This window comes from Seriola dumerili, unplaced genomic scaffold (assembly GCF_002260705.1).
Source record: "Seriola dumerili isolate Sdu_G_001 unplaced genomic scaffold, Sdu_1.0 BDQW01000079.1, whole genome shotgun sequence".
Taxonomy (NCBI): domain Eukaryota; kingdom Metazoa; phylum Chordata; class Actinopteri; order Carangiformes; family Carangidae; genus Seriola; species Seriola dumerili.
Window position 1 is genome coordinate 149,487 of NW_019174334.1, and position 144,179 is coordinate 293,665.

Below are 144,179 nucleotides of genomic sequence, written 5' to 3' on the forward strand. Positions count from 1 at the left end.
CCCGCTGACGTGCGGACATGACACTGGATGTTTTACTCCAAAACCGCAGACATTCATTCTTGGATCTACGCGGCAGAAATAAAAGTGCATCCAGGATCACATATCGCTTGCCTGCACTTCCCCCGCCGCACACTGTGAACTCAAGTTATTTCCCACACCTGCCCCTGTGCTGTTTAGCATGCAGTGTGAAATTACCACAGGTTCCCCTGCCTGTTTTACACGGATGCGTCCCACAAGACAACTGATGTATGTGTGTGTGTGTGTGTGTGTGTTTCTACACAAGCACTTATTACCACTTCTTTTCCCACCACCTCTCTCACTAATCAGGTTTCATTTTTTAAGTGCACTTTAACTGACTTTACTCCACTTATTACAGTGTAATATTCTTTACAGAACATAAAGTCACAATGTGTTAAGAAGTAATGGCACCATCCATGTTTCATACTTCACAGCTGACCTTGACGGCAAGAGATGTAACTCCACTTTATCTGCATGGCAGCGCCGCAGCCGTCATGCAGACTTTTGTGAGGATACACAACAGATGCGATGATGGGCTTGCATTGTGTATCCCATTTGATAGTTTCCTCACGATCTCTATGGCAACCATCGTGACACTTTGGCCTTTAAAGAAGAGAAGTGGCATGGATGATAAACTTTTATTTTGCCCACATTTTCTTTTACTTTGTGAATGACGGGCACTTGAATCCCCCTGCGGGAAACCTTGAAGTAGCCATAGCAACATCGCACCATCTCACCCGAAGCGAGAATTGTTGAGGAGAAAAGAAAGAGCTATTTACTTTCCCCCTGGCAACATTGTTTGTTGTGTAGGAATAGGTCAGAAATGTATCTGAATACGTAACTACAAAACTGAGAAAAAGAGCAATAAAAACAAACCCAAATATTTTGAATCAGCGCCTTCGAACATGTGGGATGTTTCACTGAAGCTACTACCGTCTTCAAATCAGAAGTGGCACGAGGAACAAGCGAGGGAGATAATGGCAAAGTGGTTGTGATGTATAAATAGCCTGTGGTAGTGAGAGGACAAAGCACAGCAGGCAAGTACAGCAAACCACTTCAGCTATTGTTCGAGACTCCGAGTTTACTTGCATAAGAGCAATAAATCATCCACTGAGGAGAATTTGTAAAATCAGGGCTTCCAAGCAATTCACAGCCAATAAAGCCAGATCTTTTGTGAGGCTGTGTGTGCAGAGACAAACTATCCTGAGGCCCCATCTTGCTGGTGTCAGATAAATAAGTAACCAAAGGGCCTTGAAGAGCAGCGAGGGGCCAGAGGGTAATAGCTGTTTAGTTTACACATGCATGATAATGCCTTTCACTTTCGCTCCCAACAGGCCTCGACCCCCGAGGAGATGCCGAATCACAAAGGTCGGCGACAATGGGCTTGTCATTCAATCGGTTTCTATAGCGACCACACGGCCCGCTGAGGCCGCTCAGGTCATTTTCATCATGGAATTCTCCTGGTTGGGACTAATTGCTGTGTTTGCGCTGCTGTTCTGTGTCAGCGCTCGGGCAAATTCCCAACACAGCGCAAATATCAATCACGCTAATCACACGCTGCTCTCCTTCACTCAGCGCTGGAATGTGTTGCTGGTTTCTGTAACATGGGCTCATCTGGATCTCCTGCTCATGTGTGTAATGACTCCACGCAGCAGGAGCGCAAGTGTTCATGTTCTTTAGGAAGGCAACTGACAATTATTTCCATTATTAGTTAAACTGATGGTTATTTTCCCAATTAAAGCATTATTCTTGGCATCTACAAAGTGTCAGAAAATAGTGAAAAACACACATCACAGTCTCCCAAAGCCCAAGCTGGTGTATTCAGTATTCTTGTTTTATCCAACCAACAGCCCAAAACCCAAAGGTAGTAAATTTACTACTCAAGAAACATCTGAGAAACTAGAACCAGTAAATGAAACCTGGTATTCTTGCTTAAAAAAATGATGAACATTTTATCAATTATCAATTATATGCTGCTGATCAAGGAATCGATTAATAGTTTAGTTGATAAAATGTCATAAAATAGTGCCGAATGTCCATCTCATTTATCCAGAGTGCAAGGTGTCCAAAACCCAATTATATTCCATTTGTGATATATGATATGATATGATATGACATGATATATGATATGATATGACATGACATATGATATGACATGATATATGATATGACATGATATGATATGATATGACATGATATGATATGACATGATATATGATATGACATGATATGATATGACATGATATGATATGATATGATATGATATGATATGATATGATATGAATCCTCACACTGGAGAAGCTGTAACCAGCTGTTGGGAGTTTTTAGCCTAAAAAAATGACTCCATTAATAAACAAACTATTTGCAGATTCATTTCCTGTTGATCAAGTAATCAATTAACCAGCCAGCCACTGCACCTCTAATGTGGTTTTTTTTTTTGTGTTTTTTTCCTCCATGGAGTGTTTCTCTGGAGCTTCAGCTGCAATATAAATTGGCAATGTTTGCCAAAAGGCATCATGTCACATGATTTCTTCTTGATTCAGCACTTTCACACCATCCCTCTCGCTCTCATTTAGTATTTCTTTTTCATCTCTTTTCCCCCTGGGGGATTTTTAGCATCCGAGGTCTAATAAAGGCCCGGACACTGTGAATCTAAAGTGATTCTACCATCTGGATTTTTTTTTTTTTTTTTTTTTTTTTTTTACATGCGAAGGACGGACGAGTCACAGCGTCCTCACGGGTCCGGGGCCATACAATCAAAGAGAAAGTTGACTGTGTTTATGACAACAACAGCTCTTAAGTCCCAAAAGATTGCACGACCAAAACAACAACTGTGTGAATACCAATGGAGCGGAAAAGAGTATGCGTGTTTGCCCCGGGCTTGAAAAACGCCAACACCGAATAAGTGACTTAGTTAACAGTTATGTTCGGTTCATCGTGCACTAATCAACATGAGCAGGGTCAGGGATTAGCATTCATCCAAACCTTCTGCAGGGACGGTGAGAGCCAGAGACAAGAACTGTGAGCACCTGACTCACATATATTATCTCCTATTTTCACCTATACAGCAAAAGTAGAACTTTCACCACTCTATATGTTGCTTGTACCAATCTTATTCAACCTGCTGCTCATTGACAAATAGATTGGATAGTAAGTCAGGACTTTTGTGAAAGAGAAACGCGACAATATGTGTAATTTAAATTTGTTTCATTTAAAACTTGCCCGAGGTGTAAGAAAAGTTCGAGTGGAGCTTTTGTGCAAATAACAATACATAAAAACTTCCAAGGCCACTGTGTGGGAAGACTGAAATGGGAGGTGTGTATGGATGGAAGGTCTGAGAACCTCAATAGCATAAAAGAAGCTTGCTACATCTAGTTACCGCTATTAAATGTAAAATTCTAGCATTGTACTGTGCACAATCCATGTGTCTCATAAAGGGCATTTACTCTGTTGTGTATTCAAAACTGACAGAATTTCACCCAAGAAAATGGAATGAGAATCTTTGAAACAAAATGCGCGGTTTGACAGCGAGAAACACCTTGAAAGCCACATAATACAGCTTTGAGAAAGAAATGATAAAAAAAAAAGAAAAAAAAAAAGGGGAGGGGGGTGTCACAAGGAACCAGAAAACATCTGAGTGTGAAAATTTCTCAATTTGAATTTGGGCTATCAAGGCTGATGATTTTCAGGATTGGTGCACTGATATCTTCTGGACTATTTTCTTTAAAAAAAAAAAAAAGAATAAAAAATCAGACCCTGTAATATTCTTCATGCTTCTCTCAAAGTGTACATGTGCACTTTCTGCGGTGAATGCATTAGGCTTGATTTCCTGAGGCTGTTGGCTATGGTAGCAAACCCTAATCAATTGTCATAATATATTGAAAGAGGAGAGAAAAGCCAAACAGTGCTGTGAATTTATTGGATATAAAGATTTGATGAAAGCTTACGGACATGGACCTGGTGAAGGCTGCACTATGCCAGCACCACCAAGCGGCCAGGCGCCGCAGAGCAAAATGCAAAACTTCTGAAACTGATTATTTACGTCGTCTGATTTTTTTTTTTTTTTTTTTTGGGGGGGGGGGGGGGATTTGTGGATGGAGTGCATGGTTTCTGTAAAAATGCTGCCATGTTTCCCCATTCAGCAAGGTGGTTTTTAACCTCTTCAAAGCAGGTGATGTGGCTGCAAAATACTGTTAATGACAAGCAAGAGAAGTCACGCAAGGTATTTATTTTTCTCCTGAAAACAAATAGGCTTGCCTTGCGTTTGGAAACGGAACGGCTGCACAAGCCTGAAACATATCTTTAGAATAAAAGCCGGTGCACAATCCGTAATAGAATACGTTTCGTCTTACCAAGTGAGGTGCCCAGCTCCCGTTCATCTAGTAGGGAGCGAAGCAGCGTGTCTTGTCCCGGTGAGAAGAGTGGTAAGAGGAATCACAAAATAAAGATGAGCTGAAGATGAAATATCCTCAGTTCAGCTTTGTCTCCTTCACAGAAAAAAAGAAAGAAAAAACACCTCGGTAAACTCCTTCTCTCTCTGTAGAGATTCCTCTGCGCTCTCTCTCGTCCCTCCGGAGCTCTGTGTGCTATTTCTGCCCCACAGAGGAGCGCTCTGTGCCGGTGGCTCCTCGGCGCACGGTTTGTAATCGGACACCGCACTGTCGCGCTGCGCCACAGACAATATGCCTCCGCTCTGTGGAGGAGGACGCGGGTGCGAAAAAGCAACGGCACCGGGTGAAAAGGGGGGGGGGGAGACACACACACGCGCACACACACACACACACACACACGCACACACATACAAAACTTTCCTTTAACTAAACAGTCAGGGCTTGTGCACAGCAACCAAGAAAAAAAAAAGAAAAAGCCAAGAGGAAGGGAGGTGGGTGATGTGTCCAGCGCTTGCTTCTCAGACACAGCTGCGCATCTCACGAGAAGGCTTTTGATGGCTGAGGAGTGCGCCCCCACTTCGCGCGTCCACTCTTACAGCGAGGAAAGACGTGGCAGCGGCGCACAGCTGTGCTGCAGGTGGAGGAGAGAGGACTTTAAAGCCCACAGCTACAAGTGGGATTACAGAGATTTGGGCAGTTTCAGCTGACATGTTTACCTCAGTGCAATATGGTGCTGTAATGATTCCAGCAGCATATATTACATCTTTTTTTTTTTCTTTTTTTTTTTTTTTTTACCTCTTTTCACCTGCAAATCTCAGACAGAGATGTGACAGAGCTGGTAAGGATTCAGTTTCCAGGACACTTTAGCAGAGAGGATACTGAAAGTGGGGCTTGAACCCTGTCATGCATATCTGTAACCAGCTGCCCAAAATTGCAGATGAAGTGTTTTGTAACTGCAACACAACAGCCAAAAGTGTTTTCTAATTGAGAAAATACAAACTATGATATGATATGTATTTGTGTGTGTATATGTGTGTGTGTGTGTGCAGGTATTACTCATGTTCTGGGGACCTAAAATTGCAGACACATGATGAGGACTTGTCTTCCTTATGGGGACAAAAAGCAAGTTCAGTACATTGGAATACATGTTTTAAGGGTAAGTAGTAGTTATGGTTAAAATAAGTCTCCAGGAAATGAATGTAATGTCATGTAAAGTCATGGAGACACCACTCTCTCTCTCTCTCTCTCTGTGTGTGTGTGTGTGTACATGTGTGTGTGGATGTGTGAGCAGAATAGAGAGTGACAGCACTGTGTTTCTCTGTCTTTGTGTATTTTAATAGTGACATCCGCAGTTCAATTACCCATTTATCCCCTGGTGAATGAACACAGCTTCTATGAAGCTCCAAAAGCCCAAACAGTGTCGTGCACAGCTTTAGGGCTATGACACAAAGTGTGTGTCTGTCTTTTTGACAGACACGTAGAGGAGTCAACAAGCCTGCTAATACGCCTCTTCGTTAAACAGGAACGTGCCTCAGTGAATGCCTCGGCTCCTGTGTATCCACATCTAAATTCAAATCAGGTAATTTTCATAAAAATGTGGCTGCCCACGGTGGGGAGAAGTAAAGCTGAGATTTACATTTCAAGTGGACTTTGTGCAACTCTGGGAAATGCGTGGGTAACCTTTTTCTTTCTCTTGCTGCGCACGGGGAGCGGATCTGCTTTCTTAAAAATATCAGAACAGATTGCATGAAGGTATGGCACGCCAGAGGCAGTGACAGTGCTCGACAAGTATAATGAAGAGACTAAAAGGAACAATAAACAAAGTTGTGATACAAAACTCAGTCAAATTGTTGTTAGAAAATCACCGATCACATCTAGATTCTTCCACTAAAAGCGCTGAAGAACTTTTTCCTCCTTGCTTCAGGAAATTTTAGACTCTCTTGAGGTTGCAATAGATGTTTCACTCGCTCAAGGCTCAAAAGCGTAAACCCCCAGAGCTGCGGCTAAATGTAAGAGTGAGGCTCCAGCTGTTTGAGCCACACCCCGAGTTTCATCAGTTAAAAACAATGCTGTGTCTTTGAATGAGCCATCAGAGTCGGGGGAGGGATGATGGCCTGACACAGAGTGAATCAAAACCCTACACCAGCATTAATGTCTCCTCTGGCTTGTGTGTGTGTACATGTGTGTGTGTGTGTGTGTGTGTGGCAACCTTTGTTGCTCAGCATTCCTGTTTTGATGTCAGCCAAACCAACTCAAGTTGCCAGGCAACCACAAAAATTTCAGTTTCAGAAAAGGAGCCCCGTATATCTCACCTGGTTGTATATGATCTCAGCAGGGTGTATTCGAGGGTGTGTGTGTGTGTGTGTGTGTGTGGATGTGTGGCACTGAGTATTTGTATTGTTTCATCTCTCTTGTTTTTGAAGAAATCGAGTTTTATATATTTTTTTAGCCTACTAAGTGCGGTGACCAAATAATATTTTCAAAGTAATGTCACGATGAAAGAGACTGAAGGCCAACTTTTATCTATCTTTTATCCACGGAAGAAAGCCGTTACGAGACAGGACAAAATACGAATTTGAGAAAGTTCCCCGGCATGTCTTTGTTCATTCATTGCTGTGTTTACTTCTTGCTAACATGTGCATGTGTAATGGTTTGTGGCCATGTTGTGTGTGTGTGTCTGCGTGTACAGTGATGGGGGTGGGGGGTGGGGGGGGGAAGAGAGATACTAACAGCAGGCCAAGCCCTTGCTTTGGCGCCAGACCTCAGTTGACCGTAGCCGAGCGCCCAAATCTCTCTTTCAAACACGCCATCTGCCATGCAGTTTCTCTGCCGTTTCAAGCCCCAGGTCAGCTCACACCTTGCAAACACAGCCAGCCAGTCAACCACTGGGACATGCAACTCGCACGCACACACGCACACGCTCACTGACACATGAATGCAACATTTTCACATGTGGAGGTTGAGATACGGGCGCACTCAGATGCTTGCACACATGCGCGATTGTTGCAGGAGTTCGGTTGACTCAGGGAGGTGAGAGTGCAGGTGAGTGAGAGCAGAGGAGGGCGGTTTGGTCTTTTACCAGGAGAAAAGAAGCTGGGGAATAAAAACAGGGACAGACAGGGGCAGAGGGAGGAAGAATATGAAAGGGTGACAGAGAGAGAGAGAGAGAGAGAGAGGGAGAGAGAGAGAGAAGAGCTGGCCAGCTGTGAAAGACTGCAGTCATTCCTCACTCTGATCCATACCTGCAGACTCAATGAGCCATCCCACGCTGCAGCAGGGCCAAAGCCATGCGATTTCTCAGGCTTACTCAGCCTTACTGCGCCCCTGCAGCAGCAGCATCCAGGGCCTTGTAGTGCCAGGACTCCACAACGACTACTTTCACTGCCACGCTCCACGAGAAGAAGGATTGGACAATGATGCTGTAACTGTCACAGTGTCAGAGGAAGTATGTCTGCAACACGGGGGACAGCACTTCTGGAGGTGACACACTCAGCAAAGAGGTTGAAGTATCTCTAAGTGCTAATTCATCAGCTAAAGCTATGGGATGATACTTATTGATACTTTGACCCCTTGCAACTTTTTTTTTTTTTTTTTTAGCCATGCAAGTGTCATGTGTTAGCATGCTAACAAGCTCAACCGATATGGTGAACTTATAGTTGCAGCTAAATATTAGCATGTTAGCACTGTTAGTGTTATACTCCCTGTCCTCGCTTATAAGATCATCGATAGATGTTTACTCCGGCTTTATATTTTTCTTCTGGGTCAGTCCAGTCCACATCCATCCGCTGCAATTCAAACGTAGGGGTGTGATAGAGTGTTTTGGGGGGCTCAGTCCATCCAAAGGTAGTGAATGAATGGACTGAGTGAGATAATGAAACGCAGCACCAGAGTCCAGGGGGGTCATCTTTCTCGCTCTCTGCCCAGATTCTGGCTTGCTGTATTTGTCTTTGTCCTCCCCTCTATGGTCCATGATGGATAGCAAAAAGAATATGGCTGATGGTGAGAGTTTTTTTTTCTACACTTCTTCTTTTTCAGTGTCTTATTTTTTTTTTTTTTTTCGATCACCATTAGCGAAGTGGCAAAGTTAAGAGCTGGAGAAATGAACTCTGTGAAATTCAATCATGGGAATTGAAGGTTTGGAGGCGTGAGGTCTTGGCCCCATGGGCAGTTTGGAGATTGCTTCAGATTAATTAATGTCAAAATGGAGAGGGTGAGGCTGTAGAGGACAATTATGTATGTGACTGCTGGGCATGGCGTTCGCCATTCATAGTAAAGAGTGCAGTCTGCTGATTTTCATCTGTGTTAAGAAGATATTTTATTCCCAGTCAGTAATTTTGTGAAGCCAAAAGCAATTTAAGTGAAGATAGAGTAGGCAAAACGCTACCCATGGCTAAATGGATAGAAAAATAAAGCCACTTATGTAAGTACTCAAGGCGCATATAATCCAGAGCAGCTACAGTGGGGAAAACTAGCACCATCTCCTGTGCACTGTAATCTTCTGAAGGCAGACCCAAAATTAAAAGGGGAATATCACTCAATTAAAGATTCATATTTCATTTTAAAAAGCTTGAAATTGTCCAGTGAGTACATATGAACCACCATATGACACCTAATGTGTGCATGGCTAATTATAAAAATGTATTTTAAAGTGGATCTTGTTTCACTGTGGCAATACTACCATCTTAAAATATAATCTTATTGGCAGGAAAGTTTCCTGCAGTCACAACCACTTTCTCACCTTTTCAACTACATCCTTAATGGGCGTTTACATCAATGCAGCATTACAGAGTATGAAGACAAATAAAGTGTACAGTACTCCTCGGGGGCCACAGGGGACCAAAGAGATGGTTCAGCGACAAACTGTCTCAGGGAACTGGAATAAATCCTCCAATTTCAAACTAAGAAGAAGAAATGTGTTTCTTTCAGCACCGTCTTGTGTTACAGGGCGACTGAGGGCACAGATACCGTACACACCGATACTACATTCACAAACACTCGATTGTTGAGTGTACATGCGCACAACCATGCACACACTCTCTGATGTGTATGACACGCTTTGTTCCTTGGTCTTTGTGCTTCTCATACTCACACGCAGACACGAAACACACCTACACGATCTCAGAGCGGCCGGCGCAGGGGGAGTTTGTATTTGCGTGAACCGTGATGCACTCTAAGCAGGTGTGCACAGGAAATCAAGATTGGTCTTCTCGCTACGCTGCTTTTCTATCTCCAGAGTTTTGGAAACCTTGATTTATGTTTGCTCCTCAGGTCTGCAGCGGAAACGAGAAATGTCAAAAATTTGAGAGGCTTTTCAGAGTTTGTCAGTCTAACAGATACACACAAATGGAAGAATCTGAACAGCTCTGGAAGAAATGTTTAACCTATGTTAAAATATGTATGCTCTTGGTAAATGTAGCACAGCCCTGTCTTTGTATACTACAGAACTGATAACACTCTTTCATAACCCGCCCATTACAGAAAGGACAATAACCAGCAGAGCTGATAACAGCAAGCAAAAGTTGCACAAACTGATAATAATCATAGTCATTACCGGGATATTATCGTTTCTTATTATTCTCAGCAATGCAGATCCTGTTTTTTCATAATGAGCCTGCAATATGGCAGAGGAACTCATTAGAAAGGAGGCACCGACTGGAAATACAGACATCCATCATCTCTGCACGTCTCCGGTAGTGGCCGACTGCAAAGGACTGTTACACACTACCCATTCTTCTCTTGAGAAACGAGCTTTGTTGACAAGCAAGGGGGTGCTTGGGTAATTGTTTTTGCCACACTTTGGACAAGTTAATTAATTTCAATTACTGGCAGCTCTCCAGCTGGGGGTTAGAAGTCGGTGCTGGACTAGGCTGCGTGGAGGAGGTAAAGTCCGATGTATACTTTTCCATTTATCAAAGAAGACATAACTATACACTGGGGTGATGACAAGTGAATATATTTAGACAGACTTTTCTCTGAAGTTTTCTTAAGAGCTGCTCTGCCTACTGATGGAGAGTGTGAGCTCAGGAGAGTCTACCTGTCTTCACACAGTAGAACAGGAACCATCAAAACGGCATTATAAGATGGAAAAACCTGCTTGTTTCTGGGAAATTTAGGCCACTCTGCAAAAAGGAAGAAACTCTTGCTTTGGCTTTGAACATGCCTTCTTTTTCACACACACCCCCCCCTCCCGAGTCACTTTCACCTTTTCCCATCTTTGAGGCATACTCCTGCACAAGATGAAAGTAAATGTCTGAAGACTTCAGTCAGGGTACGCTAGACAAACCATACAAAGACAGCTCATGTGAAGGAAACTGCCTCTAAAAGCAAGAATTCAAAAGAGATCAAGGGACTACCAACATTTTATAATCGTTTAATGGTATTGGCCAAACTGATTGCCTTTTCACTAAAGTCAAAAAGGCATCATCACTGGAAGAAATGTTTTAAAACAATATGCTCTGCTGAGCAGAAGACTGTGACTTAAGTGGGTAATATGCACTGCTTAAAGTCACCTAATTAATTGATTCCGGTCTGGTGGCTACAGACTACAGAGGTGGTGACACTGGTAAACTGAACAACTATTGGATTTTATATAAGGGTGTCCTTGTCCGTCTTTTTTATTTAAAGATTTTTTTCTAAGCTCTAATTTTTATTCTACAACATTATAAATAAATTGCAATTTGGATTGATTGGCGCCCTTGCTTCTGGAATTAAAATTCCCTTTCACTTTTCCAATAGACAGTGTCATGTGACCCACTGTTGGTGCACTGCTACAGCTTGGATTTGCATCAAACTTTCCTGGTTGACTCAATAGTACAGATTAACAACCCTGTTAGAAAATATGTCTCTTTGATAAGTTGATTATAACTCCCAGGGTGCATTTTGGCATGGGAAAAACAGGCTGAGGCTCATGGGTATTGTAGTATTTTGAGCCACACCCTTTGCCAAACCTATGGATGAAACGAGAGTTCCATGTCATGTTAAGATATTTCATAGGATAAGTGAAAAATTGACCTGCTTGTGGCCCTACAGGTAAATTCAGGGAACAACCTTGAATATCTGTCGCAAATTTAGTTGTTGAGATATTTCACTATGAGCCAAAAAAAGTCAATTTTCCGGTGCTGCTAAATGAATGATTCAACCTCTGGGGACTATGAATGTCTGTGCAAAATTTCATGGCAATCCATCCAACAGCTGTTGAAACATTTTAGTGTGGACAAAGCAGTGGACTGACAGACTGACATTGCCATCCATGGAGCCAGGCCGCTTGCATGGTTAAATATTTTGATTGGTTTCAGTGATCTTGATTTTTTAAAATAAATGAAACATAACCGTTACTAGAGTGTACGTACGAAACATGACAAACCAGAGAGGAGACATCTCAATCCACAGTCTACACTATTAAAAATCATAACCAGTTTCAACCCTGGAGCGAATTCAGTGACGTCAGCGAGTGAAGATGTCAATAGTTGTTAGTTGATATTTGCAGCTTGCAGTGAGCAGACCTGCTGTTATGTTGCAATATTCAATATTAGATCTTGAGCAGGCTTTTTGTGGCAATAACAGCTTCGAGAGTAATTAGTCATATATCAGCTTCTTCAGCACTTGGCAGTGTGCAGCACCTAGCAGTGATGCTTCCATATGTGAGACATTTTGTTAACTGATGCCAGGAGATGAATGCTGCTTTAGTCATCATGAGCTTTAAAGGCATATAGCTTTTCAAAGGCATTATATTGCTGTGTTAATCATACAGGAGACAGATCAGTGAATATTACAAGCTGTTTGCAACAGATTTAAAGAATTAAATATTTATTTCTTCTTCGATTCATTATTAATTTAGGTGCCCATCAGATGGCTGGGAGAGTCAACAGCTGTAAAGGAGACACTCATTCTCAAGCCGGTCATGTTCAGAAGTTTTCATTCGCTTTTATAAGACCAGAATGTGCTCTATTGCCCTCTGCGGTGATAACATAATAGACTTTACATGTGCAAGTCTACATTTTAAGCAGCAAAATGCTAATTATTTCTTAATTGTATACTTGAAAGCTTTCCCTCAGGAAGGGCACTGATTTCCCACGTGTGACCTCTTGGTCGGAACAGGCAACAAAATGAATAAACAACCAGACTATTGTGCTTTGTTGAGCCAAGCACACATTTCTCACTTCAGCATCACATGTATTACCATAACAGCTACACGGGGGCCCCATCAACCCCTTAATTGATTGGTTAATTGCTCAGAATCCCCCAACTGTACCCCAATGACCGACTGGTGTCGCCGAAGGGATTGTGGGATTTGTGTCAACATTTCCCCATACCATCTCATTCATTCCTTCTTTCTGCTACTCTTCTACAGAGCGTGAAGCATGAGATTGGATTTACAGTGTAATGGAATAAAGCACATTGTTTCTCATCTGTGAGAGAGGAGGATAGAGCTGATAAAACCCCTGACTTGCCCAGCCGGAAAGCTGAACAAAAAAAAAAAGCTTTGCATACAGGAAGGGAGAACTGTGTTTTTCTTGCCTCTTGTTAAGTTTACTTCCACCAAAACAGTACATTTGTGGGTTGTGTGGTGCTGTTCCTATCGATTTGCTCTGCTGTCTTATGCCGGGTTTTAGAAGAATAGGAGGAGTGAATGAAAGAGGTCATCATCCAGTGATCAAAGGCTGCGATGTGACAGGCGTAGTGTTTTCTCCAAGAAGCTCATCGTGCAATTTGTATAGAAATAGACATGATGAAATTCATACTCCTTGGTTTAGGTCATTGTTGTGGCAGCCTTGATAAAGATTACTCAGCATTCTCGGCATTCATGCCATCCCAATGTGAAACTTAATCAGGGGGAATAAAATTATCTGCTTTTCTTTGACATCTGCAGAACGTCCCTTTTTTTTCTCTTTGACTCCCACCCTTTCACTTCTATTCACTGACTTCATCTCAATGAATAGAAGTGCCATTATCAGTTAATTAACTCTTATCTACTTCACTGTTATAATGATAACATTTTCAGTGTCACACCAAAGCATAATCTACTTAAATTACAATGTTGCTGCTATCATCTATTTTCATTTTCCATATGCACGTAAAAACAGAGAGCAGAACATTTATTTGTTCAGGTTGGAGCAATGAGAGTGGAAGGTCAGACTTGATGTAATTAGTCGGAATCCTAATGACTTAGTTTGGAAACTGGCTGTGACAATCTGTCGTTCAAATTTATGTTCTTGACTTTTCAGTTGCTCTTTATCAGTGTGATAATGCAGCAGTTAATCACTATCTTGTTACAATGTACAGCACTTGGATGAAGGCTGCAGGTGCCGCAGTCTGGAAATGATGTAACAATAACAATTGAAATTAGATTTTTAATTGCTCTGTAATGAATTCAGCCTCCATCCATACTAGTGCAAATGAGACACAGTCCTTTAGCTGGTTCCTGCTGTATCAAAAAAAAAAAAAGCACAGAGAACAATACCTCTGAGATTGCGCTGGTGCTAGTGTAAAGAGACAACGTGACAAGCTCCCACCTCCCAGCTCCAAACACAGGACTCTTGCTTGATTCAGTCTAAGAATAGCAACGGTAAACAGTTTTTTTTTTTTTTTTTTTTTTAATTGGACCTACAATAAAAGATTCAGTATTCACACCTGAAACAATTCAATTAATTAACAATAAATACTCTGAAACTGAAAAACAAGTCTATGAGTCGACAGCAATGCTAGCAGCTCTCACTACTTGGGGAAAGTGGTATTTCAAGCTAAATGCTAACACCAGTTTGCTAATATTTGCTAACATTAGCTGGTCATGTTTGCTAAGATTACCAGTTTGCTAACATTATGATGTTAATTATGTACATCACATCAGTTTAACATGTGGGTATGCTAACATTTGCTAATTAAAAAGGACAGCTGAGGCTGATGGGAATGTGAAAACCACAAATATCAACCTCATGGTGGCGCTAGAGGGAAAGTTAGGGGTTCATCAAAGAATGGGGGATTCATCTAATGGGGACAATAAATATCTCTACTAATTAATGCTGCTAGCATTACAAAAAAGTTAATCTGCAACACTTTTTTTTATAATTTCATGTTTGATTAATTATTCAAATAATTAAAATAATCAAGCAAAAATGCCATAAAATTACAAGTTCAAACTTTTTAAATGTCAAGAGTTTCCACTTTTCTTTTTCACAAGTGACAGTGAATTGAAGATCTTTGGGTTTCAAACTGTAAGTCAGACAAAGCAAGCTAGTTTAAGACATTCCCTTGGGCTGTGGGAACTTATGAACTATTGTCCAATATTTTATAGAACAAACAATTTACTGATTGGTCGAGAAAATAATAGGAATACTAAAAATAATTGGTAGTCACTGCCCCTAGACATACAAGGACAGTTTGTAAGGGGGAATATAAACAAATACAAAACAATTACAAACAGGAAAGAAAAACTCAAATGAAGTTTACCACTAAAAATAAGTTTAAATCCAGCAGATGTCTGGTAATACAGAACAAGTATAATAATATAAACACCACAAACCCACAAGGCATTGCAAAATTAACTGTGAGCCCGCAGCATGCGCCCCCATATTGTCTGATATAATATTCTAAATAGATGTAAAAGGTAGACAAAACAAAGACAGGTGCTGATGAATCACATCTTTTTATCTCATATCTTATTAGACAGAATCTCTCACATCAGCAGAGTTGGCCAACATGATACATCAAAGACGGCGTAGGAGTGGACGCGTCCATCCTAATTAGTATGATAGAGCGCTGATCTGTGAGTGATCTGAGAACACAGACACACTCACACACCCACATACACACACACACACGCACGCACACACACACCTTGAGCACAAGTCTAATTCCCTGCTGCCTTTACACACACGTTCCAAGCATATCCCTGGCAATGGAAGCATGAAAAATCTTGGCACATTCAAACTCATTAAAATACAAACAAGCTGATGTGTAAATACGCAGACACAAAGCCCAACTGTAGTTTTGTGATATTCCTACACGCACAAAATCCAAGAATATTCCTGGTGATGACAGCGTGAGCAATCTTGGCATATGAAGTTGAATTCTGCATAGTCAATGTGAACGGCTCTGACTGTCTGTCATCTTCAGTGGACTCACACTTCAAGATTGTAAGTTGCTTCTCTGAAGGAGCTCCAGTTACTTAGCAAGTATAGTTTGGCTCAAACATCAGGATTCAATTAAAATGTAAATTCTCGCTAAGCTGATAAACGGGAACAACAGTCCTCTCAGTTCCTCGGGCACCAGACAGGAGGCGTCCTTTCACAAAGAGACTTGGAAGTTGTTGTTTTGGGGGCCACAGATGAGCAGCGGGGCCCAGCAGACAACAGGCGAAAATTAACATAAGGTCGGAGGTCGGCAGGATTCAGGCCATTCTGAGGGATTTACACGCAAGTCTTGTCTCTGTTGTTTCCCTGACAGCTTCTCTGCCTTCACAACACGTATCTTCTGTGGTTTGCAGGTCTTTGTCTGCTCTATTGACAACTCCCTGAAAAAAAACTCAATCTCCTCTGCACTTGCACATTTGAAGTTTTTCTACACACTGTAAACGTGGAGAGACGTTGTGTGCAAGGAGCTGACACGCAGAAAAAAAAAAAAAAAGTCAGCAATGCACATCACGTCAAAACCCAATACACTGAAGGGTAAATGCAACACTTTGGAACACTGCATCCAGATAAGAATTATACCATTTCTGCAAGTCAGATAGACTTTTCCAGACAGTTTCTGCACCACCTCTCAGCTGATTTCTGATGGTGCTGAAGGAGCAGCAGTGGGACAGATGAATGCTTTGCTTCACAGGCCAATGCAGAGGAGAGCTGCAGGTCGTCCAGGAGCAGAGAGTTTTTAATTTTCACCTTTCCCCATTCAGGGGAAGCCAGTGGAGGATATGGGTCACAAACTCACTTGCCTGGATGACAACTTTCTATTTGGTGAAATTTTCTATAATTAAAAATGCAAAACATATTGACTTCACTTACTAACATATCACCTCTGGGGAGAGCGTGCTGCTTACACAACTTCCATTTACTGGGACTAGTAAGTACTGGAGCCTATCAACAATAGGTCCAGACGGAAATAAATCATGATTATATCCAGCAGGTAATAACAAATTCTTAAAATTAAAGAACCTGCTATCTCACCCGGCACATCATTATGCTCAGACACATGCCTGTCTGCACCAGGTGCTCATCCTTCCTTCCTGACATTCAGACATCCTCACTTATCCTGTCATCACAAAGACACAGGAGCAGGCATGTCCCTGCCCTCTAGATTATATCTATAGTGGCAGGCCGAGGAGAAGAGATGAACCTGCTTATCATACTTTCAACACTTGATGTTGATGAAAGCAACTACGGACAGCAGTATTTTTTATAAAAGGCTGTGTGAAGCAAACTGCACACTCAGTCCTTTTAATGGAGAGTGTCTTGTTCAGTACATTTTTCTAATTTGCCCCTTGAACAATCACTGATTATCCTTCCTCATCACTTATCAATACCTTTTTAATAAAAATTAGCCAATCCCACATAAAATCATTCATGCAGGTCGACTGCTGCTTTAGAAAACCGAGGATGGATCATAAAACAACAAAGATCAACAACTTAGAGGGACTATTTTTTTCATTCTTAAGTAAAAAGTACAAACTATACAAGTAAAAGGGCTTGAATTTAAATACTACTACAGATGTAGCATCAGCTAAATACTTAAAGTATAACAAGTACTTATTTGATTTGGCATCACTTTACAATAAGTCTACCCTTATAAAGGATTCATGAATGGTTTATAACTAGTTTATTAATTAGCTTGTTAACACTTTATAAATCATTTGGAATCAAGTTGTGATAACACATTAGATAAAAGCGGCAACAGTGACCTGTTGCTTGTCAAATAGTGAGCCCACATGTATCTGTACTGTTCAGATTCATATCTCATTAGTTACTGAGCTTTCTTTGTTTTCTCCATCAGCCAGCGTTTGTACCAGCTGCTCCCTCACATATTTGTACAAATTATAATTTATATATATTTTAATTCATGCTATCAGATTGTTCTGCACAGTGGATATTGAAATGGGGATGCTTTTTTTCTGGTTGGTATCTTCTTCAGGACTTTAGCATTGCTGGTAGTTACAGACATTTATAACTGATAAAAAGGAGCCTTATTGTAAAGTGTAAAACATGTCATCATTATTAATGGTTTACAATAAGGCTCCTTTTACCGGTTATGAATGGCAGTAACTCATTTGTAAGATTAATGAGTAGTAAGCATTAACTTGATCTTGCCAAATAGTGAACCTGCATCAATATATGAAAACTGTGTTATAACTTGTTTATAATTGTTTGTAAAAAGGGTTAACAACCAAATTAATAACCTAATTATAAACCATTTATAAGGTCTTATTGTAAAGTGGTACCCTTGATTTATTATTATATATGAAATTATTAGACTGTTAATGCTGATCCTTCATTGTATAAGTACCATTTTAGGTTTGTGCCACTTCCAAAGGGACACAAGATAAACTTGAGACAATTCATGGGAAAGAAGAAAGGAACAAAGAAAAACAGAGTTCTGCTACAAAAATCTGATAAAAAAAAAAAAAAAGAAAAAAAATTATCTTGCTTTGCTTTCTTGTGAGACAATGGAGAGAAACCCCTTTCAACCTCAAACTGTTATTCAAATCAAAACAATCTGAGACATTTGGAGGAGAAACCTCTCTTTAGTGAAACTGCTTTGGTACATGCAATGTGACAAGGGGCCCCAGCCAGACGCTGCTTTTCTTTTTGGGCAAAATTTCTGCATTTATTACAGTCACAGTGAGAGAGAGACAGGAAAGCTGAGTAGAGAGGGGGATGACATGCAGCAAAGGGGCCACAGGTCGGACTCATACCCGGGCCACTGCGGTAAGGAGTAAGCCTAAACGGTACACGCTCCTCCAGGTGAGCTACTGGGGCATCCCAGAGATACTGCTTTTCTTTTTTTTTCCAGGGGTCACATGCCAAAATATTTCACAAACTTATATTTTCAACAATTTTACAACCATTTTTATGCAAAATGTGAATCTGAAAAGTAACTAGTTAGTGCACCTGCCATCTGGAATAATAAAAAAAAAGTGTTATATTTATAGAAATATTTAAGTAAAGCAGAGTAAAACAGAAATACAGTTAAACTGCCAACATTAGAATTGTCAAAAATATTTCTAATATAGATTTTGCTTTAAAAAAAAAGATGTGATTTCTACACAATGCAACCGCTGACAGAGGAAAGACCCAAATGGATAAAGACATCACACTCCAGCGCTGACACGATCCACGCGCTCGGACAATATTTGAGCACATGTTAATATTTGGACACTTTGCACTCTGGGACAGATGCGTGGCAGGAAATCACCCTCTCTATAAACAGGCCACAGTAGCTGATAAATGTACAAACCACTTTACTATTATATCCACCGGCTCGATTTTTTTTTTAAAAACAAATATGGTCAGAAAATGAGGGCCACATGCCAGAGGGGCCGCTAAAGAACTAAAGCTTATCAACTAAGCTCAGTTTCTCACAATGGAAGTGATCCATATCCTTAAAATGTTTGCATATTCCAAACAGTAGTTGCCTTGATATATGGCTAACTAAAAATGACACAAACTAACAAGTAAAGAAAGACGTTAAAATAGAAAGAGATGAAAGCGAGGAGACAGAGAAAAGAAGAAATCTGTTATCAATTAATGACCTGCAAAACTCATTAAGGTTCCCTGTGTTGTGTGTTGTGATGTTAGAACTGTCATTGCACAAGGATGTAGCATAGATGTGAAGCAAGATAAAAATTTAAACAGTGTTTAAAAAAAAAAAAAAAAAAACCCACCCCTTGGTCAGACTAGTGATGGGCATCCTCGTCTGAAATGACTTCGGAAAAATCAATAACAGAAATATTTTTGACATCTTATCCATCCTCACCCATGCCTGGAATACGCTTTCATGCTGAATTGAAAAGGTGTGGCTTTTCTTTCTTTTTTTTTTTTTTTTCCCCAGTGGCCACTGCATGCATACTAGCCTCGGAATACTTGTCATTTGATACCGCACCTGTATGCAAGGCGGTGAAGTGCAATACATCTTTGACAGACAACAGACGGTAATTGAGCTATCTGCTCTGTTTCTCAAACGGCCTCGAAGACCTCAATAATCTCGAAAAGAGGCTCAGAGAATATCCTTGAGGAGGGTGTTTTGCGGTGTATGCATTAAACAGCTGTTTATACCGAGATGTAATGATTAGTGAAGCGGCTTAAATGATGGATTGTTGCCTGTATCCAAATATGCAAATATTTCCCCTGAAAACATCAATTACTCAAAGCAAAACCAGAGCCATGAATACAGCTGTGACAAACAGACACTGACACAAGATATACGCTCACATGAATATCATGAGCCAATGAATGAAGGCTGGATTCTTGGTGGATTACCTTCATTTCAATGTTTAAAGTGATTTTTGAATAACAGCTTCATAAAATGAAATATTAAATTGAGCAAATATGTGTAAAGGGCATTTTAATTACTAATTAAAATATATATGTGTAATATTAATAACCACAGAGGATGAGAACGAGTACATATTTCATCAAAGTTGCCTTTAATTCCACTAGTTTGACTTCCATGTTTATTATTTTTTCTTTTGTTGCTTTTTTTTTTTTTTTTTTTTTAAGTTTTCTCTTCCATTTATCAGGTGAGTTACAGCCAGTATTTTGCTTACCACAAAAGGTCTATAATCAAGTGTATACACACTGTGACTTGTTCATGCTCAGCTAATTTGTATGCAGCTTAGTGAAGCCGTGGCTGAGAGGCTAAGATATGAAAAATGAATGTCCTTGAGTATCTACTCTGCTATACATTCCACAAGAGGGCTGCACAATTGATCTTGATCGAGCCCAATTATTTTTTCCATCTAAAGTATAAAACTTTGGAGCAAAAGTCAATGCCATTCTGTGTCACTAAGATATGTAATAAAAAGACATCAATCTATACCGAGGCGATATCAGCCAGCAGCACTCCTCGTTTCTCGCTCGCTCAATACACACACACACCGGGTTTCAGCAACAGGTGCAGGCTGCTCAAAAAACATATGGTTGGAATCATCAGTGGTGCAACACTGCTCTCTAGTGGCACACCATAGACTTAGTGAAATGTCTCAGAACAATGCACACAAGCCCACATGTAGATTTCAAGTTTGGTCATGTAATCATCCTTCCTGTCTGTAGTACCTGTGAAGAGATGGGGGGGGGGGGGGGGGGTAGTGGGGGAGCGGGGGGGGGTGGGGGGGAGGGGGGGGGTGGGGTGGAGGAGGGGCGCGGGGGGGGGGGGGGGGTGGCGGGAGGGGGGGGGGGGGGGGGGGGGTCTCAGTTACACATATCAAGTTACACCCAACTTTTCTTCACTGTTGGTTGGACAAAACAAGTAATTCACCTCTGGGAAATTGTGATCAGATTTTTTGTCCTACTGTCCAGACATTTCACTAACAAGATGATTAATGGATTAATTGAGAAAATAATTAGCAGATTTATCAGTAATGAAAGAAATGCTTGTTCGTCAAGAGTTTAGTGTCTTGTGACCAATAACTGATGACACCGACACGATGATATCTTAACAGCTAGGTAAGTTTGGATGGTGAATGCGGACATTTTGCTCTCATAGAACATATTGCAGATACCTGGGACACTGCTTGTTGCAGCACCAGTTTTGGGAAGTTCAAATTTTGGGGAACTGAGTCAAAAGTGTAGTGTTTCCTCTGCAATGTCAGTACTAGGGCAAAAGCCAGTGAAGAACATTTTTGCCATGGGCTTAATAATGAGTGCAGTGATAGATTTTCTTGTAAAATTTGTTACACACATTTCTCAAAAAATGAGTTCATTAGCAAAGCATAGAAAAGATGAGGACGTTGTTGGGAGACGAATGATGTCATACTTATGGCACAAAGTTGATCCTGAGATATGAAACTCTGTGGGGGTAAGACACACTTGAAAAAAATGTGAACATATAAGTCTGAAAATGACTTGCAAACTGAATGAAAAAAAAAAGGTCATAGCATAGATTTTTTCACTTTACAAAAAAAAAAAAAAAAAAAAACCTTCCCAACAACATCCAATACATCTGCAACACTAGTGTAGGACGCTGCATCTCCGTCAGATGACCTGGATAACCTCTCCTCCTCACACAGCAGCAGGGTGTGAAAGTTAACTCTGACTGCGGGTAACTTTGCGATCAAAGATATAAAAAGGCATAAGCAATACGAATACCAAAAATGTACTGCTTTCCCAAAGAGAGATTGTGACAAAAAAAAAAAAAAAATCCAATCCAGATATCCTCGATGCATCGTAGTGCACAGATGGAGCAATGACATTGTGAAACAACAATCAGAATTACTGAAACAAGACGTCACTGATCTATTGAATACACACGGCTCCTTGAATACTGAGGTGTTTATCAGCGGGCCTCTACCACCAGTCAGAGGAGAAGTCGAGAGATTCAGCCGACTGTTGGCACTCAACACCGGGATTGTCACCGCGTGTACCCTCCATACCGAACTCTTTTTTTTTTTTGACAACTTCTTCCTCCGGAACAGCAGACATCTTTTTGAGGGCAGATGGAATTTGCCTCAACGAGTCAGGAGTAAAACTGTTTATCTCCGACCTATTTTACTTCCTGCGTCGCCCATCTACTCGCTCTGCCAAGGACGGGGAGACAAGACGCATCAAAACCTACGATAAGACATAACACAGCACGCCAGAAACCTTGACGGGAGAGCCACCTCAGCCCCCACCTGAAGTCAGTTTGAAACATGAGGGACTTCAGAGCCAACAGAGACAGTCTGTACCCCACATGCGAAGTGCCATCTGTGAGGATTTGCTTTTTCCATCCCCTGAACCACATCCAGTTTCTTAGCCAAAATAATAATAATAATAAAAAAAAAAAAAAAAAAAAAAAAAAGACTTGTGGAAAGTGTAGCGGTCCCGTCGATACTGATGGAGCTGGGATGGCTGCCCCGGTTTTGTTAAACATGAAGGGGCGGACAATACAGCAACAGTAATTATAACAGAACACAAATACAATGTTAGATGGTATGTCATTCATTGCAGCCGACTTTCCTTTACTTCCTCTGTTCCCCGGTTTATAAATCCCTCCTTGAAGAATAAAAACCCAGCAGGGCTGAGATCTTCAGGAGGCGGTCAACTGTTGGCACCTCAAGTCTGAACCAAACAGGGTGACACTGCATCTGAAATGTGCTCCAACTCCAGCCACTATTACACCTAAATGAAAAAACTGTTTTCCTATGCCATTGATCGATTGGTTTCTCTTCTGCAGTTATTTCCTTTGTTGCATTCGGAAATAAAATAGTTACACAGCTCTATAAGTGCACTATAACTGTATTTCTGGTCTTTTATTTATTTATTTGTCTATTTGTAGGTTTTTTTTTTATCAATTTAAAACTCATTTTATTCTATCTTGATTTATTGTTTTCTGGTTTTTACTGCATATTGTTTCTGACTGTGGTTCTACAGCGTTTTTATCCCTATGTAAAGCACTTTGAATCGCCTCTGTGCTTGTAATGTGCTACATAAATAAAGCTGCCTTGCCTTCAGTCTTACATGCTGTCTGTAGGAACCAGGTAAATGTTACAGTAAAACTTGATTTCTGGTTATTTTAACACACACTTTGTGATCTGACAAATACACTCTGGTAACTGCTACTGTTGAATGTTGAAATGGCTTCCCACAATGCATTTTAAAAAAGGAGCTCTACCACTGATTTTACTCATCAACTTTTTCAGAGTCTGAGAAAATAACCCTGATAACGTCATCAAGGTTGTCTCAGTTTGGGCTACACACCTTAAAATTCAAGTCGGCATCGCAACCTGGAGGTGTAGAGTTTGAAGGAAGCGAGCGTTTATCAAGGCACCGTGAGTCTAATGAAAGATGAGTTGCACTATGTGAAATGTAGGACCCAATGTTTTTTTTTTAAACTTGATCCGTACTAGAGACGAGTTTGATTTCTCTTTTTTTTTTTTTTAACCTGTCTTTTTGTTAAATCCTCAGTGCAATGCAAGTGCAATACTAAAATCACTGATCAAGGGATATGGTCAAAATACTTCTGAAATCTAACCGAGTTGGTGTAAACGTCAGTGAATGAGCTGCTATTATGAGTGTGAAGTAAGTTAATAAAATGTAACCACTGCTTCCCTTTTGTAGCTTGATTTTGTCCCGAGGTAACTTCATACACAAGCCGAAGTAAGGAAATAACACTGGCGAGATTATGAACAACAGTTTAATACAGAAGACGTATTTCCCCCAAATCAGACAAAAAAAAAAAAAAAAGTTACTTCCCCTTCACTCACAAAGCTACTCACTGGAGAGATCTGATATGTCACCCACCATGGGAATGAACATGGAGTGAACAAACAGGACATACATAACTGTAGAAGCCTGTCACACTATAGTTTAGGCAGTCAATCGTTTGTGGTGTCAACTGAGTTCAAGACTAAATTGGTATTTGTATCTTGCAGCTTCTCTGTTGCATCCTTCAGATTGTAAAACCACAGGAAAGATTTTGTGGGAGGCATCACGGACGGATGCCCCTCGATTTGTCATCACAATAAAAATGATCATTATAACACATTACATTTTAAATTATGATTCTCCACACATGAAGACCCCTTTTTCTACTTTCTCATAGGCCCAAAAAAAATGCATTTATACAGCATTAATTGCTTTTCTGTCTTTCATTCATCAGAAACTGTACACAGGTTATATTTTTGCTGAAACAAACATGAGGTGGATTACTTGTGTATCATCTTGGAGTGTTATCTCCAAGTTATCTAAAATGCAGTGACACAAAAAGCAAAAAGCACAGTAATAACTTTCCCCAAAGCAATACTATAACAGAAAATACATCTGAGGAAATCCACAGAGTTGGCTGACCTCCACCAGCGTGTGGCAGATTAACATGAAGATTACAAGGAACAGAAACTGTTGTTTTAAAAAAAAAAAAAAAAAAACTTTTTGGTTAGTCTTCATTTTGCATCAATTATTATAACTGAGTTTTGTTGATGACAAGGATGATGATTCAGCTCCATTCATGTTTTGAGCCTTAGCTCACAAGATGTGTCAGTATCTTTTTTTTTTCTTTTTTTTTACAGTATTGTGACATTTTTCATCCAATCTCTCAGCTAACCATTATATTTCACAACATCAAATCTGATTATCAACTACTTAAAATTTAGTTGAGTTGCAATGAGTTTCGGGCTGAAGTTGAGTATGAGTACAGGGACTGAGCGACAAATATTCTCCGTGCTTCTGAAGAACGTTTGTCAAATTCCATAAAGACACAGACGTGACAAAATGAACGTTTATACTGTTTGCGCAGAACCTTGCGACCTGGCATTCAGGTGCTAATGTGGAACAGAAACAGACAGAACTCAGCAGTAACGGTGACCATCAACAAAGAACAATCTCTTGTCTACTGCCATGGTGTGTTCATTTACTTCATCAACTTGTTCCCTTTTTCTGCTTGTCCTCACTCACTTCCATTCACAGATGCCATAGGAACTTGAATTGCCTGATGTCCCAGTATAATCGCCGTGATATATTAAACAAGAGCAGTGATGCTAATGAGGTCATTATTTAAGACAATTAGTGCATTCATTTCTAAAATAGCTCTCCACATAACAAATTGCAACATTGATTCATTGAGAGTAATAACAGTTTGAACAAGTTCAAACAATTTGTCTAATGTACACATGGAGAAAGCAAGATACTCTAAGATCTAATTAGACACTATGAATTTCCCAATATTGACTGTTACTGAGTTACTGTGTTCATAACAATATCTATAGACGGACACAAAAAGATGAAGCAATGTCCCACGTATTTGTCACAGTAACAGGAACAAAAATCTGTCAAGCATCTGCTCATTTCCCCAAACATGCTCCTACAACGAGTTAATCTGTGAAAGGAAGTGGCCTCAGGCATACAGATGGAGGAAAACTTTATATATACACAAACATATATAAAGAAATAACAGAACACACTTTTAAGTCTCTGTCTCTCTCTGCTTATCCGTATCTCACACATTCCCTTTGATCTTAGAGGTCAAGGGTATAATCCTCACCCTAGCTAGGAGGCGGGTTCTGCGGTCCTGACTGAGGCACACAGGCTTGCTGATGTCATCTGTTATTACCAAACTCATCAGATGACCACTATTTTTAAACAATACAAAGTAGAAAAAACATCTTGGTTCTAAAAACCACAAACACACCAATACACGCACGCACCAGGCACGCACACGCACACAAACACCTCCAAATAAAACATCTGCTCTCACGTGATGAGAGTTAGGCTGGCAACGATCACTGAGGTTGAATGTAGGAAGGCAGTGCATGGAAAAGGCAAACTGGCATCAGGGACTGATTAAGTGGACCTGCTCTCTGAGCGGGACTCACTGTGGCTTACAGGGCCTTCTTGATGACTGACTTGTGTAGAGGGAGATGGTGTGTAAGGGGGTGGGGCTTCATTTATGCAAGTCGAGTCTCCGCCCTCAGAAATGACAGGCGTGTGATGGGAGGGACGAGGAGCGCCGGCCTCATCACCATGAGCACACTCGCTGTAGGGAGGGGGCTTCAGATCATCCTCTGAAAGGAAAGAGGAAGTCAAGACAACCAGTCAATCAGCTGTCAAAAAAAAATATACAAGCACAAGGACGAAGAAGCTTCAACATCAGGGATGCACGATCAGAATGAGATCACAATCTTGTTTCATGCCTCTATGCAATCTCATTTTTATGTGACAAGGATTCTGCTGTGTTTGCACTAGTAAGGAGATCCTTTGCATCAAAAGAAAGACTCCCAATTTCTCATTAAGGCGCACCAACAAATGACAAGTGTATGTTACTCCACATGACAATTTGTGCACAGGAAGAGGGGGACAAGACATTAATCCAAACAAGTCTCTAAAATGCGGTGAAAGAAAAATATTTTTTTTTTTCCTTTCTTTTAGAGACAACCAAAATATGTGAGAATATCTGAAAGCCAAAGATGACAAGGAAGAACAAACAGATGTATCCGTCTCCAGTTCTGACGAAAACTGACCCCAGAGCAGTGGAATCGACTGAATGCTCTTGGAAGCTCTCCTCATAAACCAGTTGCAGCACTTTTTTGGTTCCGCAGCTTTGGTCACAGATTTTCAGTTTGATACAGATGGCGTGCAAAATTGTGGAAGTACAGACACATAATACGGTTCAAACAACGCTGGGTGTCTGAAAGACCTTCCTACAGTGCTTAGAATACCTACATGCATTTCGCACAAAACGCATCAATTGCAACAAACCCTGAAACCCCCCTCTGACACCTCTGAAGGGAAAAAAAAAGATGTGAAGGCGAAAGTGAGGACGATAATGAGTTGGCAACATGATGTAATACATTTAGTGGTGAAACCATTTCCACTCTCTGGAACCACATCCTGCTGTCGGATTGAACGAGCACTTCAGATCAAATGAGATGTCGTTTGCAAAAGAGGACACTGTCAAACTGTCGCAGTAGTCAGTCATGTGAACGACACAGAAGTTAGAAGAATAATGGAAACACCATGACAACTTTATCCTTTAAACATTGCTGTGAAGAAGAAGGGATACTCTCAGAGCGAGATAGAAATAAAATTTTAAAAATAGAAATGGATTGGGGTGGTGTGTGTGTGTGTGTGTGTGTGGGGGGGGGGCCTTTACTAGAATAAAATGAGCAAGGGGGCAAGATCTGACAGCTCCCACACCTTCTGCAGTTTGCTGAAAACATGCGTCCCTCTTAATGGAAATAGTTAAAACTACAGTTTTCTCCATTCCCATCTTTGCTTTCGCCAGCACTGCTAACAAACAGAGCACAGAAATTAGTTAACTCACTGACTGACACAGGAGCAGTGCACATACGGGAGTGGTATATAAAGAAAACTTTGCAAGTATTGGTTTCATTATGATTAAGTTACTGACTCACAGTGGACTTTGTTTTTAAAGCAGACAAAGTACTCTTTGTGAGCATACACAAATTTCAATCATAGACGCTAGTTTACAGGAGCTCTGTACTGTAGAGTAGTGCTTTAGACTCCATCTGGAGTTAATTTCCTGGTCGTAGCAATGACCCCTGTAATCAGTACGGCACATAAATCTCCAGGCTTGCCATCATGGCACTGATTCTGATGTAGTTGGGTAATGAGGTAGCTGGATTTTGTTATAAGGAGTGGTAACCTGTGCAGCACATGTGTAGGTAACTCAATTAATAAATTGCACTCTGATCAGTGATTGGCCTCTGTGTAATTAATGGTGAAGGAGCAGCAGTTTGTGTGTAGACTCTGAGGTTACGAGTGTGCCTCCTCTAAAATCTATGATCTATGAACACGATGTGGGTACAAGCAGCAGCGGATATACCACGTCGGGATAGCGAGAACTGTGATTGGTGAGCTCGGGCTAATGCGTGCTTTTTCCTACAAATGTCAGATGCTGATAGAGATTGTTCAGAGTGAATACAACAGGCACATTGAAAAAAAAAGTCGCAGTTATCTATCTTTTCAGTAACACACATCTAACGAAACCATCTGCACTGCAAACCTTTCGGTCCCAGTGACCTCCATTCTCGACTATTAATCAAAACCTTTGCCATCGGCATCTGTGACGGGAACCCCGTTTAATCTGGCTTTACTTTACTGGATGCTGTGAAGAAGGCAAATGCAAATGCAACCTGACGGAATATACCGTATGAGGGATTGCAGTCAAGAACTCTGGGTTATAGGAAGTTATGAAATAGAAGGGGAAAAAATAACAATGAAGAAGTGTTTCTGGCTCAACTTGTATCGGCTCGATGACTGAGGAAGCTGTTGTGTTTGGCAGTGTGTGTGCGCTACCTCCAGAGACTGCCTCATATGGCGGCGGCATGTCAAGGTGGGAGAAGGACGCGGCTGGTGGCAGGGCTGTGGAGGGCTCCTCTATCGACAGGTCATCCTGAACACCATACCAACTAGGCCAGACAGACGTTTGCTGTAGAGGGAAGGAAACACAGAGAGCATTAATGATACATATAGAAATGTAGAGTTATACATAAGTACACAAGTCCACACACACACACACACACACACACTGCTGTTTTCAGAAAGTTTTGGAAACCGCCATTTTTCCAGTTTTGATTTCAACTTAAGCAGTTCAAGTTTAGTGAATTGTTAGTGAAGATTAAGAAATTGGTCGACTTACAGCTAACAAACTTTCTTACTACACCCTCGGATGCATTATTAGGACAATACTGTACTGCAGGAAGTGGGACTATATATTACTATGAGAATGGTGAGAATTACGGCAAGTAACAAAAGGAAGACAGTCTGTTGGTCAGGGGTTCATCCTACAGCAATATAATCATCCAAAACATTTGAAGAAAAGAACCAGACGGTTGCTTCACATGACAGAAGAGCAGCACAGTCTGCAGACTTTAAACTCTGGAGGTGGATTGGAATGAACTAGACAGAAAGTGAAAGCGAAGAAAACCGCAAGTGGGACACGTTCGTGGGAGCTTGAGCAACAGTCTTGGGACGAACTCTGAAAAGCTAACAGGATGCATGACAACACTGCTGGGATACTAACTGGGCTGGTTTTACTGTACACACCTCTAGAGAGGACAGTGCTGCTGGTTGGATTTATGCATCTGCTCTCCCGCTTTGCTTCAGGCCAAGACTGACAGACACAAATCTAACCACGATGAAGTACAAACATCACTAAACAAACAGCAAGACAGTATTCTTAGAGAAGAAAGAGATAGTGTCCGTTTTCTACCTCTTTTCTCTGTTCAACATATTTTCCAATACTGGGCTGACCAGCATGGAATGTTTTCACCCCAAACCTGATGAACCATGTTAGCCCCCACATGAAGTCGTTTATACAAAACGCAAGAGTGTCTGCCAGTTAATCCCATAAATAGGCAGTGGTTGTATCCATTATATTAGGCTATGACACTCAGAATGTTAATATCATTTTCCAAGATGCATTTTTAATTCCAATTTTTCTTTGCATGAAGGCTCCGAGTCTGACGAAAGCTGACAAGGAGAGCAAGCAGCCACTTGCCACAGTCAGTTTTAGGGCTAGGCCGGTATTAAAACACGTGTTCGTTCGTTCTTTTATCTTCCTGGCCTCCTCTGGAGAAGCTCTCAATCCTTTTTACTCTTGTTAGCCAGCTAATTGCACTGGTAACAGGAAGAAGGCACATGCAGATCGAGCAGGGAGTCCAGTGACGATAGACTGGTGACCTTGCAGATTGATGTCTTAATTAGTTCAAAATTGCCATCCTGTTGTTGTGGGTGTGATAAGGAGGGATGAGGAAAGATGGAGCACAGACAGACCGCGCAGAGTTTGAGGTATTTAGCACACAATGAACCTATAATAATTTATATTTTTGCCAAATGATGTTGGATCTTCATGGCCTGGTAGCAAATGCTTTGTGGACCAGTACCAGTCTGCAGCCTTTATATTGGGAACTACCACATTAAAACACTAACATTTCTGTAGGAACAAAACGAGATCAAAACTAATTAAGCTGAGGCCTTATAATCTATAAACTATCAATCTCTCCCATCTGTCACTACAGCCAAAATCTATCAAGTTTTTCCCCATAGCTCTTCTGGGTTCATTTAGTCTTTTCAAATAGCCATGAGTGTCCAAGAGGCTTAGTGAGTGATACTACATCAAGACTTTTCCCCCCACTGTGTTTGATTCATTTAAGCCCAGGACTCGAGACGTCTTGGCGTCTCTCCAGTAAACTTTCAGGGTGCCGGGTTATGGATGACCGTGGGGCCTCCCTGCTGCACATTCCATTAAAATCTAAACAGGGAACATTATACAGCAGAGATGGCAGAGGGAACAAGGGGGAGAGGAAGAAAGGAAGAGGAACAGGAAGAAAAAAAAAAAACAGAAGGGGAGAAAAGAGAAGGCTACAGGAAAGTAAGTGGGAGCAAACAGAAGAGTTGCCGGACAAGGTGAAATTAGGACATGGTGGCTAAAGAGGCTAAAGAGAAGTAAAAGGTCTAAAAAGCAAAAAGAGAAAGACGAGTGCAAGAAGGAGGTGGGAGGGTTTTCTGGGCTGGTACTGGACATGTAACTAGCCAGTTCATGTATGTCTGATAAGACACCAAGAATGGAAGTCTTAAGCTGGACTGGACATTCTCTTAAATAAAATACTTGAGATAGCACATGGGATGTCACAACTAGTCTGGGGAAACCCAAGTCCAAAAACCACAGCATCTCTTAACAATTAACTGCATAATGTATTTTTTTTTTTTAACAAATGCGGCATTTCCTGTTGCAGAAATATTCCAAACATAGCTAAAAATATCATTGTATGTGCCTGTTGAATGTAACTACCACAATTATAAATAAATGAAAAGCTGGAGCGGAGTCAAGATTATTGAGAAATGACTAAATTGATCCATTTAAATGTGTCAGAGCTTGGGAAATGTGTTGAAATCTTTGTTATTCATGCAACATTTTTGCAAAATCTAATAAGAAGTGGGTGAAGTGGGCAAGATATAGAAACGAGTTTGAATAACGTCAGAGAAACCTGTTATTCACAGAGCATTTTTGGGAAGGTTCTGAATCATGGCGATTGCTTCCAGGTGTTTCAGAGAGCCAGTAAAGCAGAAAGGCCCTGTAGGAATCACAAATATGATGACTGTCTACACCTGTGGCATAGCCCACAGAAAAGACTCCATACAAACTGATGTTGAGGAAAGGCATTACTATTCTAGACATATCTTTGAAAACATCAACACAAATAAAACTACATTTATCTAGCACTTGAAGATGATAATAAAACAGAATCCTGCATTTTGTAGAAACCAAACAGAAACACAACTATGAAGTTAATTTCAATGATCAAATGGCTATTAAAGAGCAGCTGAAACTATAAGGGTTAGGGTTAAAACTATTTACAATGTCACGCAAATTAAATGTTGGAAGAGACTTTTTCTTCCATCTAGCTTATAATTTACATGGGGCTAGAGAGAGTGAGAGTTATATTTCAATTAAAAGCATAGCACAGAAAACATCAGTGACTGAAATGTTTTTACATGCTGGCAAATAACACAACCTTCGAAGGGGGATACACTGCTGTCTGTAAATCAGTCTACTCTTGTCTTGCTGTCTGTGTCTTTACTGATCATATTTGAACAAAAATTTCACACGCATGGTTAAAATTTTACAAACTTGCTTAAAAAGGTCCACTCACACACTCACTGTTTCTTTCTAACTGAAAAACTGTCAAAGCCGTGACCTGCCCTACTAGAACTCTAATGTCAACAAGGTCAAACAAACTTCACAGAAAAATGTCAACGCACAAGTACATGCATAGCAGAAGCGTGTACTTATTAATGCACCCCCACAAACCTACTAAGTATGTGTCTAAAACTGAAATGTAGCCTGTCTTGTCATTTTATTAGAAGTGAAAGTGAGTGACGGAAAACCACATGTCCTCTCCAGAGAACAAACAACTCCTCTGCAAAAATGTAACACAACTGTGTCCTTATTTGACTTTCTCTAACTCACTATTCTTGGAGGATCATACTCAAGTCTCTCAGCTCACAAGAGATTATCTTCAACAAAAACCTATATACTTAGACCCAACTACAATAAAAGATATATACTGGAGGTGCAAAAACCATTTCAGCAGTTGACAGCTAGATTATGAGTTTGAGATGTAGAAGACGGACTGTCAGTGCATATGGTCTGTACTTACACTCTGTCTCTCACACATCTGATGAAGGTATGCCCTCCCGCCAACAATGACTATCTGAGCATTGCGTGGGTTGCTCAGGTACGCTGCCAGTTGCCTCTGCCTTGATCGGTACCAGCACACATAGAAGAATATCTTGATGATGATGAATATGATGACAACTCTGTAAAGGAGAGAGGAAAAGTATACAGGATGGGCAATGGGAAAGGAGTGGACAGCTTTCTGCATGAATTTTCAATTCCACTTTTATTTTTATTTTTTTAAAGAAAAAAAAAAGAGAGAGATGTAATTATAACTACATAATTTATACTTACATGTACCAGTACAGCTCCATTTTTTGTGAGATGTCACTGAGTTGAGGCTCTCATAGCTGAGGAATAACTTGCTGATCCCTGGCCAAAATCACAACCTGCCCTGAAAACAGTAACAATTTCGAGTAATGTTTACCTTAGTGGCAACATCCATTACCTTTCATTATTTAATTACTATCTATATTATTATAAATGAGTAAAACTGAGTGACGTTTATAAAACCAGAAGCTTAAACTATCTAACCACTAGAGCTAGGCTGGGTAAAATGTACAAGCACTTAACTATAACTTAAAACAGATGGTAACTTTAGCACGACGACTCTACCGTTAACTCAGCTATCTAACTGAGCTAAAAAACAATCACATGAACAGGATTTTGAACTCACTTTATAGCGACCCCTTGACTCTCTGAGTTATGTGGCAAGGTGTGCCATTTCCCTTGTCGTTTCTGGGATGTGATGCGAGTAGAGCTCCAGGAACCAGCTGAAGCTACCGCTAGTTTAGCTAGGCTATCGCGTAGCAGGCCACAACGACAACAACACCCGCTACTCTATTTACCCACGCGGAGAACAAAACAACAACTGATGTTGACCAGCTTTATGAACATACCTTCTTGTTATTACACACAAGCTTACTAGCTAGTTACTCGGAAAGCTTCCCGTTTACCTAACACTGAAAAAACAACTAAAGTAATCTTAAGTAGTTTAGCTAGCGTTTACTGACTTAGCACATCCCTGTGCGTTCAAGGCTGCCTTTGGTTTCACAGTGGGCGGTGTTCTCAAGATTGTTGCCTTCGGTGCTTCCCGTAGACTGCCACTCCCTCAGTAGAGTCCTCACAAATAATCTGATGGTTTTTTATGTTACTTTCAGGAATTGTATCTCGAAATTATACTTTGGTGACGGTTGTACAGGTAAGCAGCAAGGAGCTAGTTAATGCCTCCATAGGACAATGGGAATGAGAAAGCCCAGCTCACATGGGTTCATAGTGGATTTTCATTAAAAAAGTATGTCTCCTAGTTAAAAAAAATATCACAAACAATACAACTGCCAAATGATTATAAATAGCAAAAAGTTCTCTTCCCTTTCGAATATCATATCTAGGGAGATTTGTTGACTTAAGTAATAAAAAAGCGATCTCTCCCATTTATTGCTAGGGAGTTTTATTGAGGTCTATCATAAATAATAATATTTCCGAGGGTCTAGGAAGGTAGCATACTATTCGTCGGACAAAGGGCTAATAATGGGACCAAATATATGTATATAAAAACAAAATGTCATAATAGTATACACGTATACAATATCAACGTATGAAAAACATGAATAAACAACTATAAAGCGAAACAATTCCAAGAGTTAACAAGGCGTTCATTGTTTTAATCAGTTTCTCAGATAATGTGGAGTCTTCCCCCGATACCCTCCAAAAGCTATTGAAAAACTATTCAAAATAGGCCATCCATTCAAATACATAAAGATATGAATGAATGAGAACAGAATAACACAAAAGGTCGTATCAGGTTGTCCCCTCTTGATTCTGTGCCTCCATCTAGTGGTCATTAATTTGTATTGCAACCGTCCATTTCAGAAAGGCAACCAAATGCAGAATTTTGCAATTAAATGAATACCAAAATAAACATGATTATTTAACAAAGCAAATCCATCAGAATATAGAGAGGGTGCATGCGACTGAGATCATTTTTAAGCAGAATAAAATGAATCTGCAACATTTCCAGTGTTTTTTCGCTGTGGAGATTGCTCTGTCTATGCAAGACAATTTTCAGGGTAAAAGCTTTTTTTAAAAGTACCACCAATGTCCAAATCAAACCATACATACATTTTAATAAAGAAAAAAGATAGTGACGTGCATAGTTTCAGCCCAACATTGTCAAAAAAATAAAACACTGATATTTTCGTGTATGTCACAAACATTTTTATTACAATTTAAAAGCATCTTTTATTACACGTTGCAGCAAGATTCATCCTTCTGTCTCTCAGTCAAAAATAAAAATCAAAACAAAATATTTGTAGCACATCTGTATGTTTTATGAAGCAGAAACACATAAGAGTCAAAAGATCATTTTGTATCGGTGAAGAGACTGATTTGCAAAACTCTTCACCAAATGCCGACCATTGTTGTAGCAAAGTCTAAGTTAAGGTGTCTATTTAAATCAGTTATAATTGTTGATGTTTAACATGAAAACTTTTAATAGCAAATTTGTCAAATAACACAAACCTGCCTTTTAGAAACACATTATTCACATTTTTTCATCCATCCATCATCTTTCTTATCGGTTATCTTCCACAACGATGGTCCGTCTTGGGTACGTGTCCACTTCCACAAATATGTAACGAAACTCATATTTTCCAGTTTCATTATTCTGTAAAATAACAACAAGTTATTTGTACCTCAACTTGGTGGATAACGGTAAAAACTCACTACTGTACATTTCCTCTCTGCTGTCACATGTGAAATTACTTAGATTTTAAACTTACACTTACACTAGAACAGTGCCACTTTTACTGACCTTTAGCATTTTACATCTATTCTGTAAGCTGCCTTTGAACAAAGAATCAGAAAAATACCAACCTCTTTTGATTCTGAATGTACAGTTCCTTTGAGACCTGGTTCTGAGCCTTCGATGTAAAACTTAAGTCTCATATGCTTCAGTCCGTCCTTCAGGTACTCCAAGTGGCTAAGTGACAGACACACGTGTTATAATTCTTTAGTATCACCATCAAACGGATGATTACATAAGGACAGTAAAACTTATTTAAAGCTCAAATCTATAATATAAGAAAGCTTCTTTGTTCTACTGTTCATTCAGTGACATATTAAAATGAGAATATGAGAACTACAAGAGTCAGGCCTTAACTGGACAGAAATGTGTAACTTTAATCTACCCTCAAGTACTAATCGTAATAATCAACAGCTTGTTTACACATTTGCTTTCTGATCAATGGCAATCAAAACTAAATTCCTACCTGACTTGCTGCCTCCTTCCTCGACGGGTGGTCTCACCATAACATTTGATAGGCTCCCCAAATGCACCAATCACCTACATTGTCAACACAAATGTTAGGTATCCACAGGAGATATAAAGCGGTACTTGTCCCAATAAATCCATACATTCTATGTACCAATAAAGTTGTGCGCTTTACTGAACATTTTAGGAGGGTGATACTGTTTGCCCTCAGCAGTCAGTCCTCTCATTCTTACTTCTGGGTGTGACTTGACTTTGTCGAAGGCTTTCCCATAGATTTTATTTGGGCTGGAGGAAGAAAACAGCTCCTGGAACACCACATATAACAGCCCACCTGAGACACACACAGGACAAAAACATTTAAACCTGTTTTGACTTTGAAATGAGATGAAAACGATAACTTTGCTGGTTTGTGATGGCAAATTAGATGAAATCTTGATCTTTTAGTCACCTGTCACTCCAAGCCCGATGAGTACAACTATCAAATAGGTGAAGTCTCTGCCAGCGTCCTTCACTGCAGAAGGGCATTAGGTTAGTAACATACTGTAATATTATAATTAACTGCTGTCCAGTGTCTGGCATAAGCCTTTTGAAAGCAAGAGGGAAAACAACCATATTGTATTATATTATATATATTTTATTATATTTATATCAGTAGTTGCTTTGACAGTGAAAAATATATTATGCAATTGAGCCTCCTGAAATTAGAGCTAAAATTCAGAGAGGACACAGTCCCTTGCTTACCTTTTTGAGCAGCTGAAGGCTTTGGGCTCCCGCTTTGATACCTGGAAACGGACTTGTCTCTGTCCTCGGGGCTGCTCTTATTTCTGGCTGTAAAGTCGAGAGAAATACCTCTCAGTCTCTGCGCTTGTGTGAAGCAGCTCAGCGCTGGCAGGACACACGGAGGAGCCTCCACTCTTCTGAGGAAGGTCGGTCTGGACAGGGTTGACACCGTCCTGTGTGTGTGGATAAGCAAGCTAACCTGCGTGAGTTTACATGTCTGCACGGCGTACTGTGTCGCTGTCAGTTGCAAATGTCGATGCAGGGCTTTGAGTATCTGTGTGTAAGCCATGATTATGTCCTCTGCGGGTTAGCTTAAACTCTTATGTTACCAGCACAGCCAGCTAGCAACTTAGTTTATTCTTTAGCACGGTCGACAGATAAAACAGCTTAAGCCGAGACAGTAACCTACCTACATTATAGGACATGAATGCACAACTTCCAACACTTACAACTTAACTACTGGAAGCTACACACTGGACTGGTGTGTGTCAAACCAATATGTATTCCTGAGTCGCATACTTTTGTCGTCACTCATTCATAGGGTTCATGGGAGACTGAGTTTTTAATGCAACCAACCGCAACATGGGCATTTTTTTTTTAGAAGGCCTGCAGAAATTTTCGTCCAGACACCGCAAATAACGTCTCCAAATTATCTATTAAGCTACATGAATTTTTACATTTTATATTTTCTGTTTTATATAAGTTTTATTTTCCAACAAAAAATAAATTATGCCTCTCAGCCTTCCCCTCAGCCTTGTGGTGAGGAAATAGCCTACAAAATATTTTATGTTATTTGTTAGGTGGCCTGAAAACAGTCATATTTCCATTAAGTATACCCCAAAACATACCAAATTTAGTCTGATTGTGGTCTAAAAATACTGGAATCAACATATGAAATATGCACCATGTGTTCACCACCAACTGAAATTGTTTAAAATAAGGTCTCCTAGGTTGCTGAAACCCAGGAAGTGACCTCAGTGTCCTTAATAGCAGCTTAAGCCCAGAAAAGATCAGAACAGAAAATTAGACACAACTGGCAAAGTCACAATAAAATCAGTAAACATTAGTTTATTGAAAACATTCTGTCCAGCATTTTCTTAATGTGATATCAAATAAATATTCAAATGGATTAAAAAATGCCACAGTGTAATGAAATATGACAAGGAGAAAGACAGAAAAACATGTAAATAACTCATGTTCAGACATCAGTAAAATGGGAATAAATAAAGGTTAGTCGATGGGTCAGGTAGAATCATGTTTGCACCCATTTATGAAGTTTCACATCACTTTATTTCATACATCCTGTTCTTGTTGTCTTCTCAACAGGGCTCTCTAATTCTTTAGATATAAAAACAACCTGATATTCTACTATAAAGACATGACATGAAAATAAGAAATATAATGTAAAGTCAGCAGCTGAAATATGCAATTTCATATTTTGATGGTTACATGAAAATGTTTAAAAAAGAAAACCTGATTCTGTTTTTTTGTTTCCTTAATGGACAATTTTACATTAAAGGTACTCTATTTCTCAAAAAAAACAAACTTTCAGTCCCGTATCTGAAATTGTCAGTGTCCCATGGCTCGTCAATTCCAGCCAGTTGTGGAGCACAGGTAGGGAAAATGCACCTCTGCAGTCCAAAGCAAAGAAGAAAAACTTGATGCTTACATCACAAACCTTTTATTTTTTTTTATTTATTTATTTTTTTTCTCATCACAACACTCTACATTGGTAAAGTTGCTCTGGGCAACAGTTCACTCAAGATGCACAAGGGAGAGAAACCTTAGCTCCGAATGCTGTCAAACTTGGCAAGATGCAGAGGAATGATGCATCTGTCTGATGTATCTGCAGAGAAATGAAAACACTATTACTTGAAGTCTCTTCTGGGCCCTACACTTTTCATCTACTGCCTGGGCTGCTTGTGATCGAATTGGTTCAGACTTACTTAATTACTGAGGTGTCTTCCTCCATCTATATACTGGCAGATGATTTGTGACTTTGTGTGTGTGTGTGTGTGTATGTGTGTGTGTGTATAAGAGAAAGAGTGAAAAACACATAGCGTCAGAGAAAGAGGAGTGAATGTGTGTAAGTATAAAGAATGTGAGTTGTTTTGAATTTTTTTTTAAATAGATTTTAACAGAAGTGTTGACACAATTGTGAAATGCAAAGACAACACACAGAACAACAATGTTTATATAGAAAAGAAAAAAAAAATTTATTCAGTATCTGCAGGAACATGGGTTTGTGTATGACTGCGTCCAAATGGAGGGAAATGAAAGTGTAAAGCATGGATGTAAAGAATACATACATTACACTGAATACAGAAAATAATGTATACATAATGGAAAATACTCTAACATTCACACGGTAAGAAGAAAAAATAGGTATTTGGACAATGACAGAGCTTAAGAAAAAAAGATGTGCCAAATGCAAGTGTGTATGAATTGTGTTCGTCATTGTGCTCAGATGTGATCAACTTTTCTAACTTTCCACATAATGAAGATTCTTTTTTTTTTTTTTTTTAAAGCTTTTTCCTACAAAACCAGTCTGCCAACAATGAGTGTTAATGGAGTGTGAAACTAATTCTTCCCTTCTGGATGGGGTTAATTTCATTAGGACAAACACAAAAGTCAATTAACTTGTCTGTCAGATTACCTGGGATATTTTTGAACCATCTAGGATTCATTTTATTGTCCTGTTTGGTGAAAGATATCCTTTTGGTTTGGTTCTGGTCTTCTTCCAAAGCAAATCAGCCACAACAAATTGACCGACATCTAAAAACATGACTGTGAGACGTGGATGGCATGTGCTGACAGTCTAAGGGACACACTAAAGGGACAGAGAAACTACTGACCAAAAGCCAATAAAACAAAGAAAAAAGGTGAAGCTTTATTGTTATTTATTTTACAAAGCATCAATAAAATCAGCCCTGAAAGTTAATTTGAGTAACTGTAAAAACTGTCATCCTCCCAATTTGCCCTAGTATAAAAGTCTGTTTTAATACAAAGATATTAAGCTCTTACAGTAGAAGAGAGTTAGAAGACAAACAGACTTGAAGTAAATATGTTTGCCAAAAAAAACAAAAACAAACAAACACACCAAACAAACAAAAACAAAAAAGTATTCTTTGCCAAAATAAAGCTGCTAGTCAAAAAGTTAGTCAACATATTTAAAAGGGAGTTCGAGTTAAAATGAAAATGGTGATATTTATTTGCATAATTCTCTTTATCTAATGATTTAGCTAAGCAACTGCATGCAATGCAATTAATAAATTTTAAAGATGCTTTTTTTTTTTTTCAAATCACTTCTTATGCCCATATGACTTATGTATTAGTAGATGGGGGCCTTTCATATTTTTTAACGTTAGTATGTTAATGTTTCAATGGATATAAAAGAAGCATGCACAAGCCATACAACTGGACCTGGAATAGTTATTCAGATTAAACTGCTTCTGGTTAATCCAACGGTATTAAATTTCATTAGGTTAGTAATTGATTGAGTTTAATTCCAATTTTCACTAATAACATAAAACTTCCCAAATTGACAAACTGCAAGCATCTATAATGTGCTATTAAAATCATAATATGTATGCCACTAATTTGAAAAATACATGCTTAAAAATCAACTTGAAGATGTTTGATCACATTAATTTTGTTATCAGTGAGGAATCTATGACAATGACAGATATGTTTCTGACTAACGTCCCAAATTTAAAGATCAATAATCAATAATCATGTTCATTCTAAAGGTCCATATCTATCCAGTGAGACAAAAAAATCTGGACCGACTACAGTACGTAGAGCACAAAGCTGACCGATTTTCAAAACTGTTCCTCTTAACAGCATTGCAGCTGTCCTTTGTGTTCATCTTTGCACATGAATACATATTCAGTATCCTTTTCGTCAAAGAGTTCCTTCATCATCATCATCATCATCATCATCATCAGCATCTTGCTGGTGTAAATCTCCGCTCCGCTTTTTCATATGTCAGTGACGCCCGTTCGTACTGATCCAGGATTTCACTATTCTCAAGAAGTCTACATGATGGAGACAATGCAACATAATGTAGAACATAAGCGGACACACACACACACAACAGGACAGCACATTTCTCACACTAAAAGACAGAACAATGGGTAGCACTTTATGTGACTGCTCCGTTATATGCAGGCATGAAGCTGCAAGCAGGACCTTTTATAGCTCTGCACTGAATTTTCTTTTTACTCAATTACAATTTATTATGAAGGATTAAAACAAAAGTTTCTCATCAGTTTTTTGCATCTCAAATTTATGCAACTAATTTGTTATACTAAATGTCTTAAATTGTGCTTACAGCAACCTCATGAAAGCGTAGTTGTGGAGCATGCACATGAAATGTTACACACAGGCATAAAATACTATCCTTCACAATTAACCAAACACAAAACCAAATACTACAAGTGACATAAATCATGCAAAACTACAGAGGAATTCTGTATGCGTGTGGTCAGTAAAGACCTGTAAATTGCAAAGAGCTTAATAAGATATTTAAATGGTCTCAATGTGCTTTTTTTTTTTTTTTTTTAAATGTGTGCAAAAATCCCACTGATGTAATTTAATGAAAACATCTGGGACTGTGTTTGCTTTGAAATTTGTGCTTTTACTTTTACATTGTTGATATAAATTATTTGCTGTAGGCCTTCTGGGAGAAAAAGAGGTTAGACATATTAATTGATAACAACTTCGACTAAAGATGCCTGAAAAAAGTCCATGCTAATGAATATCCACTGAGTGATAAAAATGTATGTCCTCAGGAAAAGAGGACATACAGTAAACTTGAGCATCACAAAGACTTCAAACAAACTCACTAGGAGGGCAAGATGGCTGCAAGCAGGAAAACCATCTTGGTGGAGATGAACAATTAAAAAACATAAAAAAACAAAAATATAAACTTGTGCAAAAATCACAGAAAAGGAAAAAATAACTTACATAAAAGTATATACTGACTGGGCAAATGATGACTACACAACAACATATAAAGATGTTGATTGTTGGATAAGGGTGCTTACCTTGAGATTGTCTCTTAGACCCTAGTTGTGTTGTACTCTGATTCATGTTTGCTCAAAGAGCCAATGAGGCAGAACCTGAAATGTCATGGCTCTTTCATTTAATATCAGATTCCTTTTGCATAGAGAGGTCAGAATGCATACTGTGCTACATAACAGCAACAAACTTCATTAGTGCTTTGCTAGTCTCTGGGAGCCTTGCATGCAGATTTGGAGAAAATTAATAAACAGTCAAGAACACTCTGGAAAGAGCACATAGAAAGTGCATGCAGGAGAAAGTTGCATGTTCAAAGTATTTTTTTTCTCTCCAAAGATGTACTCTGATACCTTCACATATTGTTTTTGTAAACATATACAGTTACTTTTCAAGCAAGGTGCAAGTACACAGTAAAATACTTCTTTTTTTTTATATAGAAAATCTTATTCATGCCAAAATGTTAAGCTATGTAGAATATAAGTCATATATTTTCAGTATCACAGTTAGGAATACAAATGCATATTTTATGATAATTTGCATTCATGTCAATGAAATTAGTAATCTCTATGAATATCAGGCACCAGTTCAAGCCCTTGTGTTAACAGTCAAAATTGGACTGATTACAGAATTAACATCTGCTAAAATGAGGTCTGTATTTTAAAGATTTCTAGCAAACCTCAAAGTACAGTATTGTGTTTTATAGATGTGAGTTACTATTTGAAGGAAACTAGCAGCTAGCTTGACATGTTCAAGGATGAGCATGCAAGAGGGGATTTGACTATCGTAATTTAGCCCTTTGTGAAAAATTGAAAAGGTTTTTAATGATAGAAAGGGAACAAAGAACAAGGATCAATGCAAAAAAAGAAGCTTATCATAATCTTAAAAAAGTTATGAGAGGAAGAGGAAGAACAAAGCTAAAATAAGAGGAAAACAAAAATAAATGTAATTATCCCACACACATTTCAAACATCCCCATAGTTAACTAGGGTTGTTGTTCTTCCCTCATCAGAAATCTATGGATACTGACCGCTGTACTGCCTTTTCGTGGCGTGAAAGCCGGTGGCTGGTGGTGGGAACTTCTTCCAGGTCGTCGTCCAGGTCACATCCATTGTCCGCAGCCTCTTGCGAATAGCTGTGCTTCATGACCAAGATGCTCCTGCGGTTTCCTGTGGCCGGCAGCAAGGGCCGCACTGCCATTGGCGGCTGTGGAAGGTCTGTGAGCAGAGTGGCGGCCGCTCCATCTCGAGCGCTCAAATTTCCACGGCTTCCTCGTCCACTGAGTGACAGCTGGGATATGTGGGCGGAGCCAGGATTGGAGGCGGACCCACAGTGGTGATCATGGACGCAGCGTGAGGAGGCACGGCGAAGGGCGTGGTAGTTCTCAAAGTCTTCCGCCAGGTCCACTAAGTCTGCCGAAGCCGCTGCAGCTGTGGTGGCGCTCCGTAAAGTACACAGCTCATAGTGAGGCGGCTCAAAAACCTCCTGGAACATGGTGGGGTCAAAGTCCTCACGCCGGAGGATGTATTTTTTACGCGGCTGCTTGATCTGGACAATGACAGAGACGATGAGGAGGATGAGGACGATGCAACAGGTGACACCGATTATGGTCCCGTTAGTGTTGTTCAGGTTGTCGAGGATGTTAGCTTTCCTCTTCTCTGTACGGTGGTAGAGTGACAGCAAAATAGAGACAGAACATTTATGAGAATATGACTTGCATGGTTCTATAAGATGTCTAATATCATTATTAGAAAACAAATTACATTTGAAAGTGTGCGATAAACTGTGATGAGCAACTGTATTCCCAGTTAACTGAGCGTTAGCTTAGGTTAGCAACCGGGGGTGTAGTCCTCATCCTTTTCTCTTGTTACGTTAAAAGTGAAATGTACTGTTTGAAAAAATGGCCTTTAAAGGTTCAGTCGGTAACTTTTATAAAAAAATTACTTTGAAAATTACTTGAAAAAAGTCTGTTTGTAGTTGGAATCTGGTTGGATCCAATGGCCATCCGAAAGCAGCTGCATTTGATGACCTGGGAATGAGGCTCAGCAAACATCTTTTTCTTTCTGTTCTCATTCCCAGGACATTAAATACAGATGCTGTGGGTTGGACACAAAGTGAATGGGAATGAGACTCAAAAATCAACCATCTTACTCTGAAATCGTCTACTGCGTCTTTAAAGCATCTAAACTATCTCTGTTTCTTGCTCAAGTATGGACTAAACAGAGATATGTTAGAATCTGACCTTACATTTGACCTAACCCTACTTAAAATACTAACTAGCTCTACCTTGCCATACATGTACTATGCTCTTTCTTTAGTTCCATGTCTTCTACATGGATCTTCAACAAGACTAGACTTTTAGAATGTTAAAATGTATGTAACCACCAAGTACACGTTCAGGAATCCTTAACAGGCTTCTTGTTTTAAGACAAGTCAGCTTGAGACATTCAAAAGTCAGCTAGACACAGGGCTTTCAACCAACTCATGAATCTAACGGTAGCTTGAATAACTGCCACTGACAGTCGTAATTTCAGGGTAAAGTCAGCTGTCACTGGCTAGAAAAGAGAATCTTGGTCTTCCTCTGTCTAAAAGATCAAATTATTTGTAATATTACTAAGAATTTTGAGTAGTTGGTTAATCTGCCACTATTATCAATGTAAACTGCATAAGTACCAAAAGCTTGACAGGCAAAGCAACTGTAACTAAGGGGGCAAATGCAGTAAAGATGTCCTTAGCAACAGCTCATAGAAAGAGACCGACCATAGCTCACATGTAAAGATATCTCCGAACAAATGGTCCTTATCATGTACAAGGTTAAGGCCGTGACCTTAATGAGGTATCAAACAGAACAAAAGGTCATATTGGGTCACAGCTAGAGTCTGTTCATCACAAGGGAAACCACAGAGAGCAGCGCAGACTAACGGTGTGTGGAGAGGCAATCTGTGGGGAGATCTGTGACATTTAAATGCTGGATGAACTTGTAGCACAGCACAGCGAGCTTCAATGACAGTAAATGCTTACATTCTGAGATGCAAAGGAGAAGGGAATAAGACTTGACATTTTACCACTAATGAGGACAAATGCGGGCACTGTGGTGGACCTATGCGATACTAGAGAAGAGAGGAGGCAGAAGAATGAGTAACAGGCTGAGAAACGTGGCCTCCTCTTGCTGACATCTGCACTATTTCAAACACCCTCAGACTGTAGGAGAGGTATCTTAGTCTGAGTGAGGAATAGGCTGTGCAGGATTTATTTAATTGTTCAATTTGTCATCGCCTCTGCTTACAGCTTCAGAGAATTACAGTACATACAGAATACACAGGCATCTTTGCCGTGCAACTCTGCTATCTAATTCATAGAACTGGGGTTAATTGCAGCTGGAGGTTTTTATGTAAAAAAAAACAAAAAAAAAACATTCTGATGTGAAATTGAAATAGGTTAGAGAGAGAGTGTGTGTGTACATGTTTGAAGTATAAACAAAGTAGAACACATCTTAACCACAAGTCAAGTACAAGAGAACACATTAATGATCATCGGAAACGCATTGCTTCTATTGACGTGGGAGTTTCAGTGCAAGAGGGCTCAGCTCAGGGGAGCTACAGTATAGATCTCATCTTATGTATTTGGAATACAGTGATGGGTCCTGAAAGGTCAAGGAACAGAAGGCAAATTAATTGGCAATATAATGCAGAGAAAAACTAGCTTATCCCCAGAGTCTTCACTCATCTCAAGATAATTACTGAAAAAACATCATATACGACGATGCTGCATTGAAGACATCTCAAGTCAGAGGTGTAGATAAATTATGGAGCTGCCAGTACTGTTGCAAGACACTAGGGATCAATGTATAGATCCAGTAGCGTTAAAATTCTGAATGGAGAAGAAGAAATTGATGGTATCACAAAGTCAGGGAGAACACAGGACCTTGCTTGCCTCGAGGCACAAAAACAAGGTAAAAATAAGGGCACGTTCAAAGAGCAAAAACAAAGAGAGTGGAGCACAATATTGTCATGAGGGAGCAGTTCTTGGGCTTCAACTGGGACCAATAGTTGGATCAGGTTGAGGATGAATTCAAATTGTGACATGTTGCATAAAGTCAGTTGATAATGGTGAGGGTTTTATGACCAAAATAATATATTTTTTTATAAAAACATATACATTTTATCATTACATTTAATATTGGATGATAAGTGATATAAACTTTAAAAAAAATTTGCTTTATCAATATTTGAATTTCCAATACAAAACACTAGCACACACCCATTAAAGCTCCTGAAAACTTCAAATCTTAAGTGGTTCTCAATAACGTGATGAGATTGAGAAATTAGGCCTGATCTAAACTCAAGTGGATGAGATTTTTAGAGTGGAGTGTTGTCAATAGTTTGTAATTGTCACAGGGGAAATAATCGTGCCTCTTGTAGTCATTAGCAGTAGTAACTGCAATAGTAGTATCAGGAGTTTATCGATGGCTCAATCCAAAGTTCACCCATTCAGTTCAAGCCCAGTCTCTCGCTCTCTGTCGCTGTCCGTGGTGCTGAAACAACCGTAGTCTTCCCAGGGTGCTTCAACTGTGTCTCATAAACCTACAATCTTTGATTTTCATGTGGGGTAAAAGGGATGAAATGACCTGACATGTAACGTCTTACCTTTACATTGGTTCTCATCCCAGGGGTAGACACAGTTCTGCATGCCGTTACACACCAGTGTGTTGTTTATGCACATGTTACTGTGACAGAAGAAGGCATCTGCATCGCATGGAGCTGGAAAAGATGACAGCAAATCAAAACAATAGTTGAAAGAGCTAATTATTTATTTATTAAGAGATTACAGAAATCTGTATGCCCATTTCTTAACTGAAACATTCTTCTTTACTTTCCATAGGAACAGTTAAGTAAAAAGTTCAACTACTTTTTAGGGAATTTCTCATCATTAACAGCAGCAAATGAGTAGGACACTTGCTGCAGGACAAATCAGTATTAGAGGTACAGCTGAAGAGAAGTTCCAGTGTGCCAGATTTTGAAGAAATAAATTTGGATGGGCATTACTCAGATCAGACCTGTTCCCCTTGAACCCATCTGTTCTTCATGAATTTTCATCCTCATCCTCCTCTTCAAACATTTGCAGAGACAACTTGTGGATATGAATGAATTTCTTGGAATATGTATGTGCTCTGTATGTGTGCAGGTGTGTGTGTGTGTGTGTGTGTGTGTGTGTGTATTCTGTGTCTGGAGAGATAGCCGTGACATTTCACAATGGTCTGCACACATAACACACACCGAACAAATCCGTTCTATTTATGCAAGATGTTGTTTATTTGTCCTCAGTGCACAGCCCTTGTCAACACAAATCTAAACCAGGTAATAAACATGAGCATGTTCTCAAACACATGATCCATCATGACACCTGCCCTCACAGAGTGGCCTGTCTGAGACACAACACTGCCGTCGTCTCCACCTTTCTATGACAACAGAGTGAGAAGTAGAGCCACGCCACCCATCAACAAGACATGGTCGTAAAGTCGGTGTGATAATGTTACAGGCTCCATCCTCCTATAGCTACATAATTTAAAGCCAAGGTGCCCTTGCTCTCAGCAACCAATCACACTAATGCATAAGCCATCTGATTGGCTAATTCATTGCTTCCTACTGTCAATCACAGTGGAACAATGGCACAGCATGCTAACCACAGGCTAAAATACTTTGTAATTTTACTGGTTGAGATTTTTGGATTATTATAGGATTTATACAGCACTAGTTATTTCATTGATATAGCTGGCTAGGATTTTTGCATCACTTTGATGTAATATATTTCACTGGACTAGCCGAAACCACGTTTTCACTTCTGGTCATATTTATCTTTAAAGTTTCTAAAATTTAATTTCAGGAACATCTTTTGTATCAAGATATATATAAAAATATTTCCATATGTTGTGTGAAGATTTTAGCCATATTCTCCACCCTAGTAAGAAGTAAACTCACACTTAAGAATAGCAATACTGGAAGAAGTACTCAGACCCTGTTAAGAAAAAGTAGTAATACCAGACTCTGAAATCTTACTTAAGTAGAGTGAAGCATTACCAGCAAAATGCTTAACAAATACGGTATTGTATTATTATTACTAATACAATAAAGTGTAAGATGATTTTAATGTGATAACACGTCCAGGTAGAGGTCATTTTCACTATTTAAAGGAACTCTAAAGGACAGTGGCGTAGAAGAGAAATGAATACTGTGTTCAAGTGCTGCGCTCGAGTAAATGTACTTAGTTAAGTTCCACCATTGCAGAAGAGTATTAAAGAATCAACCATGTACTATCTGTCAAGGGGGAAAATATATATGGGGGGGTGGGGTTGTATTCTGAAACCACTTCCAATTCCCTGGTGTTGGAACATCGGGGAATTGGGGAAAGTTACTTATTGTGTCACTAACTTGAGGATAATGGATGGCTCTATTTTGGTGCTAGTTGTTTGGTAGAGGAGGAGGAGGCATCCTTCCCTCTTCCTTTTTCTCTGTGTATGTCTCTCATTCTCTCTCTTTATCTCCCACTCTCCCCTCTGTCACATACAACACTGGCACTGCAATCCAAAGCAGCTTGCCAGTGGTATGGCAGAGCTGGGGACTATTTGACACTGTGATGTATGGCTGTTTTCATCCCGGCACTCATCCCAAGTGAATAATAACACACCAAATTAGAGTGACTTATCGCTATCTCTGCCTGTATCCCATCCTGTCTGGGCCTTTGCCAGTGTTTCCTGAGTCATATTGGCTCTCTGTGTGTGTTCTGACACTCCTCTTCTCATTTTTTCCCCCCTACCTGTTTCTCTTCTTTTCCCCTGCTTTTTTCTTTCATACGGTATATGCCAAAACTGCAAACATTTCTTTTGTTAATAACCACCAGAGGGAGCCCACTCCTTCTCATTCTCCTGGCTCCTCCAAACACCACAGGGCGAGACCAGACGTTATAAAGAGCGCGATCCACACTAAGCTTCTGCAAAATTAATTCCAAGACATTCTGTAATAAAAGTGCCCTCTTGCCCACACAGAAACATTCACAGTCACTGCCGGAAGCATAAATTAACTCCTAAATGAGTGGCTGATGAAAATAGTCCGGGTGTCTCTGCAGAGGGGAGCTCCAAGAGCAAAGAGGCCTCTGCAGTGAAGCACTGGGAGCCAAACATCATGAATGTTTCAACTCGAATAACCGTTATAGATTTGCGTTGTGTTGTGTTATTTTGTCTGATGTTATCAATGTTGTTTTCATTTTGCAATAACGATAGTAGTGATAACCTCTCATTTCATCAATATATTCTTATTTTCTCGCCTGCATTGTTTAAATCAGTAAAAAATTAATTAACAATTCAAATAGCTGATAATAAATACTGTGTGAGTCAGTCAGTTACCCCTACTTTGCTTGCAGCCAGTTCAAAAGGCTCCTCACTGGTGCCAAAAAGACACACCATCTGTCTGTTTGAGTACTGGTCTCTCTTGACTGGTTACCAGTGAAATATGGTGTAGAATAGGTTTAAAAATGAATTTATGTGCTTTTGAGGCACGGCATGGACTGGCACTATAGGTTGTACCTCTAATCTCCTCAGTCCCCATTCCATGCCTCTGATCTTTAGAGTCCAAAGGTGAATGAGCCTTGTCCATTGCTGCTTCCAGGCTGTGTGACAGTTTACCTCCACTTTTAAATCCAAGCACCTTTTTACAATTGCCCCTTAAAGGCACTTTTATAAAATTTATTTTCATCTTAAATTATGTTTTAAAATGTTCTGTATTTTCTGTATGTATGGCATTGACTTGCTTTGACTCATGTGACATATACTAAATTTTGCTTGTGTTCTGCTTGAACTCAGATCTGTTGCAGAGAAGTTTAATATGCAAGTGTTGCTGTGGATTACACTGCATGTAGTATAAATATGCACAACAAAGACAGTGGGCTTTGTCAGCAAATTAAGTGGATTACATTTACCTAGTGCACAGTATTTTTCTTAATCCCAAAGCAACCAAGATAACAAGGGAGTAGAGATGATGTAATCTGATCTAAGGCATAGTAAAGACCCATATGTTAGCAGACATCAGCATATTATGTCGGCCTCAAACGCTTTCATCCATACAATAATGAAGCTTTACAAGAGACCAGAAGTGATGTGTGTAGTGAAGCCAGAGCAATTTCCATCTGCAACCCCGGAGACAGGTATCTGTTGATGAGCCGTAACAATGCTGACAGCTGAGACGTCACACAAGCTAATTCATCACGTAAGACATAATTGCTTCTTGGGTAAGGATAGGTTTAATTTTCATATACTTTGCATATGAAATCTTACACTGGAGTTCTGCATAGGACCGTGTCTGTGTGTGTTTGTTTGTGTGTGTGTGTTAGAGCCTGGAAACAAAGCAAAATTAGTATCAGCAAGTGTGAACAAAGCATGGACAATAAAAGTGGATGTTAGCATTTGGGTACATTGCTCTCCCATTGGAGCAACTCGCTGGGAGTTAGCAGCTGTGAATGGCTCTCTAAAAGCTGCTGGTCCCACTGGGAACCAGCAGCTGTGAAAAAATGTATGAAGGCTTAGGATCTACTGCGGCAAGGGAACACTTTTTGTAAAAACTGGCCCATAAGCTGCAGACCAAGCTAGTGCACCTGTAACAGAGTACACACACACTCACTTGTAGGCCTCATACAATATCTTCCTTCCTCCTGGGCGGGGGGAATTCAATAACTTCCTATAGCTTTTTGTAGTACAAATAGTAGTCATGGCCATGTCTACATCACATACCCACACTTGTGACAAAACAATCTTAACTCAAGGTCCCCTTACTAGATTTTTACAGAGCTTCGAACCACATCTTTACATTGTTCTGGGACACTCACTATACAAACACACTTGATGTTTGTGGTTGTGAATGTCTGTTGACAATCCATTGCTTCATGTGTGTTGAGATTGGTATACAAAGCTAAATTAATTCTCACTAGAATATTATTGACCTGTTGATGGAATGTGAACATTTCATAAACAGGCTTAAGTGCAATGGGTCACTTTAAATCTTCTCGTTAATAGATACCAAAAATTGGTACACTTTACATAACAGATAGGTAGTCATAGGGTAGAAAGGGGCTTTTTAGGGTTTTTTCCCCTTTAAAAGCCTTACATAATTGTAGGTCAACTGTCCATACTTTCAGTCCCTCAGGGAGTAGTAATGTTGTTCAAATTTGAAGATTATGGCAGTAATAAACATTTGCTTATTTTACAATAGAAAATTAACATTAACAAAAAGAATATGTCAGTGTTTTGTGCATATACGGAAATGAACATGCAGTGCACACAACTAAAAATCCGTAAATCATACCTAAACATAATACAAAATATGAAATTTAAAAGTCATTACATCTTGTACACAAGTCATTTAATGTAGTTTTGACTCCTGAAATGCTTTCAAAAGTAGCAAATAGGTTCACCCTGTTTTATTTTAAAACAAATGACGTTCCATAAATAAGCTGCATCACTTCACAAGAACCAATGTAAAGTATTGTGTTCTGCTCTTTCATAACTCTTGGGAAAAAAAAGTTGATCTGCAGTAAAAACAAGTTAAGAGTGCGCACTAGTCTGAATTACTTGCTCTGCTGTGTCTGCTTCCAACAGCTCTGATACACCTGTTCATCGACTGTTGACAGGTTTGGTGCAGTGCTGCTGAGCTGTGGTGGATGTTGCTCTAAAGGCTGAGGTTTGGCCGGGGTTCGCCTGAGTGACTTAGACAGAAGCGTTGCCCCGGCAACAGCACATCCTGGCTCTGCTTGGTGGAAAGGCCTTACAAAAGGGACACTGACTTCACAACACAAACAACTCCGCTGCTGCTGTCACCTATTCTGAAGAAGCTAGTCCCTAAGCTATCTTATCTTATCGTTACAACATACACACAGAACCAGTGGAGACATGTTGTAGTTATATAATGAGCATCAACTGATTGTCCTTCAGGGTTTGGTGGTTCCTTATTGGTGTGGGTGTACTTTGTGACATTCAATAAAACCAATCAACCATGCAGGATGAAGAAAAAACGAATCCAGCTCACTTTTAAATAACCATTCTATGTACATGCCTTAATCCAAGATGCATTATTTCTGCTTCTCAGTAACCATAATCCCAATATGACACAGTGTGGCATTAATAGAGCATTCTGAAAGGAGGCATCTGGCTCCGAGTTTCCTTTTGTCATAATAAAAATAAAGACCAAGGCGCCGCTTTGAAATTTCAGTGGAACAGTAAACATTTTTCATAGGAATTCATTGAATAGATTTAACACAATTCTTGTAATTTAATTTTTTTTTTTTTTAGCTGCCAGTTATTGCTTCGATTTATCTCACCATTTGCTTTGAGAGATTTCTCTTCAAGCTGCAAAAATGCAACGTTCAATAGTGTAGTGAAGGTGCGTGTTTGAGGCATTAAAAGGCCCTGAATGATATTGACATACTGTATACCCATAAGCCTCAGACCCTCTTCATTCACCTCACTAGTACAAAGAATGCCCTCTGCAACCCCTGTCAAACTACAAGCTCCATCACAGAGAAGCCAGTGAATGAGAAAGAGGAAGGCTGTGTGTGTGTGTGTGTGTGTGTGTGTGTGTGTCTGTGTGTGTGTGTGTGTGTGTGCGTGTGTGTGAATTTTAATCTCTCCCAGGTGTTTGGCTCAAAAGAAAACGGGTAGATGCGAACATACTGTAGCTCACCCTGATATTCCTTTGTCTCAGGCTCTGTCTCTCCCTCGATCTCTCTTCATCTTGATCTCTTTGCCTTTTTACAATAAGGGAATTAACCAGTTCCCCCCCCACCCCCCCCCCCACCTGTGGTATTTCTGTAGAGTTGAGCTCAAATCCACCAATAATATCATATTTACAATCACCCTAAGGCAATATTCATTATAATGGAAATCATGTTCCTTGGTTTGGTGCAGTTTAAATGGTCATAAAACTAAATGGAAACCTGTGACAACACCTTACCAAATGGACAGCATCTGATATAACTCTACATAAATGTGGTCACTGTGGCTCCATCTCCCTTTAATGGCTACCACTACTGACTAAGCCTGTTTTATTTTGGCGTCAATGTCGCTGTCATGGAGCAGTGGCAATAAAGATCAGTTTCCCTCATTAGACGGATCATGTTATAGTAAACATCTTTTTGATAAACTGTGTAAGTGTTTGCGTTTTCGAGCGCGAGTGTCTTACGTTCTTGGTAGGTTGTGAAAAGGATGCGGAAGCGGCTTTTGCGGCTCGCCTCGTCCGCCCACATGCGGATGACGCCCAGCGTGGAAACCAGCATGATGTCGTTGGCCACCGTGGAGCAGAACTTGCTCTTCAGGTCTTCCACCGAACTGAGACGAGTCGGGATGAGAAAAGCAAATGCATCGTTTATTATCAAGTCACTCAGGCTGTGACTGTGCATCTCAATAATCCACATTATTGAACAGAAATTCAAAGCAGCCATGGTTGCTCAGAATGTTTTAGTCTCATTATCCTGTGATCACAAGGTATTAATGTGGTTATCTGAATATACCCAATTGTTCAGAAGATCATATTTGTATTTAAGTGCATTATAGTTATATACTCTATATATCTCAACTTATCAAGTACTGTTTACTATGAGCATGATTTTAATATTTGAGTCTCTTGAGATTAAAAGTTAATGCTTTTCAAGTGAATTTTTCTATAAAAGTGTATTCTGGCAATTCTGTTAAAGAAATAGTTTTAATATTCCGGGGAATATGCTTATTTGCTTTCTAGCTGAGTGTCAGATGAAAAGATTGACACCATTAGTAGCTGTAGCAGTAGCAGCCGGTTAGCTTATCTTTGCATACAGACTGGAATTATGGGGAAAACAGCCAGCCTGCTTTGTTAAAAGATAATATAATTCGCCTAACAGCACCCCTAAAGCTCACTACTTAACACATTATATCTTGCTTGTTTAATCAGTACAAAAAGTGTAAAAGTGACAAGCTGGGGTGTTACGATCGGTTTGTGTTTCTTGGATGGATGCGGTGACTGCCTAAGGGCTTTGCTCGTTGTCTGGCAACATCACACTGACAACAGAACTCCCCGTTTCTGTCCCCCATCTTTGTGCTAAGCTAAGCTAACTGGTTGCCTGCTGTAGCTGAATGTTTACTGTACAGGTTTTAGGGTGGTATTGATCTTCTTGTCTAACTCTCATCGACAAAGCGAATAAGTGTATTTCCTAAAATATCAGACTATTCCTATTCCAAGAATTTTGTCTGTAATAGAAAGATAAAATAGTATTAACACTTGTGTCAGAAATGGATTCTTGTAAATTAAAATCTGATCTGGTCTCTAAATCTTATGTGAAGCCAAGATAACATGGACACACTAAAGCAAAGAAGCTGTATCTTGTCAAAAGCATGGGGAGCAGAAGCATTAGCTTCTTGTCTTGACATAATTAAATATTTAAATCTTCTTCACGAGAAAAGCACAAAATGTAAGTTGTTATCTCAAGATAAAGAGACGATTAAGTCATGATTATGAGATAAAGAGCCCAAATAATTAACTATGGCGGCTTTGAGCCTCTGTAAAAATTATTAAAATGAGAGATTCAACATTTCACAAAGTCATACCTGCCACCATCATACACTGCCACAAAGTTGCGCTTGCATTCATTGGAATTGGCCATCTCATAGTCGAGAAAACGCAGGTAGATCTGTCAGAGGCAGAGAGGAGGGGAAATACGAAGAGAAACAAGAAGAGATCAAGTGAGGAAAATTATAGGACAACACAAAATCTGGACATGACGGTCGAGAGAAGTGAACATAACAGAGGAAAGACAGGAGAGAGAAGAAGATTTCAGCTCCATCCTATTATGGTCTGCGCATCTTAGTCATTGTACCAGTGCCTGATATAGCAGCCCTGTAATGAAATAAGACTGACAGACTGCAGCTTGTACAAAGTCATTACATACGCATATCAAATGAGGACTCAGAGACAGACAGAGTCTATTAGCTTTAGACTCATTATCCATATCTGTTGAGATAAAGCATTACACAAAAACCTACACCCTTGTTAAACTTTAAGTAGACCTCGGACATTTTGCCACAAGCTATGTTGAAGAGAGAAAATGTCATCCACTTAAGAGACATTTCCTGTGAAATTCAAACATATAGCCCACAGTATATAACAAAGACTTTCAAACTATGACAGATTTCTACAGTATATGGACTATTTTATTATCCTGACAATCCCTTGTTGAGTGAAATATCCACCTTGCTATCCACCTTGACTCTTCCGATTGCCTCTGCATCATTGTCTGTCACTCATTCATCAGGCTGAGATCACCCAATCACAGCTCTGGTTCTGGTCGGCCGCGCACAGCACTCGGCATCATTACGGTTAATGAGTGGACCACTCCCGAACTGTGACAGGGAAATGTGATGCTTTAAATGCCCAAAGACGAAAGCCGCAGATGGAGCGGGATAATGGACCATGCAATGTCAACTCGGCTTCAACAACATGACAAGTGAAATGGATCAAAGGGCGGAAACAAGCTCCCAATTCCCCTGAGGTCTCATACTGGTGTCAATAATCTTCCATCTAATAAAAATGTGTCATATTCCGCCACTTTCTTGGCTAAATTGGTTTTGTAACAAGAAACAGGGCATCTATTTTCTTGTACTGTGACAGTGGAATGAAATACTGCTCAATATCACCTGCTGGCTTCATGATGCAAAGATGGACATATGTATGTATACTGTATACTGGACATGGGGAGTATGTGCCTTTTCAAAACGTAATTTGTCCCAAAGAATGTATGGACTTGTATTGATATCAATGACTTAATACCTGAAGGTTCGCGTTTCACTTGCACTGGGACTAAAAAACAGACTAAACGTGTGGAAACTGTAAAATGTATTTAGGAGGACATGTTAATACCATTGCTTATACAATTTCAAACGTAAATTTTATCATGTTGTTTTGTTGAAGCCTTATGCTCAACGATCTACACTCAATACTCCATAATAACAAAGTAACAACAGAATTTTAGACATTTTTGCTGATTTATCATAAAGGGAAAACTGAAATATCACATTAGCTGTGTCCCGATTCAGGGGCTGCACCCTGCATTTGAAGACCGCATGCAACACAGCAGCAGCGCAACTGGGCTGTCCCATTTCAAAGGCTCCCTCAAAATGCGGCCAAGACATGAGGCCTTCTTCTCATGGGCAACGACGGATCCGACGGGCGGATCCTTTGTGGCATAACCTACCCTTCATTGCGCGCCGGTAATGAAAGCAAACAACAGCAACAGAGAGGATTACACTTTCAAATTTAAGTTGGCCTATTGGGTTTCAGCTCAGTTCAACAGCTTACAATAGAACTGTTAAAACCACGGGCCTTAAAACCTCAAGTTTTGGTGAAAAAAAAAAGTTACGAGTTGTCAAGGTTGTAGGCAACAGGGGTTGTGTTTAGTGACACAGCAGTAAGGGCAGGCACAGCTGGTGACGCAAAGCGAAAATCATCCGTAGACTAGACTTTCTTATTTTTCCGTTTGGCTGTCACGGTCTATGACGGCTACGCGGGCCAAACCTTTGTAGACCACATCCTCCGAGTGATGTGGCCCCTAATTGGGGACACAGACACTGAGTATTCAGACCCTTTGCTATGACGCTTGAAATTTAACTGAGGTGCCTCAAATTCTCATGATCATCTTTGAGATGTTTGGACACCTTGATTGGAGTCCACCTGTGGTCAATTCAGCCGATTGGACATGATTTGGAAAGGCACACTCCTGTCTATATAACATCTCACAGCTGACAATGCAGATCAGAGCAAAAATCAAGCCTTGAGTTGGAAGGAAGTGCCTGCAGAGCTCAGAGACAGGATTGTGTTGAGGCGTAGATCTGCTGTATTGAAGGTTCCCAAGAGCACACAGCCTCCATAAATCTTAAATGGAAGAAGTTTGGAACAACCAGGACTATTACTAGAGCTGGCCGCCGGGCCAAACTCAGTAATCAGGGCAGAAGGTGACCAAGAACCTGATGGCCACTCTGGTTGAGCTGCAGGGATCCTGTGTGGAGATGGGAGAAACTTCCAGAAGGACAGTAGGATCAGTAAGAAGAATGTCACTCGACACTGTAGCTAGTAAAATTAAAACTAGAATTACAGCCCCATGGTTGTATGCCTCTGCCAACCAATCAATGAAGAAATAAATTCAATAAAATATATTAAGCTTAGCCGATAAAGAAGTTACTAATAGAACAAAAGGTTGTAGCCATGACAGTAGACAGTGTTTCAAATATGGATGTTGCTGCAAAGATGCTTCATATTCTAAAACATGAATGCTTCACACACATCTTCAATCTGGCAGCACAGAAGACCTATACAATCACCGCACTGTCAAAGTGGGCTCCCAAGATTAGTGCCACCAATACAGTTTCTTACCAAATGTGAAATACAGTCACAATCCTCTTGCGCTATGGTTTTGAATAATGACCAGAAAAGTGTATTTGCAGAACATTTTGATATCACAGTAAAGTTATAGCCAAAGATAATACATCAGGTCACACATCTTGCCAGAGCAGAAGCATAAAAAAATAAATAAATAAACGCTGCTAAAGATCAGTTTTTCAGATATATGAAAAATTTAGGATTGAGGGCAAACTTTCAGAAAATCACTTTCACTGAGAACAAAGTTGTTCTGGGTAGATGATATTTGAAAATGGCTCCATTCCACGAGGCACGTTGCCAAAGTAGTCAGATTTAATGTGTAATTGTTAAGGTTATAGTCAAGGTTAAGGTTATGGTTAGGTACTCTCGGCCAAATTTGTCTCCATTTGTTTTATAGTTCAAGAGGCAAAATAATTGGAAAAAGTACCAATCAGCATGTTAATTAGCACACTTGGTCCAGTCATTGCATCGTTAACCCGTAGTAGCTAAATTAGACACTTAAGTTTTCTATCCACAACACAAAGGATGCATTAAATCTATCTGTCCAATAAAAGTTCACTCAATCAAGGGAGACTAAATACAGATACAACACATTGTTGATAAAGTGTACATTCATTTTTATTTTTTTTTAAATAGACCATTTGTTGATAATGGCTGATTAAAGCAATGGATTTACCATCATTTAAGAGAATTATGTACAGACATTCATGGTCCCCTGAGCATGAATCCTCAGCAGCTCAAAGATTTTCACTTCTCCTGTGAAATATCTCTACTGTATGGATTGGCACAACATTGCATACATTCATGGTTCTGAGACAGTTGACACTTTAAGGAACTCTTGACACATCCAGTGGCATCAGGTCAACATTTTAATTTCTCTAATACTTATGGCCGAATACTAAAAAACGAATGACAATACAGTCAATTGAGTAGGTGTTAGCATGCTAATATGCTAAACTAAGGACTAAGGTGATGAACATGGTAAGCATTATAGTTGCTCATCATCAACATAGCACTGTCGTTGTGAGCGTGTTCGTATGCTGACACTAGCATTTAACTGCACTGCTGTGCCTATATGCAACCTTACAGAGCCACTAGAGTGGATGTCTTATTATACTGTGCTAAATTTCAGAGCTGTACTCCATGCATCACAAAGTGCATGTTTTCAGGGCATGCAGGCTCTGTCTGACTGAACATAGCTTAGTCAACTTTTCACAACTTATAAGAGCTGCATTAACATCAGAGATGAGTTGCAGTTTTTGCTGACTGCTGATGCAGTTTCACAAGAAAGGTAATAGGTAATAATTGTTCTCAAAGCAGATGAGAATAATTAGGACTCTCGCGCTCATGCCTGGAGGTGTTGCAGTATACCTCATGCTACAGCTACAGCTCATGGGTTTTGTCCTCCCATGAGGACAGTTTCCTAGTCATCCTAGTTCCTGGATGTTTTAAGTAGAATTGCGATGTAATAGGAGCAATAGGACAGAAAGATAATCATTTTTGGTGTACTAATGCAAAACAAACCAATCCAGCACAGCTCACTGAATCTATTTATTGGGTTTTGTACCTAGAAGACACCACAGATGTACTATCGAATCTAAAAGTCCAACTACTTTTTGTCCCGCTGCCAATGTGAACTGTAAAAACCTGAAACTCTACTGAAGGACAGACGGAAATGTGGCTTCGGGACATGGCTGTGATTTTAAGTGCTAATAGTTGCAGGCTAAACCAAGTAACAAAAGTGTTTTCAATTATTGCTGCTTTGGCAGAGTGGGTTAACACAGTGATAAAAGAAAAAAAAAAAAGCCTGTACACCATGCTGCCATATGCAAGATGACAACCTTATTAATAACTGCAATTTTTCACGCTCAACTTTTGCATTCACTAAAGCGATGTCCGATGTGAAGGCCTCATCACTGTATGTGTGTATGAGAGACCAACAAATACACAAATAAAAGCTTTTGAGGTTGTTTTTCTGCAGCTTCTGTTGCCGAACTCTTCTATCTGACCAATGATGAAGAAAAATCTGAGTGCAGATGGCATCACGAAGCTAAATGACGGCAATGGATCAGATAGATACAATCACCAATTTGTAAGGCGAGAGATTGGCTGCAGCAGGGAAATAGGCTGCCTCTTCATTGATTCTACAGCGCCCAATAATGGCGCAGAATCCATCACTGACCGGGGAAGAATATGTTCTCACTATTTTTTTTTTAAAAGGTGCCTGTAACGGTGTTTGTGCTGTTCATTACAGTCAGAATGAATGTCCATATTTTGGCCATTATCTTCATGAAAAGAAACAGAGGGTGTCAGATGGTGCAGGCAGGTGTTGTGGAAAAAAAAATCCAGACAGGACACAAATGATGCCTGTGGATAACTGTTATGAGTCAAAATGAAGCAAGTAAAAATATTCCTCCACAACTAACAACTGTCAGCTGACTTTGGACAGCTGTCTAAACAGAAATACCAAGAGGAAGACATGTTGCGACATCAATTAAGTCTTTATCTTTACTAATTTACTCACTAGTTTTTATTTCACACATGTATTTAAAAAAGGTGATCCTGTGCTACTCAGGGTTTCCTAGTAAAATCAAATCAATTTGGCTTTTCAAGGAAGTTTCTAAGAAATATATTTATAAGAAAAGCTGTAATTAAAATGACACATGGTGGTGCAAAGCGATCCCAATATGACATAAAAATGCGGTGCTGTCACTTCTGGCAACAATACCTGGTCATTATTGCTTACTCGCAGGTATATCTTTTATTCAGTCTCCCCTTTCTCCTCAACTCTCACGCCATCCCTCCCTCAGCCATCTGCCATCTCGCCCCTAACTCCTTCTCTATACATTTAGATCTTCGATAAAATGCATTATTAAGTATATCTTTCCCATTTTTCCTCGTCCTTTGTCCCCTTCCCCCCCCCCCCCCCCCCCCCCCTCCTTTCTCTTCTGGAGCACTCCGGTGCAGTCTTAGAGCCTCTGGTATAGGAAGTCATTATCTCTCTGCTGTTTCTGACGCACTGGGTACAGTGCAGTACTGTATCAGCACAGGGAAATGAAAGCCCTGCCCTGCATGCAGCGCAACCTCACGCATGCAGACACACATGTTTCTGCATATCCTTCACTGCAGGAACGTGAGCATGAACGTGTATTATTTAGTTAGAGAGATGAAGTGAGAGACCAAAGGAGATAAGTGGAGATACTGTAAGTTTTATATATCTGAATGAGAGCAATGGTGGTGATGTGTGTGTGTGTGTGTGTTTGTGTGTGTGTGTGTGTGTGTGTGTGTGTATAGGGGGGGGGGGGGGGGGGGGGGGGGGTAGAGCTTCAGGACTGTGTGATAGATTTGTGCTAAAAATTTTATTTGCTGCCTTGTCCATCAGTGCCAATGACTGTCAGCCTTTGGCTCATGACTCGCCTTGTGAGACACTCCTGCAGGGCGAAATATGACACTGATTCAGACCAGGTAAAATACATCATACTGCCAGCCTCACTCACTCTGTCGCTCTTTCATCCATATACCCAGCCTTAGCTTCACACACGGGGATGCATGCATGTGACGCACACAAAACTGACTTATGGGCCTCTTTGGTGCTGTTGCTGTGACGTACTGGCTGACTTACGCACTCCACTTACAGAGACTGAGGAATCAATGCTGCTTTTTTTTTTTTTTTTGAGTTCTAACGATAAAGAGTATGACTCTAAGGTAGGTGACGTTGTCTCACGGTTCCTGTGGCTTTGGGGCTTAAAGTAGCTGAATCTGAAGGACATTCCTGAAAGGAAACAAGGGCATTAGCTGTAAATATGCAGCCAAAAGAATATATGCCAGATAAAAGAAACTGCTGTCGCCGTGAATTACAGTCACAGCAATATTACCAGCCAGTCATATCGTAAACCAGTCCGTGTGTGTGTGTGTTATTACAGTACAAGAGCCTGCAGAGCCTGTGAAGCCTGCAGCGCAGTATGAAAAACCTGCATGAAAAAGTACTACCAACCAAATGAAAGTTTTCATGAGAGCTGGAACACAGCTTAAAAGCTTCCCTAATGTGAACTGTATGACTTTAAAAAGATCTCTCTGTTGCCCACAAATAGGAAGATATAACATCTTGTAGCATTAACAGGCGCTAAATTAGTGAAACAAATAGTGACATGGTTAAGCTGACATTGCAGCTGCCTTATCTCACTCCTGAGAGTAAAATAAACAGTGTTTGACTTCAATTTACTTTCTAACTTATGGCAGTATTAAGGTTCGAAGTGGCTTTTCAAATCTAAATTTTAGATACATTCACCCACATATGCTAAAAATATCTGAATAAAAGGTTTATTTTACCTCACTACTTACAATTATAGTATCATAAATGTAACCATACCTTTAAAATCCTCATATAGCTGTAGCATCATAATACTTCCTGTCCTTGAAACAATTGTTCTAACCATAAAAGTCAAAGTAAAAATGTGGTCTTATTTTGTTAAATTAAATGTACCCAGAAGAGGGCCAACACTATTTTAGCAGTGGATTTGCTGCAGTCATGGACTGGACTGGGTATGTGCGTATAAGATCAAGCCATATAGACTTCTATGAGAAGTTATAGCATTTATAAAATGTGGCCTTTTCCTGCACTGCTGCTCTACCCTCGGGAAACTTTTAATCCTGTAGCATTAATGCAGCACGGGTACCTCTGCTAGATAAGGAAGCATGTCTAGGTTGTATTAGAAGTAGCAAAGGTGTGTGTGTGTGTGTGTGTGTGTGTGTGTGTGTGTGTGTGTGTCTGTATTTGTATATGCATGCATGGCAGTGTTGAGAACACTGGCAGAGAAAACAAATAAAGGCTGTTGCAGGCCTTAGGGTCAGACTGCATGGCAACACTATTTCATCAGCGCTAACGCTCCCTCCCTCTCTCTCTCTCTCTCTCTCTCTGTCTGTCCGGTCAATCCCCACTCCCCTCCTCTCCCTCTATCTCTCCCTCTTTCTCCTTCCATCCCTCTGTTCCTCTTGGCAACAGCTTGCTGATTAAAAAAATGGGCCTGACCCCAAGTAAACCCTTCTGCCTATCTGTCTGACCCTAGCAGGGGAACAAGTCCCCCCACAGTCACGAACACTCACATTGGGATACTGCTGACAGCTGCAGACAAATCCACATGCAATATCAAAGCTTTCTGATGCAACACCCGATCTTGCTGCATGTGTGGATGGATGTTGAATGGAAACAGCAAATTAATAAGAAAAAATACTTGATATCTCAATAGAAGCTGAAGCTGAAAATTTGTCAAATGAACAACAGTGTTGCAGCATCTGGTTTTCTTGTTGATTTCTTTTCTGATGTAACTTCGCTCTGCTGTCATCAACCCAGCTGATGGGAACACAATTTCATTTCCATTTGACTTCATGTGACATTTCAAAATTTGACTTTAAATCTAATTCACAGTTGGATGCGAGCGTAGCTTATGTCACTAACCTTGGAGCGCGGCGGAGCGCGGATGTACCATTTACAGTCGACGGCCTCGGTGGCGCCAGCCTTCCCGTCCCTGGTGATCTGATGAGACTCAACGATACCTTCTGGACCAACCATATCATACTGACAGGCTGAAACACACACAGATGCATAAACACACACACATGCACGCGTATATACATGTGCAGCTCAAGCAAACACACATTGACTCACAAATATGACACAAGAAAACATTAGACAGCACAAATATATATATATATATAACTGGAGGAAACACAGTGTTGGCTTTAGTGAGATAAAGAGTGAATGTAAAAACAAGAGTGACAGATAGACAGAAAGGAAGAAACAGAGGCAGAAAGAGAGAGAGAAGGAGTATACCTACAGGGCAGAGGTGGGGGTACTCCCAAATCTGCAAAGTCCGGATCTGAGGAGAGAGCAGAGGAGGGGGCATTCATTTTTAATACATGATTACAAAATCGGGATCTTCACAGAGGCGAAAACAACCAGGTGTAACAATATACTGAGGAACTCAAACTACAAAAAACTGGGATCCTTTTGGAATCCTTAAATGCTTTACTACTGTCTCTTCTTTGGAGTCACCTAAATGAAAGCTGTTGGCGTTTTTGCTGTCACACATATCATCTGTCATGCCCACAAGGTAGAAGATTGTGCTCAAAGGCCATGAAGCTCCTGGGAGTGAGATTCTTCGTTTGAACCTGCACTTGTGATGCATGATTGTTGCACCCTTTGAAGATTAAAGATACATTTTGAGAACAAAGCAGCGGTAAAAAATTATTGGTGCGGATCAAATCCTCACAAACAAGTTGACCGCTGTCGTTTTCTTGAGGAATAACGGCCTGTCATGTTAAAGTTCCTCTCCAGACATGTTATGTGAAAATACTCTGCTGTGATTAATACTTTGTTTAACATGATTTTCCCACATATAAAGTGAAACAAATTGAAAGCTGGGGCTGTAAGCACATCTACGCTTACTTCCTCGTTGAGAAATCTAGATCAGGCCTGGTGGCCCCGTCCACCACCACTGCTTGCGCTAGGTTGACAGGTGAAAGAGCAGGGTGTATTAAGATTGCTAGCGGAGGAAACATCGGAGAGAGTCAGCCACATGTTTGAGCTTCAGTCAGACCCAGACTCGGGATTTTGTTGAGGAGTGAGGAGTTGTGAAGCAGAATCGGGGACTAGTAGATGTTTCACAACGGTAAATGTAGTTATTTTTTTATGCTGTTTGTTAGCTTGTAACTAGCAGCGGCTGACACAGTGTTGGTGGCTGTGCTCATGCAAACTCTCGCTCTCTGTACTGACAAAGTTCAGGTGACTGGTGAAGAGCAGTTCGTATCACGATGGTTAGTGTTAGAGGAAACATCGGGGAGACTCAGCCATGCACATGTTTGAGCTTCAGTCAGACCCAGACTCAGATGAGGAGTTGTGTTTGTGTCCGCCACTAGCAGACACATCAGAACGGGTAGCGCAGTTAGCATCTTTTATTTGTTTATGTCGTTTGTTAGCTTATAACTGGAAGTGGCTGACACAGTGTTAGTGGTTGTGCTAATGCAAACTCTTGCTTTCTGTACTGACAAGGTTTCAGTGACTGGTGAAAGAGCAGCGTGTATCAAGATGGTTAGTGCTAGAGGAAACATCAGAGAGACTCAGCTACATTATTGAGCTCCAGTCAGACCCAGACTCAGATTATGATTCTGTTGAGACCAAAATCAGCCACTAGCAGACACATCAGAACAGTTAGCGCAGTTAGCATCTTTTATTTGTTTATGTTGTTTGTTAGCTTGTAACTGGCAGTGGACTGACTGACACAGTGTTAGTGGTTGTGCTAATGCAAACTCTTGCTCTCTGTACTGAAAAGATTTCGGGTTGATTTTGCTCACTCCCTGTCCCCACAAGTTGACAGGATTTTCTGGCTTTCTGAATCCATTTTTATGATTGGTTCACTGCAGTTCCAAGGTGGGAATAGTTTACTCATGATATGTCTTGTATTACATGAAAAACACCATATGGACATATTAACGAGGTTAAAAACTTGATTTTAAGTGGAAGGGGTCTTTAAAGACATACGCTACTGATGACACTGTAAGTCACAATAAGAATACAACTAGGATAATGCTGCACTAAAAATGAGTCAGAGCTCACCCAGAAAGTTTAAGTCTTATCTTTGTTCTATTTTGCAGCTTAACAGAGATAAATGAAAGAGCAAAAACATATAAAATGTCCTTAAGAAAGGTTTCAGAAAAATTTAACAGACCGCTGGGGACTATGATTCTAATCCTTAACCAAACTTTTACACACTGAGAACTTGAACAAAGCCAAGCTAAGGCCATACATTTTGTCAAGTGAATGAGATAAGGGAAGCGTCTGGTGAAGTTTTAAAAGTCAGCTTGAAGCAGAAAAAGGTTCTTAAGAGTTTTTCTGTATAATGTTGCAATAAATTACATCAACAAGCCCGGCCTGGCTGAGTAGTGTTACCTCTTCTTGCTAGTGCAACATCTCAGTTTCGTGAGCTACCAATCCACATGCTAAGATTTAAAAAATTTCCACAGCATTAAATACGTTCCTGCTGATTCCATTATATTCCGACCAACGGTGACAGAGCAGTTGGGCTTTCAAAGCCCTTAGCTGAGAGCTCGGGGCTGCATTCATTTGAGGACAGACCCTGCAGAAATAGGAAACACAAAAAAGGCTTCACATTAAATCTGATTGTTCCTTGCCAAATCGAGGCATGGCTACCACTGACTGAGCTCAGTGTGGAAAATGAACTCTGATTGCACAGCGTGAACACCTCACCTAAATGTCACCGTTTTTTTTTTTTTTGTCTGTATATATGCCCTAATTTTTCTGTCTAGACATGAGTCACTGTGTGCACGGTAGACATGAGGAGCAAGACCCATATACCTGGCAACGCTGCATGCCTGGTGATAGAACACTAGATGAGAAAAAAAAAAAAAAGTGAATGAAACAGTGGGTGAGGGAGGATGAGCAGTCAGTGTGTTTGATGATGACATTCGCTGGATAAAACCTATAATCAAAGGAGAGCGATTCTTGGCCCGATTTCAGCTGTGTTCTAGTGGGGATTCAGAAAAGATGAACCGCCCCTTACGTTGAAAGAAGAAGAGAAAAGTTGAATACCTGTGACAAATCTAGCAAGGCTACAGAAAACCCTCTCCCCTTGGTGCTTTCAACACCAACTAGGACAAAGTAAAACATTCATGTGAACACAAAAGCAGTCGGGAGACGTGCTTAGAGTCTACTCAAGAGCTTCTGCTCAGGCTTTCACTATTTCCCTCCCGATTAATTGTTGCTTTCAACCAAAGCTTCAAATGATTCGATGTCTAAAAAGCTGAATGGGGAAGACCATGCAATTTGAAAACACAAGTGGCTCCTTTGGCCTTGGACAGCTAAATGGTAGTGAACAACTCTTTGAGGAAAGTAATGCTTTGCTGGTACAGTTCAAACAAGCTTTCTCTTACTCTGTAATTCCTCCTTTATAAATGAATCAAAGCTGTCCAGGCTCTTTCTCTATTCAGACAAATCCACAGACAGTTTTGATTTCATAAAACTGACTCATCTGTATATTTATATGGACAAGTGACTGTATATATGAGCAAAAAAACACACAAGTCACTACTGTCATTACCATTGTAGGGCTGCAAATAACAATTACTTTCTGTGCTGATTATTTTTCTATTAATCAACTGATTTTTTTTGGTCTAAAAATGTAAGAACATTGTGAAAAATACAAATCATCATCTCCTAAAACTCACAGTTACACAATCAGGTTGCTTGTTCTGTCCAACCAATGGTGAATATTAATTTACTATTAAATCAAATTAAGACACAAACAAGAAAACATATATAGGTGCAGATGGATGGACCGCCAGGCTAGCTGTTCCCCCCTGTTCCCAGTCTTTATGCTAAGCTAACGTGGCTGTCTTGTGGCTCCAGCTTCATATTGAACATACACATGTGAGAGTGGCATTGACCTTCTCAATCAGCTTTCAACGAGAAAGTTCCTCACAAAATGTCAAACTATACCTTGGAGTGCATGTATTTGTACCATATACAAAGGCCTCCATCCTCTTTATCCACGTTTATCCATGTTGCCTTCCACTGGGTGTTTAGGTGTGTGTGTGTATGTGTGTGTAGCAGGCAGGTAGACAGGCAAGAAAGCAGACAAGCATGAGGGATGAGAAAATCAAAGTGGAAGACACTTAATGAAACAGTGACCTTCAGGTCATCTGTGCTGGTTGCGCCAGAGATTTATTATTGGGCTTTGGCATCACTTAACCCACCACGATCACAAGGCCAAGCAACCTCACAGGAATAGACGCATGTACGTATGCAGGTGCGCACACACACACACACACACACGCACAAAAACACACACGTGCACCTTTTGATAAAGGCTATTCTTAACATGGCCACAAAGGTCCTACTGAGAGGCTGCTATGCCTATAAATGCCTCCCGTGCGACCCTTGACCTTTTAAGACTCGGTCTCCTGAATTTCAATCAGGTTGGTTCCATCCCTTCCGCCATCAATCACCTCCTCTCCTTCTCTGTCCTCCTTGATTAATCGATTCAATCAATTACCTGGATTGATAAAATGATTGATGAACTATATCAAGAATGTGTACTCTTTCCACAGCGGGTGATTTAACCCTGTTATTAATCTGGATGCCTCAGTTCAGTCACGCTATGTGATATTTGATTACAGGGTGAACATCACACTTCAAAAGCATCCCTGTATGTGTAAGTACCTAACACACCGCAGTGAGCACAGTTTGAAATTTCACCACTGTACTGTACTGCGTGTGCTGATGTGGAAATGTGTGTGTCCTGTGTTTCCATTGTATTCATAATGCACCTCCTCCATGGTGCCTGCCTTCTCCGCTGCACTGTATAAACGCCTTCGCCTGAGCAAGCTTAATTCAGAGCACATCCACATATGGCCACACCCTCCTCTCTCTTCATAAAGCTCTACTAACAGTGTAATCTTCTGAGGCTTACTGTATTTACCCTGCGCTACATAGAAAATGCTCACTTTAAAGCTCGGGACACAGACTTTAAGTTGCCCTGTAGCGTTCTTCACACACTGAGCTACTTGAAAAGCAAAAACGCTGTCATCATCCTCCGAAGCATAATCCTGACAAAACCATTACGCTCACACCAGTGTACAGTAGGTGTGCACCTGAATATGGAAGCATTGCTGGCAAAAAAAAACAAAACAAAACAACTAAACAGAGAGACTCACAGTGACAGAACAGAATTTAGAGAAATTATGTGCAAATGCCCCCAGAAACAAACACAAGAAGCTTGCAAATGCCAGCTCAAATTTGGTCGTCACATTGCTTCAAAAACATGTCTATAATAGTAGCAGTGCAGCAGTGGTAATTCAGCTGGGCTGGCAGACGCAAAAATACCCATTAAAAAATTGTTCAAGTAAAAAAAAAAAAAAAAAAAAACTGAAATAAATGAGTAGTAGGTGATTAGCCCTGTTTAGCTGTGTCACGGGAAATGTCCTTTGTTGAGAAAGAATACGCACACACTCACAACACAAAATAAAACAGAGCACTGCATAACTGTCAGGAGATGTAAATTTCTAATAACTATTCAATCCCTTAAGTATTGTATTGCCCTTCATAATACAGGCACAACACTATGTTTTATTAATGAGACACTCATCTCATTTGGAATTGAACATTAGGCTCCATTGCTACACATCCCTTCAGTATTAGCTTGCTGAGCCCGACGTATGCAAAACAGCATATGAATGAGGCTCATGCTTATCAGTGTGTGGCAATATTCCCGGATCCAAAGGACACAAACATGCAGAGTGCCCACACACAACACGCACATGAGCAGCCCACACGCAAGAAACTCAATTTCCCAGTGGCCTCATTTCCTCTCAGCTGCTCAGCGGTGACATTTAAATAAGCATCTGATTAATAATCTCTGCTAAAGTGGTTGATCAAGCTAATGAATGGCTGCCATTAATCACACTAGGCACAGCTGTGGACGGAGTTGGAGAGACAGAAAGAGAAAGAGGTAGAAGGAGAGATAGAGAAGGAGAAGGAAAGATTTCCCTCAGTTTACTTAGATTACTTCCAGGCCTTTCAATCACAGCAGAAGAACAATTTTGGCAGAGGTGATTGTCTCTGTCATACTTTCACAGCTTCCTGTATCGAGTGCGTATCTGCAGTTTTCAATCAAGCAGCTCTCAAAGCCCCAAAACAAACATACACATTACATAGTTGACTATTCAAAAACACTGCCTGAGCAAACAAAAGGCCATTGTGAAAACCCTTTTTGATCAAACGGCGCCGTAAAGATTAACCATACCCACTCAACGGTGCTTTGTTGACCCCGCGGATGACAACCCCAACTATACAGAACGGTGGCTGTGAAAGGAGGAGGCCACGGGATCTGCCGAGGACTGATAGGATTCACCACACCCTGGGTGTCATGGCCAGTGAGCTGGGTCTGTGCCCTGAACAGCGATTAGCAGCGATGTGTACCCCAATGCCACGCCACGAACAACACCAACTACACACCAACGAGCCAGCTAAGAACTGTACTGAACTGTAGTCGGCAGAGGAGAAGAGAGAGAATAAAAGGAAGTGCGCCTTGTGCTTATGGTGCAAAAAGTGACATGATTTTTTTTTTTTTGTCTTTTTATTTATCCAGGGAAGCTTAACTCTGTCTGCTTTATATTCATACAGACAGCATGCCCTTGACCTCTATTTATCGCGGAAGCCACCAAAACTAAACACACTGAATTCAAAGTACTGTCAGTGATGCAGTGAGGTGAGCTCGCGACTGGGAAATCCTCTGTGGAAAAAAAGACTTCAGAGTAATCCCCACCTTTATCTCAACCACCAACGGTTCAAGTGCCCTTGAGCAAAGCACTTAACCCCAATACGTTCCAGTGGAGGTGCTCAGCATCCAAAAATATCATTTAAAAAAAAAAAAAAAAATTAATAAATAACAAAAAGGAGAGAGAGATCATCTGTCAGGTCTGTGAGCGCTTGGAGGACGGACTGTCCCAGCATTTCAGATGCATATACGTTACAAGAACTGTGTGATCTCTGCCCTTGAGTGTGATCTAATGATTCATATGATACATTATTGATCTCCATGAGGGAGGCGGCTATAGAAAAGCTCTCGAAGCAGATAGGGATACAGTGTCTTACTCAAGGACGCCTCAGCAGGGGCAAATCCTCGACTCTCAGGGTTCATTCCTAACCTCTACACCACTGGTTCCCAACTGCTTTTGTCTGATGTATCCCCGCGGCCTAGTCAGCAGAACTACAGCACCTCTTCATCAACACCACCCCTTGCGTTCTAAACGTGTTTATTTAGATATTATGTAACAATATTTATTATATAATAGTGAATATTTACGATCGAAATGTTAGTATTTAAGTCAGGTATATGTCATATTTGCATCCATACTACTACCGCTTAGAGTGATTTAATCTGGACATAATTTTTTCTTTGATTTGTTTATTCAACTGTCTATACATTATTGTTTAGCTAACTGATTCAGCTTCTCTGTTCACTAGCTAACTAGCTTCAATGCTCACGCTCAGGGGTTACAGCTGACTCAGTATGTGGATATATTTTCTATCAAACAGTTGAGCTTCTCTACACCCCCCTGGGGTGCAACTACCCTTGTTCACAATGACTGCACTAAACCACTGTAATCAGTACACAATAGATTGTATTATGAAAATACGCTGATGGGGTTGGATGTCTTTAATGGTGTGTTTTGTTCATTTACTTGCTTAATTAGTTTTGATTTCAATGACTAAATGTCACTCTGGTCTCCAGCTCATTGAGCATATTGGCGTTGAAAGAGAAAACCTCTTATTTGTTCATTAATCTGCTTATTTGTCCATTCATCCACCTCTCTGTCCTCAAATCCCCCAATGTTACGCTCCTATATAGCTAACACAGGAGCTTCGGTTCTTACTGCGGGTATTTATACACTCAGAGCGTATATGCGACATTTGAATGAAAGCGTCCATTAAGACTTTGGCTTTGAGAAGACGGCAGGAAATTTGGTGACTGGGATGGAGTTTCACTTCGTTTTGCACCTTTATTTGCGGTGATGGATTTGAGAAATCGGTTTATGGCTTTGTGTCGGTGTGCACCCACATCTGTGTGTGTGTGTGTATGTGTGTGTGTGTGTGTGTGTGAATGGCTGTGAGTGTGTGTGTTCTTCCATCTCTTCCATTGATCAAGCTGTTAACTGCTCTCCTCCTTCTCTCCTCCTTCCTTCCTTTCTCCCAGAATGCCCTTGGGAAAGAATGACAACGGCACAAAGCTGACACTCAAAATAACGCCATACTCCGGCACCTTGTGAACAATGTTCCCAATCCTGTGTGTATACTGTATGTGCATCGACTGTGTGTCTGCAGTGGTGTAGTGGTTCCTGGGGTAGGTGGGTTTGCTGTGGGTTTTTTTTTTTACTGCTTTAACAGTGCCAATCTGTTTTTAGGACAATCATATGTTTTGAATGTAAAATCTTTTGCTCTAACTAAAAACTGGCACTGTAATCAATAACTCATTACTCTGCAGCAAAAGTAATGCATTAAATTACTCGTTACTTTGCTTTTCTTATTCAGCTGTCAGCTCCCGATCCTCCAAACACACACATTACACCTTTTGTATTTATCCCCTGTAGAAACAGAAAATGAGACTTTGTGGTTTACCCATAGACTGTATATAAAAATGGGTGTAGCCTCCGTCACATCACCCATAGGTTCCTGAAGAGCTCTACCGTTGCCATCTTGGCATTGCCTGACTCCGCCTAACTCCCAGCTAATCCAAAAATGAGAAGGGTTCTGGCAAGCACACGCTCACCCACCTGTCACTCAAAGTGGCATTCCCTCAATTATGCAGAACTTTAAGCCTTAATGAAAAATTTAAATAGTATTCACCCCTTGTAAAGTTGTCATTAAGGGGGACATTACCTATACGGACCAAAACTGTTGTGGTGGTATGTTTATCTCTGCTGTAAGGTTGGTAATTTTAACATGTCTTTGGGGACTGACTCACTTTTGGTGCCAGCCTGAAGTGGCCAGTTGGAGTACTGAAGTTTTTTAGCACTTCCGTGTTGGCTTGTTCAGCTGCGGAGGTTGCCGCTTGGGTTTAACCAGCAGGCAGCCCTACTGGAGGGATTTACTGACAGCTGGTTTAGCCTTGGTGACAACACAGCTCTCCAGAAGTCCCACCCTCAGACCATTTCACACCCTCCAACTCTACACACAGCAGCCAACCTCCAAATGTCAAAATAACAGAGCATCACTGGGATTATTAACTGTAATATAATCACTGAATTTCAGCTTGTACTGCCCAACACTGTTAAAACTGTAGCAGGTGAAGAATAATAACTACAATATTTCTCTCTAAATTGTAGTACAACGGAAAATGCTAATAAATAAGTAAAGTTAAGTAACTTCCTTGAAATTGTAGTTAAGTACTGTACTTAATAAATCCCATATAGTTTTTGACTGACAAAAATTATACAAATAATAATAATAATGATATATATATATATATATATGTATATGCTGCATGTGCATATCCATGTATACTAGTATACTGCCTGTACAGCCACTTCTAAATATAAATCTGTGTGAATGACTGTGGAGCTTTGTCAATACAAAGTGTATATTTAGTTTGGCTCTGCTTGTACTTTCAACTCTGTGTGTGTGTGTGTGTGTGTGTGTGTGTGTGTGTGTGTGTGTGTGTGTGTGTGTGTGTGTGTGTGTGTGTGTGTGTTTGTGCGTGCGTCATTGTGCATGTGTGTGAGATGCACTGACGGCTAAAGCGGGAACCCATTCCTGATGGAGCAGTTAGTTGTCCCTCGGCATCACAGGTGTTTCTTTCTAAGTGACGCCCCAATGACAGACACATTCCATCCAGGTTCCATTTGGGCAACCATGCAATAAATCAACACAACATCTCCACTCTGCCACTCATTACTGCACACAGAGTGTCTGAGAGGCAGAGAGAGAGAGATACAGTGACATGAAGGGACAGAGCGAGGACAGTTCTGCTGATCTGCAAACAATACCCCCCCCACCCCAAGAAAGGTAATTTGAGAGTCTGATTGCTTACTTGAGATAGTGTTTCATTTCACTGTCATGGAATTATGAGGGGTAGCAGACTCCTGTTTCAATTTTCACTGCCGCTCTGCCTCTGTTGCAGGGGGCCCAGGGGGGAATCAATGGCTCACAGACATTTCTAAGCCAACAACAGGCTGCAATTTGACCCAGTGGGGTGATAAACTGCAGCCAAACACACTTTAGCTAGTAGCCAATGCAAACACGAACGGATTTAAGGGAGGAACGCTGAACAAATTGCCTTCCATGTTAGCATAGTAACAGTGATGGTGTTAGGTTTATGGTCTAAGATTAGCAATAATGTGATTTCAAGGTGAAATTGTGTGCAGTATACGCCTTTAAATAAACTCTGACTCAGTGAGCAGAGGAAAAAAAAAAAACAAAGGGGAGTAAATATGTGGTTGTGGGGAGAGATGGAGAGACTGACAGGCAGAGAGAGATTAAGAAACAGAGAGAAAGAAATTCAGACAGAATTTGGCCTCTGAGCTCCACAGTTTCTTACACTTTTCCATCACCAAAGTGATTGACAAATTTTTGAAAAGAGCTGTAATAGGATTTAGAGCTGCATTAAGAATATTACACCACCAGTGCAGCTGTGTAGCACAACAACAGCCCTGAAGGGAACTGGTCATTAGACCAGAGGCTCAGCGAGCTATAAAACCTTCAGTTCTGGTAACAAACACAACTGTCAGCTGTGCTGGATACATTTCTAACATTCATGCTCCCTTTGAGAAAATAATCCCTTCAACACATGGACTTCACATCTATTTCTAATATGTGTTCCTAGAAACAAAGCTGGCAGCGTGAAGTGCAGTTTACTGGCCCACAAGTGGGGCATTTACAAAATGACACATTTCATTTGAGGAGTAATCTAAAAGTGATTTTCAGCACTGAGCACTTGAGAAAACAGCAAATGTCGCCCAAAAAATGTTGAGACTGATATTTTTATATAATAAAGAATGAGATAATTTAATTAGACACTGTCTTTGGAGAATGGCTGGATGTCATGACTTGAAAGACTGCATTAATAGCCAATAGGTATTTTAGCACACATGCTACCAAAATGTACAACATTTAAAAGGAAATACTTCAAAGTCAGTTTACTAGTCGCGAGGAGTATTACTCAGCCTGTGAAAACAGCTGTATAATGTGTTTGGTTGTGAAGGGAGCTTAGTCATGTCTTCCAGTGATGCCGCCACGGTTAGTTGCAATTTGAGGTTCGAAAGACACACACATTGATCGGGCAAGGAAGGTGCATTATGGGAACGGTAGGATTCAATGATTTTGGAGCTTCATCTATAGTGAGGCTTAAAAGTCAAGATATCTTGGCGTCAACGGCATCAATTTTTACCATTCTTTTTTAAAGTCTCCCAATCTTGCAATGCAACAGCACTCCTCTAAGACTCCTTTAAACATCCACTTGGATCAAGTGCTTTATATAACACTGCATCAAAATGGGGCTAACTTGTCTATAGCTTTCAGCCTGGCAGGTCAACCAGCTCACTTTCTTTTCACATGTCAGCAAGCTGCTGCTTTCTATTGTCACCAAGGAGATGTAGCTTCTCTTCACGCCCCAACACTGGCCCCTCTGTGCACACAAATACTGACCGGACCAAGTGAGCATGTCATGGGGAAAGATGAACTGAAGCTGCTAGACCCTGACATGCGCAAACCCACAAGCTTCGATCTTCTGTCTTCTTCACTTTGACCCCTGTCTGTTGGGATGCACTGGGTGTTAAATTGGCTGAATCACAATGGAAATATTCAGTGTGTTGGGGCTACCTGTGTTTGGTCTTACTGAGTCTCTCTCTCAGCTGAGCCCAGAGGATAATCTGTGCAGGGCTGGTGTCTCCTCAGCCAGCAACCATATGGGGACACATGAGGCTGTATTTGACCCTCTTGTTAATTCATTCCAGTGTTCAAATTTAATCAAACTGAGCTGGATTAATTTCCTCTTTTACATACAGTATTTTTACATAATCATTGCTCCATAAACAGTAAAAGTAGGTTTGATCAGCTTGAATTGGATTCAGTTGGATTAATTTCCTCTCTACAAAATCATAAGCTCATAATAAAAGTAATATACCGTACTCATTGTTCGGGGACTAAACCATGTGGCATTGTCTCACTCTCTGTCTTGCTCTTGCCCTCCCTGACTCCCCCTGCGCAGTCTATTTCCAAAACACTTAAGCCTGCTAAATTTAGCCAACCAATTCTGATTGTGCATTAAGGCCATAACAAGCAGAAAATATTTCCGCCAGTCAGCATATTATTCTTGGAGAGACTACTTGATGGAGTGACTGGCAGCAATCTGCCAAATCTGGCTTCGTATTCACTGGAATGCTCATTTCATCTGATTTTATTTAGAGATTAAGAGAATTCACTTTGTGTACATCAAAGATTGTTGTCAATTCTCCCAAAATGTCACATTAAGTATGAAATTGCATGAAATTGCCAGGTAAGTAATCACCCAGTGTGCTTAAACGTAATGATGGCAAATATCCAGTGGTGAGTGCTTCCCTTGCAGCATAGCATATTTTCAAGCCATGGCCATTACATCCAAATAAGTAAATGCAATCAACAGAGGCAGGGAGAGGGAGGGATGGTGGGCGAGGGAAGGTTGGTACTGTAGTCACATACTAATAGAAATTACATTTCCATCTGCACACTGAAGACTGCATTTACACTTGCAACCTCAGGTTTTACTTTTCCAAACAACTCCCAGCAGAGCAGACCAGAAGGTAATGGAGGGTGACCGCAGTGTTGGACTTCATTTTAGCCAGCCGGTTTTGGGAACAATGAAACAGCTGAAAAGTGTGAACAGAGAACTGAAATGAGGCTTGCAGTAGAAATTCACACAAAGCATTAGTACATAAGTATTTCAGTAATTTGACCACACTTATTTTCATTTTATTCCTTTTGAGGAGTAATAATGGTGCTGGCAGGTTGATAGAAGAAAAGGCAAGTGCCCCTGAAAGAAGTTTCAGAGCGAAAGCACTTGGATTCAAACATGCAATGCAATGTTCTGAATATCCACTGAGAGCGAATTCACAGAAACACAGCAACTATCAAAGGTCACTGTAATAGTCCCACATTTTACATGCTTTCTAAAGTTGGATGTTTCCTATAGCAGGGATGGCTCTCTGTAAAAAAATAAAAAAATAAATGGCTTACTGAAGCAGTTCCTACCTGGACTCACAGTGGAGCAGAGCAGGTCAGAACGTTTGAGTATCTGTCAATTCCTCTATCATAATGATCCAGGTCTAAAAGCTCAGCACTTCTGTACTTTTACAGTCATGTTTACTCTGCTTTCATCTACTGCGACTGCAGTCTCACCTATTGATGGCAGTGGAAGCCAGTCATCAATGACACAGTAGTAAGAGATCAGCACTTCAAAGCCAGTGCACGCCCACCTGCACATGAGCATATAGAGATACTGTGACATGACAACTACAAATGCCTGGGGTTTTATTCAAGGTGCGAATGAGCTTTGAATGTATAAATGTAAATTAATATTTACCAGAAGTTAGAAAAGTAGGCAGCATATCTATCTCCCATCTATCTAGCTCAGAGGAATACTTTTACATTTTGGGATAATTGCTGTTCCATTTTCTCGCTGAGAGCCAGATGAGAAAATCAGTACCATTCTCATATATGTCCAGCAAATATTAACTACTGCCTGCAGACTGTTAGCTTAGCTTAGCATAAAGACTGGTTCTAAGCTCAAATGTTTCTGTAAGGATGAATCAAATGAGATATAATATGTTTATTAGTCAGATTTGGTGCTGGTACCCTTTAGACAGAGCCAGGCTAGCTATTTCTTCCCATTTCAGGTCTTGCGAATGCTAAGCTAAGCTAACCAGTTGCTAGCTTCGGCTTCATATTCAATTCATAGACATGAGAGTGGTATTGATTTCCTCGTCTAACTCTCAGCAAGAAAGCAAAAAAGTAAAATAAACACCCTCACAATGGAAAAGACTTGTGAGATTTATTCATTACAACTGAACAAGTTGTTATATCACTTCACTTTCTCACACAGACACAAATAGTTTCATACACATAAATATACTTCCACTCGCTGCAATGGCACTTGATTAAGTCCCTGTTGGCACAGCAACAAATATCAGCATGCGCATAGTGCTACTGGTGATCAGCTGAACGCCACCCACACACCACTGTGTCCATCTTTTCTCCTCACACACCATGTCTCACCATCATCATGCTATAAGAAGGGGAGAGGCTTTAGTGTCACACACACAATTTCATTACACACTCATCCCCGCACATGACTGATCGCTGTCAGCACTGACAGATTTTATTGAGAGGTGGGTGAGATATGAGGGTTGTTATGGTGTTGTAGTCAATCAAACTCTAGGTAACATGTCCTGGAGGGAGAGTTTATAAAGGACCATGTATTTATCTGTATGACCCTATATATGTGTGCATGTGCGCACACATAAGCACCCACATCCAATTAAGTGGCTGCATGTGCACTTTCAAGATTTGCATGCACGCCTGGCTTCGGGCGCCCAGATGTTCCATTTTGTTGCACTGCACACTGTGATTGCTTTTATGACTGCTCTGACATGCTGCCATATGGACACACCTCTAATGCCGGTGAAGGGCTCGGAGTCCGCACTTTAACTACTGATGTATCGTATCCAAACTCTGTTAGGTGTTGTCAGTCTGACAATCTGAACACATAGATCGATTTGCTTGATCGCGATACAGTTTCTCCTTTATTTTCTCAAGCAGTAAGAAACTGCTCATGTTATGCGGGTGTTACTGTTTAATGAATAGGTGTCAGCTACAATGCAGGGGTTAAAGGTTGTGTGAAAGACAAGAATCAAGGCATTGATTCAAGCTTTCTTGAGATATCTGTTGTTGATAACCTGCACTCTCACCTCCATGTAGAGGAGGAAAAAGAACATAAGAAAGAAACCTTATTGGAATAATACTACAGTTCTGAATAGTTTTTTTTTTTAAACAACCAATAGCCATGGATGTCTCTTACTGTATATATTTTTCTTGTTTTTTTTTCATGTAACAGTTCTAGCATCTAGGGATGACAATGTGGATGGGCTGGCAGGTTACACCAACGTGGTCCAGATTAGGATGGATATCCATGAAATCCATATGATCCCTGATCCCTAAACTTTGTACCTGCTAAACATCAGGACGTCAATATACGGGGCAAGCGATGCCATGACATAAGGTAACAAGACCAAGTCAAAACCTAGCGTACGGCTGGACCATTTGGTCAATGTGTGAAATTGAGGACGTAGTTGAAAACTCTTGTGGAACTGCTGTAAACAACTTCTTTCTGTAAAGCAGCTGTGAAGTCCACTGGAAAAGTCGCTAAATGTCCCTAGATGCTGTAATACACCAGCCCTTTATGTGTTTGCTTCACTCCCACTCTCTGTGCTCACATATAGTGTTTTAATACAGCCAAATTCCCAATAAAGCTGTTCTCATTTATATGTTTTTCATTTTCTGTTGTCAAACAACGTAACAAGTATGAAATGTGACTGAAGCGTGGCCCATTAAGACTGCATGTTAACTAGCAGTCACTTCCAAACCTTTTCCAAGTTGCTACTCTGCACTTCTAAAATCCTGATTTTATAAACTTTGTCTGACAAAATCACATAAGCTAAAGGCAATGGCTGTGCTGTGATTTTGGCTATATTTACTTGTAAAATGATCACTCAGAAATAAAGTTAGAAGCAACAGAATACTTTTTTTTATTTTGTCTTTCACAAAGCTCAAAGCTTCTGACTGGGTAACAAACTGCTGCTCCGCCCCTCACTCACTGAACAGAGTAGATGCAGTGCCTCCGGCAGTACTGGCAACTATCTTCAAAGGAAAGTAACTAACATTTGTCTAAAACGTCTCTAGATTTGACACTAGGCCCTTTATTGAAAAAAAAGTTGCTAAAGGGGTCTGAAAATCGAAACCGTTGTGGATCCAATGAAAGCGCCCTCTGATGACATAATAGAAAATGTTTGTGGCTAATCATTTTGAAAGAGCAAAGGCCAATGGGAAAAGTACAATACTTGGCCAACCAATGATTAACTTCATCACTCACTCACTCACTCACTCAGTCACGGACATTCGGGGATGTAGCACAGAACCTTTGCCAACTCCAGCTATAGAAACAAGGACTTGCTACTGGTCAAAAGGTTAGGAAAGAGAAGGTAGAGAAGCAGGCTTGAGGGCTGCTTGTTGAAATCTGAGAATAAAGTGAATAGCTAACACTCTCTCCACCTCACTGACTGCTTGTAGTGAGTTCCCAGGCAGGAAGAAAACTTTATTACTGCATACGAATGTAAAATAGGGTGTTACTGAAAGAGAAAAACCTTGTCAAGATGGGCAAATCGTGAAGGTAGGACACCAGTGACAGCATGTGGTGAAATATTTACTATAGACTTGACTGTGACTTTAGGGAGCCAAGTATCCAGTGCCATTGAGTATTGTCCCCTTTTACTGATATCCTTAGTCAAAGCAGGAACAGAACAGGCTAGCTGAATCTATAATCAGTCAGTACCAAGGGCTCACTGTGAGACTGCCCTTGAGGGCTAATCTATATGTGTCCCTACTGCTTAGGATGTCCATGGAATGTAGCAATGCCAAGTCTGGACACTCCGAGGACTTTGGGGCTTGAAAGTAAGGGGGAAAGGTCTAATGACTGAATTGTAGCGCTGCCTCTTTTGGACCATATTCATATCCTGTTTCTTTTTTTCATTTACCCCTTCCTCAGTATCTATTTTCAATCTCGATTGTAAGCCACTGCACTCAACCCCTCCGCACCCAACTGAAATATCCGCTTCTGGTATGGATAAAAGAAAAGAAACTGTTGGATATGGGTATCAATTCAGTAATCCTTTTGGGCAGATATATTAAGATTACTGAATTTTTACTGTTGCCTACACTGGGAAGACACTTTATAACAGGAAACTACATAATTATATGAAACTGAAAATGAGTCTTTAAGCTGTGTTTTTCAGTTTATGGATTTCTTTAAAACCCCTATCAGCACAAACAACGTAAAACAACACAGACCACTTCTTTATCATCTTTACTTTGTAGTAAAAGTTTGGTTGATTTTAATCTGGAAAACAATGAAAAAAAGAGATAATAATCCTTGCCAGATCCTCTCTGAGGGCTCTGTGTACTTTTAGTTTTAATAGCTTTGCCCTCTATCAGCTCTCGTGCTTCACTTTTAATATTATCTTGCTAAAATATTTTAACAATGCTCTTCAGGGAGCTGCTGGCACACCTCGCATCCTAAAACCAGACCTTTATAGTTTACTTGTCAAGGTGATAGTGTTGACAGGGCACCTACTTTTGAAAGCGAGTTATGAGGAGAAGCTGCACGCCTGACCTCTGACAAGAGACAGTACAAATGGAGTGAGACCTCATACATCTATTTCTTTTGATGTGTTAAAATCAGCCCCTATGCTGGTTATGTATATATCCATATTTGTGTGTGTGAGTGTGCGTGAGGGAGCAAGAGAGATTGCAGCTGTCAACATGCCAACCTTTCTCTCTCCTGTCCTGTCAACCTCCCCCCACTTGTGCTCTCTATCCCATGGTGCAGAACAGAGAGGGGTTAGGAAAGCCTTTCTTTTCCTCTTTCATCTCTCTGGCTTTGCCCATCATTCTTGAGTTGGAAATGTCAAACAGACAGTCACTGTACTGTTGTATGACATACTGTCAACATTGTCACCCATCAAATTGAGTGTCCAATGCACGCATAGTATCGGTTACTGTTTAACATCCAAGCTCCATATCCCGCAGTTCACGTGTTTGACGTTAACACTTTCAGCACGGCTTTCTGGGGGGCTGAGGTCTCTGTGCCCCACTGTCATTGTGAAAATCTAAGATCACTAACCTTGGACTCATGAGAGTGATGGCAGCCCAGAAACCAAGACACCAGACTCAGAGCCCGAGGTTTCCATCATTTTAACATGCCACACACATTTCTAGCATTACTTTGCATCAGGGATGCCGAGCGTTGTGCTGTTAGTAATGTGACATCTGTGTCAAGGCACCCATGGGCGCCGATGTCAGTGTGATGCACAAGGTCACAATGGCCGAGTCATAGTCACACTTTCACATAGATGTTTAATGCACTTAAGCCTAAATATATACTGTAAATAACCACACTCAAAATTTTGGGTACTTCAAAGAACCATTTACTACTATATTAATAATAATAATAATAATAATGATAATAATAATAATAATAAACTTTACTTGTATAGGCTCTTTCAAACATAGTGCAATTCAGCTCGTGCTTTACATCAAACAGTATAAAACACATGTATGCTGTATATCTTATATATATAATCATAAACTATGTGAAGTTTGTTTTAAAATAGGTTTACATGTTATGTTAAAATGATCATTATCTCTGAATAGCTTGCTCTCAAACTAACCTACTTCTCTTCATCTTTAAATATAGGGGTAAAGTTCTTTTTTTATTTTTTTATTTTGAAACAATAAAATAGAAAAGTAGCAATAAAAGTAGGACTAAAAGTATGAACTTTTGTTAAACTCCCTGTGGAGCTTTCTTGTAAACAAATCATTTTGAAAGAGCAATGGCCAGTATGTATTTATATTCAGTGTTACTCCCCAAATCTCATTTGGTGTATCCTTGAGTTCTAACAAACGCGGTGAATGCATTTCCTTCCTCATAAAACATTTGCAGAGCTGATTTTCTAATATTCAAATTGTGTGTTATTTACGTCCATGTTTGCTCATCAGCATTCTTCTTGGTCACTGGCTTTGTTAGCGTGTTGCCTCATTTGATGCCACATTACTGCCACCAAATATCAATCAGCAAATAATGTCAAAACAATGGCAGGATGTGAATCCCTCACGTGCACACATGTGCGTCCTCATTCACGTACAGTGCTACTAGTGGTCACAAACTCCACAAGGCACCATTAATTCAAAGGGGATCTATTATGCTTTTCTGAGTTTTCCCTTCCTTATAGTGTGTTATATAGGTTTTTGTGCATGTAAATGGTCTGCAGAGTCATAAGGATCAAAGTTTACACCAAAGGGAGTAACTCTGTCAGGGTAAAAACACAATTTTCTCCTTTGTATGCAATGCCTCGTTGGGGGTCCAGATATTACTTCCTGGTCCTATTGACGTTAATACATCTCTTGGTGCTGCCCATCTGCAAGCTGGACACCCCCTGCAAGCTTTGCATCCCCCGACGCAAGGCACAGCGCATAACTACTTATAATATAGACTTTTCTTTAGTTTTGTAGCCATGCTGAAAAGACAGTCTTCTCAACTGCCTGCGGAAATCTGCTTCATTTTTCCACTGTTATCCACTGCTACAAACATTATTAGTGGGGCAGATAGGCAAAACAATTGTGCAATTTGTATCTGACCTCTGGTGACCTTGAAAGGTCATTGACCTCAGCATTGCATTTTTCCACTTTTTGCCCCATTTCTGCATTATAATCATGTATATCTCTGTCAAAATAGCATAAAGATGCGTATTTGCTGCTATGACCACGTAACATAATTTTGCTTAGCGCACCATATTTGCCAGGGACTACAGAGCCCATCATTTCCAGGGGTTAAGGTATGTATAGCTTGTTAAAAAACACTGACAACTTCGGCTGTGTGTTCTATGGAATAACAAGATAGCTAGCACATTAGCGAACATTCTAATCAGAAGCTAACATTCAATATTGACATGCTGTACCTTGTTAGCTCAGATAAATTATCCACAATTTAACCGTGGAGATTCCTTACTTGTCGACTGTCTTACTGTTCCTCCATTATCTATATTCCCTTAGTCCGGAAGTGTCCACACATAAAAAAAATCAATAATCTCATAAAAGTATTCAAAGTTATGAATATGATGATATGATATATGATAATCAGAGCCCAGTGTGTTCTGATTGGTCAGCTTCAGACGGACGCCCTGAGTCCTAACAGAGCATTTCAGACAGAGTATGATCAGAGTATAAAATGTACAGAAAAATAAAAATAATGTCTTTTCAAAACATTAAAGCACATACATCTACTTTACTAACACTAAAAATGGCCATAATAGGTCCTCTTTAATATTGTCAGACAGCTCAAAATCATTTCATTATAAATGGCGGCCAACATTTATGAAATGTTTTGAATAATACACACAAAATAATAAAGTAAATTCACTGAAACCTGTAAATTATATATCAAAAATTAAACAAAGGCATGCAGTTTGTCTTTTTCTCTCATGCACTCTATATGTAATTGTGCACGTAACCATGTTCCTCCTGTGGCCCTTCATAGGTTTCATATCTGTGTAAAAAATACAGTGTGGTCCAAAAGTATAACACCACTTTCCCATTCACCTGAATGTATGTATAAACTTGTGTGAGGTACCATTAGTTTCCTGCTATGGCCAACTCTGCTCCTCTTTGAAATCAAGCATCTTATACAGAAGCGTTCAGATGTATAGTGCTCATAATACTGGTCCAAATGAGCCTCGCAGACCAATAAACAACAAGTCGTGCAAATGTGACAAAGATATGAATGCTCCTTTATTTCATTAAACTTTCATCACAGAGACTGGTGCAGAGTCTAAATCAAAAAACTTTATATCAGTGTTAGTTTATGAGTTCATATTGTGAGCTTTATGAGGACGCATTTGGAAGCACTGTTGCTTGACATTAGTGTGAGTGTGTGTGTGTCTGAGAAAAACTTCAATTACTACTCCCTTTGGTACGTAGTTGTTATTATACTACTTTCTGACCTGCTTGGAGTCCACTTTGAGGACACACGAGCTGTCGGTGCCCTTGTAGCGTAATCACAACAAATTGCAGGGTACAAGGATGTCCACACAGAGCCTTGCCTACGCCTTCTGATGTCGAAACTTACATCACTTGGACCCCCAGGGACCCTTGTATGCATTTTACAGTACGTATGGTGTGCACATACTGTGAATGTACGGAAAAAGATGTTCAATTTAGTAGATAAATTTACTGTACAAGTATTAGTGTGTATGTCCATTAAATGCACCCCCAGCTCCTCTTGCGTCCGCTGGGGAGATGAACTGTAGCTTGAAGTTTAAGGTTTACTTTTTGAGTTTACTGAAAACACACAAAGGAACACGATGTTCACATCATTGGACCTCTGCTGGAGAGATCCTGGGGAAAACCATTTAATGTTCAAAACACTTACAACCTCCTCTCGTGAGAGAAACACATACTTTATCATTACTAACACAAGCTCTGCAACTGTCTTCCTTCTGTCGGTGCAGATTCTGATGCAGTTCCTGCGACCGGCTCTGCTCCCTGTGTGTGTTTTGCTGCAAGTGTGAGTGCATGTGTGTATATTTGTTTATGAGATGAACAGCAGGATATATATATATATATATATATATATATATATATATAACTGACAAAAAAGTGCAGCTAGAAAAGCTAACATGTAAGTACAGCTGAAGTGCTTTTCCTTCTCAGGCTCTTTTGAACATTTGGCTAACAAGATTCATAAATTCAAATTTAACTTGTTTTCCTCTCACAGTCATTGGAAATTCAAATTTATTAGCAGTCGCCATTTGAAGTAGGAAAGTGTTGATTTCTTGGATTGCACCTTTTTTTTAATTAAATCATCAGAGCTTGGAGAACACACACACATAAAACTTCCACTTGTGGCCTTAACAAGCAAATAATTTGTAAAGAGAACACATGTTTAAGAAGAAACTCTGACTTTTGGAGAGTTACCGTTTAGCTAGAATTTGAGTTTGAAAGAGATACATTTATCTCCAACCTCATTTATCAGTAGTGATGGTGCTTTTTTCCCCCCCAACTACTTGCAGCTTTAAGTAAGCATAAGGCCTAGTTGGCAGTGGGACTCTTGCCTGCCACCAGCACAATAAGAAGGCAACAGGAACCTAGCCAAGCATTAGCTCTCAGCACTAGCTGTAGGGGTCTAAGCAGCAGGGAAGCTGTACCGCAACATAGCTTTTGCTACATGTCTGCCAGATTTGGGCATGAATAAATAAACATAGCAAGATCTGTCCAATTTTCCCTCAGCCCCAAGGCTTTCAACCAGAATACTTCTGACACCTGCTATGATCATTCATTATCCTTCCCTCACATGCATTATGCATTATTTCACAGGTGCCAAGTTAAAAATAGTTCTATCTATTTTTGATGGGTGCCAACGAATAAGTGAAATAAAGCACACTTGTGCTTGACACAGCACATAGTGCCAAATGAGGAGATTAGTGATGGTTAAGCTGTTCCAACTGTGATTCCCACAACCAAATTACTCAACAGGTCACAGTTCACTTGTTAGAAAACAAGGAAGCCTGGGGAGAAGAGGGACGCCTACAACATCATTTACTAGGCTACTACATCAGTGGTCAGACTGTTTAATTTTTTTTTTTTCTGTGTGATATGGAACGACTTTTTCTTTGACTTTGAAACAACTTTCTCGCATTAAACTGTAATTTGTAAAGGACAGTGATCAAATTGCCAAATTCAATATTCACTTCAGTCAATTACGCAGGCCCCATTACCTCTGCTGCTCATTTCTCCGCAAGCAAAAATAAGCAGTGTAAAAAAAAAACCTGGTTGTGTTTTCACTCAAATACTCCTGCAGCCCAAACATATCCTCCACCTAAAATATGCCTGTGTGCTGTCTATTTAATAAACCCAACAAAACGCTACATATACCATATAGTTGCTTCAAGTCATGGGGCTGACTGAGTTGAATATAACAGGAAAATGTCAAAGTCACAGCAGTGCTCAGTAACACCTTGCTGAACCAAGTGAAAGCTTCACCTGAGTCTGTATGTGCTTGTCAGAAGCAATCAGCGAGTCGCATCCTGCTGGGATAACTTTCCAAGGAACCACTGTGACATACAGTAATGTGTACAACTACTCGGTGAGTTCTCAAAGGTATCCTATTGTACGCAGATTCTATATAGTCCCATGGTGCACAATCATACATGAATGTACTATTAACACTGATATTTGAATTTCTTTTCATCTTTGCAGAAGCCTTTGCAAATTTGCATTTTTTGTCTTAAACTGTGGTGGACACACTTAGTTAGCAATTTGCTCAGAATGAGAACTGTTCATAGCCGAGTCTGTGTATTATACTAAGTAAGCAGAATACTGAGACATTGCTTCTTCCATAATAATGCAACTTATGAATTTGATCCATACGCAGAAATAGAACTATGTTTCACTGTGGAAGCAAAGAATGTGCTTCTACAGTGAAACCAGTTTTTTCTCATTGATCATATGTCAAAAGTTTAAGTCTACAATTCCACATATATATACATATATACATATATATATATATACATATATATATATATACATAATACACAGTATTATAATATAGATATACACATATATTATAGTATATATGACACACATATATATATTATAATATAGTAGTATATATAGATATATATAGTATACATACATTTATATACATATATATATATATATATTGATTAATTTGTCAGTTTATCACCAGAAAATTAATTGGCAACCAGTTTGATTGTTTCATTCATTTGGTAAGGAGCGAGGATTCGCTGCTTTTCTCTATGTAAACTGAATGTATTTGGATTTTAGACAGTTTATCAAACAAACAATTTGAACTCGTCTCACAATCAACCGATTCATCGGTAATGAAAACGATAGTTACTTGGAACCCTAATTGAAGTAATAATTTGTGGGGAAAGATTTATTTAAGTGCTAAAACTGTAATGAAGTTTGGCAGCGAAGTGTGAAAAGGGAAGATTGTGCAGCAGCTTAGTAAATCAACTAGTGGGACAGACAGTGTAAACCAACGGTGAGCGGGAAGCCAGCGAGATGGCCAGCAAGGTGCTAAGAAATGAAGGCAGAGTACAACATGTCCACTGAAAAAATGGCAGGAATATCAGGCCGACACACAAAGACGGACATGGGAGGAAAAAAAAAAAAAAAAAAAAAAAAAAAAAAAACTGCTCCCTGTCTGTCAAAAAAGTGAGAGAAGGAGAGAGACAGAGATATGGAGGGGAAAGAGAGAATATGGGAAAGAATACTCGCTGTTAAACAGTATCGAGAAATGGGAAAAGCAAGTGATGGGGAACGGGTGAAACAGAACCTGACAGAATAAAGAAGACAAACGTGAAGGACTGCAAGCTGTCTTGACTCAGAAGAGAGGGGCAGGTGATTAGTAGTGATGTGATGACTTGAGGTAAAGCGTGTGTGTGTGTGTGAGAGAGTGTGTGAGAGAGTGTGTGTGTGTGTGTGTGTGGCTGCAGAAGCCATATAGCTGTCTCACAAGAAAGGGGAGAGAGAAAGGCCACCAGCCAAGTGGTCTAGTACCATCCTGGAAGAGACAGCATCTGTCTCAGCAAAATAGAGAGGAGCAATCAATAACTACACAGTTAAGGTGTGTGGCTGTGTGCACCCACACCCTAACTGTGTGCGTGTATATGGGTGTAACTGGTGCATTGGCTATTACAGTTTGCTTACACTGCATCTATGTGGCAGATAGAAATATACAGTATATGTGAACGACAGGGGGATGTGTGGATGAGCATGTTTGTCAGCCTGTATTTTTTATTTTATTTTTTTTAGCCATGCTAGCAGCACGGCTCTAGGGATGGTTATGTTGGTCTGTCTGTCTGATACTGATATCGATTTTTGGGATTTTACAGAATCAATCTTGATATAGATCGCTCAGATTTTTTTTTTTTTTTTTAAAGTTTTTACCAACCTCCATATTGAGCAAGACACTTTTGCAAAATCAACTTGTCAGTGCACTCTGGTGGACAAACTAATTGATTAATTGTTATGGTGAGACAGGTTCTAAAATGCTTCAAATGCAGTGACATTTCTGTACTGATATTTCTTTTCACTTATAAGCTGACCCATGAGGAGCCAGTGGAGCAGCAAAAGCCACAAGTTCAGTTTGCATTAACTTAACAAACCTTCAGTAAAATAAGGCTGATTTTGGAAAGTACAAACAGGAACAACAGCAAATGGATGATTTGCTATGAAATTCTGAGTCCTGCCGATTTTGGCGCTAACATCCCCATCATGTCAAAATTTTCTATTTGGATAAAACTTTGCTTTATGACCAAATATCTACAAAATTAGTGACACTCCAATCCGTCTCAGCTGTATTTTGTCCTTAGTGCAAATTAGCAAATTTTAGCATACACCTAAACTAAGATGGTGACCATGAACATTATACTTGCTAGACATTAGCATGATAGCTTTGTCATTGTGAGAATGTTAGCTTAGTTTATCTGCACACACTTAAATCAACTATTTTCTTTTTCATTATGAAGCATTGTTGCCATGCGTACTCTTCTGCCTGCTTTATGCTCAGTTGTAAGCAATTTCTGGAAATCCTTTTAAATGATTAAGACAGATTGTATTGTGTCTCCTCAAGATTGTGCAGCTTCCTGCTACACTCTGCTACAAACTGAAGCACATGGTCAATACGGTCCCTTTATCTCATCTCAAACCTCTCCTTTCACAATATTAATACGCCCAAGAAGGGGGACTGCAATCTCACTGAGCAGCGGCATAATATCAAAATCCATTTCTATTTGGTGCCCGAGCCTAACTAGAAAGCTCCATTTAAGAGTGGCAAAATATGGCTGCTAAGAAGATGATCTGTCACTATGCAATTCACTATGTCACTATTCAAAGTGAAGCATGATCTGCTTTATGCAAATATCTTGTTTCAGTGACGTGTGTGGAGGATGCAAAGCACAATTCATGTAATGGATTTTCACCCACACAAGGCTCTACTGCGCAAAAAAAAAAAAAGGCCTCAATGTTTTTTGTTTTTTTTTAACATAAAAAAAAAAAAAACGGGTTCATTTATCACTGCCAGGAAAAGTATACAGACATTACTCTACATCCAAACGAACACATGCGCAAACACACAGATTCATGATGGATTAAAGTGTGTCCACAGCTATCAAAAAGATGAATATATATACTGTATATACACTGCATTTATTTCTGTATGTAACCTTTGAAGTCTAATAAAAAATGGGGAGAAACACTCTGATCTCCCAGAGAGAATAACACTGTTGGTCAGATTCACTGCATTCAAAAGGACCGTCTGTTTCTCAATGCGTGTCAGGGGGAATTAAGACCCCTGAATGAGAAATCAAATCACACAGCATTTCCTTTCATCTTCTCTTGAATCGATAGCATGTCATAAAGTATGTTGGAGCAGACCTCGCAGCATTCTGGCATAATCTACCGATGAGGATGACTGCCTCTTCATTTTTTTTTCTTCCCCCCCACACAGTTTCAAATAGAAAGGAGCTTCTCGTAACACCTTCGAGCGAACTCCCTAAAAATGCCATGTACATTCACAGCCACGCTGACACGCTGGGATTAGACCTTCATCAGAGTATCTGTCCTTACAATACAAACATTTCCGTCATCCAATTTAGCCTATTTAGGCTTTCCCCCAGCCTGGGTGTTTGATGGATGTCCAGAGTAGTTGGCAGTGGAGTGGAGAGTAGGCTTTGATGTTCTGGCCCAGACTGTTAGAGTATTCAGGTTGACTTTGATAAACCCCATTAGAGTGTCGCTATCTCTCTCCCCCTCTCTCTCTCTCTCTCTCTTTCCCTCCCTCTCTCTCTCTCACTTTCTCGCGCACACTTACAGGCGATACGAGCCTCCGAGGAATGGGTGTGAGGGCAAAAATACAAGGTTGCTCTGCCACTGCATAAAACCTGGGTAAGTGAGTGAAGAAGTGGATGACGGAGAGGATAAATAACCCCCCCCATCTGCTCCTAGAAAGGAGAGAGCCAAATTGATTGAGATGACTGAGAATGAGTGACAAAAAAAATCAGATAGCGGCACAGGGTCGTGTTACAAAAAGATTTACATATGCAATTTCAGGCTTTAGTCACCGTAACAGATTGAGAGATGTATATCTGCGCGTCAATCGAGACAGCTGAGTCTTTGAATGTGCAGGGAGAGCCGCAGTAGTAGGTGAATATCAGCGTAATCATAAAAGAATGAATGATTCGTCAAGAAGTCTGGCGGAGGTCGGTACTCTACATGCACGCCAACGCAACGCCCCATTCACCACTCGCCACTATCTAAATTGAAAAGAGTATTTATACCAACTTAGGGATCAGAAGTTAATGGAAGCAGTCATGCATCAATTGAGTTACATAAAAATGTCCGTCGGAAAAAGGGTGAGATAACTACATCCTTTTAAAAGATTTTTAATTTTCTCAAACTGGCTTTTTGTGTCTGATGGAGGGGATGTGTGTGTGATTGTGTGTGTGAGTGCGTGTGTGTGTGTGTGTGTGTGTGTATGTGGGTGGGGGTTGTTGGCATATTACTGTGAGAGTTTTAATCAGACATCAGAAAGGGTATTAACAGGGAAATGTGCTAAAGTAGTAGGATCAAATAAAGATCTCCCTCCACTGTAAATGAAACACTGCTCTTTGGTGTGCAGGCTAATCGTGCTCGCCAAGTTGCAGCACAGAAAAAAAAAAAAAAAAAAAAAAAAAAGGTGCAATGACAGAAGTGGAAAAGTCATTAAGAACTCACTGTCCCTCTGTTATATTACATGTAATGAAAGACGGACACATTCCACTGCCCTCATGTAAACTCTTTTGTCACTCAGTATCAAATGCTTCTCAATCCCATCTGTTAGTTTAGAGGAAAACACCATCGTTTCTGTTGCTTCACACATCTGAACCTCAGGCAAACGGTTGCCTGTGGCTGATGAAATCCTTCACACATTTAATGAAATGAAAAACCCAGTCCCAATCAGGCTTGCACAGAGAACACCCAAAAGAGATTTTGAAGCTTGTTGACACAACACGAGCTGTGCCAAGACATTACCACTACACTGGCTGATAAAAAGCAATGTCATTATACTACGGTGGGACATACTGAACCGCAATACCTTTAAAACTGGAATCTCAGATGTTGGTTAAAGAGGCTGTCCTCCAGCTCATAGGTCATCTGGGCAAGAAGCTTATTACGATCCACTTACGTTTTAATGTTGCCGTAAGTAGTGACTAAGTTCGCATTTCTTATTGTAACCATGACGACAAAGGTCTTCTAACGTTACCGACGTCACCAAACCACAATCTTTTCCAAAACATAACCAAGTAGTTTTTGTACCCAAACCTAATCAAACCATGACCTTTTCACATCTTTAACTGTGTGTTTATTACTGTTACCATGACAACATGAAAGTGTGGTACACCTGCTGCTGTTATGCTGCTCTGGGTAACATCTGAGGGTAGGGACAAACAACCCATATGGTCTTTTAGGTTGGAAACCTTGTTTATATCCCTCTGCATGGTGAAGTATATATATATATATATATACTGTATATAAAAAATTACACATGTACCTTTACCCCAAACTCAATGCCTGCAAACAGTATTTGTACAAAAATAGTTGTAGCACACTTTCCTAGCTGGCAGATCCTCCATATTTAGCAGAGGCTAATTCAATACAGTACACCCGCTGTAACATCCTAAAAACCATAGCAACAACCCACCTGCCAAGACAACAACTGCTGCAAATCATATCATTGCAGCATCATTGCAATTACCCTTGCCGCTGAACAAGGGCAACAATGAGTGGAAAGTTACGGGTTTCACCTTCAAATAAAACTTTATAAAGGGTGCATGGAAGGCACGGGGGACAATTCTTGACACCATCACAGAGCCCCAGAAAACAGTTTTGCAGTTTTACCTCAGGTGTGGCTTTGCATTTCAATATATGCATTTCAACAAAGTGTTTGGAAGCCAGTGAGGGATTAGGCTATGTCGTTGACATTGCACTATTAACTCCATGGTTAGCTGAGGTGAATCCTTGTATTATGGGGTGGTTAGTGTGATCCTACCATGCATTAACCTCCATTCACACATATGGACTAAATCACTCAAGGCGCAACAAGCTGCTATTCATTGTGAATAGGAAAAACAAAACCTGCTAACATCTGGTTTTTGTCTGCAATGTGAAAGGGGACAATTGGAAATTCACTCGCACCTCTGCAGTAGTCACAGGTATTTAACGGCTCCTGCTCCGATCGGCACGCTAATTTTTGCCACTTGTCCGTGCTGTGGCATCTGTCAGAGCACAAACACTGTACCCAGCACATTGCTGTTAAACCAGAAACACTGCAGATACACCTTCTGCTGAGAGTGAGCTGCAGCCCCGAAATAAGTTTTCAAAACACGCAATCACACGACACTAAAGCATCTCGCACGGAGGCTCCGACACTTACAGGAGCACCAACCCAAGGATCAAAAGCAACAGATCCATTTTACCAGTGTGCATGGCAGCTAGCAGCCTAGTCTTTGAAACTGTTAAGGTATTCCCTCCCCTGCATCTGTGTCTGTGTGTGTGTGTGTGTGTGTGTGCTCCCTGCAGATTTGTGTCTGCGTCGTCTCAGTCCGAACAGAAGGCAAACTCCTCTGGCAGTGTGACAGGAGTCAGTTGCTTTTTTTTTTAAAGTAGGTTTAAAACCCACTTATACATGCTAATTTTGGTGTAGCAAGAGTATTACATCCAAAAGTTCCCCAGTGCAACATGAATTTGACAATTGAAAGTGACAACCAATCATGCTTGTTTGGACGTCCTTAGATGTTTTTAATCTACCTCAAATATGTAAAAGCATTTTAAATAGACGGAAAAAGATGGTTGTCATGGTCAACAGCCTCCCTATTCAATATACTATATTTACCGAGCTTGAAAGCAATACATGGAAACACATGATTTCGTGTATGAAGTACTTGAATTACTGTCAGAACTGAGTATATGAACTACCTGCTCAGCTAAACACACCTGCAAGACAACCCCAAATATCTGACTGTTCATTACCAGATGCAGTAGATCAGCAAGGCTGTGATTCAAACTATTGGAACCATTCTTATTGGCAACTCTCCCAATGCAAGCATCTTTATTAGAGAGCCAAGGGTTCGGTCAAGAGCACCTTCCCCACAGGAAAACAACAAATGCTTTTGCAGCTCAACACTAAAATGCCAGATCGCTGAAATCAGCTTTGTTTCAGCGGAACCACAGATGTTTGACAAGTACTGTGTCAAGAGAACCACTGTTAGGAGCTAAAACCTCACCACAGAGCTAGTGCCACCAGCAAATGAATATTTAAGCCCCACCAAAGCCCTCCTCTCCTCTCCACATACTCAATTTAAGCATTTTCACCGAGCTCTTTCTACCACAATCTAAGTATCCACAAAGCTTCGCCTCTTCAGAGGCAGAGCACGATAAAATCAATGACTCAGACTTCTCCCCCTGATCACAGTCAGTCTCTCTTATAAGCTACAAACACACAATACGCTTTTTTAGGGGGGTTTAAACCTAATCCCGCTGCCATCTCCCACCCGCTACTTTTCTTTATTTCTCTGTCTGATGTATAACCCCGTGATTCTGTTTCAGGCTCTCTTACCTTGCTCTGTGTGGTGGTGAAATGATGTCTGTGGCTGTAGAGATAAACTCATGGATGTGTGATTACAAACACGAGAAAAAAAAATGCTCTGTGTGTCTGTGTGGTGGAATGGGCTTTTGTGCGTGGTTTTACATGGAATTAAAAGCTGTTTTTTGGAGGGTGGAGTGTTTCGCTACAGTATTTTTGCTCCATGTCAAACGAACAGACTCAAGCAAGCCAAAAGGTTTTTGAAACGATAAGTGAAGTTCATTTCACACAAAGACAAATTACTTTCCTCCGTTATGAATCACCAGTACAGTCGGCAGAGCCACACACGTATTTTCCCATTCTATAACAAAGAGACAGAAAATTAAAGAAAGACTGTGAAATATCAACTAAATCAGAAGGTAAAGTTGGAAGAGTTTTGAAATACTAGGAAATAAAGTGTTGCCCAGAGGGCGACAAAATTCTCAGCCGAGCCTCCCAGATTCAACCTAATCTTTTCTAATTTAAGAAAAAGAAAATTATGTCCTTGTGGCACACAGCTATCTAGGGAAGGGATGGTGATTTCAATCTCACTTGAATTTTACATTTTACCAGAACAGCCCCAGAAGGATTATGCCTGAATATTTAAGATTGCTGTGCATGGCACGGGTGGTTATGAATAAGTATTTTGATGGAAATGGACAAAATGTGTGCTGCATTGTACTCTACTGTGTGTATATTCCACATGAATCCAAAATCGGTGCCGCTTAGCAAGTTCACCTTTGTCTTCTCTCAATGCCTGTTCTCACTTTCCGGCATACAAACCGAGAACCATCGTGACTCTTACAAACAAACTGGAGCACAAAATGAGACAAGATTTTTTTGTTTGTTTTTGATTGAAGGTTATAGCTGTAGCCGCTCAGTGGAGGTCCAGCGTGCATGTGTATGTTTGTGCAAAGGGATTAGGAGTAGCATACAGATTTGAGTGGTTTCCTCCAGCTAAAATCCAGCTTGACCCAGGCCTTGGATGAGAAACGTCCTCTCCGTGCATCAGGATACAAAAAAATAAGAGAGAACCTTGTGTTTTTGCATGTGCACGATGTTCTCCACACATAAACTCAACTCTTACTTCTTTTATTTACACAAACAAACTCAGCGTGGGTGATCATTGCAGGATGTTGTATCTGCAAAGTGCAGATTTTTTTTTCCAGAAAACCGGTTCAGGTTCAGTCAGCCCTTTGTCCTGTGCAATATTAGAATTTTGTAAAAGTTGCATTACTGTAACCCTGACTATCCAGGATCATAACTGAATAAAAATTATATATACGTGCTGAATGGATGAATAATCTACTTTTTTGACAAACTGAAAGGATTTCCCAAAACAATTTCACCTCCCCCGCCCAGCAGATCAAATATTTCATAATACAGAATGAATAAACAATCATAGTGGATGCATAAAAGAAGATAAAGTCAGGAAGTCTCAATTTCAGTCCTGGAGATATGAAGCCAAACAACTGTCAACAGAGAAACCGTTATCTAGTAATGCATTTTCCGAGCACAGCAATTCAAACATAAGGACAGCAAACTGTTAAGGCACTTAAAGCTGCTTTAAAGCTGTTTGTATGGAAGTGCAGGAGCCACTATTTGCGCCTCTGTGTTATGAAGAGTTGTTTGTATGCATGTTAGGCACAGAGGCTTATTAGAAGCCACAAGGTAAAAGCCAATTGGCATCCTTTTTATAGACAGTTGTGAGAAAAGCCAGTGTCAGCTCAATGAATATTCAGATAGAAGCAAAGCCTTGAGGGGACATGGAGCAGCCCCAATCTTTTATCAGTCTTCCTCGCAGCATGGCCATAACCTATTCACAGCAATCCAAATCTTCCTCTCTATCGCTGAATCCCTCTTTCCTTTCTTCCGTCTTTGCCTCCTTTTCTGTTTTTCCTGTTACATTCATCGCTCATATGTACAGTCTGCGCAGTAGTGGGGCTGTGATGTTTCCTCTTGCTCTTTCTCTGCCTCACTCTCCCCTAGCTGTACATTTTCCTGCGTAGGGGAATAATGAGAGCCAGCACTGGTGGGTGGCCATGTGCGTCGCATTGTATAGGAGCGCCGTGATTAATCGAGCTTGCCAAATGGAAAATGAAATGCCAGCAAGGCCATGCTGCTCAGCAGGCTGTTAGTGTTTGTTTGAGAGAGAAACAGAGATGAACACACATGATCGACTTGCTAACTTTTCCAGGTCTTTGCTCTCGGCAACCTGCCAGAAAGACTTCAGTCGTCCAACGGGAGAAGGCGGTCTTAATTGACTTGCTGGACTCCACTGGTGTACAGTCAGTGGTCTGAGGAGGAAATAAAAATGTTCTCTCACACACCCCTGCACCTCAATAATCACAGATGGATGAGCAATTTGGGCTCTGACAAGGATGAAAGACGACAAAATGTGCGAGAAAAGCGGACGGGAACCAACACCTCGCTGTCATCCTGACAGTTCTTTTCAGTCTTTCTGACTCAAGGTCTCAGAGCCGAGCAAAATGCTTGACACCTTCAGCAAAATGGCTGAAAGCGTACTCAAACAACTGCATAGAACATTGCGCAATCTGTTTCACACCTCCAGGAGAACCAAATGCCACCCGCACCTTTGGGACGTCAAACAGTAAACATTCAAATTTAACCTGGTCTTTCCTGTAGGAACTGTTTAGCAGCCCGCGAGCTCACATAATGGATCTTCTGGGTGCAGTAGCAATCCTTCACACAGACAGGGGAAACAGACGCAGGCGGGAAAACAGAGCAGGTGTTTTTGTGGAAAATTTAGTCCTGGTCTGCTTGGAAATTTTGCTATTATGGTTATGAATGAGCTGCAAAATAAGGCATCACTTCATCCGCCTCTCCAAACCCAGAACAGACTGATATCGGCTATTCTGTTCTGCTTTGTATACAGATTTTGTTCCATTATTATTACATTGAATATTTCTTCCTTGGGTGAACCTAGGGAACCCCAGAACAAATAAAATGTGATGGACTGAGAGAGGCTGGAGATTTACAGTCAGCTGTAAACCATAAACCACTTGTCATGGCTATTCTATAAGCCTATCAAATGGTAATGATATGCATTAACCCTCCAACACACAGTCCCAACAGTATATAGAGTAAGACAGGCATTATGCGACCCAAGCTGCACTTTCATTTCATAAAATGTACCATCAACTCATTTTATTGTCATTTCCTACAAGGGGGTATTACATATTGTTTGGAGCATCCGCTTGAATCCACAACTGTTTTATCATTTTGAAATGTTGTAAGGATTACTCAAATTCCACATTTCATAATCCCATCATGGTCTTGCCCTCCTTTATTGTTGAACGTTGACATTGCTCTCCCAACAGCAAAACAAAAGCTCGCCATTACCTATCAGATTACCATGATGCCAAATGTGATTTAGGTCCCTTTGGAATCAGACATTTGCTCTTAGTTGATCAGATGGGAGTGCAATCCACTGCCAGAGAGGATGTAAGAAAATGGGAGAGAAACATGTAGATAATGAAAACAGAGCTTTCATCATTCAAACTCCTTTTGAGGCAGTTACACCCAGTATGTTAATACACTAACCCCCTGAGGAAGTATCCCAATGATGAGAAGATGAAAACAAAAGCAGAACTCGTCAAGCATGGAAAGCAATCTGCTCTGTGGTGTCCTTCAAAATCAGAGATACGAATGAGGAGCGCGAGCGAACATAACTCACTCACCTTCCAAAAAGTAAAAAAAAAAAAAAAGACCTTTTCTATCAACCCTTCAGAGAATAATTCTCCAAGACGTTTTCGATGGGTTGAGGCCTTAATGTGTGCAGAGATAAAACACACAGCTCAATCTTATTGCTGCCTAATACAGCATAATGGAGAGAGTCAGGCTCTCAGCATGACAGCCAGGGATCTACCACAGTGATAGGCTAATGAAACAAAGAGCCCTAGGCGAGCTGTTATGCCTACAGAGGAAGGGAGCTCTGAAAAAAAAAAAAAAACGCACTTACAACAACCCAGCTAATTTCCAATGCATTTCAGAGAGAAAAGACCATCACATGTACAATGTAGCAAAGACTGCTTGAATACACAATAAGTCAATCTATTGTGGATGGAGCACAGCAAAAACACAGGGGGCTTGAATGAGAAAGCAGCCAAGACCCTGTAACTGATTGAAAAGATGCATGATGTGGACAAACACATATACAAATAAACATGTACCAGCACAGTGTATTGTACACATGGGTATTTATACATATGGTGTGTGTGTGTATACAGTTGATACACACATATACACACACACAACCCCTCTGCTCCAATCCCCCAAACCAGGCTACAAATAAGCCCCCACACTCACTACGCTTTACATTACTGCAGACTTAAAGGCTACAACAGAGCAGTGCCCTGACCCGCACAGCATCTGTAGCTGAACAGCAGGCCTGGTTAACAAAGTGCCACAGAGGATGGAAGCAGGAGGCAGGCTGAGCCACTGATTGATCTGCAGGGTAATTGGCTAGGAGCGGCTGAAACAGCCAAAGGACGTAAATATCAGCCATCCTGCTGGATAGTGAGTTAAGTTCTACAGGGCGATAAACTCTGACTGGTTGCCCCCCGAGCAAAGGCTCCTTGACTGATAAGCTGGTGAACATCCTGTGCCAGGCTAGGGAGAGTGAGGGGTGATGTCAGAGCGAAGGATGGGAGAAGTGGAAGTAGAAGTGGTACAGAAAAAGAAAAGAGAACAGAGGCGCAGTCACACTAGCGAGTGGACACAGTGAAATCTAAGCAAACCGTCCACACATCTCAAGGGGTGTGTTTCTGGAAACACACAGGTATAGTTGGCGAAAATGCTGTAGCTGATGAGCTCAACACTAACAAGCTAGCCAGTCGGGAACATGCTAGTGGTTTTCGGTTCCAATAGCTCTCTGAGCTAGCAAGCGTCTTTTGTTTCAGCTAGCGAGCTATTTCATTTGGTTGCTACTGGGATAATAAGTTCACGCTTTTAAGAAATACTTGTACTAGTATACTTGTATTGATTTCTGTCTCATAACTGTTTACAAACCAAACTCGGACAGATGTTTTACACTCTCCGGCTCTACATTAAAGTTAAAGTTCAGCAAAGTCAAAACAGCTTGCTACTGGTCAACCGTACAAATGAAGCCTTTTTCCTTGTCCAACTTGTCATGATTTTTTTTCCATCATTTCTATCAGTTATTAAATTGTACTCACCAAGTCTGTTAAATCACAAGTCTAATACCTGCAAATCACCTATCACCCCAATAACCACACCCAGAAGTTATATAACCCCACCCATCTGTATGCAAGCCCTTTCCCTCAAAACAAGGAGACAACCGAGAACCAGTGAGTTGGACATATACTTTTATTGTTGCCTGGTTTTGAAAACTCATTTGTATTATGTTTCATTAGATTCCTCTGTTTGACACCTGAAAGTGAAGAGATAGTGGATGCATGAATAAAGTACGTATAATATCAGCTTGATTTACTTTAGTTTATCATTGTTTGTGCTGCAATTTTAAGTTGATATAATTGGATTTATTTTGTCTTTATGTATTTGATCCATCCAATCGTAGAACGGCTACTGGGTCCTGTGTTTTTCAATGTGCATTCCACATTAGATGTTGCGTGGGCCACCACCTTCAATGTAGTTTTTTCAAAGTCATCGCTAAGACCTGGGGCATGGAAACATCACTATAACCAGGTCTGATGATGCAAGAAACATGAGCAGTCAGATGATAAGACAGGATGTAAGGAAACCCACACTTTAGCCAAATTATCTTAACCAATTTTGGAGGTACAACCACAAATACGCACACCCAAATTATCAGTAATGATCACGAGCACGACAACGCTTAGTATGGTGTGTCAAAGTTAAACCTTAAAGGTTTGGCTAACCTGGGGATTGTTTAAATCCTGTATGATCATCTGACTGTTTGTGTTTCTAACTTCCGCATTCCCAGATCTCTTCCAATAACTTTGTGAGCACAATCAATACCAATTATTGAAATTATAGCCAGTTTGTAATAAACGAAAATCATCTAAGGTAAGCAAATGACATCTCGGCCTTAATATGTATCTGGTGTGCAACACATAGAAAGCATGGACCAGGCAAGAGAGGATAGGAGAGAAGAAAAGAGGTAGTGTCAGCTGAAAAAGGAGAGAGACAGAGAGATGAGTGAGGAGAGTGAGGTTGCGACCGACCTCTTCCACAGCTGCGAGTGGTGTGCCTGCAATGCTAACTCGCTCCGTCCGTCTCGTTTTGCTAACAGAGGCAGTACGAAGGGAAGCGTGTCGGCTGAGCTCAAACGCGGCGACTGTTATTCTTCCTCACCACATACGAGCAGAGGAGGTTGTCATTGAAATGAGACTGGTGTGGGCAGCCACATCTCAAACACACAAGGCTCCATGAGAAAATCCTCCGTAAAACCAAAAGAGAGAGCCAGTTCTCCAGACACAGGTCTGTTTCTTTTTTTTTTTCTACACTGCTATCAGCTGTTGAAAATATTGAAATGAGTCATCTGAAAAATAAACACAAACACAGATGAGGTTATTTTCGCTTTGCCAAAGCCCTTCAGTTGATAGCATTACTTTGGGGAAATTGCATTATACACAAGACGCATACCTATGCCGTGAGAAATGTACACCTACACATTTTCCCAGTGGAGAAAAGACAGACCCATAACAATCAGAGAAACAGTAGGCAGCACTGAACAATCAGGGGGAAAGCTCCTAGAAAATGTGACCTGCACTCCAGGGAGCACTAATGATAATAAACATTAGGGCAAAACATTGGAGGGAAGATCTCTTTTTCTTTTTTTTTTTCTTTTTTTTGGCGGCATGGTTTATTAGGAGTGACTATATGCAAGCAGCCCATTCAGGCAAACACACTCTTCACTGAGATCTTGGGAGAAAACCAGAAAATGCACCACAGGAGAATTCTCTCTCCATTTCTACTCATGAATTTCATCTTTCCTCTGCTCCACAGTGAATCGGAGCCCCGACCAGTGTTAGGCCATGGAAAATGAAATTTAACTCCCGAGGCCTTAGGTGCTGTACTAGTGTGGGACAACATTTTGACAGTGTTTTCCTTGGATTTAGAGGAAACGCAATAGAAAAAGCCAGATCACATCTCATGAGCTCAGTTGTATCAATGAGAATTAAATCTATTTAAACTATGTGTCATGATTCTTCAACTCCACGACATGTTTAACACATAAAAATTAGTACGATTACTGTAGGTAGAAGTCATGTATTTCCTTACCGATGACAGCTCATTGCATACTGCTGTCTATGTTTTGGCCGAATTCCCTATAATTATATTAACATACGTTGAGAGTATGTTCAATTCTTCATTACAATACAGTTAATGACAACCATCATCCATTAATATATGCCTCACTCTGTCAACTGGTGAAAGTCAGTGATTTGGGAACTTCAGTATTAGGGGTTCGGTGGATACAACTGAGCAAAAAGCACTCAAACATTTAAATGTCGAGTTGCCATCAGCAAATGACTTTGGAGACAGATGTGAAACTGCTCGGGGAGTCGCTGAACTCTCTGTCCAGCCCAGCAATGGTGCCAGTGAGTTCCCTCCAAGAGCGAAGAGTCGATCTCTTTGGTTCAATTTTCAATTTTCCAGTTTGAGTCCATCTAGGTTCAATCTCATGACCCTGCCTCCTTCATGATAGGCCCATATATCCTGTTCCAGCTATAATCTTAAATGTCATTTGACTCATTTTATTCCAAAATGATTCTCATCCATTTGGAGCTTGGTTGGGCGATAAGGCACCTAGAACAATCAGAGTCACCTTGGTTAGATTCATTATTAATGGCCGGCATACTTAACTGTAGAAAACATACAGTAGCAGTGAAAATGAAGGTAACATATAAGGCTGTATGGCATCCAGGGATCCATTTTTTTCCCACATTGGTGAGTATTTCTGTGTGTTTAGCAAAATTTGCATTATTTTCACATGTAAATTACGAATGCTAAAGGTGCAAGAAATCTTATTAATTATTTTCCAGTCACAACTGTTACCAAATACATTCAAATATAATACCTTAGAAATGCAAAACTACACAAACCCAAATATCAAATATAGGATGTCATTTTTCCTGAAGCAACACAAGCAACACACAAGTGAAATATTTCACCTTTAAATTTAGTCACATAAAAGCCACATCGCATCTAAGAAGTAGCATATACATATACATTATATATATATATATATATATTTATATATATATAAACAGTATATTGCCAGTCCTTCAAGGAAATACACAGTTGCTCCATATAGCAGCATCTGCCTCAGGACCAGGTCTTGACTCTGCAAACAGCATGTTCAGTGAGTGCAGGGAGCAAAAGTGGGAGAACTTGCAGCTTTTATTTGCTCTGGCTTTGGCTTAAGGTGCTGAAACACCACTTAATCTACCAGTCCACAGGGTTCTAAGGTCAAGGCGCCCTAGGACAACCTGAATACCAGAACGCTGCTCAAATTCCCCAACAGCTTTGCACACACAGAGAAATGTACACACCATGGTTCCGTTTTCCCTGCTGCACATGCAGCAGTTGTATTCCTCTTGCAATTTTATATTATCTGTCATTACAACAGTACAGGGCTGCCTGTCACAATGTCACCCTTCTGCTTTGTAGCTGACCCCTAGATATGATGTGAATCTAGGCGAGGCAACTTGAGAGCTATGAAAAATAAAAAGCTTGTAACAATAGAGGCTTTTTTATGGCAGATAGCTAAATTTTACTCATTATGCTTTGGCTCCATTTGCATCACCACCCCACACAGACAATAGCTCAATGTCACACTTTCACAAGTTGCCACTATTTCAAAACTAAATTATTGCTCTACTATGAATATATTTGGGCAGAATAATGAGAAAGACAGAAAGGATGCAAGAACAGAAATAAAAAATTATCTCAAGTATTCGTTTTTGTAAATTCAAACAGTCAACAACAACTGCCTCATTGGCCTCAGGCCTCCTGTCTTTTCCTAAAACACTGTTCTTGTTGGTGGTTTACAGCTTACTCCTGTCCCAGGCTTCCCTATCTTAATTCACCGAACTGCCTTTTATATATATATATATATATATACTTGATTGTTGAGCAATAGTATGTGACAACTTCTGGAGTACACTTACAGCTCACTTATAGCTCTGCATGCTGCTTCAAAGTGGTAGGATAATATGTTAAGGTTCAGTCTACTGCATATTGGCATTTTAAAAACACACACTCAATAAACACTTGACATTTTTTCATGATAACTGGTTTCTGGCTGAGACTTAAAGGAGAAGATGCTAAATACAAAGCTACCGCTACTAGCCGGTTAGCTTAGCACAAAGACTGGAAACGGGGAAATAATTTACCCTGTTGAAAGCTCACTATTAGCACGCTCATCTGTCTCATCTGTTTAATACATACAAAAACCACAGTTTCAAAATGTGTGTGGGTTGTGTGAGAAACTACTTCTTGGCCTGGCTTTCGTAGTACCCTTGTGATGTTACCAGGGCACCAGTGGATAAATAACCCCCTTACAACACAAAGTGCTGTTTTTAGACTTTAGGTTTTTTTTGCACAGATGATATGAATGAGATATAACATGTTGTTTAGTGAGCTTTACAGGTGCTGATCGGCTGATTTTCTTAAGACAATCAGACAAAGCCACATTATGTTTTTCCCCATTTCAGATCTTTGTGTTAACCTAAGCTTATCTGCTGTTGGCTGCACCTTTATATTTATAAAATGCTGAACTATTCCTCTAAGTAGGCAATACTACAGTGTACTCAAGTACTAGTAATGATCTACAGAGAATAAGCAGCGGCTATGATTCAGCTGTGAGCCCACATGTGTTAAGTGGGCAGAGGTATTTCCTAACAACAGTGCAGCGTATGCTCATTCAAGTCAGGTAACTAAAGTGAGTCACACATGCAGCTTTCCAGATGGACTCCGCAGCCTAATAAGCTTCCGTGTACTGATGCCTATACAGGTGCTACACAGTCTCGTCGCTGAGTGTGTGTATATGGAGCTGAATTAGTTAAACAGGAAACAGCTGTTTGTATTATTCAAAAGATTTTGTCAGACTCCCCATATATCTTTCATACCCTTGCATAAAACTAGCTACAATGTATTTTGCAGAGGTGATAAAAGATTGCTGTCTCCTGTGACGTAAGAGGAAACCAAGTATGAGGCATCTGGGTTTAATTTGTGTGACAAATAAATTGCACATCCTATCACTGTGGCAGCCAAGTTCATTTAGTCACCGCTCTGAGTGAATCTCTCACGTCTGTTACACCAGCAGTTTCTTCGTTCCACCGATGCCACATCTGCAGTATTTAAGTGCTTTACATATAATATGACACGGATGTTGTGAGATTCCAGTTGCTGCTTCTTCATTCACCGCTGCGGTACCGACCGCATTAGTCATCAAGAGCACGAGGCTCTGAAAGGACACTGGCAGAATGTGAAGGAGAGACGTAAGAGTTTTTTTTTAAATCTCTGAGCTCCTAAAATGACTGAGGAAGGAGAGTAAGAGGAGCTGATTCATGTCACCTTTGTTGCTTCTTTTTTTTTCCCGCTCCCATTCATCAGAGGAGGGCTGTGTGAATTAGCATGGTTAGCAGAGCAGCTGCAGATGTGGGACACTATTCAACACTGCCAGATCTCAGAGTATCAAGTCAAGTGAATTCAGGACTTTTATCTTCTTTAATTATGTAAATCATATGCCACAGATATTTCCTATCAAGTCGAGAGGCAGAGCTTTTTTTTTTTTTTTTTTTCTTTCCTCTCAGCAAAATTTCAATGAAACTCCCAAGAGAAGCAGGAAGACGAAATGATACTTCAATTGCACATTACAGAAAATTTAGTCCAGATTCTCTGTCTGACTATCAGAGCTGAAAACAACAAATTATCCTTCTTGTGCAGTCCTGATGTTTTTGGAGTTACAGTAGTGATGTTTCCACTACTACATTTTTTACTCATATCCATTAGGGGAGACAGTTTTGTAGAACATACCTCACGACATCAGACATTACGATGTGAGCTCTGTCGGAAACAAACCCTGACAAGCATGTACCGTAGATGCCAACAAAAATGCTGTTATATTAAAAAGTAGTTTTTTTTTTAGTTTTTCATTTTTGAAAATGTGCTTACTTTCTGTCATTGTGTTTGTAAAAGTGAAGCTAATACCAGCAGCTAGTTAGCTTAGCCACTTAGCCATACGAAAGTAAAAGTTTGCTTTACGTATGTAGATGAAATGTGTTCATTCGTCTTCGGCTTTAAGCTGTATTTGGACAAATTTCAGAGGCGCCTCGGTTGCATGGAAAGATGTAACCGGCAGGATCAGCCCGTTGTGGTGTGAACTGAGGCTGAAGATGAATCGCTTGAAATGGAAATGTTTCACCTTGAGTGAAAAAATTTGTGCTGTTTGTGGTATTCTTCATAAACATTCAGAAACAAGAAGAAAGAGGAGAGAAACTAAGGGGAAATAACAGAGAGAACTAGAGTCACACAAAACACACACACACACACACACACACACACACTATCGTACTCAGGGTGCCTACATTTCTAGCTAACATGGCTTAAAGCTAACATCTGTATAGTTTGTACATGGCATGAATCAAAAAAAACTGTACAAACCATCCAATGGTCAAATTTATATAAATAACAAACAACAAAGAATAAAAATTCTGTTTGCTTTCCGGCAGAACACCCTTCGAGGTGCTGGTACACAGTTTGTTACCTTGTGTTGCCTGACAGAGCCCGACTACCTGTCCCCCCCCTTGGTTCTAGTCTTTAAGCTAAGCTAGCTAGCCTCTAGAACTAGCATGTGGGTGATATCCATATCCTCACATAAAGCTCGGCAAAAGAGCAAATTTCCTAGTGCTAACATCAAGGGAAGAATTCAATCCTTTAATGGTAGTCATAGTTAATATGAGCTAGACTGCCATCCAGTTATATCATCTGGTTAAGGTTTAGTCACTCAATTAGCCTTGCTGATGGAATAACACATTTGCAATATCACAAGTGCATTTCTAAAGAGTAAAACAACTCAAAGCTGATAGAGCGAATGATGTGTAAAACCCAGCAGCGGGAGAAGAGATTCATGCCTCAGCAGACAACAATCTCTACAGCAAAGACCGTAACCGTGCCTGACACTCTTGAAATTTGTGTTTTTGATTCATTTTTTACTTTACTTTTCTTGCATTTTTTTTTTCCTTTCCAACTCCTTTCTGAATTGTATGGAAAATATCATATTTGACAGCGTAACACTCTGTAACTTTTACTGTTATAACACTCAATACATTTGAGCTACAGCAGGTTTCCCCCATAGTATACACATCTCAGAAATATTCTATAGCAATATTTCTGCTCAACAATCCATGGTATGAAGTCCTTCATGTTATTCCTCAGTAGATTTCATTGAGACTGACTGCTCTTTTTCACCAAAATTTCCATTGAAGAGCTTCACCATCCTGATTTCTTGATAATAACACACACATAAAGCCACTAGGGAGAAATCGATAGCCCCTCTTCACCTCAGTACCTTTGTTTTCAAAAGCCTGTAGCTAGTAGCATGTTTCTCTGATGAAAGGCTGATGTAGTGCATAAGTGTTCATCATATAAACAATGACACACTCAGATCTACAACGGTAAAATGGGCCTGAAGGTGCAGTGGATGTGGAGACAAATTGGCATACCGTTCATGTTTCCTGGCACAGTGCCTTTCAAGCCTTCAACACACTAAAAAAGTTGACAGTGTTATTAAACCCAGTCAAGTGTAGGTGAAGGAATATTAAATCATGGTTATGCCCTGATTCCTTGTCATCAATCCTCACAGTGCCTCAGTAATGGGATCTCAAGCAAAGATGAGGCAAATTAAGAAAGTCAAGGTTTTACACACAACCATAATTGCCATGATTGTGTTCGACAATACAGATTACTTTGCCACGCTCTCTCAGCTTCTTCCAGCCCTGTAAACTAAGGAGTGGTGCTGCTGAACTGAATTAAAATCTGACACTGTTCCACATCACACAAGATACAGAGAGAGAAGAAATAACAGCCAAGACAGTCACAAGAGTGTCCCAGCCAATGACAGTATATTGCCAATGGAAATACTGAGTGTGTGCAGACAGAGAATCAATAAAGCTGCAAGAGGCTCCCACAAGGCCGAGTTCCCTGGATGATGTTTGTTATTCATTTGGAGCCTTGCCGTTAGAGCTATAAAGCATGGATATGCTTCCAAAGGAAGAAGTGATTTGACAGAAGCAGTAAGGCAAAACAACTACAAACTACGAAAAAAAAAAAAAAAAAAAAGTACCTGCAGTGAAGTTGTAATTTGCTGAAAATCCCACCGCTTCCAGTTCACCATCTGTAACAAATTTTATCCACAGATATCGGCCGCTACTCCTGATATCAGGTGGGCTGTGCTGACCGCAGTACCGTCCGAGCATTGGGGAGAAGCCAAACGGTCCATCCCGAACCTCGATGTTGTCAAATTTACATTCCCAAGAGGATTCGATTGAATAATTCTCCTCAAAGTGTAGATCGATACACTGCCTTGGGGGGGCTAGGAGACACAATGAAAATAATTACCACCTAGCACAAAGCGGGCACTGAGATATTAGTCATGCTTTCATTGATGCATCTTCAACCTACTTCATTATTAGAACGTCCATGCGTTCAATACACACCAACAATGACTGCAGTTAGTCAGTTCATTTGAAGCTGTGATAGTCTCCATGCTCACATGTAAAACAACATGTTTTAATCTGATTTATCTGTGCTGATTTATCAAATCTATCAAATATCATCTCCTAATGAGAAAAATAACAGCGTGGAGTAGCCACTAGCAAACCTGCTCAAATAATACAACATCTCTCATCATTCCCTGAACAGTTACTGTGACCCCCCCACCCCCCACCCCCGCACCTCAGGATAACCCTAGGAATGCTTCAGCTGAGAATAAATCACCTTGGTTCTTTACCACTGCGGTGCTTAAAGAGAATATTTACCTTCAAGGATGTAGACGCACTCTGTGTCTGGGGGGTATTTGTTTGGGTAATTGGGAGAAGTGAAGAGCCCTCCTTCTGGTTCTTTCACCCACGTTCCACATTGACCTGCAGGCTTCACTCCAGAGTTGTTTTTCACTGAATAATATAAAAGCAAAAAGAAGAAGACAGAGGCTGAAGCTTGGAGGAGAGAGAGAGAGGACATCTGAGCAGAAGAGGCAGTTGGTGATGAAGATTACCTGCTGTATCCTTCTTTGTTGCCCCAGACAACCCAAGTATGAGAAGACTTGCAACAACTGTAAGAACAGAAAGAGAAATAAACACACATTTCTGATCAAGGCTGTGACATATGCATCCGCCATATTCGTTGTTTCTGCACAGCTTGATTTCAGCTGAGAAAGGGTTGAGTCAGCGAGGAACACATCTCAGGTTTGGGATTTCATGTCCTGTACATCAGCATTATGCTAATGCTGAACCTGCCCTGTGTTTGACCTTGTAAAGAATCCCAAAATAGCAAACAATACCTAAAATAATCATAACAAGAAATTAAACTAACAGTGAGGAAGATTAAAATATTGTGATGTAAAAAAAAAGAAAGAAAGAAAAATGCAGGCTTATAGTGTAACTAGTAAACACATACAAAATTATATGTAAAATTATGTTTTAAACAGATCAAAATAATGGAGCCTTATAAAAAAGAACTAAAACATGACTAAAAATGATCAAAAACAAACCATTAATGGATTAAAGGAAAAACATACCCCTACAACAACTTACAGTGTGACCTTCAGCAGTGAGTTTACAGGTTGTAGGATGCAGGATGTCTGTGTATCGCCTCATAATATTTGTTTTATCCCCAGAAATCACCATCAATCTGTTCATATTTTCACTTTAATCTGTTGCTCTGATATTTGGAGCTTTAACTCTAATAAAAGGATCACTGTAGACTACTTCTTCTTTTTTTTTTTTTCATGAGGGTGTAAGGAAGCAGTAAGAGCTTTGACCAAGTGAGCTTCAGCTAATGAATCCGTGATGTCTTACCGTGATGGAAGCTGTGTCCATGTACCATGTCTGTTCCTTTCACAACCGGCTTCAGACTCAACTAATTCCATTTAGATGTAGGAATACTTGAAAAGGAAAAAAAAAGATTGGGATGAGAGTTTCTGAAAATTCACGCCGGGAAACCGCTCACAGACTACCATACAATCTTCCGCTGAAAAAAAAAAAAAAAAAAAAAAAAGAGGCAAATTTACTCCTTAGTAAAATCTTCAGTGATTAAGAAAAAAAAAAATCCTTGCAAATGTGTCACAACAACTAATCACCAGTTTCATATAAAACCAAAAATAGTTCTAAACACTCGCCCGATTTCCATCCAAACGTTTCTAATACCCTTTGGTGCTTTTGATGCACTGTAAGGATTAATAGTCCCGTCATCAGCCCTTCTCTAATCGCTCCACCTTTGCGATCTTCTTTTGGAAAACACCATGGACAGCCTTGTTTTGTCCTCTTTGGTCCCTTTATCAGGAGAGGGGATCCTTCAGGAGCACGAAGAGCCGCGCAACACTCATCTCTGCAGCGTTTTCTTTACTCTTTTGCGGTGCGTAAAAATGCCCTGGAATACACAGGGTTGCCACAGACAAAAAAAAGAAAAAGAAAAAAAAGAAATGAAGATCATTTGTCGCTTCCGTGTTCCTCAAAAAAACTGTCAGTGTTGCTCTGAGTGCACCCCTTCTGTCTTGGCTTGTATCAACTGGAGAGTCCCCGCAGCCAGCAGGAGTTAATGTATGATCTCCCTCCTCCTTCCGCTCCTTCAACACTGACTACAGCCGTCCAATGCGCCACTGTCCTCACGTACTTTTGACGCACGCATTGAAAACTTCTCCAGGACACGACTTCATCCACACATGAGCACACACACTAGAGAAAAAAAAGAGAGAGAGAGAGAGAAAAAAGAGAAAAAGTAAAGAAGGAAGCGTTAATGTGCACGTGTGTGTGTGCGTGTTTGAGTGTGTGTTGGAACAATAAGCACGCGCTGCAGAATTCATTTCAGCTCGCGGATCCTCCGCGCAAAGAAAATGGAAAGGTAAACAGAAAAGGCAATTCATGAGAAAGGAAATGGAATAAACAAGCAATAAAACGCGAACATGTCAAAGAGTCTATCAGCATGATCAAACATGGAAAAAGCTGCAGAGTGAAGTAGGCTGGGGAATTGTTATGCACGAACAGCTAGAAAATCATGCCTTTCATTTTGCTTTTGGTCAATCACAGTCATAGTTAACCACAGTCAGGTTAAAACCACCAAGAACTCTTGTTTTTACTCCTTCAGAAGAAACGTCATAATATCTCTGTTGTAATATGGGGTGTATCCTAAAATAGCTACAGTAAAAGCCCCATATGTCACCCACTTCAAGGTTATCATGGATGGCATCTTCAGATTTTCTCCTTACCTCTCCATGTTTCCAATTTCTACATGAACTGAAGAGGTAAAGTGAAGTAGGCAGAAAGAGGCTACACGTTTTTTGCCCCCCCCCCACCCCCCTTTCTTTTCCCTCTTCACTTTTTTTCTTAAGGAAGTGACAAAGACACATTAGTTTCCTGAGGTGCGAGTGTCGGGATGTATCCACGCTCATCCACTGAGTGTGTAGCCGCTCTCACACCTGATGACAAGCTGATCAGAGGGTGCCCAGGGACAAGTCAGGGGCCCGGGCTCCCAAAATAGTCTTGGCACCCAGCAGACAATATCCATCTTCAGATACTCCTGCTGCAGAGGCAATCTTGGACTCGGGCCTTCTGCGTGTGTATGTTAATGTCGCTGGTTAGAATTCGCTGGACAATTTGGATCAGCTTGAAATAAAATGTTAATGATAGTGGATGCCTGTGTAAACTCCTTTGTAGTGGTGTTATGGCCATGACGGACTTGACTACAGTGATATGTCTGTTCTCTCTCTTCTGTCTCTCTTTCCCTCTGTGTGTTTTTTCAAGTGCATAAACCCTCTTGAGATTTCAGAGATAAAGACTTACAATTGTCTCTGACGCGCTCCTCTTAATTACATCCTGCGCCGAGGATTGGCCTGTTACTCATGACTCGGAGTGTTCGGTTGTATAGCTGGTAATGCAGTCATTGCAGGTGCCACGCTGACTTTGAGAATACGTATGGGAGTGGGAAATCACAGAACTCTTTTCAGCTAATAGGTTCCTGCTAATCTGTTATACAGAGTGATTTAATGGACTTGGGATTTAGACCCCCCCCCCCCCCCCCCCCCCCATTCAAGGGCTGAAGCTTTAGTCAGTCACTTTTCTTGCCACTGTACAGGCAACTCCCATGAAGCCTGAAAAACACAGCGTAGCGTAGCTCGCTGTGCTTTCTTCAAAATTTCACAAACACAACAAAAACATGGCTGCAAAGAATTTCAAATGTCAATTTCCCCCTGCAAAGGCAAAGCCTATTATAGATCTTACAGTCTGAGGGGATGTCAATAATATCTGAGCCAAAATACAATGCAGTGCCCAAAGCTTGTTATTGATTAACAGTGGTGCTGCGTTGTCTGACAACTTTATAAGCACAGCACCACACATTTCTGATGGGTAAACTCTGAGATAAAGGAGCACAGCTATATGGGAATTATTCAAATGAGTCTTATCAGGCCCACTGTATGCAACAGTAGCCCTGGTGAATTTAACAGCAGCCTCCGGTTTAGCTCTCTGGCATGTATAAACTGTCTGTTTGAGCGAACAGCACTGAGGCGGTGGGAGCATCCCAGAGAAATAATTCATTCAACAGCAGTCTCAAAGTCTGCCATTTTTAATTAAGGAAGTCTATCGTTTGGCCGTTTGGATAGCTATTGTGCAATGTCGGCCTCACCTCCATTTGTAATTGTAATCAGTTTAAGGAAATAGGACATCCAGGCCAGGAGCCATACGTTTTACATACATAACTATCCAGAGCGCACACACATCAAAACACACAGGTGAGTTCACATATCCTTCTGCACATGTATTCTCCAGCTTGTTTTCTAAAACATCGACACACTTGAGCGTAACTTCGAAAAAGGCAAAAGCACCGTCACAACAAGTATATTATCCTGTAGCATATATACAAAGCAGCAAGTAATTCATGATTGCATCCTGTTCATTTGGCCCAAGCCCGATGAGTAAATTGGGCTTTCACCTTCTACTTAGTGTCATTCTAATGACACTGCAAGCGCTGTTTCTTTTTGTCACTCTAACAGGGGACAGTGCTGAAGCGGATAAACACTTAGGCTAATGCCTCCTGTCCGGTGGGACTCAAATTAACCTTATTAGTGATGCATTGAGCAGGTTGTTGGCCCAAAAAAAAAAAAAAAAAAAACACAATTTATTTGTCATTCAAGGCGCCTTGTAGTTCATTAAGCAAGGACCCAGTTACAAGAAAGGGTCGCTCTGACTACAGGCAAATTTTGAGCTGCTCTTTATGCTACATTAGCTGTCTGGGTCTCTGGTGCCTTTATCCTGGCCCTGCACCTGGAGCCAGTGAGAAAATAATTCCATCAAATGATAGGCCATGAACTACCTGTGGTATCAGTTTTGCTGAGGTACCTTTGTTCGTTTGCAATGCAGCTGGCCTTTTGAATTCCTGCGCTCTCTCCCGAGCTCTCAAAAAAAAGCTTCTGAGAGTAGAAAATATATTTATTACTTGTGCAACTATTATGTAGAAAAAAAGAATATTGTAGTGGAATTATACAAACTACAGTAAATTATTTTCACTATCAATTAATCTGCCAATTATTTTGTCAATTAATCGACTAATGATTTGTTCTATGAAATGTCAGCAAATAGAAACAAATTCCCCAAAATAGCTTGTTTTGTCTAACTAATGGTTGAAAACCTTAATGTATCCAATTTACTATATAGAGGTCCATGAAAAGCAGCAAATATTTACATTTTAAAAGTCAGATCCAGTGAATTTATGGCACTATTGGTTAAAAAAAAAACAGAATTTAAAACTTTTTCAATAGATCGACTATTCAATTAATATGCAAATAATCCTAAATTATGCCAAAATAAATCTATATGACACAATAAATACACATTTGATCAACTGTGGATTACCGACAACAGTTAAAGCTGAAGTGTTGAAGTAGCTGGAACAGGCTGTAATTACTGTGCAGTGACTGTAACCTTGTGATGAAGGGTTACAGTCTGATGCTTTACTTCACTCTCTCTCTGAACCCCAAAGATTTCATTATGTGTTCTTTTCTCTTTGTATGTTTAAAAACATCAAGAAGGTCAAATGTGCTTTTTTTTTTTTTTTTAACTTGTGCATATTTTCACATTTACAGATGGAGGCTACATGAGCTACATGACCTTCAGGAGAAAAAAATTGAAAAGCAAGGACCTAGCACACAATAGCCCACAGTACATGGGTAAGTTAGATCAATAGCACCAAAAGAGTATTTGGAAGGGCATGAATGCTTGAAATCATATTCTTCATCGCAAATTTTTTCAACTGCTCCACGTTCATCTCTCTCATGTCTCCTCAGCGCTGCATCTGTCAGTCACTGTGGCTTTATCCATCCAGCAATTAATCTGAGCCCTAGAGAGGCAGCTGCACTGTCTATGAACCTACATGTCTGCTCAATTGCTATGCCTGGTCTGCAAAATTCTGCTCTAGTTGTAGTATGGAGAGTAGCTATATACAAGAGGGTTATTTTCTTTTTTTTTTTAGTGCTTTTCAACAGATCTTTTGTTTTCATGTTTTCTCTGCAAGCCTTTCATGCTGCCTTCCTGTCCTTATGATCACACTTTGAAAGAAGCAGTGACTTGCTGCATCACAGGTGTCCTGGATTTGGGCTAACATACCCTCTGCAATCTGTTCTGTGTACGCAGTCCCAAGCCTCTGGGTTAAACTGACTGTGTAATTCATCATTTGACCTCATTAGCCACTTGGTAGGGGGGTGCCATGGACACTGTGGAGTGACACTCTGTGGGCCATAACACCCCTGATGGGAGAGTTAGTCACCATTGTAATACCACCACCAAAATGCATCTTTAGATAGAGCCCTGTGCGTATTTCCTGCATATGGTTAAAATCAGATGTATTTCAAAACACTAATTAGTAGTTTACGCAGTGTGTTTTATGCAATTCATTTCATTTGCATTTATTTGAAATGAAACTGCAAGGGACTGTTCACTTAATCGAGCAAGAGCAATACTGTGCATTTAAAGAGTTTGGAGAGGGGTGTGTGTTAGCATGCCAGCCTAACTAGCTTACTATCCACTACATTATTTTGTCAGGTTACAGGTTATGTTCAGGATTGGGATAATCCAGTTACAATCAAGTCCTGCTATTTCTTTGGTTATAGTATATACCTATAGAATACCTTTACAAATAACGTTAAAGCATAAATCAAACCACTGCGTTTGAACTATGTTTCCTTTATAGTGAGTATCCAAACCATCCAAGGGTTCTGTGGGAACATATTAAATTCTAAATGCATTTTTATGTTTAATACTGCACTCTTCTATTTGATTAACATGCTGTAGAATAGGTACACTGCCAGACTACACTAGCACAGTACAGTTGATCAGTTGATCAAATCTGCTGGAGACAGTGGACATTCTAGCTAAAAATAAAAAGCCTGCTTTTGTTTACTTCCAGGTGAAATCAAAGATCCACTGTTTAAAAGATTAATGCAAATATCTAGTGGTGAAACCACAGTTAATTGCAAACGTGCCATGCTAGAAGGGAAAGCCCGACAAGTGTAGCCACAGCGACAAAAGAGGGGCAGCGATTAGTGAAGAGTTAACTGCAAACAAAATGTCGAGGTCATTCTGTTAATGACCCTAACAAATTTATATTTTGAGTGTTGTTTTTAATTCACACTCCTCTCTTGAAGTGTGAAAATGTTATTCGTCCTTGTCCTGTGTTCAAGGATCCTGCTGTACGCTGGCAGGGAGTGAGATCATTTCGACTGAAATGATGGCTCTGTGTAGTGGGCGGTGGGAGATGACCTTTTAGAGTGGCCCCAATGTTTGAAGACAGAACCTGGCTGCTGAGATCCTCTCGCACTCACATCCGGGCTCTGCTTCCTCATTGTCATTTACCTCGCTGTTTGCCCAATGGTACATTTCATTCACTTAAACTGCGGTGAAGGATGTTGCTTTTGAAAATGTCACAGTCAAGTATATGTTCACTTTGGGGAAATAAGTCAGGATTATATAGGAGATGTTGGATCTGAAGAGTGAAAGTCAGATAGAACCAGAAATAAAAAAAGTGAAATCCCACCAGTCATTATCAAGTAGGGTTCATTCCTTACAGCACTCTAACATAGGCATTACATTCTGTCATTTTTTTTTTTACCTGTATAACATAACTTGACTGTCCAACAAGAGCTTTCTCATCTACCTTTCCGGAACTGCTGTGGTTGAAAAAGCCCTAACCTGCTCATTGAAATGTGAAGTCAAGCATTGATGTGTGAGGAATTCAGCTTTCTGGGGCACAGGGCAGCAGTTAATGTCTATAATGGAAGAAATGATTTTGTCTAAGTGAAAGAGGAAAGTTTCAACTCTGAAGTTTTAACTTCACAAGGTTGATTTTGTGGGGAAGAATATCGGAAGCCAAACACTAGAAGGACTAGTTAAAAAGTAATTTCGTCATTGTTATTGTGGATGTTACGTTTATATTCAATGCAACCTGCATTTATAGAAGCAAAATTCTTTCAAAAATGTACAAAACTGGCATTGACATGACATTCTTTTTTTTCTGTAAAGTTTTTATGCCAGTATTCAACACAAATATTGTTACTGTGTACGACAGCTGATCAATTTTGTGCATTTGGGAAGCATCAAAACAAGCAACATCTTGAGACCTGTGATTGCTCAACTAAACTATTGTTAGCAGCTACCACATTGTGCGTCTTTCAAAATCAGACACACAACAATAAGTGAAGTAAATAAAAACTCAGGACGTATCAGAAGGATCTAAAGTCAGCAGTCAGTTTCTCTTATATTCTTGGCGGCGCTGACTGGATCTTTTACTGTAGAGTTACCAACTCCGCGTGGCTGCACATCAACTATCCTAAATACCCTGTGATTTTCTATTGCATTTCAAATTGCTGTGAGCTGACTGGCTTTGACTGTGGTGTACAGAGCACAGGAGTTTGACACCGAAGACCATGTTTCTCATTCTGATTCTTGCATGCGGCTGATTTTATATAACAAACTTTACTTGTGCTTCATGTCACATTGACTTTTTCAGTATTCAATTAAGATGATGAGTTTAACCATGTGCTTTGTTTGCCTAAACCAAACTATAAAAACGTTAATTATGCTTTATTTGTTATAGGTGGGTGTTGATATTGTTGTCTGTGAATGTTTTGCAGATACATTCTGTATGAACATTTTGCAAATTGGCTGATAAGTTTATTAAAAACTTAAATTTAGTATTATATTAATGTAGTTTCTAGGAAATAGTGTTGCATACACCGCTGCATTCCCTGGTTACCTTGGCTGGTGGTATGTGATGCAGTAATTGTGACAGGTTGGTGAACTCCACAGCAAATGTTTCCACTGAGCGAAAAAAACTGGACTTCTTTAGATTATTCGTTATTTTCAGCAAAGACACAAAAGGAAGTGGTAGCATATGGATTCATGAGTGAATCATGGGTCTGCCCAAATGTTGCAATATGGCGGTTAAATAATTAATCCAGGTGTCAGGCTCTTGCCATATTGCCCTAATCTCATACCATGTACACTTCCTGAGATCCTGGTGAAAATTCCTGTGATCTCATTTTTTTTTTCCATTTTCTGTACTGTAGCACATTTGTTTGTTCAGTATGAATAATAGCTGTGATTATATCTAAAAAAAACAAAAAAAAAAACATTTTAGTCTGCAGCGTTTTTTTTTTTTTTTTTTAAAGACCTGCATCATAAAAATGTAATTAAAATACATTTTACATTCTTGGTGTAGATGGTTTATAGCACTTTCTAGTTAATAGTTGGTCCACAGCAGTGTCGCAGAACATTATCTGCATTATTTGTATGTCCTGGGTTCTTTGTTAACTTTACTGCATTCTTGCCATTAGGCCTGTTGGTGCTATCTCATCACTGCAGCTCTTACACACATACTGGAGAGCACCAGGCAGCAGAAGAGAGGAGAGAAAATACTGTAGGAGAGGAAAATAAAGGGGAGGATGTGGGGGAAGGGTGGAGAGTAGAGTAGAGAGCGGAAAGGGAAGGAGAGGAGAGGAGAGGAGAGAGATGATTAATGATGACTGTAGAGAAGATGGCCAAGGTGGTTAGTGAAATTAACAGAGGCTTAGCCAGCAGCAGACCATAGGGAGCAGAAGGCGCTTCACAGGCCCATACCGACTCAGATCCAACTTGTGTATGAGAGAGAGAGAGAGAGAGAGAGATAGAGAGAGAGAGAGAGAGAGAGAGAGAGAATTTGGACAGTAATATGCTTGCACATTCATAAACACAAGCGCTGAAAGATAGATACTTGATGTGTAAAACGTGACAAGGCATTTGAGCATTCGAGAAAAATCTTTCCGTTCGTACAGAGACATCTGCAGTTAACTGTCAGATTTATTAGAGCAGCTCCATAATTTCACAGATGTAGACAGAAGCAGACCTCTCAGTTTTAGCAGGAGACTGATTGCCACAATCTAGCTAATTGGCATTATGACTCTACATGGTATCATGCTAAAAGACTGAGGCTAAAGCTATAAATTCAAGGTAAAAAGAAAGCAACCTCACCCAAGACGTTAAAATAAATAAGCACCATTGTTTTTGTGCTGCGGAGTCACATAGCCTACATTTGTATATAAATATATATATAATGTAATATTAGACAGTTATTTTGTTCTGACATAACATTGTTTGAATTCCTAGCTTAAGTTAGAGAATAGCATAATAGGACGAGCAACACAGACCTTATAATGGAGATGACAGCTCTGCTTGTATTTTCAAACTACATTTGTATGTTACTTCAGAGCAGCCAAATACACTGTTTAATCCAGTCCTTTCACTTCTATTTTTGTTATTGGCTAGCTAAAAAGATTTAAAAAAAAATAATATGCCCCCATCATCTGAAGAAATCTAAAGCTTGACAGTTCATTCTTTCCCATGTGAAGACTGGATGAGAATATAACGTACAAACTGCACTTACTTCATTGAGGTGTCATCACACCAAAGCTTCAAATCAATTGAAATAATCAACAAATTGGAATGGACAAACAGTCAATGAAACAGAAATCCCTTTTAGCCGCCCTCTGGAAAATCAATGATTTTAATTGTGCTGTGAGACACATAATTCTGGTGTTTTAATCAATCTCTTCAGCATTCAGCAAAAAGCTCATGATGAAAGCAGCTGAACTCCCTCGGACTGGACGAGGATACTGCTGTGTCAGTCAACAGATTAGCTCTTTGCTCATGAATAGAAGTTATTAATTGCTCAGAGGTTACTCTGATGTTAGAACAGAACATTTATGTTGGAAAACCCTCACATTGAACAACTAATGAACATCTGAGTGGTTAAATGGAAAACATTTGTAATTATGCTTTTAACATAAGGGAATCCCATTACCCTCTCAGATGAGGCCAACACACACCTCTGATAAATTAACAATAAATGTTTTTTTTTTTCTTCCTAAATTTTATATTTAAAAGTAACAGGTTTTCATTTCAAATACAAAAAAAATCATTGAGTCACTGAAACTGGCTGAACAGCTCCTGCATGCTAAGAGGTGTCTACTGTCCATCACTCCAGTCTACTGATACAGATCTGACTGATACAGATCTGGAGAAAGCTCTTGACAGGCAGCATTACTTCACATCTATAACGCGAGGAAATAAAACTTATCACATTATACAAATGTCTTTTCGTCCTCACTCACTAAGTAGAATTCATTAACCCAATGCCCCAGTGCTGCACGTAATTGTAAATTTCACACACAGGAGAGCAATACAGTTTGAGGTATTTACTATCCCAGTTTGATTTAAGAGTCGGCCCTAAATTAATGTAAAAGGTTATTTTGTTAATGAGTGTTTGGGCTGACTGTTGCTGTCGACAGCTCAGAACCCAGGAGACAGCAGCAGAGGCCTTGGTGGTCCCCGTAGTGCTGCCCGTCTGTAATGAATTGGTGTCACTTAAGACTGAATGCATCCTGTAGTTGAATACTGATAGACAGGTCAGGCCACAGGCATGCACAGGCGTTTGGGGACGTTGTGTGATTATTTGGAGGCATTCAGTCGGAAGTTGGTAATTAAGTGTTTAGGCATAGACAAACAACCTGTTTACTTCTTAATTCATTGCCTTCACTGGTGCTGGCACTGAGAGGGAACAAGCAAATAACAATGTCGGCTGCCACTCTTGGCCCCACTGTTCACAGTCACTGACTCCAGCACTGGCAGGAGGTCCAGGACACACCAGAACATGTGGAGTTGTACACAGTCATAAATACATACACACACACACACACACAAAGACAGACAGGAATGCACACAAAATATCCCATTGTGACTTCACAGTACATTGCGATTATTGTGGCCCAGTTAAGACAATTTACAATAGCTTTTCCGAAAAAAGGAAAACACATTTTGAAATCTTTTTTGTTATTTTGCCGTAACAAAAAGGAGGCAGGGTTTAAAATATTAAGGTTTGCAGGAAAAAGAATCTAATACGCTTTCACCAAGGGTAACAAAGTATCTTAGGGCAGAATATTACATCTTGTTTAATATTGTTAATGTTTGGCTCAAAGACTTTTAAACTGAATTAATCAAATGGAGTAGTTCTCAATCCCAGACCTTATACTGCTCCCAATGATCTCTACAAATAAAATAAAGAGCATGTTATGTTGGAGTTAGGAAGTGCAGGTATAGGCTTACGTATAGTATCCTAATTGGAGGAGCTCGCTGGGAGTTATACCCAGTGAGTAAACACTGCCTGACAAACCTGCTTTCTGGGAAATTAAGTCTGGTAAGTTACCAAAATTCAGGGAAGTTGGTTTGTTAAGGTTACAGTTGACTTTATTTGACCTGAGCTCATTTAATGCAGAAAACAACGGTAATTGGTAAAATCTTCCAAACAACTTGATTTTTTCTTGCAGAAACATTTCAAGGATAGGACAAAACTGCAAACTTTTGCAAATAACGTACACATTTTGAGACCTGGGGATGATGTGATAACAAATCTGTGGATTTGCTGCCATAACACTATTACAAAGGAGAGAATAAGAAAGCAAAACTTCATGTTCAGCTATTTTTCTTGCACTTTTCTTGTCTGTGTATTATGATTGATTTTAAGATTTTATGGATTGCTTTTAAAGTGCAACGCACTCAAGTCTTGAGCAAAATGCACAACATTTTTACCTTCCACATGTCATATCTTACCCAGTCTCTCTCCACATGCAGGTTATAGTAGAGACCAGAAGAGACCAGACCTTATTTAGCTACAGAAGGAGCCTGGGTCCATTTCCGGCTTGAATATGTTTATTCAGTTCTGGAGACTCTTCGGCTGTAATCAGCTTGCATAAATCTCTTTGATGATAGCCACTAGAACATCTGCTGGAGCAATAAAAAAAATCCAGGGAGGCAATAAAATGTCTGGCTGAAAATATGGTAATGGAAATGTGAGTTGTTCTGAGAGGTTTGTCCCGAAGTAATCGCCACAACGTGACTTTGCCATTTGTGAATTCATATAAGGATCATGAGAAATGTAGCGAAGTTGACATTGTTACTCCAGTGCCATGTTCACCCCAAAGCATGATGAAGTTGTCTAGTTGTTGAAGTTACAGTGCTGAGCAAGCTTTATCCTTCCCCAAGTGTTTTTCTCTCTCTGCTTTCCCCTCTCCTCCTTCTTCACTACCTTTACACAGTCACACACACACACACACACACACAAGTTCACGGTGGGCAACACGATGGATGGCTGCACGCTTTTTACCTTTACCTGCAAAATCAGGGTTGAAAGGTACAACCATTCATCTGAGGTGTGTGTGTGTGTCTGTGTACACTCTGTCTGTGGATGTGTTGAGCAAGGTACTTTAAAAATATAATTATTTACAACAATACCTCACAAGTTACAACAACAATAGTAAGTAGTTACTAGTTAATTGACTTACATTAGCGCAGCTCTGTGAAACCTCAACACAGCCTCCAAAGCAACATTACACATGCAGAAACAGAAAATGAGACATTATGGTTCAACAAACAACCAGCCTACGTTTCAGAGGGCTTTACTAGCAATTACCAGCTAGCTTAAAGTTAGCCCAGGTAGGGTTAATTCATCCTCCTCCCATGAATAAAGAAATTTGACTCCTGAATGGAGGCAGTGGTGAATTTAAGGAAGTATTAAGAATTTACAACATACAGTATAAAAACAACAACCTTAAAGTTAGAGGGAGTCGCATTTCTACTCTACCTTCGGTTGAGGTTAGCGGCCTCGCTCCTCCACTTCCTGCAAGCTAACATCATTAGCTTTAGGCTAATTGTCAAAGTGATGGAATATTACTGGGCTAACGTTACTGTAATGTAATTATTGAATTTCAAATTGTAATACTTTACACTACTCGTTACTAAAAAAAGTAATGACGTTACTGTGTGTTATTAACCATCTCTGTGTTATGAAATATAAGCTGGCTGCTTAAACTACTGCATCATTTCTCATTTTCTTATTTCCGCACGTTTGAAGTACAGTTGAAGTTTGAAGTTGTGAAGGCTGGGCTAAGTAACAAAACTTAATTTACAAGTAATGTAACTAATTACTTTTAGTTGAGTAATTGGTGATGTAATTTCTCCATCAGTATTGCATTACTGCCCAACACTGATCCCTATTTGTATGGGTGTATGCTTGAAGAACATGCTGGTTTTTCTGTTTGCTTACAACAAAGCTCATACACAATTTAATTTAGGCCAAACAGGGCAAGTTAAACATGTCAAACATTTTGACACACTAAGCAGTGTGGTCTATGAAATGTCTCCCTGCTTGCCTCAGTGTGTCCTCTGCATCTCAGCACAGAACAGAACAGCAATTAAAGCAACATCGTGTTCTCTGTCAACCACATGAGAAGAACCACCTGCGCGATGGGTGGGGGTGGGGCGTTCACATTCAGAGCATATCACTTTGTAACGATGACTTTGCCAATTGGGTCAATGCTGGAGACTGTGCAAACAACTGTGTTTCTCAGTCTGGGAGCTTTACTCATGTCTAATTAAGTCCAAACCGTTTTGGTTGTCACAGTCCTACATATGCCAGAGTTAAGAGAGCTTTGCCTTTACTGTTAAAACATAAGGCAGTCACAGATGGGCTCAGTTTTGATTGAAGGAGAGCTGGAGTAAAACAGAAAAAAAAAAAAAAGACAGCTTTGCTGGTTTTGGTAAAAGGTTGAGAGGGTATGCATTTAGATCGATTTTACGACTGAGGAAGCTGTTCCCAAATCATCCAGTCCTCTTGTCATGTGTCTAGCTGAGTTAATTGTGTGAGAGTGGTGTGGATGGGTGTCTGTGACTGGATAATTGATCCATTTTGTGGGTGTGAAAACCACCCGCAGTGCAGGGTGAAGATTCGGCTTCAGAAAGCATACACAATGCTATAATCTCCCCCACTGCTACTGCTAGCCACGGTGCAGCGCGGAGCTGTGGATTTTCTGCCATGTAGAAGCAGAAGCCCTGCTGAGGGCTGAGGAACAATTAGGATGCCTTGCTTCCAATTTCAGCCTGAGTTCTCTCAAGGGAGCTGCCAGTGCATCTTTGTACAAGACCTCTTAAGAAAAAAAAAAAAAAAAAAAAAACTTGTTCCATCATTAACTAATGCAGCACAATGGTTATGCAAATGTGGCGTGTAAATTGTAGAATATGTTTCTCTTTTGTGTGAATTACTAATTTGTATTTTACAAACACAATGCAGCCACCTCCCACAACACGGGGCAGCTTCTGAATGTGCAGTACTTTTTTTTGCTGAAATGTATTTTGTAAATTTCAGCTGGGCATTCATCAAAGAGTATAGCTGCAGTGTTGTGTCAGTCTGCCCTGGCTCAAACAGGATATTTTGTTTCCATGTATTTAATGTCTCCACCACAGCAAGCTCCCACGGCGCCTTGGGAGAGTGCTAGAGAGAGAGAGAGGGAGTGCGTGTGTGTTTACTTTTGTGTGCGCCTGTGTGTGTGTGTGTGTGTTGCGGTATGAAAGACAGAAACAGAAACAAAAGTACCGAGGGAGGTGCTTGTTGGAGAGAAAGACATGGACAGATAAATAATTGTGTGTGCACAGAAAGGAGGGGGTGATGTACATGTGAGCTGTGGCGGTGTTTTCCTGGAGAGCTGCAGACAGCGGCGTAATAGATGGTTGATTAGGGAGGCAAGAGGGGAGACTTCAGATTACTCACTGACACTGGGTGACAGTGTGTTAGGCAGCCTCCCAGGTCGGTGTCATGGTGCCAGCGTCGAAGGAGTAACAGCATGAGAACCTCGTGCTGTTACTCCAAAGCCAAAATTACCAATTCGATCTGTCAATTGACATTACAATTTTCTCTGTGTATTTCAAATCATTATGGCATAAATCTGCCTTATCTGCTTGGATCTCTCGTGGGTTATGCCGTCATCACAGGTACATAGTCTTGACTGTTTATTTCTTTAAATATATCTTTTTTTTCCATTTTTGTTCATGGCTTATGTTATTTTTGATCTATTATGGCATGTGTGCTTTATCAACCTTACACACCCACCATTTCAAATCTCCACTAACATGCTGATTTTCTAAAATTGTTCATCAGATTGATTCATTCTTAGCCAGCCTGGGTGTCATGTGTTTTACGGACTTGTGTGCGCTGGGGTGTGTGTATGTGAAAGAGACCGAACGTGTGTGCGCATGCATGCATATTTGAGCCCATTCCTCTGCATGGCAGTCTCAAGGCCACATCATTAGAGTAAGAGGGCTGTAATTAGTGAGTCCATGCATATTAAACAGCACCCCGCATCTCCAGACCCGGCAGCCTTGAAAAACAGCACTCTGCTGTCACTTGCAGCCAGTAAGCCACTGTTAATGTCCAGAGGGTTGAACATATTACACACAGAGCACTGAAGGTGATTAGCTTCCAAAGTCAGTGGTCGGGGATTCTTCCTTTTGCCTTTTGCCCTTTATGTGTGATGTGGAATATCTGATTATAGTAAGATTAAAAGGAAGGGAAGAAAGTCCTTTGATAGTTCCACTAAGCAGCATAGAGGACTATCTAAATAAAAGCAGAGCTATGACAGTTCAAACAGCAATGTGTGTCAAATTATGACAGAGATACATCCATCTGTGCTCCGTGTTTCTGTCTGCTACTGCACAGAATGGAGAGGAGATGAAGACGCTCCACTTTTGACTTGATGCGTTTAAAATAAGATGACATGCTGGCTTCCATGTATAGCTTCTAACCTATAGGAGACAGCAGAAGGATTAAAAACATGCTAATGCACTATAGGTGTGGACTTGTGGGAGACAAATTAAAGCTGAAATTGAGCAGTTGGGTGCTTGCACTTTCAGACATTTATGTGCGAGTGTCTCCATCCAAATTTCCTTCCCATATTTATTACCTCTGAAGACCTCCGTGTTCAATGAAACAGCCGCCTAATCAAACTCAAATTATTGAGGCCAAAGGACCTGGAGAGAGGGGCACTTGTAATTTACATACACGTGGATACATATGACAAATGCATGCACATGCACAAGCCACCTGGTCTTATTTTATATATATAAACTGACACACACACACACACGTCATGGAAACCAGCACAACAGCTATATGACTAAGACATACTGCTTCATATCCGTCCTCATTTGTGGGTTATATTGTTACACCAATGTCACATTTGCAATATGTGCATTTGCTGAGACAGAAAAAACTTGTTCGTTCTCATTGACTCCTATTGTTGTGATATTGATGTATTTCAGCACATAGCCTACTACAAAGCACATAGTACAACAAGAAAGTATGTTAATGTAACAAGTTAATGTAAGCAGTTAACGAGTTAAGGTGTGCAATTGCTACATAGCCGACGTTAGCATAAACAGCTTTCTACTAACCAGTCTTGCCAATGGCTTCAGCCATTAATGTATTTTCAAGGCAAGAGGTCCTCTGAGCAGTAGTGCCACTTCCTCAGAGCAGGCTGGACACTAAAGTGGCGAGACAGGCCGACCAGGCCGGAGCTAGCTGTTAATAATGCTAACTTCAAGAAAGGAGGTGATAGAAAAGCAAAACAAGAGGGTTGCTTTCCACCACTGGAGACAGTCCTTGATGAGTAGAGGAATGAAGTTTGATGTTGAACCGGCAACATTTTCTCTGCCAAGTAAACAGAAGAAAAACTTACAAATAGCCTTTGTTTCTAGTATGATGTAGATCTGCCATTTAAAAAAAAAAAAAGATGATTGACGTTTTATTGAAATTAATTAAATGCAAACCATGTAGTCTAATACTTAAAACTCTACAATTATGGAAATGTTAATTAATGTAACATTGTTCTGCTTGTTTACGGTGCCACGACTGCGGGTGACAACGCAGTTGCATTTTTCGAAGTAGTATTTTCAATGAATTACTGCAGCTCGCACGCAAGTGTGTACACGCTGCCAGTGTTGCTGCTCTGGAGAAAATGTTTGACTTCATGTCATTATTTGAAAAGTGAAGTGTTGTAACCAGAAAGAAGTCACGTGATTTGCGAGAGAGAGCACCATCGGCATAATATAGCCTATTGGGTTTCTGCTATGACTATACTGTACACGTGTAGCCTCCACTTTCTCCTTCAATAACATACAATTGCTTATATGTTATAAAAAATAACTATATACATATATTACATACATTTTTTGTATTACTGGTCATCAGATACCTTTCTTCATAGTGGACAAATTCATTACTGGTCAGGTAGCCAATTACATCAACAAATAGGGTTAGCCTACAAAATTAGCAGTCTGGTGGTTTGCGTGACCAGGGTGGTCTGGAATGACGTCGGGCAGTGATTTTTTTAGGGACATTTACAGTCTGTCCTACATAGACATTGCGAAATTTGAATCTGAACAGATTACAGACCGAATGTTTAATTTTTCTCCACATCTGAATGGTAGTTTGAATTTTTAATATAACCTGGCAGCCCTAATATGATGCAATAGTTTTTGCCAGCTTAGGTTTTTTTTTTTTTTTCTTTAAAAACAAGCCCTTCAGACTGGAAGTTTTGGACAAATGACACTCACTGTGGCTCCGTTAGTAACTAGGTTACAAACACAAACACTCCTGTGCCGTGGAGGTTTGAAGGCCTGAAGTCATTATGATGGCTGACTCATAGCTCTTGCTGGAGCTGTCTGCTAAATGCAAGAAACAAATGTCCGTGTGGCTAATAGTACATATTTGAGGTCACCTCTCCATCTTCTGCCTGTCATCTCAGCTACTTACTTTCTCCTCAACACAATGCGCACACGCACACACACACACAACACACACAAAAAGGGTCAGCAGTGAAACTGAATCAGAGTGCAGATGTAAAGCTTTTGTTAGTGAGTCACCATTTCATCTGGAAGTAGGGGCTCATTACGAAGCAAAATCCTCCTGAGAATATCCAACTGCAAAGAGAGAAGAGAAGAAAACAACATGGAAGCGCTGTGATTTAATGTCTAATGAGAAATCAATAGGATAAATAGGTTTCACAGAAAGAGGAGCTACTGAAGAGATGGGCAGAAGAGATGGATGACGCTGATAATTTAAAAGGAATCCCGGTCCACTGAAATATTGTATGACATCACATTATAATAATAGTATTTAGCAACTCAATCAATCATTTAACCACAATCCTTGTTGAAACAACCATTAAATTAGATACAGCAGAGGTGACGACAGGATGAAATGGGCTGGACGCACATTACCATTCCTCAGTTAGTTTTAAAATGAATGGGTGTTTCCTTTATTACCTGCACAGTTGTTGTAGCTCTAAATGATGAATAGCTTTCTATGTCTTTATGCTGTTCATTCAAATGTTCGTGTAATTGGGTAACTAATAAAACTCATCACTCAGCAAACTAACAGCATCTAGCTATGCTCTCTCAACCACACTCTAAACTTTACCACCCTCTGTTACTTCCCAATAATCCCGTGTCCCAGAGCACGTGTTGTTTTTACGTTGCTTCAAAAATAATGAAAGCATAGCATGAAGCAGTCTGACATAGGGTACACATAAATTCTTATTATTCACTGGAATAATGATGATCGTTTTCTACTATTGCTTCACTAAAAATCCACAATCACAGTCCCCAGATAAGTGGCAAATAAGTATTATATGCTAAGCAAATGGTTAACTGTAAATATAATTTGTAAGCCTGTAATGAGCTTGTTGTTGACATTGTTCACACTCAAATGATTTCTAATTAAATGTGGTTTCACGAAAATACAACAGCCATGAAATTGCCATACATGATATACACCCCCCCCCCCCCCCCCCCCCCACCCCCCACCCCCCCGCCCCCCCCCCCCCCCCACCAAAACCCCCCCCGCCCGCCCCCCCCCCCCCCCCCCCCATCTCCGCAAAGTTTCTCTTGAGTTTATCAAGGTGAACTTTGTGTGAAAGTAACAGGACAGGTTGAACATGAAAGGAGCCACTTGAGGTGATGAACCCACAAAGAAGCGACACCCGACTCTGCAGTTCATTGGCCCTATGGAGCCCTAATGTAAGTGTTTTGTTTTTTTTTGGCTGATTTTTTTTGGTTTTCCTGTCTACAATAAACGACAGTCAGCAACTAGCTTGTGAACATAGTGTTGCATTTTAGCAGCTAAAGAACCAGATATTTGTCTCAGGAGTTGGGGGGGGACCAAAAACGGAGCTAAAAAGGAGAGTGGATGTTGGACTTACATTCATAAGGTGGACACAAATATGAATTTGAATGAATGCTACTCCATATCTGCTGAATGTGAAAACAGGCAACTGTTTGATAACAAGTTCGTCATATGTAAGCTACTTATAAGGTGATATTATGCCAGTCTTGTGTTAGCTTGTCTTCACTGCCCCCCGAGTGACTAAAAAGTAAGTTGCTGTGAGTTTTTGTGTGCCCTCCCTCAGTCCCACACCAAATCCACATTCTCGATCATTCTGGGTCAAAATATGATAACCCACTTGCAGCTTCATTGCCGTAAGTAATGGATAGTGCGAAACAGAGATTGGCTGCTAGCAGGAGAGATAAACAATGCTTTAAGCCATGCAACCGCCCTGTCTGTCCTTTCCCATCCCATGGTGATAAAGAGTTTCTGAATTCCTCTTGGTCTGCTGTGACCCTCAGGATACTGTAGCTGTATCCCAAGGACCACTGCCTTTGCTTTATTGCAGCTCACACTCAAGCACGTGGAACACACTGGCAGAAGTAGGCCGACTTGAAGCTACACCGTTTCTCACCGTGCACTGACCTCAACTTTCCTCATCAGTTCACCTTTATTCTTAAGTGTTCGTTAAATCCCATCTCATACTGTAAAACTGGTCTGAGCTGATGTAGGTAATGGACGTTGTAAGTGCTGCAACTGATTTGGTTCAGAATACCTGGAAAAGAATTACAAAAGAGAGGTTCAACTGATTAGACTTGGAAGTTGTAGAATAAATTGGTTTTGATATGAGAAATGTGGCAAGTTCAGCTGTGGAGATTTAAATTAGATACAGAAAAATGTTCACTTTTAAGCTGGACACTGCATCTTGGATGAAAATGTAATGTTTTCAAGTAAAGTCTTATCCCAGATTATCATATTTGATGTTGATATATGGCCTCTATGGAGGATACAGGCCCAAATATCACAGATGGGAAAAGCCAAGCTAGTTTGCTTGATCCCACTTAATTGAACAACATAAATTATGCATCGGGAACAACGCTCCATGGTGGGTTATGACGGGTGGCGATTGTCCTTCGGAGTCAGCGTTAATAATACAAGACATAATTTATTGCCTAAAGTGTACATGATAAATAGGTCAACTCAAACAGCAAGAAATGCTGTCATGGGAACTTAAACATGAATCATTAAAAATTATATTTGTGGGCTGTAGCACGTGTGTTCTGTGCATGTTGTACAAACTGCAAGACATCTGTCCCTCACCACAACTCCGGTGTTTTGGGACTGTGGATCATTTTTAATTCTCGACCTTGTTGTGAACCCGGTGCGATGACGAAACAGGCCGCCTGGCTCCCTTTGGTTTTGGGCTTCTCTCTTATTTATGGGTCTAATTGCTTGCTCCTCTTCCTCACTGGGAGAGGAAATGTTTGAACTTCTGGGCCATATTACTGATGTTGTGCTGGCAAGCTCGGTTCGGCTGCAAAAGGGCAGGAGAAAAGAAAGAACGAAGAAAAGAGCAATAACTTGTGACATAATCATTACCCTGGGGCTTTTCTCTCTCAGAAGGCTCACTTTTGAATTGCTGACTCAGCTGTCCATGGACGCCCTCTATTAAACATTATCAAGCCAACGAACAAATGATCACTAATCGAATGGGCAATGAAAGATGTGGCCAGGTTTGGCATTTAACTGAGATAGCTTCCTAAATAATTAATTTCTAATTGAAAAAGGTGGATGGAATTGAAACAGCCATCCCATACGTATCATGTATTAGTCATAAGTCTGTAATGAAAGAACAAAATGGAGAGTAAAATCAAGTAATATGATGAAAGAATCAATCGGTAAAGCTTCAGTCATAGTACTTAGAGTCCAGGCATCTGAGAGCAATTTCTGTAACAGCTCCCTGTAATTCTTATTTAATTAAGTAAGACTGAATACTGTATGCTGCAGTATTTTATTCAAAAATCAGTCCTCATGTTACTGCTTTTGAATATGATTTGTGCCACCGTTTCAAAAAATGGACCATTTGGGCGTTCACTGGTCTGTCAACCACACAGTTAACACTTATACCTTTTCAAATTTCATCCAAGAACTTGACAGTTTTTAATGCAGTTGTTAATCTTTCGAACTAATAATTCAGCCCGGAGACTTTCATACTGTGTCAAGCTGTAGAAGTGCGGCGACTGTGAGTAACCTAAGATTGTCTGTTGAAAAAATAGATGTGATTTTTTTTTTTTTTTTTTTCTAAACTTCAAGAACCAACAGTGCCCGAAAATAGCTCCTCAACTACTTCTGCTTCACAATTCTATGGTTTAAAGAAACCTGTTGTGTGTAGGAAATGGAACAGAAACCGTGGTCTCTGCCATCAAAGTCAACCGGTTTGTAAGTGCAACCATCCAACCCAGTATAGCAACATCCGTCTCACTATTCCCACCTTTTGTACTTGAGGGATGAATATAGTCCAAAAATCGCTGTGGATACAGATGGTGGGAACAAAGTTTTTTTTTTTTTTTTTACTGCAGTGGTTGTCTGCAAACTCTGACGTGTTTATTCATGTTTCTATGCATATGATCCTCATGTACAGTTGGTGCTGACCTTTACATGAGCAGATGACAAAATATACATTATGTAAATGTGTTAATTTGATGAGAGTCATTTGTCAGCTGACTGCAAAATTTTTTGTCAGGAAAATGTAAAACATAAGCCGTTTTGACATATATAATACATAACATAGCTTCCTTCAAGGCCCCCCACCTCCCCCATTCAGATAAATGTGATGCTTTCTTTTGACAGGTGAAGTAAATTACCTTATCAGTTTCATCATTTATTAGATGGAGAATTTTATTTCCTACTTTCCAAGGTCTGACAGTGCACAAGCAAAGACTGACAAGACTTTAAGTTATGGCTCTCCTTTAATTCCCATTTGCTCACATGCCGTAGCTTATGTAAAACGTTTTTCTGGATATTCATATATTTGTTTTCTGACATAGTAACATTGCCACGGTGATTTGTGAGGTATTCATTCAGACCGGAGACCTTCCACATTAAAATTTCCATCACATTTCTGCATGTCTGATAATGCCAATAGGTAAATTAATATATTTCCAAAAAGATGGTGGCGAGTCTTATTTTCATACTTTCTATCCCTTTACTGTAAGATGGGGGAGTTTCAACCACGGCAGTAAAAGATTCCTGTGGCTCGTTCATCGTCATTCAATTCTATTTAACTGAAATGTCGAACTAAAAAATATCTTTTCTAATAATCTTTTCTGATAAAGGCAACTTTGAACAAGCAACTGACAGCTTTGCATAGTTGAATTAGAATTAGAATGTAATGCTCCGAAACAAAGTTTACAGTCCATTCATAAATTGTGAAATGTATCCAGTGCTCAAAGCTAGAATAATGAATAATTAATTGACTGATTAATTAATAGATGTTTTGCTAATTTTGTTTATTAACTGCTTTATTGGCTGTGCTATGTAAATATGCACTTAATCACATTGTAAATTGTTTTAATATACCTATTAATCTGTTATAATTATCCACTGTGCAAGTAATTAATAATGTGGCTGGCACACTCTGCCTTGCTAGATAAAAGCAGTTATCTTCAGATGTAAAACAGCAAGTGAATGCAAGAAATGAGCAAAAGCTCCCATCACACTGAAAATGTCAACACTCTCAAGTATATGGAGATGAGGACTGACTGACGGGCTCTTCCTCTACTGGCAATCATTGTCTCTGTGCTCGGAACATAATACAGTGGGGTTTTTTTTGTTTTTTTTTCCCAAGGCCCAACAGAAGATGTTCTTCCTCGTTTCCCTCCTCCCACTCCCAAGACAAAAAACCGCAACATGTCATTTGGATGGTTGTTGGCTGATGGCTGTGTTCAGCCAGAAAGGAAAAGGCGATTCCTTTTGACCTCTCTCATCCGAACAACTGCCTCTTTGACACACAGAAGCCACATCTGGTGCATTAGTGTCAGCAACACCACCTGCAAGTTCAACCCTTATGAACCCTTATGAACGAGCCCTCCGTAGACACCATCCCTCCCCGCCTTGCAGAGCAAAGAGTCAAGCTCTTTGTTACACACACACACACACACGCACGCACACACACATCCATCAGCTGCACTGCTTTTGCCTTGTAGAAAGTGTGTCCTCTTTCGTAAGGCAAGCTCTTCTTACCCGAGTCAAAACCTTTTACAACTGTTTTACTGGATGAAATTCTAATTGCAATTGTTTGTTGCAACTCAGACTCAAATCCAGCTACGGATACAGTATGGGTATACGAAATGTATGCTGTAATCTAATTTGAAGTTTAGCTTGCTCTTCATGATTTTATGTCCAGTTCTAGTGCAGGAAGTAGTGTGCCCTGCTGCCCCTTATGTGTTAGTGTGTGTCCAGTCCTAGATCTGCAATAACATTTGCCTTTCTGTTTACAATAATCACAAGCTCAACATATGCAGGTACAATGGTGCTTTGAGCTAAATACTACTGTTAGCATGCTAACGTACTGCTGTTTAGTTGTAATGTTTTTTTTTGTTTTTTTGTTTTTTTTTATACCTGGTTTACATTGTAGTGTAGCATGCCAGCACATTCTTTTTGCAGGTATTTGGTCATAAACCAAAGTATTGGACAAATTTAAATTATGATCTTATGATGGCTTTAAATGAAAAGTCAGAGGAAGAAGTTATTTTATTTCATCCTTTGCTGACCTTGAATGTCTGCAATCCAATAGATAAGTTTTAACTCAAAGAGGAAAGTTAATGTCTTTTGGAGTCTTCCTCTGGGGACCATGAATGTTTGCACAAAATTTCATGGCATCCTAAAAGTTCTGAGTTGTATGTAACAATGACATATTTCACCAATTATGCACAAAATATAGAATACAGAACTACTATCAAACTATGCCCATTCAGTTCATGGTTAGATTCACCAGCCTGTGTTTCTGCTCATTTGATAGCAGGCCATGTCATCATGCAACCTCTTTCAGGTTTATCAAAGTGTATCGGGATTTGTTAAAGAGTTCAAACATCAATAAATACTGGAATGTGCTTCATCTACTCCAAGGTCTTTGCATAGGCTTACCTGAGGCAGAACTTATGCAGTTTGACGAGTTTAGATGTTGCTTAAAAATTGTGCTTTGCAGTGATTGCAACCACTAATGTAAAAAAACAAAACAAAAGCTGTCTTTTTCTTTTGTTGCTTTTTTTGATACCAGGACAACAAACGCAACAAAATCTTGACATGTTTACTGTGAGCTGTTGACAAAACCCTCAAATACTGACATTAATAGAGTTCTGGGTGTTACTAGAATATATATATATATTTCTTACAAGATACCAAATTAAATATACTGTGTATGCTGCTATACTCGTCTGAGAATAACGACCATGTTTCTCCACTTAAGGCAAAAGTGACAAAAAATACCCAGATTTCAAATTAAAAGAGTGATTTTCTGGTGTAATACGGGAAAATCCACCTCTATCCCCCTGTTGAGGGAGGAAAGCCTGCTGCAAATGAAAGAATCTTCTCTTGAAACCAGGCACTGAGCCAAGCACAATGTCTGCTGGCGCTGCCAGCCCTAAGGATTCTAGCTATTTATTTTTTCTTCTTTTCATGTTTGGCACACAGGAGACAAAGAAAGGATTCATTCAAGACCGGCAAAAGAGGTTGAGTTTTCAAACGTGGCAATTAACCTACGGCAAAAAGATTTTTGGTGCGGATTTTGAATGTGTCTAAAAGAGAAGCTAAACTCCTTAGCTGCTAGTTGCTTGGTTTGCTTTGACGGAGGAAAGCAGAAAACCTAATTATAGAGCAGATGCAAATGGCTTTAACAACAGAGGGCTTAAATGAAGTTAAACAACGCATTAGTACAAGAGGGAAACTTATGCTGAGTAGTAACAGTGAATCAAACAGGGAAAGCAATTAATTTGAGCTGCGTTAAAGATATTTTCGAATGCAGCTCTGAGGTCATGCTGTTCTGTCACTACTACAAAATGTACATAACAGTCACTTGATTATCATACTGCCAGCAGCAAAGCATCTTTACACAAAAATATCATTGCTAACATAATAGGAAATAATGAGAACAGTCCTGGGATGTACTCACCTGGTGTATAGTGTGAGAACGTGTACTAAATTACAGTCTAGCAAGGTTTTCAATTTAAAATAACCTAGGGCACATTCATGTCGGCCTCTTTCTCCCCTGCTTGTCGGCAGCATTAGCCTTGACTGCTAGCTAATTTCTTGTATGACAACCAGCCCGGCTTGCTTGGTGTACATTACTGTTATAAACAAGCCACGTACACCACAAAAAAGTAAACCAAAGACACCTTTACTTTCCCTGATTAATGATGTTGTTTCTGTTCAGCATCGAGCATCTGGCGCCGCCTGTTCTCTCACAGATTGTGCACCCATGGGAGTCGGAGACCCAGAGCGCGAGACAGGTGACAAGCAGGTCAGAGGGCACATGTACATAGCAGGGCGTCGTGCTTGGTGAGCCCCCTCTGCACTTCTGCTTCCCCATTGAACAACACTGTCATTAACCTTCAGTCACGGCTATCTGATGGCAAAGCCCACTGGAGCAGCAACTCATTTGCTTAATAACAGACCCTATCTAAGGATGAGGGCTGGAAATAGGAAGCCAATCAGCAAAGAACAGAGAGAGTGAGAGTATCCTTGCCTCATTAACACAGGGGATGGTGTGTGTGTGTGTGTGTGTGTGTGTGTGTAGGCAGCGGCCGCTAATTTATCGCTATAGATGCATAAAATGTTTAGGAATAAAGTTTATAAAAGGCTTGGTTGGAAGTGTTGAAACTCTGTTTTGGGCTACTTTTACATTTTCAGTGTCAGAAAGGTAAGGCACTTGAAACAATTTCCTTCCCTTTCATATCATTATTTGATGCCAGGATCAAGAGGTTGGCCTGTCACCTCACTAATAAGCCAGATTCACGAGTGGCGTGCTGTCTGGCTGCAGCAAGAAAGCATATAGCTGTGGTTTGTCACAGACAGACGCAGACATTAGTCATCAGCCCAATCTGCCTCTGATGCCTGATGAATTGGCAAGCCACAGTGGAGATGGCAGACGGGCAGCCACAGTACAGCAATTATCAATCACACACGCTGTTGGACCGTGGTCATATTTCATGCCACCATTGTCAAACGGGATGGATGTCGTGCAGGTGGATTGATACGCAGGGAAAAAAAAAAAAAAAAAAAACAGCACCTTTTGTCTACTTCATTTTCCAAAGTAAATCTCTGCAGTCAGTATCTTTGCATTTAAAAGACTATCTTCTTTTTCTTTAAAAATAAAAAAAAAACCTCATGTGAAACATGGACAGTGGTCCATTAAGCATGCCAGCATCAGTTATATTGACCACATCTCACCAAACAGTTTATCAACCAGCCACTACACAAGACCCACACTTAAAAGTCTCCAACAGAGAGGTACTCAGTGTCACTTGTCTTCCTGGCTCAACTGCTTCGTCTGACAGTCAGTAGATAACTATATTACAGTACACCACAAGTGAGAAGGGTGAATACTTTGGGGGTAATTTTCCACTTTCACATAGTGTAATTTGAGCCTCATTTTCAATTAGCAGAGTTACATTTGGGAGTGCATCAGAAGCTAATAGCGTCTGTGAATCTAACATACATAATGGAGGCAGAATGAGCAATCAGGGACGACATAGCAAAATATAACTGACATCAAACAAGAGAGACAAAGAAAGAGAGAGACAGCACATACAGACGTGGGAGGAAATGACATGTAATAGAAAAATTTGGCAATAAAAAGCACAATTTGAAGCTTATTATGCACCTATAAAAAGGTCTGTGTCTTCATATCAAGCACTTTATTAGGAACCTGCTTATTAAGTATCCAATCAGCTGATCACGTGGCAGCAGTGCGATGCATAAAATCATGTGCCTTAAGGTGGATGACCCGCGCTGGGTTCCACAGCCAAGAACTGAAATCTGACGCAGCAGTCGACACAGGATCATCGAAATTAGACAGAAAACTGGAAAAAAAAAACGTAGCCTGGGCTGATGAATATCAATCAATGCTGAGGTACACAGATGGTAGGGTCAGAATTTGGTGTCAACAGCATGAATCCATGGACCCAGATTGCCCTGTATTAACAGTCCAGGCTGGCGGCGGCGGCGGCGGCGGTGTAATAGCGTGGGCAATGTTTACTTTGCACATTTGGGCCCTTAATACCAGTCAATCACCATATGAAACCACAACCTACCTAAGGCTTCGTCCACACTGCTACGTTTTCATTTTAAAAACGAAAACGATCTCTGTCCTGACTATCACACCTGAAAACGTACAGTATATCACATGACCATTCTCGTACACTGAGCATGCTTGAGCAGGAAGCTGAGTGTCTACACTGCAGTTGATTAGTTGCAGATAAAACAAATGGGGCATAGCAAAGACAGATGCAGCATTAAATTGCAGAATTAAACTCCACAACAGCTGCTAGCAAAGACAGCTAGGTTGTAATGCACCATGTTGCTTTTGTGGCAATGCGGTGGAGGGTGAATGGTTGTCAACAGCACCACCTGGGGGAATTTCATCCCCAGGAAATTACTAGGATTGCCACTGAATGCAAAAGGCGACAGGGACAGGAGTGGGGGCTTACCACGGCTGAGGGAATCAGAGGAAGAGGGAGGGCTCCTGACGCTACACACCATCCAAATGACACCCAAAGTGCTGTACAGTAAAGGGTCAGGGAAGGGAATCCACCGCTGGGGGCACCAGCCGCCATCAGCCCCACAGCTCCTGTCCTGCGGAAGAAACAGCATACAGTTAGCACAGCTAGCATGCGTGAAGGGAACACACACGCTGAGGAACATGGCACTAATCACACTCACACCGTTTAAACTATTTATAAAAACAGGAAGAAAAAAAAGAAAATAATTAAATCGACAGGGTGAATATAAGGATGAACAATTTATACTAAATAAATAATAATACACAAAATAAACAAAATCAACACAAGTACATAGAAGATAATACAGTGGCAGCTAAATGATCGACAAGCAGGCCAGTTTAAGATGTGATGATGAAGTGGACCATATGAATCAAACCACACTGGCAGGCCTACTATTGCAGCCAAACCAGTTGAGGTGCTAAAAAAAAAAAAAAAAAACACCCCAAAAGAAACCCCCCCAAAAACAGAACCAGCTTCTAAAAGAAATTAATAAACATAACTGTAGTTATAGTTACTATAAAGAATAAAGCTGTGCACTAGTAGTAGGCCCATTAGGGCCAGTAAGGACACTGGGGAGTAGGGACAAGAACAGCAGATGCGCCAGGGGTGGGAGGCCGAGGACTTGCAGTGCGAGGCTCGGCTCACAAATACATACCAAGCTCCCGGGGATACTAAAATTACTCAGATTAAAAGAAACGTCAACATACAGTATGTATACATACCAGGAGGCAGAGGCGCAGTTTCACAGAACCGCAATAGGGGGGAGAGCCACAGCTCAATCCTTCATCAAAAACTAAAGCTGCGTTAACCGGTACACTTGAAATCAGCAGCGAGGAGACTAGTAGTGCCACGCGCACAATCGCGCGGGGGGGGGCACAGAGCAGATTCAGGAAGAAAAGGGGGAGGGAGCGAACATCTGAGCGGGACTCACCTGCCTAGATATAGCGCGTGACGGCACCGCCCAGTCATTAGCACGCCGGGTGGATGATTGAATCCAGCCCGAAGACAAATCAGTGCGTCAGAGAAGAGTGAGGAAAAGGCCCAGTTCCAATGTCCCCCCTTGAACCCTAAAGCCCTGAACCCTCACGGACTTAACTGACGTCACCTGGTGAGTGATTGAGTGCGAGAGGCTGCAAGGGCCCGAAATGGTATAAAGAGGAATGGGACAGCACTTATATCACGTTACCTTGATGATGCCAAAACCTTTGCATTCAATTGTGGGTCTGGGACTATTGATTGTACATTTTTATTCCCTCCCTTCTCTCCCTGCTGTAAACAAAAAAAAAAACAAAAAAAAACAATGTTGGATCAGGTCTGATCCAATTTGGATATTTGGAATTCATCATAATGTCATCACAGGACAAATAACTACACAGTTCTGGCTCTGACTCACCAGCGAGCTCTGTGTTTATACTGTCATATACTGTCTTTTTTCTTGTAATGCTATAACATTAGGGTCTGTTCCTTTCATGCTTGTCTGTTAACCGTTCTTCTGCTTTCTTATTATTTCTTGCATTTTATGCCAGTTGTTTCCTGTTTTTTACACTTCCGGGCGTCCCCTGATAGCCATGGCAACCCCGTGTTTAACGTCACAACGCCATGAACTTTGGGTGATTCGCTCAGGCAAAGTATGCAGAAATGCGGACTTACGGAAAGTGTGCATAAAGGGCTAAAAATGTCTGCTAGAGAGCCCTCGTGCCCTCGATGGTTTGACAGAGGGACAGACCTAAGCTCTCACGAACTTACCTGGAACACATCTCCAAGTCTGTGAGTCTGTGAGGGTGGACATTGGGGCTGGGCCTTCATCTGCCACACCTTCATCACACTGATAAGACCCAATCAGGTAGCAACCGTGGGTGTTTACGTCATTGTTTCCAACAGTTTCCAGCAGTTTTTGCCCGTGCAAACTAAAACGCAACCCCTGAAAGTTTTCAAACTAAAACGTGGGCCATCAGCGTTTCCAAAAGTCTCAGCATATGATATTGATAATGATATTGCACCATGTCACAAAGCAGAAGTCATCTCAAAAACTGGTTTCATAAACATAACAATGAGTTCAGTCAACTTCAGTGACCACTTCAGTCACCGAATCTGAATCAAGGCGACAAATCTGCAGAAGTGATGATGTGATACAGTCATGTTTACATGAACCAAAATCTCCAAAGGGATGTTTCCAACATCTTGTAGAAGCCATGCCACGAAGAATAAGGTGCTTGGTGAGTGTAGAGCTATACACAAGAGACACCAGCTTTAACAACCCCTTTCACTTTATGCTTACGCTATGAATACCTCCTCCTGTCCTTACACGACATTGAATGAACTAAATATAGACAGTGCAAGCAACCTGATTATTGCTGGAGAGCATAAGGAAACTTAAGTGATAGATGTGGGCATCAGGAAAGGTGTCAGAAGCCCTCATAAAAAAAAAATAAAAATAATAATAGGATGGCTGTGAACTGGGAATAACTGACAAATAGTCCTTATCATTTGTCTGCTACTTTCTCCTTGTTACACTGGTCTGGGAATAAAAAAAGAAAGGTATTCAAAGGTTGTAAAAAAAAGTGTACACAGGCAATAATAAATGAATCCACATCAAGGTTTAGTGGAGACAGACCTTAGGCGGGTTGAAAGGAAGTGGCAACAAAATATGTGGTATATGTTGATAATAATCAGAGTCATTCTGTTATACATCAGAGTGAATTCAGACCCACTTCAGGGCGTGTAATTGAAGATGGCAAAGATTCTTCACTAGCAAAGAAATTCATTAGAAAACCTAGAAATGTCGTGACCAGCTCTTCATCACTTCTCTGCTACTCCCTTACATTAACCTTTTGTTCCTCGGGCCAGTGGCTGATTATAAACACTATGGTTTCCTTTCATACTGTCAAGCATGAAACAATTACTTTGTGATATTTGCTATATCCCTGATTTCCTCTCCTTTTTCTCTAACTCAATAGACCTTGATTACACTGAGTCATAATTGATTTGATATGACAGATCCACTGTCCAGCGCTATTAGAGGATCAAACTTCATACAGGACTGCAGCTCTGCTGTGTCCTCAGAGTTGTTAAATTCTTATGACCTTTAAATAATTAGCAGATTGAATGCATTATAGAAAAGTGGTGACGATTTCAATGGATTCTGGGCATTTGGCATTTCTCTTCCATGCTGGGGAAACCTTAAACATTTTGTCCTCACTTTAATATTTTAATATCTCATTTCAGCCACTGCCTGAGTTGGATCATTCCTTACACTCCCAGTGACATTTCAGATGTGCTGCGTTCACAATGAAATAAAAGAACCAGTGCTCTATTGGCTATACAATCAAAGAAGAAGAGCCAGCCAGCTACAGACTACTTGTGGAGTACTTGTGTCATGATACTGCGCTCATGAATAAAACCTTGACTGTAAATGATGTGGGGTGGCAAACCAACGGAGAGCATAAACGTTAACACTCGCTAATCATTTAATCCTTTAATTTGGATTTCATGTAATGTAATGTAACTAGGCCATTAAAGTCATAATCCTGAGGATTTTCATGAACTCAAACTCAATTTTTGACACTACATATTTTTCTGCATTAGCCATCTGATATATTTACATTTGGTACTTATCTCTTTATATAGTGGTTTTTATTGGTTGTGGTGGAGTGGGCCATTCCCTCAATGGATTCAGATTGCCACCAGTAAAAGTTGGAAGAAGTAAGAAGCTCAACAAACTGGATGGAACACATTTCACCATTACAGATTATGTGTTAAAGAAGAACGGTTAGTGATGAACTGGGAAACAATAAAGCAGTGGTTATGAGTATGTCAATAACTGTGTAGAAAACTTTTTCCCATATGTTTGCTCTATTTGCATGAAAATTATGTGGGCTATAATCAATATTTTCATAACAGCAATGCATTAAATGTTGCAATGCAATAATGTGAAGGCAGTGTCTTGTTGTTGCCCTCAGCTTTACAGAGCTCTATAGACATTTCAGCTCATTGTAGCAATGAAAGAAACCACACTGAGATGAAACTTCTGCTGTGTGTGTGTGTGTGTGTGTGTGTATGTGCGTGCGTGCAAGAATGCATTATACACAAGACTGAAGTGTCTCACTTTCACACAACCTACGTGACTGACTGTGGTAAACTTTGAGTCTGACCTGTAGTTGAACCAGACACTGGCGTATTTCTGCTGTCAGACAGCACTGGAAGCTGGCTTGCAAACAAAAGATGAACACGATTATGTTAAGGAAACACTGTTGCATCATATCACATATTGCATTTGTGTTTACTAAAATCTGACTAACTTGCCCCCGAAAACTGCCTGAGAAAATGTGGTAAATATATAAACACAGTAAGAATCTAGTAGGTCCTAGATTCTTAATCCCAAAAGATGTTTTTGACCAGATGGAAAGCTTATCCAATGTTTTAATATTCTGGCATGGAGATAATCGCATAATGAGGATTAATGAGGATTAATTTGGCATGTGTAGTTGTGTAGTTTTTAGATTACCTTGGTGACTTAGTTGTCTTATCGTTGTTGTACGACAGATTAGGAAGTTTCTTTTCCCTACCTCCTTGCGATCCATCCTATCCTCATTTTCCTATGAGCTACACTGCTTCAACGCTAACATAATTTGAAATGGCATTGGACCATCTTTCACATTAGGGTTAAATCATCCATTTGATTGCAACTGACATAATTGGAAATGATTGCAATAATGTCTTTCCAAAATAGCAATTAAGAGCAGTGAAGCCACGGGCAACTAGAGAGAACCAAACTGAGGGGGAAGGCAGAGAAAATGATGAGGAGAAGAAGGAGAAGAAGGGGTGGGGGGGGGGGAGAAAGCTTTTTACGGGGCCAGCCAAGCAGCAATTGCTCTGCACAGTTGAGCAGTGGAGATAAGCCACAAAGCAGATGCCTGCATATCAAGTGCTTGCCTTAGTTGCCACATTTCCAATAGCTGACTCACAGCTCTGATTCGCCAGAGGACAGGGGTGTGTGTTTGGGAATGTACTGTATCTCTTTTTTCTATGTGTGTGTGTGTGTGTGTGTGTGTGTGTCTAACAGTCTTTGTGTTGCAGTCGGAATGTTTGCGGGATTAGGAGGCGTTCAAGACAAAGGGAAACGGCTTTGAGGGGGTCATGGTCTGGTTATTGCCTTTTGCTCAGCCACTGCGACAGGAACAGTGCAGGAGGCATCGATCATGTGTGGCTCCGTGACCGCAGGAGCCTTTGGAGATGCTCGGGGAGACAGATCAGTGGTCCTCTGCCGACTTTAATGATTAGGAGCTGATTGAAAACTGAAATATAGTGGCACCTCGTGCTGACATCTGTGAGAAGGTTTGATGCAGATGGTACCACGACGAACAGATCAGAAGATATAGATATGATGTGGGCCTATACATATAAATCAGCAAGCAAAAATGTAAATCATATTTCAGGAGGGATCGCACAGATGTGCCAGTGCTTAAAAAAATATATATATTTCTGTGTGGTTTTCGTACTTTGGTGCACAGACAGTTCTGGAGATTTACTCTTAAGGTTTTTGTTTTTCTCTCTGCAGCATTGATCCTTCCAATCATGTTTTCATCCTTGTTCAATTTCGCCAGTTGTCAACAAGTCCTGGTGAAGCTGGTTCGCCTAATACTTCCCTTTAAAATGCACGCTCCAGCCACTTTTCATAGAAGACATGCACTAGAGAAAATTAAGAAGAAAATTTTTCTTCTGGATTATATGTTATATGTTATACGCTATGCAAATTTGCCTTTTAAACATCTGTCTAATGTGAAATTATCGCCAGAGAGAGGACGATGCAGGCTGGAAACGTATGATTCCCGCGACCCCATTTCTCATATACTACACAAAGTAATTACCAAAGACATGACTTGCGCACCACAGCGTAAATGATGTAAACTGCACACGTGTGAATATACTTAAATAAAGGTAAAGTGGCTGCACAAATATGAATTTTTCTTCCTGTGCCTTCAAGAAACAACCTGAATTGCTGATCGCCTAAAATGCTCCTAACTGTGCTGCGTGAATATGCAAAGTATGGAGTGTTTCACACGGGTCTGTGAGAATTGAAGAAATGAAGAGGAGACAGAAGACTGAAGCTATAGCTTTAATAAGCAAACATCAGGGCAGTACGGGCAATTAACAGGCACTCTGCAGTAGAAAATGCCACAGCACATGAGATAACAGATTAGCATTAGCACGCAGCATTATTACTGAGAGGGGCCTGTGAGAGTTGAACAGAGTGCCAGTGATTTTTCTATTGCTGATTAGGCAAACACCAAGATGAATGTTGTGTGAAAACTGGTTATTGATTTTGCCCATCAAGAGAGACACTCTCAGAGGGACTATTGAACCACTTCTAGGCATCGGAGACGCTGGAGGATTTGTCTTTAAAGGTCAATGAAGATGATGCATGCTTAGTGGAGTCCACATTTAGACGTTGCAAAGAGTTATTCCAAACTTTGGAGCAAGCGAGGACATTATAAAGAAGTGTGGGGAGATAATTAGACAGGAAGTGGATTGAAACAGCCACCATATGTTGTTTCACTTGTTTATTTACAGGAAACGACGAGCGAGCCTGCTTGTTTTTCCTCCTGCAGCATCCTGCTTCATCTTCATCATGAAGTTAAAAGTGTTGAAAACTGCAACTGTTCATAAAAGCCACTCTCGCATACATCTGATAAATTGGAAAGTGAGTCTTTCCATGTGTAAAAGATACAAGGGAGAAGAATCTTAAAAGAAAAGCTTAATATAAAAAAAAAAAAGCTGATTATACAAACATGTGGTTTCAGTGCATTTAATACTGTAGCTTCTGGAAATAATGACAGCGAGCATGTATGTATTCACCTACAGCAGCTGCTTGAAGGCGCTTCTCAAGGACACTCACAGTGTTGTGTTACGTATTATAGGGAGACTTTAAAACATATGTTCACTATTCATATTCTTCAAGGAAGTATGGAGAGTCCAATGGACCAAAACTGGGAACACTTTATATCGTGAGTTGTAATTTTTGATGTTTATTAATGTATTTGTCAACAATTATAACTCCCGTTGTTGCTGTATAAACAGATGATCAATCAACGGCAATATAAACGTTGTAATCCTGTAAAATGTGTTTTCATATTAATCACATATTCATTTATTTATGCATACTTGCTAGATACAAGCTAGTGATGAAGGCCATGAGGTGCAGCTGAAAGCCCCAGAAGAATTTAAGCAAGTGGACCTTGAATTAAAACACTTCTGTCAAAGGACTGTTTCCGAGGGCGAGAATTAACCTTCAAGCTCAGTGAGTCCTCAAGAGATTTGAAAGATACGTACATGTATTTGTGCATATGTGTAATTACATATCATTAAATATCATTGCAGCTATGTTATGCAATGACTTATTAACCCTTTACACACCAGCTATAGGAAAAGTTCATATAGGAGAAGTTATAATGATTGATTAATCCAAGGAAAAATGTGTTTAGGACTTGGACTGTGGTATGGGGGGGGGGGCCTGGGGGACTGAAAGAGGGGGTAACCTCAAGAGGAGATTCGGTTTGCATAAGTGAGGTGGAGCAGAGAGGAGAGATGGTCCATCATGTGAATAATATATGCGGGTGCCTGTCCACAGTGCTGAACATGTTGCTTTCCTAATAAAGACCGGCCTTTTACCAAATACATATGGCAGCTAAGTAAGGTCATTAAATTACAGATCTGACCTCAACCTAACAAATGCCAGGTGTAATCACTGAACCCGCACTTTACTACTACCGCTGGTGTCACTGTCGATGACCTGCTGCTTTCCACCAATTGTTTTCTTTTTTTTTCTTTTTTTTTTAGGTGTATACCATCATCTCTTTTTTCACAGGCAACAAAATGGTGTTTGAGAAGTTGTGAAAAATATTTTATTAGGTATTTCAACCTTTCACAGCAGCTTAAAGTCTTTTCACATGGTGTCCACCTGAAGAGCAAAGAGGTCGTCATTCATCACGACACTAGTTCTTATATATATATGTTTTATTTTACTAAAGTGAAGAGGATTGAGCGACATAACCATAAACCTGACTTAAAGGAACAGTTTCACAAGTTTTTGGAGTTGTGGAAAAAAAAAAAAAACATGTGTTATGCTTCAATAATAACTAGTGTAAAGACGCTTAACTTTCCTACTGCCTGTGTCCTTTTCTAATCTAATGCTGAATAATCAAGTTTTAAAGATACGGAGCACCACACAGTGTACATCACTTTGACGTTATCTCCCACTTTGATTTATTTGCACAGCCACAAGCAGACAATTTGTAAACAAGTGAAGGCGGCATGGGTTTAGCCTTTTGATCTGACAGATCATTAAATGTATGACTTTGAGCAGAATTTGTGCACAGCTGTCAGGCTATGGACAGATTAATAAATGATAACAGTGCTGGGTGGAGACCTTATTCAAAGAGGGGAAAAAAAAGGAGCAAAACAGAGGAAGACTTACAAAAATACCAATGCACACTAGACATTGTGTACAGCACAGTATCTATTGCAAGTTTTTTTTTTTTTTATGTACCAGTTACTTCCACAGCCAATGTTTTGCAGTCTGCTCATTCATGGAGAACAGGAAAGATTTCGCTGATCTTTATGGAAGGGGATTAAAGAAAGAAAAAAAAACCCTAAACTGTCCGCATGTCAGGTTCAGGTTCAGTTTGTATGACTTGTGTGTAAAGTTATGTTTGCACAGGTGCACACGCAGAATAAGAATCCACACTACAGGCGAACAGAAGTGTAAATATTGTGGTAGGATTCAGCATGGCGTGTATAGCAAAATATATTTATTTCCATACAGTAAATCAAGTTAACGATGTTTTGCA

General features: G+C 40.3%; 3 protein-coding genes across 3 annotated transcripts in view; all 3 read right to left on the bottom strand.

Moving 5' to 3' along the window:
* Nucleotides 1-4,699, bottom strand: part of LOC111221027 (semaphorin-5A-like) — a 149,179-nt gene extending 144,480 nt beyond the window's left edge. The window contains exon 1 of the mRNA XM_022744349.1: nt 4,371-4,699. The gene's annotated coding sequence lies outside the window, so the exon portion shown is untranslated. The remainder of the gene's footprint in view (nt 1-4,370) is intronic.
* A 29,729-nt stretch (nt 4,700-34,428) lies between these two features.
* On the bottom strand, nt 34,429-36,784 carry timm21 (translocase of inner mitochondrial membrane 21). Its single transcript, XM_022744321.1, has 6 exons — nt 36,241-36,784; nt 35,948-36,010; nt 35,733-35,830; nt 35,498-35,571; nt 35,103-35,208; nt 34,429-34,893 (listed from the first exon to the last, which is right to left on the bottom strand). Exons 1-6 carry the CDS (start codon nt 36,566-36,568, stop codon nt 34,801-34,803), a joined length of 762 nt encoding a protein of 253 aa, XP_022600042.1. The 5' UTR covers nt 36,569-36,784; the 3' UTR covers nt 34,429-34,800.
* A 3,506-nt stretch (nt 36,785-40,290) lies between these two features.
* On the bottom strand, nt 40,291-107,906 carry neto1 (neuropilin and tolloid like 1). Its single transcript, XM_022744325.1, has 12 exons — nt 107,848-107,906; nt 107,046-107,102; nt 106,810-106,944; nt 106,116-106,364; nt 62,576-62,617; nt 62,197-62,324; nt 53,918-54,000; nt 52,521-52,666; nt 45,945-46,058; nt 42,329-42,956; nt 41,328-41,402; nt 40,291-40,316 (listed from the first exon to the last, which is right to left on the bottom strand). The coding sequence occupies exons 1-11, from the start codon at nt 107,873-107,875 to the stop codon at nt 41,342-41,344; spliced, it is 1,671 nt and encodes a 556-aa protein (XP_022600046.1). The 5' UTR covers nt 107,876-107,906; the 3' UTR covers nt 40,291-40,316; nt 41,328-41,341.
* Nucleotides 107,907-144,179: the final 36,273 nt, after the last annotated feature.

Coding starts and splice junctions, on each gene's coding strand:
- neto1 (XM_022744325.1), bottom strand. CDS start 107,875: ATGGTACATGGACACAGCTTCCATCACG. Junction 106,945..107,045: donor AACAAAGAAGGATACAGCAG/GTAATCTTCATC, acceptor TATATTATTCAG/TGAAAAACAACTCTGGAGTG. Junction 41,403..42,328: donor CACGAAAAGGCAGTACAGCG/GTCAGTATCCAT, acceptor ATGACATTTCAG/GTTCTGCCTCATTGGCTCTT.
- timm21 (XM_022744321.1), bottom strand. CDS start 36,568: ATGGCTTACACACAGATACTCAAAGCCCTGCATCGACATTTGCAACTG. Junction 35,831..35,947: donor CATCGGGCTTGGAGTGACAG/GTGACTAAAAGA, acceptor TGTGTGTCTCAG/GTGGGCTGTTATATGTGGTG. Junction 34,894..35,102: donor TACATTCAGAATCAAAAGAG/GTTGGTATTTTT, acceptor GTTATTTTACAG/AATAATGAAACTGGAAAATA.